A 144,179-nucleotide genomic window follows, 5' to 3' on the forward strand; every position below is an offset into this window, starting at 1 on the left:
TCATCGGCCCGTGCCCCACGTGACCTCACCCAGCCAGCGGCCAGGCGCTCCCGCTCCACCAATGGCGGCCATTGGTGGAGCCGGAGCACGTGGCAGGTGGCTGGGTGAGGTCACGTGGGGCGCGGGGCGGTGACGTCACCCTCTGTCCCTTATTTGGGAGTGAGGAAGTTGGCAACCCTACTTATCCATGTTCTCCGGAGATGCTGCCTGAGCCGCTGAGTTACTCCAGCACTTTGTGTCTGTTTATGTCTGGTTCATCCCTAGGTTAGTAAGTAAACATGAATCTCTAGCCTGCGCAGTGTAAATTATACGTTTGCTGCCGTAATTGAAAATATACTAGAGTCAAATTATTCTAAAAAATACCCTGTTTTGGGGATGTTAACATACAAGTAGTCTTCATCATGTTTCTACAATAACCATATATTCCCCTTTCTTCTCAAGGCAAATCGTTGGAGTTGGAACTTTTTTAATAAAACTATAAATCAGATTAACCTACTGATTAGATTTGTGGCTTTGCCCGTGAAAGTATTTCAAAAACTGTATACATAGTTTTCAGATGCAATACATGAACATCTAATAACTTGAATAATTAGATCGCGTCTCTGCTCCAGATCCCCTCCAACAAAGACAAATCTTTTGTTTTACAAAGGCAGGTTTAAGTGATCGCCGACTTTTCATTTGACTGCTTACAGACTTCTCTTTGTCTCTGTGGAGTTCTCTGCTGTTTCATACTGGCGACTTACAATCTCGCCCACAGACAGGCACTCCCGTGAGACCGAGGGTAGATTTATTACATTTTCACAGCAAACAATGGAAGAGATTTGAAGAGGCCGTGATATATCGCTGTATATTAGATTAGAGTGAGAGGAAGCTTCTCTGTAATCGGTGCATGGAAATGGCACCTCTTCCAACTAAAATAAAACTCAGTGGGCCAGGCAGCATTTGTGGAGGGGTGTATCTCTTATGGGAATGAGCTGCAGCACTCTGCTTACATAGGAAATCTGACGCAGTGAAAAATAATTGGAGTGAATTATCAGTTGCACCTGAAGTGAACATTTCGTTTGCTTAAAAGCACGGGATCCTGTCATTCAAAGGTCGTGGAACAGAGCACAAAAGTAGTCATGTTAGTTCAAGCTTCTTCTAAACATTGGTTAGACCACAGTTAGATTATTGCGATTTTGCTCACCACTCTTCAGGAAGGATGTCAAAGACTTTGCGAAAGTACAGAAAGAGAAATCCTGAAATAGTTCCAGGGATGAGTTGAGAGGGGAGAGATTTAGAGTTGAGAGGGGAAAGCTTTTACACTCAGAGGATAGTCCGTATCTGGAATGAGTTGCCAGAAGAAGCTTTTGAAGTGTATGCTATTATGACTTTTAAAAGACGTTTGGTCAGATATATGGATTATGAAGAATTTAGACCAAAGATTGACACAAAAAGCTCAGACGGGTCTCGATCCTTCTCTCCAGAGATGCTGCCTGTCCCGCTGAGTTCCAACTAAAATAAAACTCAGTGGGCCAGGCAGCATTTGTGGAGGGGTGTATCTCTTATGGGAATGAGCTGCAGCACTCTGCTTACATAGGAAATCTGACGCAGTGAAAAATAATTGGAGTGAATTATCAGTTGCACCTGAAGTGAACATTTCGTTTGCTTAAAAGCACGGGATCCTGTCATTCAAAGGTCGTGGAACAGAGCACAAAAGTAGTCATGTTAGTTCAAGCTTCTTCTAAACATTGGTTAGACCACAGTTAGATTATTGCGATTTTGCTCACCACTCTTCAGGAAGGATGTCAAAGACTTTGCGAAAGTACAGAAAGAGAAATCCTGAAATAGTTCCAGGGATGAGTTGAGAGGGGAGAGATTTAGAGTTGAGAGGGGAAAGCTTTTACACTCAGAGGATAGTCCGTATCTGGAATGAGTTGCCAGAAGAAGCTTTTGAAGTGTATGCTATTATGACTTTTAAAAGACGTTTGGTCAGATATATGGATTATGAAGAATTTAGACCAAAGATTGACACAAAAAGCTCAGACGGGTCTCGATCCTTCTCTCCAGAGATGCTGCCTGTCCCGCTGAGTTACTCCAGCTTTTTGTGACTATCTTCGGTTTAAACCAGCAACTGCGGTTCCTTCTTACACATGAAGGGTTTAGAAGTCTGTGGGCCTAATGCAAGCAAACTGGAAGAGCCCAATACGCCAAAGGTGGTCACAATCTGCAATGGTAAAATGAAGAGTTTCAGTGTAAAATATTACGATGGGGTGGTTATGGAGGGTATTTCAATCTGTATAAGCAGCAAATATATCAGGCCAAAATGTACTCAACTTTAGCTGATAGTGTGGAAGAGAATCACACACCAAAAACTAGGAACCTATTGGAGGTCACATGCTACTATATCTGACCACTCTCTCTGGTAATGAACTTGGAATGGAGGTCAGACACAAAAAGGAGAAAAGGAATAGGTGACATTTCGGGTCAATGTTCAGATAGAAAGGAGATCTGGTAGAGAAACTGAAAAAACTGGTAGAGAAAGTAAAAACTTTATTTTTAAATCAGAGAATAATCAGCGTATTGTCACATGTACCAAGGTGGTACATGAAAAGCTTTTGTTGCGGCCCACCAGTCAGCGGAAAGACAACACGTGATTACATTCACGGTACACAGATACATGATAAAGGGAGTAATGTGAATAACGTTTAGTGCACGATAAAGTCCAGTAAAGTCCCATCAAAGATAGCCCGAGGGTCTCCAAGTTCAGGACTGCTCTCTAGTTGTTGTAGGATGGTAATCAGGATTGCCTGTAAGGGAGATGTAAACAAATTCAGAGTCCTTAAAATAAATTAGATGGCCATTTGAGAAATAATAATTTGTAGGACAAAGGGGAGAGGTGGTGGGTGGGGAGGGGGGGAGATTAACAAAGATGTAGCTGAAGTCAAAGATTACTAATATTCAAGTCAATTGCTCCCAGGGATATCAATGCATTGTAATGAGAATGTCAGGTATTAGATACTGATAGATAGACTCAGAAAATGGCCATTGTTACAAAATGCTGATGGTCTTGATTTCGGACTAACAGTTTAATTCAACAAGCAATTTTTAAGTTTGGGAATGGGAATGTAAGCATGGGAATAGGACTGTCAAGATTACTTTACATGGAGCTGGCATAGAACTAATGGATCAAATGGCCTCCTCTGTCCACAACAATTTTACGGCTCTTTATATTGATAATGGCAATCAAAAGAGAAAGTAGCAGGAGCAATGATGGAGAAGGTTATGGGTTAATTAGAACAAAACTATAGACCACAAGCAAGATATGGGGAATGAATAATTGGACTGTGGGGAGGGTGAAGAAAAACAAAATCAAATGAAGAACCTAAGTTTCAAGTTAATTGAAGCACGTCTTCAAAAACAACGATTACCCACTTCAATTACCTTTCACCGCATTAGATTTCAAATGTAAACCCATTATCGAAGACTCGTTCCTGTAAAAACAACCAATTTACTAATGTGGAAGGAAAGACACATAATGCTGGAGTAACTCAGCGGGTCAGGCAGCGTCCATGGGGAACATGGATAGGTAACGTTTCATGTCGGGACCTGAAAGCAGAAGAGTCCCGACCCAAAACTTCACCTGCCCGTGTTCTCCAGAGATGCTGCCTTACCCGCTGAGTTACTTCAGCATTTTGCGTCTTTCCTTGGTAAACCAGCATCTGCAGTTCCTTGTTTCTGATTATTTCTGTATAAGGCAGGTTTTATAGTTCATCAGTCACTTTGAGGGCTTCCATGTTTGAATGGGATAGGGTTCACAAGCTGCCTCTTTAACAGGGCCCTAATGAATGGTGACAAATGAACGTCATCTGTCCATTCCTTCCACAGTTGCTGCCTGACCTGCTGAGTTCCTCCAGCACTTTTGTGTTTGGCTCATTGTATCAAAATAACCTACAATGAGCAGCGGAAAAGCCGCAAATGATTCTCACTGAGAGTAAGATCCAGCTCTGAGCCTACTGGAAGCATCATTAATAGTTCTGCAATAATCAGAGTCCAAGATAAAGTCGATCAATAGATATGAACTACTGCGCTGTAAGGAATCAAGGAAAGGACAAGCAGGGTGAAGCTGGGAAGCAAATCAACAGATCTTGTTACAGTGAGACAGGTTTCGGGGAAGAGGCTTCATTGGGGCAATCCTGGAATCAATAGGGACAAGTGTGCATCTCGACAGTTCGTGAAAATACAAACCTTAATTGGATAACCCAAACAGTTGACATTCGAGAAATTTATTGTTGGAGATAAAGATCTCCTGGGTATGGGTCTTTTAAAATTCCTTCAGTGGTACATCTATCGTAAAGGCATTGGGGATTTGCGGTTTCGGAAAAAGGTATTCCTGACAATTGCAAGACAATATTTACCAGATAATTGGCTTCTCAGACGCTCATGAAAGGCTCGTCATTACAGATGCATCACATTAAGTTTATTTTCTATTGTCACACAAAATTGTCCAGTACAAAATTTACCATTCTGGTGTTGTTATGAAACCTCATTTTAAAAATATTCAACCGCTATTGGGAAAATAATCGTTCCTGCCAATTGCTTTTCCGTCCTACTTTGTAGTTTCTAGATCTCCTTTGAATTCCCTGGCAAAATAGTTGCTGCCCTATTTAATCTCTACATATCCTTTAATTTTCTGTCTGTCAGAAACCTGAAATCTTGCGTGCATGGAACTTTATTACGAATTGACTTTAGAGATTAGTTGGAATGCTTAGATTGTTAGGAATTCTGTTCGATAATGACTGCTTTCTGTCATTTCTGCTTGTTGACAGCTCATTTCGATATACAATGCAGTTACCTATTTTTATTCCCTCCCCCCCCCCCCCCCCCCCCCCCAAATTTAGTCATTTCACATTATCCCAAGTGTCTTTGGATTCCACACCTAGAGTTCATTTCGCGATGTTGAGTCTTTTTGGTCCAATTATCCCTTCACGTGAAGCAATCAGGACTAACGTCCACACGGACAAGTTTTTGCTCCATGTACTATCAGTGCAGGCTTTATATGACACAGAACACATCAGGATTCCAGGAATGTGGATCAGTGAGCAAAAGATACCACAGAGTCATTGCCCTTGCGACCAAGGTCAGGGCGATTTACCCAAGAGAAGTTATCCTCAACATTGTGGAGAAAATATGGCAGGAAAATAGTCAAGAAGATGCGAAACAAGAAGTTACGGGGGGAAAATTAAAATTGAACTTTTTTGTGATGGTACACACCCAGACTAAATTTCCTCTAGAAAGTTAAAAATAACATTTTCTAATTTTTAGACTGTTGATTTTGTACTTTTTTGGTATTAGTTTATTAAATTAGAAGTTGATTGGATTCAAAATTAAAGCAGAACTGGAGGGGGTGGAGGTAAGTTAATGGAAACACATTTTTGGTAAATCCAGCTTAACATTTAATTAACACACTGAGATGTGTTAACAATGCCTTAGATGCCATCTGCACTCATCAACGAATGTCAGGTCCTGCTCATTTTAGTGCCCTTTAAGCAAGGAAAGTTACTCGCAAGGAAACTCAGACAGTGAAAACTAATCATTAGCAGGGCAGAGTTTTATCCTTTCAAGTTTTCTTTACTGTGGATATTTAAAAAATGGAATAGTATTTTTTCCAGACTTTTTATTTATTGTCTTCTTTATTACACTCACATGCTCACATTTTTCCTTGGAGACACAAGAAACTGCAGTTTCTGAAAGAAAAACAAGGCGCTGGAGTAACACAGTGGGTCAGGCAACATCTCAATGGACAATAGACAATAGACAATAGACAATAGGTGCAGGAGTAGGCCATTCAGCCCTTCGAGCCAGCACCGCAATTCAATGCGATCATGGCTGATCACTCTCAATCAGTACCCCGTTCCTGCCTTCTCCCCATACCCCCTCACTCCGCTATCCTTAAGAGCTCTATCCAGCTCTCTCTTGAAAGCATCCAACGAACTGGCCTCCACTGCCTTCTGAGGCAGAGAATTCCACACCTTCACCACTCTCTGACTGAAAAAGTTCTTCCTCATCTCCGTTCTAAATGGCCTACCCCTTATTCTTAAACTGTGGCCCCTTGTTCTGGACTCCCCCAACATTGGGAACATGTTTCCTGCCTCTAATGTGTCCAATCCCCTAATTATCTTATATGTTTCAATAAGATCCCCCCTCATCCTTCTAAATTCCAGTGTATACAAGCCCAATCGCTCCAGCCTTTCAACATACGACAGTCCCGCCATTCCGGGAATTAACCTAGTGAACCTACGCTGCACGCCCTCAGGGTAACAGAGTATTTCAATTTGGGACCCTTCTTCAGACTCTGAAATCGAAACATCGTTTGGGTGAGGGGAATATCCCAATTTATTTTCATTTGGGTTTTCAGATGGGTTTCAATCCAAAACGCCGTCTGTCCATCCCCTCCACAGATGCTGCCTGACATGGTGAGTTCCTTCGACTCTGTATTTCCTGTGACATTGACTATGTGCACTCTATCTGAGTGTTTCATGCCACAATCCTTCCCTCAGGTTGCTTGTGTAGATGCAGATGCAGAGACTTGGCCTCCACAGCCTTTTTATGGCAATTAATTCCACAAATTCACCACCCTCTGACACCCTCCTCCTCTCCTTTCTAAAGGTCCATCCTTTTATTCTGAGGATTATGTCGTATCGGACTCGGGCAATATTCAAAACTCCTGCCCCACTTCATCTTGTGGCAGTGACCAGGAATCTGCAATAAACTTTATAGGCATTAATTTGTGGAGGAAGGAACTGCAAATGCTGGTTCATACTCAAGATAGACACAAAATGCTGGAGTAAATCAGTGGTGCTTTGACCCATTCACCTGGCGTCCTGGTTCAACTGCTTTTTTTTTTTCAAGAAGCCCGCACGTTCAGAAAGTTACCACGGATAAATATGCAAACATCAAAACTCCTGGGGGCGAGTCTAAGGAAGAGCAAATGGGGGATAATTTATTCCTCTGACAAATCTCAACCCAAAACGTCACCCATTCCTTCTCCCCAGAGCTTCTGCCTGATCCACTGGGTTACTCCAGCTTTTAGTATCCAATTTTCAGTTTCAACCAACATCTGCAGTTCCTTCCTGCACAAGTCAATGGATATTTTTATGGTGGAGATTGATAAGTTCTTGATTAGTGCGGGTGTCAGGGGTTATGGGGAAAAGGCAGGAGAATGGAGTTGAGAGTGAGAGATAGATCATCCATGATTGAATTGCAGAGTAAACATGATGGGTCGAATGGGGTAATTCTGCTCGGGTAACTTATGAACATATAATCAGGGATAAGAGCACAGAGTGAAGAAAATCAACTCCTTTCCTTCTCATTTTAGCCATTGAGTCACAGAGAATGGAAATAGACCTTTTGGTCCAAATTCTCCAAGCTAACCAAGATGCCCCATCTAAGTTAGTCCCCTTTGGTCCATATAGACAATAGACAATAGGTGCAGGAGGAGGCCATTCGGCCCTTCGAGCCAGCACCGCCATCCTGCCTTCTCCCCATACCCCCTGACTCCGCTATCCTTAAGCGCTCTATCTAGCTCTCTCTTGAATGCATTCAGAGAATTGGCCCCCACTGCCTTCTGAGGCAGAGAATTCCACAGATTCACAACTCTCTGACTGAAAAAGTTTTTCCTCATCTCAGTTCTAAATGGCCTACCCCTAATTCTTAAACTGTGGCCCCTTGTTCTGGACTCCCCCAACATTGGGAACATGTTTCCTGCCTCTAACGTGTCCAATCCCTTAATATCCCTCCAAACCTTACCTGTCCAATTTTTTTTTTTAAACTTACTATTACTACTCAGTATAACTTCTAGTCTTCTTGCTGGCAACCAAATAATTCAATTGCTTTGTGTGGGAAGGAACTGCAGATTCTGGTTTACACCGAAGATAGACACATAAAGCTGGAGTAACTCAGCGGGACAGGCAGCATCTCAGGGGAAAAAGAATAGGTGACATTTTGGGTCGAGACCCTTCTTCAGACCGAGTGTCAGGGGAGAGGGAAACGAGAGATATGAAAAGGTATAGAAAAAAATGAATGAAAGGCATGCAAAGGGACAGATCAAAGCCAGCTACGATGATCAAGGAAAGGTGGAAACCACAATGGTCCAGTGTTGGCTGTGGAGAAGGTGATAATGAGCAATAAAAACAGTGAAACTCAGCAGGACGACAGTGAATACAATACAATATATCTTTATTGTCATTGTACAGTGGTACAACGAAATTGGGAATGTGCCTCCCATACGATGCAATAAATTAAACAACCCAATGAAACAAATTAGAACAGTTTTAAAACAGAATAAAGTGCAAGTAGATCTGTGCCGGTTCACTGTGCGTTGTGACCATTCGGCTCAGCAGGACCGGTTCATAGCAGCTGTGGCCCTGGGGATGAAGCTGTTCCTGAGTCTGGAGGTGCGGGCGTAGAAGGCCTTGTATCGTCTGCCCGATGGTAGAAGTTCGAACAGACTGTTGCAGGGGTGTGAAGAGTCTTTGTGGATGCTGGTGGCTTTTCTGAGGCATCGTGTGTTGTAGATGCCCTCCAAGGCTGGTAGCTGTGTTCCGATAGTCCTCTGAGCTTTATGGACTACCCGCTGAAGAGCTTTCCTCTCTGCCTCCGTGCAGGTGAGATACCACACAGGGATGCCATGTGTTAGGATGCTCTCTCTGGTGCAGCGGTAGAAGGTCGTCAGCAGCTGTTGGGGTAGACCAGACTTTTTCAGTGTTCTTAGGTAGAACAGTCGTTGCTGTGCCTCCTTGACCAGCGCAGCAGTGTTATTGGACCATGTTAGGTCCCTCCGAAATGTGAGTGCCCAGAAACCTGAAGCTGGACACTCTCTCCACACTGTCCCCGTTGATAAAGATCGGGTTTGATGACTAGGGTGGGGGAGTGATGGAGAGAGAGGGGATGCAAGTGTTACTTGAAATTACAAAAATCAATGTTCATACCGCTGGGTTGTAAGCTGCATTAGTGTCATTAGTGCCGAAAATTGATTAAAGTATGTTAGCTAACAGATGCAGCGTGGAAACAGGCCCTTCGGCCCACCGAGTCTGTGCAGACCAACGATCACCCATACACTAGTTTCCATCCTACACACAAGGTACAATTTACAGTAGCCATCAACTTACATGGAACGTGGGAGGAAATCACACAACACCCGGAGAAAACCCACACCATCACGGGGAGAACGTACAAACTCCGTACGGACAGCACCCCAAGTCAGGATCAAAACCAGGTCTCTCTGGCCCTGTAAGGCAGCAACTCTACTGCTGTGCCACCGTGCTGCACACTTTATTGCTGGTCAGAAAATTATCATGTGAACTTCATCCAGAAAGAAATCCCCGTGAAAGAAAAACATCTGTCAACAAACAGATCAAGTAAATAGTTGGAAGACGAAGCAGACTTTCAATAAACTGGCAGCCTGGTGAAAGATCACCGATCTAAAACAATGGGCCAGATTATGTAGACAAGTACTGGTAGTTCTGCATGGAATGGTAGGGTCTTCCACATGTCACTGCCAGCTAAAAAGGTTTTCTGGATTTCAATGATGGAATGCACATCTCAAACCAGCAATCACTATTCATCAGCAACTTCCCTGTTGCGTTTAGATACTAAAATCAGAGACCAAAGACAGAAATGGATTAATTTTGGAATGTGTTCAAAGAATCAATATCAAAGAGTTCTTCTCTGCAGCTTCCAGTGGAGAGCAGCTGTGACTGATTAAATGTTAGTGTTTTTGACATTATTCAGATGGTATTGCTTCTTTAGTAGTTTTAGCTTCTAATCATTCAGGCACAGAGTTGTGGAGGACAGAATCATTCCTATCAACCTACTGGAGACAGAAGGAACTGCAGATACTGCAATCCTAAGCAAAACACAAAGTGCTGGAGGAACTCAGCGGGTCAATAGATAATAGACAATAGGTGCAGGAGTAGGCCATTCAGCCCTTCGAGCCCGCACCGCCATTCAATGTGATCATGGCTGATCGTCCACAATCAGTACCCAGTTCCTGCTCTCTCCCCATACCCCCTGACTCCGCTATCATTAAGAGCTCTATCATTAAGGGTCAGGCAGCATCTGTAGAGGCACTGAACAAGGGGTTGGCTTGGGCCAGGACCTTTCTTCACTCAAGCATTTGGATATGCAGGCAATGGAGGGATATGGATCACGTGCAGGCAGAGGAGATTAGTTTATCTTGGCATCACATTCGGCTCAGACATGGTGGGGCGATCGGCCTGTTCCTGTGCTGTACTGTTCTATGTATGTGTAGGAAGGAACGAAGACCCTTCGAGACGAAGGGTCTTGACCTAAAACGTCACCCATTCCTTCTCTCCACAGATGCTGCCTGACCCGCTGATTTTTTAAATTTAGAGATACAGTGCAGAAACAGGCCCTTCAGCTCACCGAGCCCGCGTCAACCAGCAATCAGCCGCACATTAACACCATCCTACACGCACCAGGGACAATTTGCATTCATACCAAGCCAATTAACCTACAAACCTGTATGTCTTTGGAGTGTGGGCAGAAACCGAAGATCTCGGAGAAAACCCACGCACCACTGTACACGGCAGGTCGTGTCTGGGGCGGAACGGTGGCGCAGCGGTAGAGTTGCTGCCTTACAGCGAATGCAGTGCCGGAGACTCAGGTTCGATTCTTACTACGGGCGCCGTCTGTACGGAGTTTGTACGTTCTCCCCGTGACCTGCGTGGGTTTTCTCTGAGATCTTCGGTTTCCTCCCACACTCCAAAGACGTACAGGTATGTAGGTTAATTGGCTGGGCAAATGTAAAAATTGTCCCTAGTGGGTGTAGGATAGTGTTAGTGTGCGGGGATCGCTGGGTGGCGCGGACCCGGTGGGCCGAAGGGCCTGTTTCTGTGCTGTATCTCTAAATCCAAAATCTTACTAACTTGATCACGTTTTTTGAGGATGGGATGAAAGTTATCGATGAGAGTAGGGTAGTGGATGTTGACTACATGGATTTTAGTATGGCATTTGGTAAAGTCCCCCATGGTAAGTTGATTTAGAATATATATATATATATATATATATATATATATGTGTGTGTGTGTGTGTGTGTGTGTGTGTGTATACACACACACACACATATGAAACTGCAGATACTGATTTACAATATAAATACAAAGTGCTGGAGTAACTCAACGGGTCAGGCAGCATCCCTAGAGAATGTGGATAGATGGCATTTCAGGTCAAGACCCTTATTCAGACTGATTGTTGTAGGGGGTGGGGGGAAATGCTGGGGAAGAGATGGGAAAAGGACAAAGTTCAGCAAGCGATAGGCGGGAACAAAAAGAGGGGGATTTTGGTTGACAAAGGCCAGAGATGAAAGGAAGATAAATGGCGTGCAAGGTAAGAAGGGAAGAGGAGTGAGATGTGAAGCCAGAGGAAAGGATATAGGTGAAAGTGGGGTGGGGGGGGGGCACAAATGTGCACGCACTCAAGTGGGGCAGAGGAAAGAGAGGGGTAAAAGTTGGGTGAGAGGATAGGGGGGAAGTGGAGTATGTGATGTTACTTAAAATTGGAGAATTAAATGTGAGCTACCCAAGTGGAAAACAAGGTATTGTTCCTCCAGTTTACATAGACATAAAAGATCTTATATACATGCATATATACCCAGGAACATCATTACAAACCTACATATAATATGCATTTACTTCAGCCAACAAATGTTGGATTCCATTTTGAAGACTTTGAGAGTAGGGTAGTGGATGTTGACTACATGGATTTTAGTATGGCATTTGGTAAAGTCCCCCATGGTAAGTTGATCTAGAAGAGGGAGAGGGGGAGGGGGAGGGGGAGGGGGAGGGGGAGGGGGAGGGAGCAGGCAGAGTTTGAACCTTTGCATCTTCTACAATATCACATGCACTTACAGAAGATGTACTGCTCCAAAGCATATGCCACTGGACAAACAGCTTCATCAATGAGTTATTTTTGACAGACTTTGCAAGCAACTGCTGCAGAAAGATGGTGTCATTAGATAGTATGAGCACGAGCTGTCCACATAGACACCAGCAGAAGATGTACAACCTCCCTCTCTGCATTCCACCCAGCTGCCCATTTTATACATCGCAGCGCGTATCATTTGATATTTTAATGAAAATATAACTGCTTGAAATTTATATAACAGATTTGTTGTATAAGAAATCAGCAGGTCAGGCAGCATCTCTGGAGATAATAGATAGGTGACGATTTGGGTCGGGTCTGAGGAAGAGTCCTGACCTGAAATGTCACCTATCCATGTTCTCCAGAGATGTTGCCCGCTGATTTCCTCCAGCACTTCTTTTTTTTGCTATAGTCATTTAAACAGACTTTAAATGGCTTACTCACCAACTTACCCCAAGATTTCATGCCTGACCCGCTGAGTTACTCCAGCATTTTGTGCCTATCTTCGGTGTAAACCAGCATCCGCAGTTCCTTGCGGAGATTTTCCTAAGTCAGAAGAAGGGTCTTGACCCGAATCGTCACCCATTCCTTCTACCCAGAGATGCTGTCTGTCCTGCTGAGTTACTCCAGCATGTTTTTGTCTATCTGCAGTTCCTTCCTACACATTTATAATGCACACACTGATTGAAAGCATTCATTTACTATAAGTTGGCTGAAAGACAATTAAGATCATTTGAGGACAAATTGAAAAGTAAACAGGCACCTGCGATATATAAATAAAGAGATGAGATGAGGGAAAACCTTTTCACCCAGAGAGTTGTGAATCAGTGGAATTCTCTGCCACAGAAGGCAGTGAGGGCCAATTCACTGGATGTTTTCAAGAGAGAGTTAGATTTAGCTCTTAGAGCTAAGGGAATCAAGGGATATGGGGAAAAGGCCGGAGCGGGGTACTGATTCTGGATGATCAGCCATGATCATATTGAATGGCGGTGCTGGCTCGAAGGGCCGAATGGCCTACTCCTGCACCTATGTTTCTATGTATGTTTCTAAATGAATCACCTTTCTATCATATCTAAACTTGCTGCCATCAGGAACGATATGTATTCACATTTCTTTCAATTTATGACACCACTTGAGTTCAAATAAGGGCATCCTATCAAATATTTGTGTTTCATGCGTGCACCGAGCAATAATTAAAAAATTTACTTGACAGATTAATTTAATTAACGCACTAAGGAGTGCATAAACCAAATTAAAGTCTGAAGATTCATTTAATTGGAAAAGGTAAATTGGAAGTTTCACTCCTAAGGATTTGGACTTGGGCTTCAAATCAATCCTCCCAATTGCTTTCAGCACGTAAATCAAACCAGTAGCACAGTGTATTTGGAGCCCTTGCCTTTTAGTCCTTTAGGCAATGTTATAAGTCATGCTGCTGTTAGACATGCATAGATAGCACTCAAACGAAGAAGGCAGCAGTTTATAAAGCTCTAAGCAACTTAGCAGGTCAGGCAACTTCTCTGGAGAACATGGATAAGTGGCAAAATGTGCAGGAAAGCACTGCAGATGCTGGTTTAAATCGAAGGTAGACACAAAATACTGGAGTAACTCAGTGGGTCAGGCAGTCTCTCTGGAGAGAGGGAATGGGTGACGTTTCGGGTCGAGATCCTTCTTCAGTCTCGACACGAACATATGCCCTATCCAAATCCAGAGCTAGCAATTTGCGTTGGCGAACTGTGACTGGCCTGGTGACCTTATCAGTCATTGTTTAGTTTAGTTTAGAGACACAGTGTAGAAACAGGCCCTTCGGCCCACTGAGTCCGCACCGACCAACACGCTAGCACCGACCAACCCGTACGCTAGTTCTATGCTACCCTCTAGGGACAATTTGCAGAAGCCAATTAACCTACAAAACTGCACATCTTTGGAATGTGGGTGGAAACCGGAGCACCCAGAGAAAACCCACGCAGTCACAGGGAGAACGTACAATTTCTGTACAGACAGCCACCCGTGGTCAGAATCGAACTCTGGCACTACAAGCCAGTAACTCTGCCAATGTGCCACCCTAGTGAATCTTAATACCATTGGCAATATGGTTCAGTTCTTGCTCGGAAGCTGGGGACAATTTTTGGCGGGACATTCGGATGTCCTTACTGAAGCAGGGTCTGTCATGGCATTACTTGCAGCGCTGCTTACAGGGGGCAATTGCTCGCCTGAAGATCTATGTTGAACAGGGCTCTGTCCTGGAAGGTTAGCTTCCTCCAAGCAACCTCTCCACAATCTTCCTCTCGTGCAGTCACCAACGGAAATGACAACCAGGGCAACGCATGTGGGAGCAACAAGGATTTAAAAATGGAGACAAACCAGCCTTGCCTCACTCAGTTCCATTAATCAATCAGCTAAACTTCTGCAAGCAACTGAAAATTTCGTTCAGCAGTTTTGGTCTAATTTGGCAATAGTTCTATTGTAGACATTTTGTTCAGCAGTGTTGGCTCTAAATCAATGCTGGGTACTGATTAATGTCACAATCTGCTTGCTCCACATACTTCCAATATTTGAAGGCATTGCAGATGGTGACTAGCTTGGTTCATGTTACAAATACGTGCGTGTATCTCCTGTTCCATAGTCATTGGAAACATGCTTCATTAGAGTAAGCAAGTCGAAAGCTCGGTATACAGTATCTACTTCAACTTAAAAGATACCTGATGTCCAGACAGTCCATCCTTCTTGATTATACAGAAACACTGGATCCTTTGGAAAGATATGCATGTCAAGTCAAGTCAAGTCAAGTCAATTTTATTTGTATAGCACATTTAAAAACAACCCACGTTGACCAAAGTGCTGTACATCTGATTAGGTACTAAGGAAAAAAAATGAAACATACAGTAGCACGCAAACAAAACAGTTCACAGCGCCTCCTCAATGAGCCTCAAACGCTAGGGAGTAGAAATAGGTTTTGAGCCTGGACTTAAAGGAGTCGATGGAGGGGGCAGTTCTGATGGGGAGAGGGATGCTGTTCCACAGTCTAGGAGCTGCAACCGCAAAAGCGCGGTCACCCCTGAGCTTAAGCCTAGACCGCGGGATAGTGAGTAGCCCCAAGTCGGCCGATCTGAGGGACCTGGAGTTAGAGAGGTGGGTTAGAAGATTTTTGATGTAGGGGGGGGGAATGTCCATTTAGACAATAGACAATAGACAATAGACAATAGGTGCAGGAGTAGGCCATTCAGCCCTTCGAGCCAGCACCGCCATTCAATGCGATCATGGCTGATCACTCTCAATCAGTACCCCGTTCCTGCCTTCTCCCCATACCCCCTCACTCCGCTATCCTTAAGAGCTCTATCCAGCTCTCTCTTGAAAGCATCCAACGAACTGGCCTCCACTGCCTTCTGAGGCAGAGAATTCCACACCTTCACCACCCTCTGACTGAAAAAGTTCTTCCTCATCTCCGTTCTAAATGGCCTACCCCTTATTCTCAAACTGTGGCCCCTTGTTCTGGACTCCCCCAACATTGGGAACATGTTATCTGCCTCTAATGTGTCCAATCCCCTAATTATCTTATATGTTTCAATAAGATCCCCCCTCATCCTTCTAAATTCCAGTGTATACAAGCCCAATCGCTCCAGCCTTTCAACATACGACAGTCCCGCCATTCCGGGAATTAACCTAGTGAACCTACGCTGCACGCCCTCCATAGCAAGAATATCCTTCCTCAAATTTGGAGACCAAAACTGCACACAGTACTCCAGGTGCGGTCTCACCAGGGCCCGGTACAACTGTAGAAGGACCTCTTTGCTCCTATACTCAACTCCTCTTGTTACGAAGGCCAACATTCCATTGGCTTTCTTCACTGCCTGCTGAACCTGCATGCTTCCTTTCATTGACTGATGCACTAGGACACCCAGATCTCGTTGAACTCCCCCTCCTCCTAACTTGACACCATTCAGATAATAATCTGCCTTTCTATTCTTACTTCCAAAGTGAATAACCTCACACTTACCTACATTAAACTGCATCTGCCATGTATCCGCCCACTCACACAACCTGTCCAAGTCACCCTGCAGCGTTATTGCATCTTCCTCACAATTCACACTACCCCCCAACTTAGTATCATCTGCAAATTTGCTAATGGTACTTTTAATCCCTTCGTCTAAGTCATTAATGTATATCGTAAATAGCTGGGGTCCCAGCACCGAACCTTGCGGTACCCCACTGGTCACTGCCTGCCATTCCGAAAGGGACCCATTTATCCCCACTCTTTGCTTTCTGTCTGTCAACCAATTTTCTATCCATGTCAGTACCCTACCCCCAATACCATGTGCCCTAATTTTGCCCACTAATCTCCTATGTGGGACCTTGTCGAAGGCTTTCTGAAAGTCGAGGTACACCACATCCACTGACTCTCCCTTGTCAATTTTCCTAGTTACATCCTCAAAAAATTCCAGTAGATTTGTCAAGCATGATTTCCCCTTCGTAAATCCATGCTGACTCGGAATGATCCCGTTACTGCTATCCAAATGCTCAGCAATTTCGTCTTTTATAATTGACTCCAGCATCTTCCCCACCACTGATGTCAGACTAACTGGTCTATAATTACCCGTTTTCTCTCTCCCTCCTTTCTTAAAAAGTGGGATAACATTTGCTATCCTCCAATCCACAGGAACTGATCCTGAATCTATAGAACATTGAAAAATGATCTCCAATGCTTCCACTATTTCTAGAGCCACCTCCTTAAGTACTCTGGGATGCAGACCATCAGGCCCTGGGGATTTATCAGCCTTCAGTCCCATCAGTCTACCCAAAACCATTTCCTGCCTAATGTGGATTTCCTTCAGTTCCTCCATCACCCTAGGTTCTCCGGCCCCTAGAACATTTGGGAGATTGTGTGTATCTTCCTCAGTGAAGACAGATCCAAAGTAACGGTTTAACTCGTCTGCCATTTCTTTGTTCCCCATAATAAATTCCCCTGCTTCTGTCTTCAAGGGACCCACATTTGCCTTGACTATTTTTTTCCTCTTCACGTACCTAAAAAAACTTTTGCTATCCTCCTTTATATTATTGGCTAGTTTACCCTCGTACCTCATCTTTTCTCCCCGTATTGCCTTTTTAGTTAACTTTTGTTGCTCTTTAAAAGAGTCCCAATCCTCTGTCTTCCCACTCTTCTTTGCTATGTTATACTTCCTCTCCTTAATTTTTATGCTGTCCCTGACTTCCCTCGTCAGCCACAGGTGTCTCTTACTCCCCTTAGAGTCTTTCCACCTCTTTGGAATAAATTGATCCTGCAACCTCTGCATTATTCCCAGGAATACCTGCCATTGCTGTTCTACCGTCTTCCCTGCTAGGGCCTCCTTCCAATCAATTTTGGCCAGCTCCTGCCTCATGCCTCTGTAATCCCCTTTGCTATACTGTAATACCGACACTTCCGATTTTCCCTTCTGCCTTTCCATTTGCAGAGTAAAACTTATCATGTTGTGATCACTGCCTCCTAATGGCTCTTTTACCTCTAGTCCCCTTATCAGATCAGGATCATTACACAACACTAAATCCAGAATTGCCTTCTCCCTGGTAGGCTCCAGTACAAGCTTTAGGGCTTTATATATGAATAGGAGGAGCTTGAAGTTGATTCTGTACCGTACAGGGAGCCAGTGGAGAGAGGCCAGAATCGGCGTGATGTGGTCCCTTTTACGGGTACCCATCAGGAGTCTCGCTGCGGCGTTTTGGACCAGTTGCAGGCAGGACAGGGAAGATTGGCTGATCCCAGTGTATAGGGAGTTGCAGTAGTCTAGGCGGGAGGAAATGAAAGCGTGAATGATTTTTTCAGTGTCGTCGAATTGGAGGAAAGGTTTGATTTTAGCTATGGTACGAAGTTGGAAGAAGCTGGCTTTTACCACAGCGTTGACTTGCTTGTCAAATTTTAATGCAGAGTCAAATATCACGCCGAGGTTTTTGACATGCGGTTTGACTAGGCAGGATAGGCTTCCAAGACTGCCTGTTATCGATTTGATGGAGTCGGGGGGGCCGAATCGGATGACCTCAGACTTGCTCTCGTTTAATTGGAGGAAGTTCTGTGCTATCCAACATTTTATATCCTCAAGGCAGTGTAAGAGGCTGTTTAAATTTGACTGGTTGTTGGGTTTCAGGGGGAGGTAAAGCTGAGTGTCATTGGCATAGCAGTGGAAAGAAATGCCGTGCCTTTGAATGATTTGGCCAAGGGGGAGCATGTATAGAGAGAAGAGAATGGGGCCTAGGATGGAGCCTTGTGGAACTCCGCAGGAGAGGCTAGCTGGAGCAGAGGAATAACTGCCTATGTTGATGGCGAAACTCCTATCTTTGAGGTAGGAAGCGAACCAGCTCAGGGCAGTGCCATCAATGCCAACCGCGTACCGGAGACGGTCAATAAGGATGGTGTGGTCCACTGTATCGAACGCTGCGCTGAGGTCAAGAAGGAGCAGGATTGCACAGTCGCCGGTGTCGATGGCGAGAAGCAGGTCGTTGTGTACCTTCAACAAGGCAGACTCTGTGCTGTGGTGGGCTCTGAAACCTGACTGGAAACTTTCCAGGATGGTGTTTTGGTGTAGGTAGGGCACTAATTGGTTTAGAATTGCCTTTTCAAGGACTTTTGACAGGAATGGCAGTTTGGAAATGGGTCTGTAGTTGCTAGGCAAGGTGGGGTCTAGGTTAGGTTTTTTCAGTAGGGGTTGGACCACCGCGTGCTTGAAACAGGTTGGAACAGTGCCAGTGGCCAGAGAACTGTTAATAATAGAGAGGATGCTGGGACCGGCTATTGCAATGACATCCTTCAGAAGGGCAGTGGGGGCAGAATCAAGGGGGCAGGTTGCAGGTTTCATAGCGGAGACAAGCTTTGCAAGGGAGGATAGAGTGACGGGTTGGAAACAGTCCAATTTAGATGAACAGACTAGTGAGACAGCTAGGTCACGGGTGGGAGGGGAAATGTTCATTCTAATGTTCTCAACTTTGCTGGTGAAAAAGTTAGCGAATTCTTCGCACTTAGCAGGGGACCCAACTATGCTGGTACTGGGGGCGGGACATATGACAGAGGTAATTGAGCTAAATAGGACCTTGGAGTTATGAGAGTTTTTGGAGATAAGGTCGGAGAAGTATTGTGCTCTAGCAGACTTTACTGCTTCCTGGTATTTGAGAAGATTGTTTCTCAGAATTTTGAAGGAAATTTGAAGCTTGTCACATTTCCACCTCCGTTCTGATTTTCTGCACTCCCTTCTTAGGGCTTTGGTGGAGTCATTGAGCCAAGGCCGACCTTTGGGCTTAGGCTTTTTCATTTTAAGGGGAGCGATAGAATCCAGGATGGAAGAGCAAGTGATATTAAATAAAGAGGTGAGATCCTCAGTGCTGAGATTGGGGGGAGAAGCCTCAATAGTGCAGATGTTGGGGGCAGCTGTGAGAGCCTCGGAGAATTTACTGGCAGTCAATGAATTTATGTCGCGGGAGTAACGAACAGGGAGATGAGATTTTGCGGGAGATAAAGGCAGAGATGCGTCAAAAATGATAGCGCTGTGGTCCGATACACAGGCCTCAGTAGTTTCAATGTTGTAGATTGGGAATCCGGACGATAACACTAGGTCGAGAGTATGCCCTAACTTGTGAGTGGGTCCCGTGGTGTGAAGAGTCAGATTGAAGGACTCAACCAGGTGCATAAATTCACTCACAAGAGGCTTAGTGGGACAACAAACATGAATGTTAAAGTCACCAAGAATCATGACCCGGTCAAATTTGGGCAAAATGCTAGAAATCAGATCAGCAAATTGGGTGATGAAGTCCATATGCATTTTTGGTGGGCGATACACAAGAACAATTAAGAGGGGATAGGCTAGGCCTACTTTAATTAGTTGCACCTCGAAACTGGAGAAATGATCAGCGTTCAGGAGGCGGCAGTTGAAATGTTTCTTAAACACAGTGGCTAAGCCCCCACCGCGTCCGGAGAGCCTAGGCGAGGTGAAAAAGTTACAGTCATCAGGACAGAGTTCCACGAGTGGAGCAAGCTCACCAGGGTTAAGCCAGGATTCTGTGAGCAGTAAGAAGTCTAATCCACAGGTGGTGAAGAAGTCGTTGAGGATGAAGGTCTTGTTCTGAAGGGATCTTGCGTTGATCAGGGCCACTTTAGCAGGGACAGCAGGTAAGCTTCGGTCTGGTAGCGGCTCCCACGCCAGCGGGCGGAGGTTCAGGGAGACCACGCCGCTGCGCTTCACAGATGGCCTTGCTGGGTGCCCGCGGGCCGGCAGTCCAGGGACCGGGATGATCGGTCGAAGAGCGGCATACCTGAGCTCGAGGGAGCGCCGGTGGATGGAGTGGTAAGGTCGACCAGGTCCGACTTCGCAGCGCTGGGCGAGGTAGGCCGCTGTTGAATGAGCGCGGGCGAGGTTTTTTAACTTTTCAAATGTTCCCGCGCGTTTACCCCGCCTCCTAGTGCAGTTCGTACGGCGGTGGATGTAAGCCTGGGCCCGCACATCTACCGGGAGTTGATCGAGGAGCGATCGCTGGAAGAAATTTTGTCCGGGACCTGGACTGAAGAAGTCGACGACGGAGGGTCGGATCAACAGGAGGGTTCGGCGTTCGTAGACCAAAGTGGCTCGAAGAACACTAGGATCTCTAGGTGAGCGACGACAGGCAGCCAAACACAACGGTGCGGCCATCTTGACAACATGTGGTCCTGACCTACTATCTACCTCATTGGAGACCCTCGGACTATCTTTAATTGGGCTTTACTGGACTTTACCTTGCACTAAGTGTTATTCCCTTTATCTTGATCTGTACAATGTGGACGACTCAATTTTAATCTTTAGACTTTAGATTCTGGAGATATAGCGTGGAAACTGGTCCTTCGGCCCACCGAGACCACGCCAACCAGTGATCACCCTGTACACTGACACTATCCAACACACTTGGGACAATTTACAATGTCACCAAAGCCAATTAACCAACAAACCTGAATGCCTTTGGAATATGGGAGGAAACCGGAGCGCTGGTAGAAAACCCGCGCAGGTCACGGGGGGGAACGTACAAACTCCGTACAGACAGCACCCATGGTCAGGATCGAACCCGAGTCTCTGGCGCTGTGAGGCAACAGCTCTACCACTGCTCTACACTGCCACCCATGCCAATCATGTGCAGTCTTTCTGCTGACTGGATAGTATGCCACATAAAAAGCTTTTCACCGTACCTCAGTACATGTGACAATAAACAAAACTAAACTGAACTAGGTTTCTCAGATTCAATTTGTACTTTTACACTGCTTAATTGAAAAAAAGTCTATTGATCTGCAGATCTAAAGGCAAGCTCCCTCTGTTGAACAAACTCCCAACTCTGACCCTCCACAGATGATATCGAACGGTGAAGTGCTATCAATTGTAATACCAGCAAGTTCACAATTATTCACTTGCAACTAAAGTGACAAAAATTAAAGAAAAACGAGTGCATGCTGGCAGAGCTTTATAATTTGCAGCTGTACGGAGCTTAGCTTCATCACAAGAAGGTTACATGTGGTGTGAATTAAGCAGGGATTTGGCAAAACAAGTACCCATCACATTTCTCAAGCTGCAATACCTGTTCTGTACAAGGGGCATGGATCCTGACGGCTGGAAAGTCTACCAAAAGATTAATTAGGTGCCGCAAAGCAAGCTTTTTATAATTCCCGCTACCTTTGAGGGAGAGTCGGGGTTTAATAACAAGCTGGTGGAGCCTGGATGAGGCATGAAGGCTGAAGGACTGGAGAGGAGAGGGGCGGCTCGCTGGTGAAACGTACGGGGGGAGAGGAGGTCGGGCTGACGATGAGCCGCGGAGAGATGGTGGGGCCGCCGAGAACAACGAGAGACCTGGCGGGGGTGGGGGGGGGGGCTGAGAATACAGAGGGACCTGGCGAGAATGGAGGGATGGAGCGCTGAGAATAAAGACAGACCAGGTGGAGGTAGGGTTGCCAACTGTCCTGTATTAGCCAGGACATCCCATGTTTTGGGCTAAATTGGTTTGTCCCGTACGGGACCACACTTGTCTCGTGATAGGCCCGGGGGGCGCTGTAGGCCCGGACACTGTAGGTCCCGACACTGTAGGCCCAGACACTGTAGGTCCCGACGCTGTAGGCCCCGACGCTGTAGGCCCAGACCCTGTAGGTCTCGACACTGTAGGCCCGGACACTGTAGGTCCCGATGCTGTATGCCCCGACACTGTAGGCCCGGACTCTGTAGGCCCCGACACTATAGGCCCCGACACTGTAGGTCTCGACACTGTAGGTCCCGATGCTGTAGGTCCCGATGCTGTAGGCCCTGACACTGTAGGCCCGGACACTGTAGGTCCCGACACTGTAGGCCCTGACACTGTAGGTCCGGGCACTGTAGGTCCCGACGCTGTAAGTCCCGACAGTATAGATTCCAACACGCTAGGTTTCTGACATTTTAGTTCCGGACAGCCTTGGTCCGGAAGTCCGGTCGCCGCCTAACGGAGGTTGCATAGCCCGGGCCCGGGCGACCGCCATTGGTGGAGCAGGAGCACGTGGTCGCTGGCTGGGTGAGGTCACGTAGGGCGCGGGGCGGTGACATCACCTTGTCCCATGTTTGGGAGTGAGATAGTTGGCAACCCCTAGCTGGAGGTGAGATGGGGCCACCGAGAACAAAGAGGGACGTGGCTGGAGGGGGTGGTCGCTGAGAACACAGTGGGACCACCGGGACTATAATGAGCACTTTGTGACTTTGTCGGTGCCAGATACCTGGCGACTCTTTGCGTACTTTGTGCACTTTAATGCAAAAATGAATTTCACTGCAACTAGGCACCTGTGACAATGAATGTGAAATTTTGATGTGAAAACTATGGATTCATCAACAGACTGGCGATGTGCCGTTAGCAACGGTGTTATGGGCGCAGCGATCTCAGCGTTTGCAGAAACACAGAACTGAAAATGCTGGTTAATTCACAAACGGACACTGAGGAAAGGTCTCGACCCGAAACAGACAGGTCCGTTGTCAGGGGTTATGGGGAGAAGGCAGGAGAATGGGGTTAGGAAAGAGAGATAGATCAGCCATGATTGAATGGCGGAGTAGACTTGATGGGCCAAATGGCCTAATTCTGCTCCTATCGCTTATGACCTTATGAAACGTCACCGAATCATGTTCTCCGGAGACGCTGCCTGATCGGCTGTGTTACTCCAGCACGTTGTGACCTATTCTGATCATTTGTGCTTGCCTAGTCAAGCATAATTAACACTGAGTAAAGTTATCTGTCCTGCAGAGAAACATGCATCTGTTCCAACCCATGGTCTGTACTTTTCTTCCATTTCCCTTTTAAAAACATCTGTGGCCTCAGCATGCAAATTTAATGGAAAAAATTGGGTCAATCTTATGCTGCAGGTTCACAGCCTCCTGGAAATAGGTTTCTCTTATTTTGTAGAGTAATCCCACAATTTTTAGTCAGCCAGGACTCAGTGGTGGAAATCTGAGACTGTAATCTGATAACAAGGTCCAGTTTACCCTCTTGGACAAATTATGCAGGAGACTGAGGTCTAGGTTTATTGTTACATGAGGCATGTTACACGAAGTACTGTGAAAAGCTTTGTTTTGCAAGCACCCCAAACAGATCAGATACTACATATAAACACAGTTAAGCTAATAGATAGAGCAAAGGGGAAGATGCAGAGAGCAGAATATACACCGATCAGCCAAAACATTATGACCACTGACAGGCGAAGTGAATAACATTGATTATCTTGTTACAATGCCACCTGTCAAGGGGTGGGATATATTAGGCAGCAAGTGAACAGTCAGTTTTTGAAGTTGATGTGTTGGATGCAGGAGAAATAGGCAGGAGTAAAGACCTGAGTGACTTTGACAAAGGCCAAATTGCTATGGCCAGACGACTGGGTCAGAGAATCTCTGAAACGGCAAGGCTTGTGGGATGCTCCCGGTCAGCAGTGGTGAGTACTGACCGACAGTGGTCCGAGGAGGGACAAACCACAAACCGGCGGCAGGGTGTTGGGCGCCCAAGGCTCATCGATGCGCGAGGGCAACGAAGGCTATCCCGTCTCATCCGAACCCACAGAAGGTCGACTGTGGCACAAGTCACAGAACATTTTAATGGTGGCCACGGGAGGAATGTGTCACAATACACAGTGCATCGCACCCTGCTGCGTATGGGGCTGCACACGGAGGACCAACAGCAGATTAGGCAGGTGGTCATAATGTTTTGGCTCATCAGGTCATAATGTTTTGGCTGATCGGTGTAGTTCTCAAGATTGTAGCATAACAGTTCCATAGACAAGGCCTGGACTCGAGGAACTGAGCTACAGGGAGATGTTGAGCAGGCTGGGACTCTATTCCTTGAAGCGCAGGAGGATGAGAGGTTATCTTGCAGAGGTGTATAAAATCATGAGAGGAATAGATCGGGTAGTTGCACAGAGTCTCTTGCCCAGAGTGGGAGAAATCGAGAGCCGGAGGACGGAGGTTTAAGGTGAAGGGGGAAAGAGTTACTAGGAATTTGAGGGGTAACCTTTTCACACAAATGGCGGTGGGTGCATGGAACGAGCTGTCAGAGGAGGTATTCGAGGCTGGTAGTATTGCAATATTTACGAAACATTTAGACAGGTACATGGATCGGAAAGGTTTAGAGGGATATGGGCCAAATGCAGACAGGTGGGACTAGTGTGGATGGGACATGATGGTCCGTGTGTGCAAGTTGGGCCGAAGGGCCTGTTTCCACGCTGCAACTCTATGACTCTGTGATAATATCCAATCTCCACAATGGGGAAGAGGTGAATTGGACAGTACCTTAACATGGAAGGAAGGTTCAGGAGCCTGATAATTGAGGGGAAGAAGCTGATGCTGTGTTTGTTCATGCGCACTTTCAAGCTTCTGTACCTTCTGCCCGACGGGAGTGGGGAGAGGAAGGAATGTCCAGGATGGACACTTCAGAGTCATTCTAAGGGTTTGTAGCACTGTCAAAGACAGACACAAATAGTTGGAGAAACTCAGCAGGTCAGGCAGCATCTCTGGAGAAAAGGAATAGTTGACGTTTTGGGCCGAGACCCCTCCCTCCCAACTTAGACGTTCAATCATTCTGCACCTTCATCCCCCACCAGGAGAGCCTTAAACCCTCCATTTGTTCCTCGACTGCAGAACCAGCCAATGTCCTTCTACAAACGCTCTTCCACCGCCTAGCGGAGCTGGTCCCTACTCTCAACAACTTCTCCTCCCACTCCTCCCACTTCCTCCAAATCAAAGGCGCTGCCATGGGGACTCACATAGACAATAGATAATAGACAATAGACAATAGGTGCAGGAGTAGGCCATTCAGCCCTTCGAGCCAGCACCGCCATTCAATGCGATCATGGCTGATCACTCTCAATCAGTACCCCGTTCCTGCCTTCTCCCCATACCCCCTCACTCCACTATCCTTAAGAGCTCTATCCAGCTCTCTCTTGAAAGCATCCAACGAACTGGCCTCCACTGCCTTCTGAGGCAGAGAATTCCACACCTTCACCACCCTCTGACTGAAAAAGTTCTTCCTCATCTCCGTTCTAAATGGCCTACCCCTTATTCTTAAACTGTGGCCCCTTGTTCTGGACTCCTCCAACATTGGGAACATGTTATCTGCCTCTAATGTGTCCAATCCCCTAATTATCTTATATGTTTCAATAAGATCCCCCCTCATCCTTCTAAATTCCAGTGTATACAAGCCCAATCGCTCCAGCCTTTCAACATACGACAGTCCCGCCATTCCGGGAATTAACCTAGTGAACCTACGCTGCATGCCTTCCATAGCAAGAATATCCTTCCTCAAATTTGGAGACCAAAACTGCACACAGTACTCCAGGTGCGGTCTCACCAGGGCCCGGTACAACTGTAGAAGGACCTCTTTGCTCCTATACTCAACTCCTCTTGTTACGAAGGCCAACATTCCATTGGCTTTCTTCACTGCCTGCTGTACCTGCATGCTTCCTTTCATTGACTGATGCACTAGGACACCCAGATCTCGTTGAACTCCCCCTCCTCCTAACTTGACACCATTCAGATAATAATCTGCCTTTCTATTCTTACTTCCAAAGTGAATAACCTCACACTTATCTACATTAAACTGCATCTGCCATGTATCCGCCCACTCACACAACCTGTCCAAGTCACCCTGCAGCCTTATTGCATCTTCCTCACAATTCACACTACCCCCCAACTTAGTATCATCTGCAAATTTGCTAATGGTACTTTTAATCCCTTCGTCTAAGTCATTAATGTATATCGTAAATAGCTGGGGTCCCAGCACCGAACCTTGCGGTACCCCACTGGTCACTGCCTGCCATTCTGAAAGGGACCCATTTATCCCCACTCTTTGCTTTCTGTCTGTCAACCAATTTTCTATCCATGTCAGTACCCTACCCCCAATACCATGTGCCCTAATTTTGCCCACTAATCTCCTATGTGGGACCTTGTCGAAGGCTTTCTGAAAGTCGAGGTACACCACATCCACTGACTCTCCCTTGTCAATTTTCCTAGTTACATCCTCAAAAAATTCCAGTAGATTTGTCAAGCATGATTTCCCCTTCGTAAATCCATGCTGACTCGGAATGATCCCGTTACTGCTATCCAAATGCTCAGCAATTTCGTCTTTTATAATTGACTCCAGCATCTTCCCCACCACTGACGTCAGACTAACTGGTCTATAATTACCCGTTTTCTCTCTCCCTCCTTTCTTAAAAAGTGGGATAACATTTGCTATCCTCCAATCCACAGGAACTGATCCTGAATCTATAGAACATTGAAAAATGATCTCCAATGCTTCCACTATTTCTAGAGCCACCTCCTTAAGTACTCTGGGATGCAGACCATCAGGCCCTGGGGATTTATCAGCCTTCAGTCCCATCAGTCTACCCAAAACCATTTCCTGCCTAATGTGGATTTCCTTCAGTTCCTCCATCACCCTAGGTTCTCCGGCCCCTAGAACATTTGGGAGATTCCTCAGTGAAGACAGATCCAAAGTAACGGTTTAACTCGTCTGCCATTTCTTCGTTCCCCATAATAAATTCCCCTGCTTCTGTCTTCAAGGGACCCACATTTGCCTTGACTATTTTTTTCCTCTTCACGTACCTAAAAAAACTTTTGCTATCCTCCTTTATACTATTGGCTAGTTTACCCTCGTACCTCATCTTTTCTCCCCGTATTGCCTTTTTAGTTAACTTTTGTTGCTCTTTAAAAGAGTCCCAATCCTCTGTCTTCCCACTCTTCTTTGCTATGTTATACTTCCTCTCCTTAATTTTTATGCTGTCCCTGACTTCCCTTGTCAGCCACAGGTGTCTCTTACTCCCCTTAGAGTCTTTCCACCTCTTTGGAATAAATTGATCCTGCAACCTCTGCATTATTCCCAGGAATACCTGCCATTGCTGTTCTACCGTCTTCCCTGCTAGGGCCTCCTTCCAGTCAATTTTGGCCAGCTCCTGCCTCATGCCTCTGTAATCCCCTTTGCTATACTGTAATACCGACACTTCCGATTTTCCCTTCTGCCTTTCCATTTGCAGAGTAAAACTTATCATGTTGTGATCACTGCCTCCTAATGGCTCTTTTACCTCTAGTCCCCTTATCAGATCAGGATCATTACACAACACTAAATCCAGAATTGCCTTCTCCCTGGTAGGCTCCAGTACAAGCTGTTCTAAGAATCCATCTCGAAGGCACTCTACAAACTCTCTTTCCTGGGGTCCATTTCCAACCTGATTTTCCCAGTCTACCTGCATGTTGAAATCTCCCATAACCACCGTAGCATTACATTTTTGACACGCCAATTTTATCTCCTGATTCAACTTGCACCCTATGTCGAGGCTACTGTTTGGGGGCCTATAGATAACTCCCATTAGGGTCTTTTTACCCTTACAATTTCTCATTTCTATCCATACTGATTCAACATCTCCTGATTCTATGTCACCCCTTGCAAGGGAATGAATATCATTCCTTACCATCAGAGCAACCCCACCCCCTCTGCCCACCTGTCTGTCTTTTCTATACGTTGTGTACCCCTGAATATTCAGTTCCCAGCCCTGGTCCTCTTGTAGCCATGTCTCAGTGATCCCTACAACATCATACTTGCCCATGACTAACTGAGCCTCAAGCTCATCCACTTTATTTTTTATACTACGCGCATTTAAGTACAACACTTTAACTTCTGTATTTACCTCCCCTCTCACATCGTTCACAATTGGCCCTGCCCTTAATTTCTTTTCCCCTCTAGAACTTCTGTTCCCATTCTTCCGAGAGTCTTTTGCAATATCTCCTGTATTCCCTTTTACCTCATCTTCATATTCACAATTTGTTAACCCTTATATATAAGATAATTAGAGGATTGGACACATTAGAGGCAGGAAACATGTTCCCAATGTTGGGGGAGTCCAGAACAAGGGGCCACAGTTTAAGAATAAGGGGTAGGCCATTTAGAACGGAGATGAGGAAGAACTTTTTCAGTCAGAGTGGTGAAGGTGTGGAATTCTCTGCCTCAGAAGGCAGTGGAGGCCAGTTCGTTGGATGCTTTCAAGAGAGAGCTGGATAGAGCTCTTAAGGATAGCGGAGTGAGGGGGTATGGGGAGAAGGCAGGAACGGGGTACTGATTGAGAGTGATCAGCCATGATCGCATTGAATGGCGGTGCTGGCTCGAAGGGCTGAATGGCCTACTCCTGCACCTATTGTCTATTGTCTATTGTCTATTGCTCCAGCCGGCAGATAAATTCATGAGTTGGGATAACTCTCCATGCATATCTTCCATGGGCAATGAGGGAGTGTTGAATTTAAACACTTAAATGGCTCGTTCCAGCCAGCACCAAATAATACAGGAAAAGATTCAGACCGATGTTTGTCATCTCCACGCTGTGCTTCTGTGTTCTATTTCTGATCTTTCTTTTGTCAGTTGTGGGTGTAACAGTTAAGATGAACAACCAGGCAATATGCTGCTGCACGGTGATCAATGAATCAAGGCGTAGTGGGCGGCACGGTGGAGCAGCAGTAGAGTTGCTGCCTTATAGTGCCAGAGACATGGGTTCGATCCTGACTACGGGTGCTGTGTGTACGGCTTGTATACACTGGAATTTAGAAGGATGATAGGAGATCTTATCGAAACGTATAAGATTATTAAGGGGTTGGACACGTTAGAGGCAGGAAACATGTTCCCAATGTTGGGGGAGTCCAGAACAAGGGGCCACAGTTTAAGAATAAGGGGTAGGCCATTTAGAACTGAGATGAGGAAAAACGTTTTCAGTCAGAGAGTTGTGAATCTGTGGAATTCTCTGCCTCAGAAGGCAGTGGAGGTCAATTCTCTGAATGCATTCAAGAGAGAGCTAGATAGAGCTCTTAAGGATAGCGGAGTCAGGGGGTATGGGGAGAAGGCAGGAACGGGGTACTGATTGAGAATGATCACATTGATTGGCGGTGCTGGCTCGAAGGGCTGAATGGCCTCCTCCTGCACCTATTGTCTATTGTCTATTGTCTATTATACGTTCTCCCTGTGACCATGTGGATTTTCTCCAGGTACTCTGGTTTCCGTCCGCACTCCAAAGATGTACGGGTTTGTAGGTTAATTGGTTTCGGTAAAAATTGTAAACTGTCCCTCGTGTGGAGGACAGTGTTAGTGTTCAGGGTGATCGCTGGTCGGCGCGGACTCGGTGGGCCAAAGGGCCTGTTTCGGCGCTGATTCTCTGAAGTCTAAAGTCTAAATGTAATTAATGCATGTTTGTTAAGGAGCAAAAGATAGATTTTCTTTGAGATCCTATACATTGCTGACAAACCCCCCTATCACTTTAAAGCAACCTGCCAAATTCCTGTACTTGGCTTAACGTAAACAGTTTGATCCACATTAATTATTTATCTAATGAGTCTATGTGATTTGTCTTCTTCAATTACAGAAACATGCAATTTAACTCACACGCGGTTGTTCAAACAATTGGTTCTGTGCTTGTTCTCAGAAATAGTTTTGTCATTGCCTTAGATCCCGTTCTGTTTTAAAATCAAGTAATCAGACAGAATATTTGTGGGAGGATAGTCATTAATGACACATAGAATATCATGGATAGCACAATGTAGCAGGGGACTTGGCCCTTCAGCCCGCAATATCCGTACTGAACACCGAGCAAAGATAAACCAAGAAACTCTGGGGCTGTAGAGAGCATCCTGTCCGGCAACATTACAGTCTGGTTTGGGAACAGCTCTGCCCAGGACAGGATGGCCCTGCAGAGAGTAGTGCGTTTGGCAGAACACACCATGGGAACTACACTCACCCCCCTGCAGGACCTATACATCAGGAGGTGCAGATCGAGAGCAAGCAAGATTATGAGGGACCCCTGCCACCCCAGCAACGGACTGTTCCAGATGCTACGGTCAGGCAAACGCCTCCGCTGTCACGCTGTGAAAACGGAGAGGATGAGACGGAGTTTCTTCCCACAGGCCATCAGGACTGTTAACTTTTATAACTCCAGGGACTAAATTTTGTCTTCTCTGTATTAACTTTATTTATATGCTGTAACTGTAATTCTTTTTTGTGCACAATCCGCAGGCATTGCCACTTTCATTTCACTGCACATCGTGTATGTGCATGTGACAAATAAACTTGACTTGACTTGAGAAGGGTCTCGACCCGAAACGTCACCTATTGCTGTCTGACCCGCTGAGTTACTCCACCATGTTCTGTCTATCTTCGGTGTAAACCAGCATCTGCAGTTCCTTCCTACACATAAACTAATCGTAAGTGGGCACAAAGTGTTGGAGTGACTCAGCAGGTCTGGCAACTTCTCTGAGAACATGGGCAGGTGACATTTTGGGTCGAGACCCTTCTTCAGGCTGATCCAATCTTATCTGCCTGCACACGATCCATTTCCTGCAAACCCGTGTTCCAATCTAAAAGCCTCTTAAATCAATCTACCTCCAGCAATACCACTCTTGGTGGTGCGTTACAGGCACCCAACACCCAATAAAACATGCTCCACACATCTCCATTATACTTTGCCCCTCTAACCTCAAAGCTATGCCCTCTAGTGTGTATCATTTCCACCCTTGGAAAAAGGTTCTGATATCTACCGTATCTATACCTCTCCTAATTTCATGTCCTTCCATCAGATCTCTCCTCAACCTCCAGCGTTGCAGAGAAACCAATCCAAATTTATCCAATCTCTCCTTGTAGCTAATATCATTTAATCCAGGCAGCATTCTGATAAATGTGTAGGAAGGAACTGCAGATGCTGGTTTACACTGAAGATAGACACAAAATGCTGGAGTAACTCAGCGGGACAGGCAGCATCTCTGGATAGAAGGAATGGGTGACATTTCGGGTCGAGACCCTTCTTCAGACTAGTTAGGGGAAAGGGGAATGAGAGATATAGACGATGATGTAGGGAGATAAAGAACAATGAATGAAAGATATTCAAAAAAGTAATGATGATAAAGGAAACAGGCCATTGTTAACTGTTTGTTGGGTGAAAACGAGAAGCTGGTGTGACTTGGGTGGGGGGAGGGATGGAGAGAGAGGGAGTGCCGGGGTTACTTGAAGTTGGAGAAATCAATATTCATACCACTGGGCTGCAAGGTAAGCTGCCCAAGCAAAATATGAGATGCTGGTAAATCTCTTCTGCACTCTCTCCAAAGCTTCCACATCATTCCAGCGATGGGGTGACCAGAACTGCATGCAATACTTCCAATGCGCTTTAAGTAAAATCTTATGGAGGGGTAAACAATGTGCAACAACACAAAATGTTCCAGCCTATTCTTCCATTGTTTCGGGGGGAGTTTACAATTCGGCCCTCTTTTTATAGAATGGCCAAACAGCCCGGAGAGAGTGACTGTGGAAAGGATGTTTCCACAAGTGGGAACGTCTAGGACAAGAGGCCATAGCCTCGGAATTAAAGGACATACCTTTAGAAAGACGAGCAGGAATTTCTTTAGTCAGAGGGTGGTGAATCTGTGGTATTCATCTGTGGCTTTGGAGGCCAATGGATATTTTTAAGGTGGAGATTGATAGATTCTTGATTAATACGGGTGTCAGGGGTTAAGGGAAGAAGGCAGGAGAATGGGGTTGAGAGGGAAAGATAAATCAGCCATGATTAAATGGCAGAGTAGACTTGATGGGCCGAATGGCTCCTACAACTTATGAACATGAACTATTTTGGTTACTGGTTGGGAACTGCAGTAGACAACATTTTGTGTAGTTTATTGATGCACCTTTGTGAAGAAGGGGCCGTTTCCGTTATTGTTACAATTCTTGCAAATGATTACTCATAATAATACTTTCCATTAAACGATTAAGAAATTCACGCCTCAAAAGGCCAATCGGACTCCTTCCGCACGATGCCACTCAATACTCTTCATTCCCCATTGTTTCTTTCATTGCAACTTTCTTTTCCTGTGTTTACTCACGTAGGTTTAAACATACTGAAGATTCTCACCTTTGCCTCTATTTGTGAATGGACATTAGAAAAATGGCTTTGCTCCAAAATAATACTCAAGCCATTCCAGGTTTTGGAAGAGGAGGCAGTTGAAAAAGTTGTGACATCTAACAAAAGTCTTTCCGTTTTCTACAAGAATGATGTTTACAAGAATGGTCCCAGGAATCACGAGTGGGTTAACATACGGTGAGCGTTTGACGGCACTGGGCCTGTACTCGCTGGAGTTTAGAAGAATGAGGGGGATCCTCATTGAAACGTACAGAGTAGTGAAAGGCTTGGATTGAGTGGATGTGGAGAGGATGTTTCCACTGGTGGGAGAGTCCAGGACCAGAGGCCATAGCCTCAGGATTAAAGGACGTTCCTTTAGGAAGGAGATAGACAATAGACAATAGACATTAGGTGCAGGAGGAGGCCATTCGGCCCTTCGAGCCAGCACCGCCATTCAATATGATCATGGCTGATCATTCTCAATCAGTACCCCGTTCCTGCCTTCTCCCCATACCCCCTGACTCCGCTATCCTTAAGAGCTCTATCTAGCTCTCTCTTGAATGCATTCAGAGAATTTGCCTCCACTGCCTTCTGAGGCAGAGAATTCCACAGATTCACAACTCTCTGACTGAAAATGTTCTTCCTCATCTCAGTTCTAAATGGCCTACCCCTTATTCTTAAACGGTGGCCCCTTGTTCTGGACTCCCCCAACATTGGGAACATGTTTCCTGCCTCTAACGTGTCCAACCCCTTAATAATCTTATACATTTCGATAAGATCTCCTCTCATCCTTCTAAATTCCAGTGTATACAAGCCTAGTCGCTCCAGTCTTTCAACATATGAACATATGAGATGAGGAGGAATTACTTTAGTCAGAGGAATGTTGGCAATCCGCTGTGGTGGATGTTTATGTTAACTTTTATGTAGTTGTGTGTCTTGTTGCTTTTTTTCCGTATGGCTGTATGGTAATTCGCATATCACTGTATCTTAATTGGTACACTTGACAATTAAAGACCTTTGAAACCTTGGAAACCTTTAATTGGCCTCTGTAAAATTGCCTGAATGTGTAGAATTTGGGGGCTGAGGGGGGGGGGGGCTGGGGGGGGGGGATTGATAACAACATGAAGATCTGTAACAATGCCCCTAATGTGTAGGGAGTGGACGCAAAAGTAGGATAACATAGAACTAGTACGAATGGGTGATTGATGGTTGGCATGGACTCTGTGGACCGAAGGGCCTGTTTCCAAGCTGTAACTTTCAATCAACCAGCCTGAAAAAGGGTGCCGACCCAAAACGTTAGGTATTCATGCTCTCCAGAGATGCTGCCTGACCCGCTGAGTTACTCCAGCATTTTTGTAAACCAGCATCTGCAGTTCTTAGTGTCCACAATCAAAAAATTAAGTAAAAGTGATGAAGTAAAAATGCGGGAATAACTCAGCGGGTCAGGCAGCATCTCTGGACAGAAGGAATGGATGGCGTTTCGGGTCGAGACCCATCTTCAGACTGATGTCAGGGGAGGGGGTGGGACAAAGATAGGATGTAGTTGGAGACAGGAAGACTGGTGGGAGAACTGGGAAGGGGGAGGGGATAGAGAGGGAAAGCAGGGACTATCTGAAGTTAGAGAAGTCAATGTTCATACTGCTGGGGTGTAAACTACCGAAACTCTGACAATGGAGGAGTCCCAAGACGGAAAGGTCAGATTGGGAATGGGAGGGGGAGTTGAAGCGCTGAGCCACCGGGAGATCAGGTTGGTTAAGTTCTACTTAAGTTAAAAAATAAAATGAATTGTGAGCTTTGCTGTGCACTCTGTGGATCTCAGTGATGTCTGACCTAAACCACTCAGCAACACAAACCAGCCAGAATTGCTGCTGTGAATCACACCTCTCAATGCCGTGGCAAGTTTCCCAGACAACAGGTACTCTTACGCAAGAGAATTGGTGAAGCCGCATTTAGAGTATTTGTGTTCAGTACTGGGCACCATGCTATAGGAAAGATGTTGTCAAGCTGGAAAGGATACAGAGAAGATTTACGAGAATGCTGCCAGAACTAGCGGGTCTGAGCTTTTGGGACCAGTTGAGTAGGTTGGGACTCTATTCCTTGGAGCGCAGGAGGATAAGGGGTGATCTTATAGAGGTTTATAAAATCATGAGAGGAATAGATCGGGTAGATGCACAGAGTCTCTTGCCCAGAGTAGGTGAATCAAGGACCAGAGGACATTGGTTTAAGGTGAAGGGGAAAAGATTTAATAGGAATCTGAGGGGTGACCTTTTCACACAAAGGGTGGTGGGTGTACGGAACAAGCTGCCAGAGGAGGTAGTTGAGGCTGGGACTATCCCAACTTTTAAGAAACAGTTAGACAGGTACATGGATAGGATGTTTGGAGGGGTATGGACCAAACGCAGGCAGGTGGGACTAGTGTAGCTGGGACATGTTGGCCGGTGTGGGCAAGTTGGGCCGAAGGGCATGGTTCCATGCTGTATCACTCTATGCCTCTATGACTCTAATTCACAACTTCTAGCTTCTGCCACTTTCAATCTCCACCAGATAAGTGATAAACTGATTGACAATATTTCGCTAAGCATTCCCATTATAATTGGCAGTTATAATCAGCAAGCTCTCCAATGTTGTCCCAGATGGGTAGGTTGGAAATGAAGCTGTCACTGGACAATTGCAGTCAGCACACATACAGATGTGACAAACGGTTTCCTATTACTGCAGGGGGAACATCTTACCAGGGGGATTTTTACTTTGACTACAGTGGGCTGGCTCACAAAGTGACTGCTGAGTTATCAGCTTCTTTGCAGACCACAAAATGTTAGTCTGGTATTGAGTAAATAAATGATGGTTTTAATGAAATAGCTGTTGTGAAGATAAATGCAGCCTAACACTGTCTAATCAGGCATAATTAGAGGTTTGTCCAGTTAACAACATCATTGTTGATGTTATTCAAAAGGAGACAAATTCTTATTCAATTATGAATCTTAATTCAGATTTGGAAACAACTGTTTTATAATTCTGCCGATGAGCTTTGTAGTCAAAAACCTCCTGAAAGAATCACTCCTTAAATAAAACCTCCTGCTTGTCCAGCCTATAAATAATTCTATCTGTCACTGGCTTAGTTTAGTTTAGTTTAATTTAGTTTAATGAAGAGATATAACGTGGAAATCGGCCTTCTGCCTACCGTACCACCATCTCGGGAGCATCTCGGCAGCATCTCGGGAGAGAAGGAATGGGTGACGTTTCGGGTCGAGACCCTTCTTCACAATACAATACAATACAATATATCTTTATTGCCAACGAGATTGGGAATGCGCCTTCCATACGATGCAATAAATTAATTAGCTAATCAGTATTCATTTAAACAACCCAATGAAACAAATTGTAACAGTTTTAAAACAGAATAAAGTGCAAATAGATCTGTGCCGGTTCACTGTGCGATGTGACCATCTGGCTCAGCAGGACCGGTTCATAGCAGCTATGGCCCTGGGGATGAAGCTGTTCCTGAGTCTGGAGGTGCGGGCGTAGAAGGCCTTGTAGCATCTGCCCGATGGTAGAAGTTCGAACAGACTGTTGCAGGGGTGTGAAGAGTCTTTGTGGATGCTGGTGGCTTTTCTGAGGCATCGTGTGTTGTAGATGCCCTCCAAGGCTGGTAGCTGTGTCCCGATAGTCCTCTGAGCTCTATGGACTACCCGCTGAAGAGCTTTCCTCTCTGCCTCCGTGCAGCTGAGATACCACACAGGGATGCCATATGTTAGGATGCTCTCTATGGTGCAGGGGTAGAAGGTCGTCAGCAGCTGTTGGGGTAGACCAGACTTTTTCAGTGTTCTTAGATAGAACAGTCGTTGCTGTGCCTTCTTGACCAGCGCAGCAGTGTTATTGGACCATGTTAGGTCCTCCGAAATGTGAGTGCCCAGAAACCTGAAGCTGGACACTCTCTCCACACTGTCCCCGTTGATAAAGATCGGGGCGTATTCCCCGTTGTGTGACCTACGGAAGTTGATGATCAGCTCCTTGGTCTTGGTGGTATTTAGGGACAGGTTGTTATCAGAGCACCAGTCCGCCAGGTTCTGCACCTCCGCTCTGTAGTTTGTTTCATCACCGTTGGTGATCAGCCCGATCACCGTCTGCAAACTTGACAATGGTGTTGGTGTCGAATGCAGGAACACAGTCGTGTGTGAATATGGAGTAGAGCATGGGGCTCAGAACACAGCCCTGTGGTGTGCCGGTGGATAGTGGAGGACAGGTGCGGGACACTAGCTCACATCCTACACACTTGGGGCAATTTATCAGAAGCCAATCAACCTACAAACCCGCATGTCTTTGTGATGTGGGGAGGAAACTGGAGCACCTGGAGAAAAACCATGCGGTCACAGGGAAAAACGTACAAACTCTGCCCAGACCGTGGTCAGGATCGAACCCGGGTCTCTGAGCGCTGTACGGCAGCAACTCTACCGCTGCGCCACCGTGCCGCTCTTTGTTAGTGTTCTGATTGCGTCTTTACTGCACTGTGACGTTCACCTGTCCGTGAAAGTTAGGTAAAATATGTTTAACTATTTGTGGTCATTATGACCTGGCACCGTTCCCAGCAAATAATAAAATCACACGAGGCAGACCAGGGGTGCAGCTGGTAGAGCCACTGCCTCACCGTTCCCGCAACCCAAGTTCAATCGTGAGCTCTGGTGCTGCCCATGTGGAGCTTGCACGTTCTCCCTGTGACCATGTGGATTTACTCCGGGTGCTCCAGTTTCCTCTCATGTCTCTAAGACGTGCAGGTTAGCAGGTTAAATGGCTGCTGTAAGTCAAGTCAAGTCAAGTCAAGTCAAGTCAAGTTTATTTGTCACATACACATACACGATGTGCAATGAAAGTGAAATGAAAGTGGCAATGCCTGCGGATTGTGCACAAAAAAGAATTACAGTTACAGCATATAAATAAAGTTAATAAGTTACTATAGTGTAGACAAAACTTTAGTCTCTGGAGTTATAAAAGTTGACAGTCCTGATGGCCTGTGGGAAGAAACTCCGTCTCATCCTCTCCGTTTTCACAGCGTGACAGCGGAGGCGTTTGCCTGACCGTAGCATCTGTACCGTATCTGACCGTAGCCCCGTGTGTGCAGGTGTGTGGCAAGATCTGGGGGGGGGGGGGGGAGGGGAGTTGACAGAAATGTGGGGAGAGTAAGATGGGTTAGAAGAGGATTTGTGTAAATGGATGCTTGGTGGTTGGCATGGGCTGAATATTTAGCACCATCCCAGCAAATTCCTTTTGCTCGTGTTGCTTTTCTTCCGAGTCTGTTTAGTTTACTTTGGAGGCAGAGCATGGAAACAGCCCGTATGGTCTACACCGAGTCTGCGCTGACCAACAATCACCCCGTGCACGAGTTTTATCCGACACTCTAGAGGCAATTTACAGAGGACAATTAACCTACAAACCTGCTCGTCTTTGGAATGGGAGAGGAAGCCAGAGCATCCGGAGAAAGCCCACGCAGTCACAGGGGGAACGTGGAAACTCCATACAGACAGCACCTGTGCTCAGGATCGAACCCGGGTCTCCGACACTGTAAGGCAGCAACTCGACCGCTGCTCCACCGTCCACTACGAGAAAACAAGACCTGTGGTCGGGATCGAGCCCGGGTCTCTGGCGCTGCAAGTGCTGTAAGGCAGCAACCCTTCCACTACACCACTGTGAACACATGCGAGGGGGATCTTTGATAGGCAGATTGTTGGATAAAGGCCAGAGATAAAGAGACAGGTGTGAGCCCAGGAGGATAAAGAGTTCACATTGTTAAGCTTAGGGATAGAAAAGCTGGGAATTGTGTACCCTTTGTAAACAGTACACGTAGAGGGGTAGAGGGGGAAGGGGGGGGGGGAGAAACCGATGCAAGGTTAGCCAGGTTGGCAATGGCAAGTTGCCTTCCAATGGCAAGTGAAAAAACCCACTAACGAAAATCACAGCAAATGCATACGACTTCTGAGTATGATACATATTATTGTCCAGCCAAACACTCTCATAATTGCCTCAAGTTTCACATGAACGCGAGGGCAGCTACTGAGAACTAGGCCAACTCCACCCAGCCTCCTCATCCTATGCTATAAAGTAGTTTAAACTAGTGTATGGGTGATCGTTGGTCAGCGCGGACTCAGTGTAAAGAAGGGCCTGTTTCCTGGTATCTCCAATGTATCTCTGGGTCAGGCTGGAGGACATGGATAGGCGACGTTTATTCACGCAAATATTCCTCAACATTATTCTGTGCTTCCCAGTCTAAGGATTATAAAGTGTAGGAAAGTGTGGGAAGGAACTGCAGATGCTGGTTTAAACCAAAGATAGACACATAAAGATTGATTATACAGGTTGTACTTGCTTGATGGACCAGGGTGACCGCTTATCTGTTTGAGGAAAGAAGATGGGAACTACAGGAGCTTCCATTTTAATTTTTAAAGATGAATTCAAGACCAGACTGGTCATTTCAAGAGTCTGTGTTTTTTTTACTGTTATATTTAATGTTTGGATATACTGATTAAAATAGATTTGAATCTATTTCATTATGCATTATGCATTAACAAGTACATTTGGCTTATTCCTCGCAGATAATAATAATTCCAAAAACAATGTTGACTGTTCCGTTGCGATTGTTAGCAATTGTTATCTGATTTCTATCCTGAAGACAGGTGCACAAAATCCTTGTCAAAAATCTTTACTTTCAAGGCGGCACAGTGGCACAGCGGTAAAGTCGCTGCCTTACAGCGCCCGAAACCTGGGTTCGATCCCGACTACGGGTACTGTCTGTACGGAGTTTCTACATTATTCCCGTGACCTGCGTGGACTTTCTCCGAGATCTTCGGTTTCCTCCCACACTCCAAAGACGTCCAGTTTTGTAGGTTAATTAGCGTGATATAAATGTAAATTGTCCTTAGTGTGTTTAGGATGATGTTAATGTGTGGGGGAACGCTGGTCGGCGCGGACTCGGTGGGCCGAAGGGCCTGTTTCCATACTGTAACTCTAAACTAAACTAAACCAAAATGAGCATGTAATGAATTAATGCGCATCGAGTTGGTTTAAAGAAGAAAGCATGTTGTGAGCTTGTTATAAACATCATTGAAGGACCAATTTCAAATAATAAATTAGCACTCTATATATTTGGTCCTTTGCAAGTCTTAATTGCAGATCCTCCCACAAATAATACATGATGATGTATTTACTGATGAGTCTGCACAAGTTTTATGCTGCTCTGCTGTTCACGTTTGGTGCAGTTTTAATAGTGTAGGATGAAACATGAAATGAGGAACATCACACGTAAACATTGAGCTTCATCCTTTTACCAGGACAGGCAGCAGTGTGCTAAAGACATCAGGTGGCAAGAAACTGTCACTGCACCCAACTAATCACTACATATAAAATGGAGACACATAAAGAATTGCAGATGCTGGAATCCTGTGTAAAACGCAAAGTGCTGGAGTAACTCGGCGGGTCAGGCAGCATCTTTTGACTGACACGGACAGGCGACGTTTTGGGTCAGGACCCTTCTTCAGACTGTAGAAACAAAGGACGGCAGATGCTAGTCTATACAAAATGACATAAAGTGTTGGAGCAACTCAGCGGGCCAGGCAACATCTCTAAAGGAGGACAGGTGATGTTTCGGGTCGGGACCCTTCCCTTGACTGATTCTGAGTATCAGTCTTAAAAGGTTCCGATCCAAAACGTTACTTGTCCATGTTCTGCAGAGTTGCTGCCTTGCCCACTGTGTTGCTCCAGCACTTTGTGTCCCTTCTTCAGACCGATTGTAGTAGGGGGGACAAAACTAGAAATTTCAGTCCTCCTCTTCTCTCTTTATCTGACACCATTTTATCTCCTTTTCATCTCTATCCTCTGTCCACCCATCTTCCAATCAACCCCCCCTCACCTGTAGCCACCTGGTAATTAGGCCCAAAGAACTGCAGATGCTGACATCATGCATAGAATACAAAGTGCTGGAGTAACTCAGCGGGTCAGGCAGCATCTGTGGAGGAACATGGATCTCTGGAGGTCTAATGAAGGGTCTCAACCCAAAATGGTATCTATCAGTCTTAAGAAGGGTCCCGACCCAAAACATCTCCTATCCATGTCCTCCACAGATGCTGCCTGACCTGCTGAGATCCTCCAGCACTTCGTGTTCCTCACCTAGGCTTTGTCCGGCCCCCACATCTATCCTGGCCTTCTTCCCACGACAACAATCAGTCTGAAGAAGGACCCTCAACCCAAAACATCGCCTGTTCATTCATCCCACAGATGCTGCCTAACCTGCTGAGTTACTCCAGCACTTTGTGTTCATACTAAATATAACATGTTCATTTTTACGTATTTATATATTTTGTTCCAAATATGCACCATTTACATTTGCAGTATTCAACAAATTCTCTTTTCAACCAAATTTACAGTCTGTTCTGAACGTACTGTTTTGTACAAGAAATTGTGCAGTATCGCTTATCTACGGAAATACGACTTTTTTCTCTGTATTTTGAGCATTTTATTAAATCTCACCTGTAGATAATAATCTCATACCTTTGCAATTTTGATCCAATTCTGGTCTTGTGGCAACAGCCGCTCTTTCCCATTGAAACGGAAAAAGATAAATCTTCCATACCCTGCTTCATGAACTTTTAGTCTCCACAACAATAACGATGACCTATTTGTCTAGCACCTTCAATATATGGCAAAAAGCCCCAAGCTCCTGGCTCACAGGAGTTATTGAACACAACTTGACACCAAGCCACAGGGTGACATATTAAGGCGCAAACCAAAAACTTGGTCCAAGTGACTCATTGTAAGGAGTGTGTTAAAGGTTGAAAGAGGGGTGCCAGGTCAAGAGAGTAAATTCACTGCCTCACAAATGCTTGTAAATTTTTGAATATTTCCATTTAAAACTGTGTCCTATAGAAACATATAATAATAATAATAATAATGCATTACATTTATATTGCGCTTTTCATATACTCAAAGACGCTTTACAGGGATTTAGAGAACATAGGGAAGTGAATAAACAGATAAATAAGTAAACGAACAGAGAACGGAGACAGAAGGTGAGGTGACCTTCAGTGGTTGAAGGCAGTGCTGAACAGGTGAGAGAGACTTCAGTGATGTTTTGAATGTGGTGAGTGTGGAGGAGTCTCTGACGGTTTGGGGTAGTGAGTTCCATAGGGTGGGAGCAGCGATGGAGAAGGCCCTGTCCCCCCAGGATCTGAGTTTGGTCCGGATGTGGGGGGATAGGAGATTGGCAGCAGCAGAGCGGAGGGTGCAGGTGGGAGTGTGCCTGTGGAGGAGGTCGGTCAGGTAGGATGGGGCCAGGTTATGGAGGGCTTTGTAGGTCATGAGGAGGATTTTGTATTGGATTCTCTGCGGGATGGGGAGCCAGTGGAGTTTGTAAAGGACGGGGGTGATATGGTCACGGATCGGGGTGTGGGTGAGTAGACGGGCAGCGGAGTTTTGAATGTATTGAAGTTTACTGATGATTTTTGAGGGTGCGCCATAGAGGAGGCTGTTGCAGTAATCCAGACGGGAGGTGATGAAGGCATGGATGAGGGTTTCTGCAGCTGTGGAGGAGAGGCATGGACGGAGACGGGCAATGTTTTTGAGGTGGAAGAAGGCTGTCTTTGTGATGTGTTTGATATGTTTGTCGAAGGAGAGGGTTTGATCAAAGATGATTCCAAGATTCCGGATGTGAGGGGAGGTGGATACTGGGAGACCATCAATATTGAGGATGAAGTTTTGGGTGGATTTGGTGAGCGTTTTTGGACCAATGATGATGATTTCAGATTTGTTGCAGTTGAGTTTGAGGAAATTTGATTGAAGCCAAGATTTTATTTCAGTGATAAAAGGACTGGACCAGCTAGATGCAGGAAAAATGTTCCCAATGTTGGGGGGAGTCCAGAACCAGGGGCTATGAATAAAGGGGAGGCCATTTAAAACTGAGGTGAGAAAAAAACTTTTTCACCCAGAGTTGTGAATTTGTGGAGCTCTCTGCCACAGAAGGCAGTGGAGGCCAATTCACTGGATGGATTTAAAAGAGAGTTAGACAGATCTCTAGGGGCTAACGGAATCAAGGGATATGGGGAGAAGGCAGGCACGGGTTACTGATTGTGGATGATCAGCCATGATCACAATGAATGGCGGTGTTGGCTCAAAGGGCCAAATGGCCTCCTCCTGCACCTATTTTCTATGTTTCTATGTATTCCAATCTCAATTCCCATCAGGCTTATGGGAATTTGTAGCAAAATGTGAAGAAATTAGTTTAATTTCATTTAGTTCAGTTTTGTTCAGAGTGTAGAAACAGACCCTTCTGCCCATCGAGTCTGCGCTAACCAGTGATCCGCCCACATACTAACACTATCCTACACACACGAGGGACAATCTTACAATTTTACCGGCCGATTTACTTACAAACCTGTACGTCTTTGGAGTGTGGGAGGGAACTGGAGCTCCTGGAGAAAACCCACGCAGGTCACGGGGAGAACGAACAAACTCCGTACAGACAGCAGCACCCATAGTCAGGATCGAACCCGGGTCTCTGGCGCTGTGAGGCAGCTGCACTACCGCTGTGCCAACGTGCCGCCCTAATTTTATCAATAACACTCCAATTTATGACTTTGCATTTGCTGAAGCAGGAGTCTATTCGCTTTTGAGCAGCAAAGCATTTGCACAGACTCGCAAATAATTTCTGGAGACTAAGCCAATAATGAGATTTAAACGATACATCGCCCTTAATCATTTGCATGCCATATCACACATTGTCGACTTAAACTTCAAGGTGTCAGCTGGCTGAGCCTGGTCCGGCTGCCTGTGCCGCATTTTGGACACTTGGCTTGAAATTCTCATTGATGAATCCCGACAGGGGCAGCTGTTTTCTTTGATAGATTACTGGTGCAATGCCTCCCTGCCTGGAGATCGGCAGGTTTAATACTGGCTTCAAGCCCAAAGAAAATCGACATCATGGTTGCAGCTCTGGAACGCCAGAGATTGCGGGGAGACCTGATAGAAGTACATAAAATTATGAGAGGCATAGATAGGGTAGACAGTCAGAACCTTTTTCCCAGGATGAAAAATAATAACTACCGGAGGACATAGTTTTACAGTGAGAGGGGCAAAGTTTAAAGGGGAAGTGTAGGGGCGAGTTTATTTGACACAGAGGGCGGTGAGTGCCTGAAACGTATTGCCTGGGGTGGTGGAGGTAGATACAATAAAGGCATTGAAGAGACTTTTGGATAGGCACACGGATATGCAGGAAATGGAGGAATATGGATTATGTGCAGGGAAGTAAGAGTTGGTTGATGGCACATATTCAGCAGAGATATTGTGGACTGAAGAGCCTGTTCCTGTGCTGTACTTGTCTATGTAAGTGCGTGTGATTTTTTAAATTTTGTGTTTTCAGCACATTTGTCTTGTCTCTTCTAAAATCTGAATCTCCCACAGAAAGGAAATCCCACTTACAATACAATACAATACAATACAAACTTTATTGTCATTGTGCAGTGTACAAGTACAGAGACAACGAAATGCAGTTAGCATCTTAACCAGAGTGCATGCGATGGAATAGTAAAACATATGATATATACAGTAATTCAGTAGCGGTAGTGGAAATTCCGGTGAGCGAGATCAGTCACTGATGGGAGGAGTGCCCGAGGCGGGGTTGGGGGGGGTGGCAGCAATCACCGAAGCGCAGAGTTAAGTAAGGTAACGACCGCAGGAAAGAAGCTGTTCCTGAACCTGCAGGTCCGGGAACGGAGAGACCTGTAGCGCCTCCCAGATGGGAGGAGGGTAAACAATCTGTGGTTGGGGTGAGAGCTGTCCTTGACGATGCAGCGCGCCCTTCGCAGACATCGCCTACTCTGGATAGACTCAATGGAGGGGAGTGAGGAACCGGTGATGCGTTGGGCAGTTATCACCACCCTCTGCAGTGCTTTCCGGTCGGAGACAGAGCAGTTGCCATACCATACTGTGATACAGTTAGTAAGGATGCTCTCGATAGTGCAGCGGTAGAAGTTCACCAGAATCTGAGGAGACAGATGGACCTTCTTTAGTCTCCTCAGGAAGAAGAGACGCTGGTGAGCCTTCTTGATCAGTGTTGAGGTATTGTGGGTCCAAGAGAGGTCATCAGAAATGTTGACACCCAAGAACCTGAAACTGGAAACACGCTCCACCTCCGTCCCGTTAATATGGATGGGGGTGTGCGTACCACCCCTAGTCCTTCTGTAGTCCACAATGAGCTCCTTGGTCTTCTTGGTGTTAAGGACCAGGTTGTTGTCAGCGCACCACGTTGCAAGTAGCTGGACCTCCTCCCTATAGGCCGACTCATCGTTGTCGCTGATGAGGCCAATCACTGTTGTATCATCTGCAAACTTAATAATGGTGTTAGAACCATGTACAGGTGTGCAGTTGTAGGTGAAAAGGGAGTAGAGGAGAGGGCTCAGCACACAGCCCTGTGGAATGCCGGTGTTCAGGGTGATGGTTGAGGAGGTGTCGTTGTCTAATCTAACAGACTGGGGTCTGTTGGTTAGAAAGTCCAATATCCAATTGCAGAGGGAGGGGTTGATGCTCAGGTCGTTGAGTTTGGCAATCAGTTTGGAAGGGATGATGGTGTTGAATGCTGAGCTGAAATCGATAAACAGCATTCTCACGTAGGTGTCTCTGTTGTCAAGGTGGGAGAGGGCGGAGTGAAGTGCCGTGGAGATGGCATCCTCCGTACTCCTGTTCTGGCGGTAGGCAAACTGATAGGGGTCCAGTGTGGGAGGTAGGCAGCCTTTGAGGTGTGCCAAGACCAGCCTCTCAAAGCACTTAGTGATGATGGGAGTAAGTGCAACTGGGCGGAAGTCGTTGAGGCTCGCTGCAGTGGAGTGTTTTGGCACCGGCACGATGGAGGTGGTTTAAGACTCGTAGGGACAGCTGCTTGGGCAAGTGACAAGTTGAAGATGTCAGTCCAAACATCTGTCAGCTGCGCAGCACAGACCCTGAGGACGCGCCCGGGGATACCATCAGGGCCAGCAGCCTTCCGTGCATTAATCCTGCTCAATGCCGTACACACGTCGGTGGGGGTGAGTGTGAGGTGCTGATGATCAGCAGGGAGCACAGCCTTGATGGCCACCTCACTTTTCATGCAACCTCAATGTTAGTTGCATAATTGGAAGATGAACATCAATCTACACACACAGAGTGGTGAATCTGTGGAATTCTCTGCCACAGAAGGTAGTTGAGGCCAGTTCATTGGCTATATTTAAGAGGGAGTTAGATGTGGCCCTTGTGGCTAAAGGGATCAGGGGGTATGGAGAGAAGGCAGGCACGGGATACTGAGTTGGATGATCAGCCATGATCATATTGAATGACGGTGCAGGCTCGAAGGGCCAAATGGCCTACTCCTGCACCTATTTTCTATGTTTCAGACTTTATACTTCAGAAATACAGTAAGGAAACAAGCCCTTCGGCCCACCGAGACTGCGCCAGCCAGCCAGTACACTAACACTATGCCACACACTAGGGACAATGGACAATTTTACTAAAGCCAATTAACCTACAAACCCCTACATCTTCGGAGCATGGGAGGAAACCGGAGCACCCAGAGTAAACCCACAACTCACAGTGCCAGAGATTCTAGTTCAGGTTTGATCCTGACCTCGGGTCTGTCTGTGTGGAGTTTGCACGTGCTCCCTGTGACCATGTGTGTTTCCTCACACATCCCAAAGACGTGTGGGCTTGTAGGTTAATTGATCGCTGTAAATTGTTCCCAGTGTCTCGGTGGTGGATGAAATAGTGGGATAACATAGAACTAGTGTGAAAGGGCACAGCCCTGTATAGCATGCTGCCTTACAGCTCCAGGGACCCAGGTTCGATCCTGACTACTGGTGCTGTCTGTGTGGAGTTTGTGCGTTCTCCCTGTGACCGCATGGGTTTTCTCCGGGTGTTCCAGTTCCTTCTCACACTCCAAAGATGTACAGGTTTGTAGGTTAAATGGCTTTGATAAAATTGTAAATTGTCCTTAGTGTGTAGGATAGTGTGGTGTGCATTGGCCGCACAGAGTTCGCTGGCCGGCGCAGACTTGGTGGGCCGAGGGGGCTTGTTTCCACTCTGTGAACTGAACTACTTACCAGATACTTTGCTGAAGGATTGCTGCCAACTTTAATTGTAATTCTAGTTTAACTTTTTTAAATTATTTCAACTTTCCGAAGACCACATTCTGGGTGTGCTGCCAGGTGTGGAAGGAATTTCTCAGCTTCTGCCCAATCCAATTGCTCCCAGATGTGGATGTGGTAGTAGGCGTTCTGTCTAGAGTTTCCGTGGAGGTGACTGCAAGGTACCACCTTTAGCAGCTCGGGGTCTGGTAAGCTACAGCAGTCTTGGCTTGGCTTGAAACCCACGTGGTCACAGGGAGAACGTACAAACTCCGTACAGACAGCACCCGTAGTCAGGATGGAACCCGGGACTCTGGCACTGTAAGGCAGCAACTCTACCGCTGCGCCACCGTGCCGCCCCTTGATAAGATCTTTCAACTGCACCAATATGTTTTCATTTGAACTGTTGAATGAATATTCGGCTGTACAAAGAAAGGACTTCGAGTTTGGGATCAACAGTGTCCTATCCACAAAGCACATGTTAAAAAGATGCTTGGATGCTTTTATTTTACGAGGTTATAAAAGCGGGCTGGGCAGGTTAATGTTGGAAATGCAAACAAGCCTTGTTAGGCCACAGATTGAGTAATGAGTACAGTTTTGACCACCACATCACAGGAAAGATTTGATTATACTGGAGAAAGTTTAAGGGGATGTTGTCAGGACTGGAAAATCTTAGTTATGAGGAAAAAAATAGGGTTGTTTTCCTTGGATTGGAAGCATTTTATGAAAGTAAATTAAGTCTAAAGCTATAAGGGGCCTTCAAGCGGTAAGTAGGAAAATTTTATTTCCTTCACCTGATGGTCAAGTAACCTAGAGGGCGGGTTGCCAACTTTCTCACTCCCAAATAAGGGACAAAAGGTGATGTCACCGCCCCGCGCCCCACGTGACCTCACCCAGCCAACGGCCAGGTGCTCCCGCTCCACCAATGGCAGCCGCCCGGGCCAGGAGGTGAGTTGCTATGCACCCTCCGTTGGGCGGCGCCCGGGCCTCTGAGCCTACACTGTACAGGCCTACAGCGGCCCCCAGGCCTTCAATGTCCGGGTCTACAGTGTCCGGGCCGACAGTGTCTGGGCCAACAGTGTCTGGGGCTAGAGCGCTCCCCGGGCCTAATAAGGGACAAGGGTGGTCCCGTACGGGACAAACCAACAGGATGTCCTGGCTAATACAGGACAGTTGGCAACCCTACCTAGAGGGCACATATTTAAATGTTCAGTAAGTCTTGGTTATGCAGCTATGCATAATCCAGATGCTGTAATAACTAGCATAGAGTTAGAGTCAGCACAGAAACAGGCCCATCGGCCCAACTTGCCCATACCGACTAAGATGCCCCATTACTACTAGTCCCACATGTCCGCATTTGGCCCATATCTCTCTAACCTTTCTTATCCAAGTACCTGTCCAGATGTCTTTTAAATGTTGTCATAGTACCTGCTCAAGTAGCTCCTCTGGCAAATCATTACAAATGCCCACTACCCTCTGTGTGGAAAAAGAATCCTGTTAAATCTTTCCCCTTTATCTTTAAACCAATGTCGTCTGGTTCTATGACCCCCTACTCTGGACAAAAGTCTGTCTATTCACCCGATCTATCGCCATCGTGATTTTATACACCTCGGTAAGATCACTCCTCAGCCTCCTGCACTCCAAGAAATAGTCCTGGCCTGCACAGCCTCTCCCTGACGTTCAGGCCCACGTCTTGGCAACATCCTTGTAAATCTTCTCTGCACTCCTTCCAGCTTAACAACATCCTTCCAATAGCAGGACGACCAAAACTGAACACAATACTCCAAATGTGGCCTTACCAACGTCTTGTCCAACTGCAACTAGGTTTGCCAACTTCCTCACTCCCAAATAAGGGACAAAAGGTGACGTCACTGCCCCGCGCCCCACGTGACCATCCAGCCAGCTCCCGCTCCACCAATGGCGGCCGCCCGGGCTGGGAGGCGGGTTGCAATGCAACCTCCATTAGGCGATGCCCTGTCCTCCAGGACTACAGCGGCCCCCGGGCTACAGTGACCGGGTCTACAGTGTCCGGGCATACAGTGTCCGGGCATACAGTGTCCGGGCAGTGTCCAGACCTACAGCACCATCCAGGCCTAATATGGGGACAAGGGCAGTACCATACGGGACAAACCAATTTAGCCCAAAATACGAGATGTCCTGGCTAATACGGGACAGTTGGCAACCCTAACTGCAACATAACATCCCAACTTCCATCCACACCCTGACTAATGAAGGCCAATGTACCAAAGGTCTTCTTAATCACCCTATCTAACTGTCATCACTTTCAATGTACCTGCATGCCTAGATCCCTCTGCTCTAAAACACTGCCCAGAGCCCTGCCATTCACTGTGAAGGTCCTGTCTAGGTTTGACTTCCCAAAATGCAACACCTTGCATTTGTCCTCATTAAACTCCATTAACCATTCCTCAGTCCACTTACCCAGCTAATCTTCGCTATATCAAGAAGAGTCTCGACCCGAAACGTCACTCATTCCTTCTAATGATAGATGCTGCCTGTCCCACTGACTTACTCCAGCATTTTGTGTCTATCTTCGCTATCTACGATACCACACACTTTAGTGTCGTCCGTCAACTTATTAATCTTGTACACTCATCCAAATCATATAAATCACAAATAAGCAATGCACCCAGCACCGATCCCTGAGGCACCCCATTAGTCACAGTCCAAAGGAAGCAGCTGGGCTTGCAAGCAGCTAAACACTAAAGGAGAGGCTTGCCTAGCTCTTAATTAATAGGCATATTAATTAATTCACCCGTCATATCCAGCACTTGTCCAGTGGTCTGCACATTCCTTCCACAGATGCTGCCTGACCTGCTGAGTTACTCCATGACTTTGTGCGTTGTGTTCAAGACTTCAGCATCCGCAGTTCCTTGCATTTCCATGCCCAGCTTTCTTGTCCACCTTATCCCATTTCACTTAGCTGTACTTAACAGGATTTTAGATGCACCGATTTAAAAAAAATGTAAACATACATTGAAATACAAAAGAAAAGTGGGTGTAACAACCTTTGTGCGTAGCTAAACAAAATGGAAGGCACAGTTTTTAATAAGTTGAACAGAATAAACACATTTCATTTTGGGGATAAAAATAAAACTGACGATAATTATGAACCCAAACGACATTAGTGGATGTGAACCTGTTACATTCTGATTGACGTATTCACAAAAGTTCCATTTTAATGAAGCAAGTAACTACCTGGTACTCTTAATTTAAATTGCTACTTCATCATAAATCATCTTCAAGATTAGACACTTACTTTTTTTAACATGTAAAGTTAAATTAGAGCATCTGCTGGAAAATCTGACAGTTACCATAAACCTGTAATCAGCCCGAAGCTTCACTGTGTTTTAAATGCATCTCGGATTTTACACCAAATTGGCAAAATTCCACAGAACAATCAAATCTTCGGGCTGAAGGTAAATTACACGTTCAACCAAGAAAGATTCAGAAGGTAAAAATAAAAAATGCAAACGCTAGGATTTTTTAAGTAAAAACAAAAAAAAACTCTCTGTAGAATGCTAGCTCTTTTTTTGTTCCATTTTCAGATCCTAATTAAATGCTTCTGTATATCCAACATGTCAACCAAAAACAACCTTCCCTGGCCACAATTTTATCCTTAAATATTATTTTGGTGCTGTAATTTGTCATTTATTTTGTATTCCAATGTAAAAATGAATTAAATCTGTGCATCTAAAATCCTTCTGTTAAGTGAAATGGGATAAGGCAGACAGGAGGACTGGGTATGTGTTGATTGAGGGCACACAGTGGGTCTAATAGTTTCAGTTTGTTTGCTTGTACAATTGTTCCTCAACCAGACACATGGCAAGGGATTAAAATCCCATCCATTAAATTTTGCAATGTGATCTTTGGGCAATGTAAAACTTCAGAAGAATCTGCAAGAGCTAAGGTATTTGCGCCACATGATCTCGGCACGTTGATAAGGTCAAAAGCATCGTTCCCTGATGAAGAACAGATGTGTTTGCTTTGTATTTACTTCACACTGCGTAGGAACAGAAACAACCCGTTAAACTCTGCCATTAGTCCAGCTAATTGTGCAGCTACACTTTCGATTGTTAGGCAACTTTACATACAGTGCAAAGATGATTTAAAAAAATATATCACAACACTCATCAGACTTGTACACTCCACCCGATGGGAGATATTGACAGTAGTTCTGCAAGATCAGTGCATGGGTCGGTTATTCTAATCCACATTAATGACCTTGAAATTAAAACCAAGCAGAAGCTTTTTTAACTTCAGTAATAGAAGGACTATTAAAGAGGCTGCGAGCAAATGATGTGCAGAAACATTTACATTGCATTGTGTTGTGAAGACAAAGTAATGTTAGTGATAAGCAATTGCACATAAAAGTATGGCGTGAACTGAGAGAGGAGGTGCAGCATTCGATAAATGTGGTGAAGCAAGCAAAAGATTGAGATAATTAGCACAGAGGGTCAGGACTGCTCATCTATGAATAAAACTAAAATCTACAAAACGCCAGATAGAGAAATCCAAGATAATGGATCCCAGCCCAGCAATTGATCCATGCTGCTTGCTCTCTTACAACATTGAGACCATCCCGTGGTTCATCCTAACACCATTAGTGAAGGTGACATAAAGATGGGGAAGTGTGTAAGAAGGAACTGCAGATGCTGGTTTAAAGCGAAGACAGACACAGAAAGTTGGAGTAACTCAGCCAGAACAGGCAGCATCTCTGGAGAGAAGGAATGGGTGACGTTTTGGGTCAAGACCCTTCTTCAGACCTTCCTCAGAAGGTGGAGAACCTCAGTTACGAGGCTCTCCGTACGGTTTCCCTGCGGATTCATCGCTTTCTTCAGCGTGATGCTCCCCACTGATGCTCTGCAAGCTCTCAGCAAAGATGTGATCTCTGAAGTTGCAAAAGGACAGACCACAAGGCAAATGATTCTCTTCCAACCACAGGGGTGTGTTGCTATGAATAGATGGATTTGCAATGATGAGGGTGCGAACATATTTCAAGTGGTTGAGAGGAAACTATACAGGCTGGTGAAGAACAGTGAATAAGCAAGTAACCCTTGCTTTCCCTCTCTCTCCATCCCTCCCCCATCTTAGTTCTCCAACCAGTCTGACTAGGGATAGTCAGCATGGTTTTGTACGTGGGGGGTCGTGTCTCACAAATCTGATTGATTTTTTTTGAAGACCTGACCAAAAAGGTCGATGAGGGCAGAGCTGTAGATGTTGTGTACATGGATTTCAGTAAGGCATTCGACAAGGTTCCACGTGGTAGGCTGCTCTGGAAGGTTAGATCGCATGGGATCCAAGGAGAGATAGCTGAATGGATAGCAAAAAATTGGCTCCATGGAAGGAAGCAGAGGGTGATGGTCGAAAGTTGCTTCTCGGACTGGAGGCTTGTGACTAGTGGTGTGCCTCAGAGTTCGATGCTGGGCCCGTTACTGTTTGTCGTCTTCATCACTTATTTGGATGAGAACATACAGGGCAAGATTAGCAAGTTTGCTGATGTTACAAAAGTGAGTGGTTTTGCAGAAAGTGAAGATGGTTGTGAAAGATTGCAGCAGAATCTGGATAGATTGGCCAGGTGGGCGGAGGAATGGTGGATGGAATTTAATACAGAGAAGTATGAGGTGTTGCATTTTGGAACGTCGAACAAGGGCAGAACCTGCACTGTAAATGGTAGGCCTCTGGGTAATGTTGTAGAGCAGAGGGATCTAGGAACACAGGTGCATGGTTCCTTGAAGGTCAAGTCACAGGTTAATAAGGTGGTCAAAAAGGCTTCTAGCATTTTGGCCTTCATCAGTCAGAGTATTGAGTATAGAAGTTGGGAGGTCATGTTGCAGTTGTATAAGACGTTGGTGAGACCGTATTTAGAATATTGTGTTCAGTTCTGAGCACCATGTTATAGGAAAGATATTGTCAAGCTTGAAAGAGTTCAGAAAAGATTTACGAGGATGTTGTCAGGACTAGAGGGTTTAAGCTTTCGGGACAGGTTGAGTAGGCTGGATAAGGAGCGCAGGAGGATAAGGCGGGATCTTATAGAGCTGTACAAAATCATGAGAGGAATAGATTGGGTAGATGCACAGAGTCTCTTGCCCAGAGTATGGGAATCGAGGACCAGAGGACATAGGTTCAAGGTGCTAGCTGTTTTGAAAAGATTTAATAAGAATCTGAGGGGTAACTTTTTCACACAAAGGGTGGTGGGTGTATGGAACAAGCTGCCAGAGGAGGTAGTTGAGGCTGGGACTATCCCATCGTTTAAGAGACAGATTGACAGGTACATGGATAGGACAGGTTTGGAGGGATATAGACCAAGCGCAGGCAGGTGGGACTAGTGTAGCTGGGACATTGTTGGCCGGTGTGGGCATGTTGGGCAGAAGGGACTGTTTCCACACTGTATCACTCTATGGCTCTATGACTGTCCTGCAGATTAAATTTTACATTGTATGTCTAGTTTTCATGTAAGAGAAAGGGCCAATGCTACAGATCACTTTAAACAAAGCAGTATTTAGCATTTAAAGGACCCATGGATATTGTTAACCAACGCAATAAACCTAAACCATGGACTATACTGGAAGAGGGGTGGAAACTGAGGAATCAATATAAAATAAAGATGGACACAAAATGTTGGAGGAATAGTGGGACAGGCAGCATCCCTGGAGAGACGGAATGGGTGGTGTTTCCAGTCGAGACCCTTCTTCAGACCGAGAGTCAGGGGAGAGGGAGTCTAGAGATATGGAAGGGTAAGGTGTGAAAACGACAGATCAAAGCAGATGCTGATAAGGAAATGTAGAATAGTTCATGGTTAGCTGAGGGGAAGATGACAACGAAGTATACAATCAGTAATATTTAATCAGGAGGACAGCATAACTAGTCGGAGAACTAGGATGGGGGGGGTGGTGAGGGGGGCGGAGGGAGATTGAAAGCAAGAGTTACTTGAAGTTAGAGAAATCAACAGTTATACCGCTGGGTTGTAAGCTGCCCAAGCGAAATACGAGGTGCTGTTCCTCCAATTTGCATTGGGCCTCAATCTGACAGTGGAGGAAATGAAACATTTATATATTGTTTAAAAATAACAGTGAGGTTACTTACAAGGTATGGTTTTTAAAAGAATCAAAACAGCTTGCACTATGATCATTGAGGTTAGCTGTACTAACAGCCATGAATGAAAGAGCAGCTGCTCGTTACAAAGGGACTTGGAGTTATGGAGCAATTACCCGACCAACTGTAAACTGTTTTTTTCACTGAATGGCAAGACAACCACAAAGCTGAGGATTACAAGCTGACAATGTAATGTTAACACATACGTGCTATTTAAATTATCGGTCGTTGTAATGGCAAATTCACACTGCTGTGTATTCCGCTGCTGTGATGAATTTACACGTAATATGCGCACTCCATAAATCTTGCTTGTGGTTTCAAACTTGGAGGCATGGACGGAGAAAGCCAAAAACAAATTACATTTGTATCCCTGCTTTGCATTTGTGATCTTGCCGCACAGCTTATGCTCACTCCAATATGCTGTGCATGTGCATTCAATTGAGAAACAGAGAAACATAGAAAATAGATGCAGGAGGAGGCCATTTGAAAACATTTTTTTTTTTTAAGTGAATGCTCTGCACGGCAACTTTTTAAAACTGTACATAGAACATAGGACAGGACAGCACAGGAACAGGCCCAATTAATCTCCTCAGCCTGCACAGGATCCATATCCCTCCATTTCCTGCATATAATGTACCCATCTAAAAGCCTTTAAATGCCACTGTTGTATCTGTTGTATCTGCCTCCACCATCATCCCTGACAGTATGATCCAGGCACCCTCCAATCTCTGTGTAAAAAAAATGTGCCTTGAATGTTTCCTTTAAACGTTGCTGGGAATAAGGCTCTGACTGTCTACCCTATTTATGCCTCTATAAGGGGCTTCCCTCAACTTCCAAAACTTCAGAGAAAATATTGCAAGATTGTTGAACTTCTCCTTGTAGCTAATACCCTCTAATCCTAGAAGCATTCTGGTAAACCTCTTCTCCACCCTCTCCAAAGCTTCCATGTCCTTTCAGTAATGGGGCAACCAATAAACCAAATGTGGCCTAACCAGTCTTATAAAGCTGCAACAAAACTTCCTGACTTCCAAGACTCCCATTCTTTCTCTCCCGAGATGCTGCCTGACCCGCTGAGTTACTCCAGCATTTTGTGTCTACCAAGACTTCCTGACTCTTATATTCAATGTCCCGGCCGCTGAAGGCAAGCATACCATACGCCTTCCTTACCACTCTATCTACTAGTCTTGCCGCTTTCAGGGAGCTGTGGATTTGGATCCCTAGATCCATTTATTTTTAGTTCTGTCATTGAGCCTCTTTGGGAAGTTGATCAAGAAAGGTTTAGTTTGGTTTAGTTGATAGTCACATGTACCGAGGCACAGCGAAAAGCTTTTTGTTGCGTGCTATCCAGGCAGTGGACAGACTATACATTGATTACAATCAAGCTATCCACAGTGTACAGATACAGTATAAAGAGAATAACATATGGTGCAAAATAAAGTCCAGCAAAGTCCAATTAAAGATAGTCCGAGAGTCTCCAATGATGTAGATGGAAGCTTAGGACCACTCTGTAGTCGTTGATAGGATGGTTCAGTTGCCTGGGAAGAAACTGTCTCTGAATCTCTCAGCTCAGTTGAGCTGTAAGGCAGGAATACTAACTGCTATACCACTGGGCAGTTGCTTCATAATCCAGGTGACTGCTACTTTTAAGACCTTTGAAAGGCAACCTTAAATGAAGCCTCCCCTTGACAGTAATACATGAGAATGTTTTAAAACTACTGCATCTCTTTTGGTTGTAACCTGGTATCCTAAAATCAGGCAACTCAATAGGTATGAGACTAACAAGCAAAGAGACGACTAGTTCAAATGGACAATGAGAAATCCACAGGATTTTGTGTCAAATCAAAAACAACAAATTAAGTGCCCTACAGTGATGATATTGATGGTATGCTTCTGGTTTTATGTGTGCAACATATTATTCATATGAAAGCAGTTACTGTAATCATGCAAAAAGAGGTTTAGGTGCTGCTCAACAGTTGCTGTTGTTGGACTGTGGCCATTTCACTATTGCCAAAATGCTAGTAAAGTAACTGGAACAAGAACACAATCTTTTAAAAATGCCAAGTAAATGATCTGTTCCACATGCTATAAAAAAAAGGGCCCTTCTCTCAAAATGCAACGTTATTCCACAGAAATGTTTATATTCTCTGATCATTTTGGCAAGAGAAATCCGTGACTACGAGGTATCAAGAGATTAAACCTCTCTTCTCTTCTCTTAGGCCCCCTCAGTGCCCTTAGGTCTCTTAGGCCTCCATGGCTGACCATGGGTGATGCATCCTGGTTGGCTGCTTGCTCCACACCTCGGCTAGAGCAGCGTCGCTTGTGGCTGAAGAGTCACATTTGTGTGTGGTCTCTGGTCTGTTGAAGTTGCTGCGCTCCTTTCTGCGTGCCCGCTTTTCTGCTGCTGCGTTCCTCCCCCGTTTTGAGATGTTGGTTCAGGGTACCTCGCCACCGCAGCCTGCGCTGCCTGAGTAGAGTGTACATACTCGGAAGGCCAGCGCGAGACAGAATCTCGGCGTTGGACACTGTCTTGTCAGGGTATACCCAGGATACGGCAGATGCTTCTAAGGTGGAAGGTGTTGAGTCTTCTCTCCAGTCTGAGATTAAACCTCACCCTACACCTAAATAATAGCTGTGGGACTGCTTCTAGTTAGAACGGGACAAGGTAAAAGTAGGTTGCTGTTCTTTTCCAAGCAGAGAGGGGTTCGGCTTAAGGTGAAGTCTATTTCAACGAGTGCCGCACAACTATAAATCTTTTCAAGAGAAACACCTCAAGTTTATTGGTTCTTTTCATCAGTTTGGCACTTTCCACTCAATGGGCCAGGAGTGCACTAGCCATATTTCTATATTCATATCACTGACCGGTGAATTCCATTCAAAATATCTCACCTCAACTCTCTCTTGGCTCGCTCTATGAAATGCAAGAAGAGATAACGGAGGCTTAATGCACACTTAAGAGTCTTCACATCCACCAAGTGTAGATGACATTTCCAAGGAAAACAACTGTGTTATTTAACGACTGTGAACAAGTCCTTAATGGATGATGAACTAACCTCCAGCTCGATAAAGTGGTGAACAAGACAGATCCGTCACGAGAAGAATTTGGGCAACTGCCTGAACAGCTGCTTTCATAGGTAAATAAAAATTGGGTCAAAACACCCAAGGTGTAAAATGCATTTGGCAGATTACCTCATAGAATACTTAAAATATCACAACCTTTCAATTCCTTCAACATTAGTATTCATTGTGTTCTTTGGGCTGTAAAGACTGAGGGTATTTAGGGCCATTTTTTCCTTGTAAAAATGGCTCGCTTCGGCCAAGAAGTTTTAAGAAATGAACGAGCCTCATCCATGAGGAATGGGCGGCATGCACTCCAGTTATGATTCTTTTTCTCCAACTGATACAAATATGCAGTAAATGATCAGCTGGAATTCTAACAGAGATAATAATTCCAATTTAAGTCAGCGATGTTATTAAACAGATACAGCAAAAGATAGATTATTCAGAACATCATTGACAAGTACGCTTGAATTGAGAGGCCGGCAGGGATAGCGCACAAGATGGCGTGAGGTTAACGGCGTATTCAATGTTTTGGCACCTGCCAAGCCCAGCATGTAAAAAAAGACACAAAGTGTTGGAGTAATTCAACAGGCCAAGCAGCTCTGCGGAGAACATGGGTAGGTGATGTTTTGGGTCGGGGCACTAATTGAGACTCTGAAGAAGTCTGTAGAGGGTCCCGACCTGAAATGCCACCTATCATGTTCTCCAAAGATGCTGCTCAAACCGCTGAATTACTTCAACACTTGTGTCTTTCTTTTAAAAACAGGTAGCTGCAGTTCCTTGTGTCTACAAGTCCAGGATGTGCCTGATTAAGAGTGTATTCTATGGTGTAGGAAGGAACTGCAGATGCTGGTTTAAAACGAAGATAGACACAAAAAGCTGGAGTAACTCAGCAGGACAGGCAGCATTTTTGGAGGGAAGGAATGGGTGACGTTTCGGGTCGACACCCTTCTTCAGACGGGTCTAGAGAAGGGCCCCGACCAGAATCGTCAATATACTTTCCCCCCACAGATGCTGCCAAACTTGCTGAGTTTGTCTTGCACTTTGTGTTTTGCTGAAGATTCCAGCATCTGCAGTTTCTTGGATGTATTTCAAGATAGAAGAGAATGATTAGTCGAATGCCATGGGGTGGTTCGGGGAATGATGCCAAGATCATTACTGACTCCATTTTACAACATTTGGAAACAGGGACTTCAGCCCACCGGGTCCGCGCCGCCCAGCGATCCCCGCACATTAACACTATCCTACACACACTAGGGACAATTTTTACATTTACCCAGTCAATTAACCTACATACCTGCACGTCTTTGGAGTGTGGGAGGAAACCGAAGATTACGGAGAAAACCCACGCAGGTCACGGCGAGAAGGTACAAACTCCGTACAGACGGCGCCCGTAGTCAGGATCGAACCTGAGTCTCCGGCGTTGCATTCGCTGTAAGGCAGCAACTCTACCGCTGCTCCACCGTGCCGCGCATGGTGGTCTCATCAGTAAATTGCTCCATGTTTTGCTTCAAATAGTTGGTGGTCACATTTATTTGGTCAAAAACAGGCTTTTGTCCAACTATCTCTTCCATGATACCATGCTGGCCTCATCTCATCAATAGACTGTTCCATACTTTAAGTAAAAATGTGATTTGAACTTTTCTTTGGAAAAAAGTGTGAGAGAGAAAGTAGATACAGAACTATATACTTAACAATGACTCTGTATTTTGAAGAAAAGTAAATTTATTCTGCTCAGATTGGGAAATACCCAGGGTAGTTTGTAATCCTCTCTTAAAACCAATCCTAAAACCGTTCTTACGTTGCACATAATAAACACAGGAGAAAGCAGAGGCAGTTCAATCCTGCATCAAAATCTGTGCATTTCAGTCATTTTTTTTTCAACTGCAGCCAACTAACAATTAGCACCCTTGATTTATTTTTAGGAGTGAAACGTTTTGTGCTTTCTATTGCTACTATGGACAAAAGCAGTTTAATTTGTCTACATGAGGGATCCAAGCCAACGACCAACAGTCTGAGCAGTTTTATAACACCCCGAGAGTGTCATTCCGACCTCCCATTCCACATGATTTTAATGAACAAGTAGCAACTGGCGCACGATCCCATTACTACAATTCAGCAATCTTGCAAAGTGTAAACTGTTCTTGTAAACAGCAATACTCAAAACCAAAATTTGAATAGTCGACAATTTATTTGTTATTTGTAATTTTTGGAATTGGTTATTCAACCAGAAACAAATAATACTATTTATAACCGACCTTCCAACCTGAATGGTTGCAAAATTATTACATTCGTCCCCCAGGTTACAGCTATTTGAGTAACAGAAATGTGTCCTTACAGACTGTGTTATAGAAATGCTAACTACCACCCCCCCCCCCCCCCCCCCCCACCCACCCAATGCAGTGGTAGTTGGTTTTGTACCATTTGCTCATAACTGTTTCACTATGTATTTAATTTGAGAATGAAATTGCAGATTGAATCATCAAATCAAAAGTAATCTCTAGGTTTTGAGAACGAAAAAAAGTGCAAGGTATTAAGTCCATCCAAATTCTGCAATTAAACACTTCATACAAACGTTGCTATGGTCTTGAAATAATTAAACCAAAATGGGCTTCACTTGTTGGTTTCAGATTTTCCCAGGTGCTTACGTTGTTCATTACCTTACGGGTAACAGGTTTTCAAACCATTTTGATGTTTAATTATGACAGTAATTAAGATTAAGATTAAAATTAAGATTTTACATAACTTGGTGGAATTGTAAGAGTTTTTAGTACAAATTGAAAAGGATCACAATCTTCACAAAGTTTCCTCAAAACTTGGCACAATTTCTGAAAATCATAAAGGTCTTACTGAGGAACTGTGCAAGTCAGAGGGAGTTTCCACCTTCAAATGTCTCTTCCAAATGCTGGCACTAATTCATTCATCATCATGAGATCTATCAGCTGAGCAAGTCAAAAAGCTGCAGACACTTGAATGAGCAACAGTATGCTACAAAGCAGATTTTTGTCCTCCTGTGAAAACAGATAATTCACAACAACATTCAGCAGATATATTCTGATGGATCAATTGAGGTTTAATTTTCTCATTTGTGAGAACAGCTATGGTTACCATCCAAAATTGTTTTTATTTTTAAAAAAGGTCGGCACGGTGACACAGCAGTAGAGTTGCTGCCTTACAGCGCCGGCGACCTGGGTTCAATCCTGACTACGGGTGCTGTCTGTACGAAGTTTGTACGTTCTCCCTGTGACCCGTGTGGGTTTTCTCTGCAATCTCCAGTTACCTCCCACACTCCAAAGACGTACAGGTTTATAGGTTAATTGGCTTGGTATACTTGTAAATTGTCTCTAGTGCATGTGTAGGTTAGCATTAGTGTGCAAGGATCGCTGGTCGGCCCGGACTCGGTGGGCTGAAGGACCTGTTTCCAAGCTGTATTTCTAAACTAAACTAAATAATTACTCCTCGTACTATTTCCCTAACCTAGTGAGAATTTATTTTCAGAGAAGTTACATTTTTGCCATTTTTTGCTTTACCAAATATAAATCATCATGACATTTCAAAATTATTATGAGAAGTTCAGCATTCAATAATATTTAACAGGGCTGTATTTTCCCAACAAATAAATAGAAATGGGGAATAAATGTCAAGCCTGGCATTAAAAAGCTGCAATTTAGCTTTCAGTCTACAAACTTGGTATCTTAGAAGATAATAGACAAAAAATGCTGAAGTAACTCAGCGGGTAAAACAGCATCTCTAGAGAAAATGGATAGGTTTTGAGTCGGGACCCTTCTTCAGACAAAAGGGATTTTACACCTAATTAAAGCAACAACAAAAAAGTATTCCTCAGTAGCAAGAATGTGTAAAATTTGATGCAGTAACATTTCTGCAGTCTATATGAAAATATTCCATTGCTTTTGCCTTTGTTTTTATCTAAATACACCAGCTTCTCAATCAAAGAAAAAGCGTGTGTTTCCCCTTTAGGTAATGGTGAGGTATTCGCTGTTAGGATAAACAATGGATATCTCAAACACAGGAAAAAATACTCGATATTTACCCATTATACAAGGCAGCCATCGGAGTCTCCATCAGAGGATAACACTTTGGATAGACGATGGTAAATATTGGCCTGCTGCAGTGATGACAATGCCCCAGTGGGTCGAATAGTAACTTGTACAGATTCCTTGGTAATGAGATTGGGGACAAGAGATCCAGACCTACAGAAAGATATAAAACTGTCAATTTCTATGCAGTAATCTTCCTATTTAATGCAGCTTAATCTTAGTAATGCTACACAACAGCTGTACAAACATCACGGTTTTAAACATTATGTCACAGATCGCAATGTTACTGGAAGTATACCAAATAGGTACTAAAAAATCTTGTTATTTTATGTGCATTTGTTCTCTCTTGAACATATGTGACCGTAACACAAACAACTTTACTAGATCAGAGGATAAGTAGAATACTTGCTCCCTGACAGCTGCCTAACCTGATCATTAAAAAATACTGGGCTAATCAGATGGCATTTATTGCAGGTCTTCCCTCCAATTTTCTTTTCCCATTGTGGCAAAGGATTGAATATCTGAGTCTATCCTAAATAAAATAGGGACAAGAAATGCTACGCATAGCGATCTGTATCCTCATATCCAACCACTCCGTAACTCATTCTCAAACATTAAAAAGCAAGATTACAGGGCAATTTGTCTGAAATTCAGCTGTTGGATGAAAGTGCATTAAAATGTGCCAAATCATTATGTACTCAAAGGTTGTTGAAAAACCAAATGTATGCATTTTCCTTCTACCTTTACTTACTCTTAAGCAATAAAAAATCTATTTTAAGTTATATATTTATAGCAGTCAATTAGAAAATTGAAATTGCATTTGGATACCTTTTACACCTTTCAATCTGTTGAATACAACCAACCAAGTCACTGCTTATACTGTAGGTAACAAAAATGTTCATAAATAATATGATTCTCTTCCTCTACAGCTTGAAGAAAAAAATCTGTAGCCCATTTCAACATTTTCTCAATGTCTTTTGATTAGAAACTCAACATCGCCTTGAACAATTGGTACCCATTTTCCATCCTAAATATTCACTCCCTCAATCACTGGGTTAGCCTGGCTACAATATATAGCATCAAGTGGTAGAAACAAGAAAGGTCTGAAGAAGGGTCCCGATCTGAAATGTCATCTATCCATATCCTCCAGGGATGCTCCCTGACTGGCTGAGTTAATCCAGCATTTTATGGAGAGCATTTATTTATTCATTAACAAGATGTTAACATTACAGTTATCCACCTAGGAAAATCCTGCAGAGACTCCCAAACCCACAACCTCTGCCAACAGAGGAGGACAAGAATAGTAGTGGCATGGGAACAGCATCACCTATCAGTCCCCTCTAAGTCACTCATCATCCTGGGTTTTTTTTTAACTCTTTATCATTAGATATAAATCCTGGAACTCCCACCGCCAGTCACACAAAAGATGGCTCACCATTGACTTCTCAAGAGCAAAACTTCAATTATTCAAGAGAAAGTTAGATACAGCTCTTAGGGCTAATGGAATCAAGGGATATGGGGAGAAAGCAGGAACGGGGTACTGATTTTGGATGATTAACCATGATCACATTGAATGGCAGTGCTGGCTCGAAGGGCCGAATGGCCTACTCCTGCACTTATTTTTTTAATGTTTCTAAAACCTTTAGACTGTAATGCTGGCTTTGCTATCAGCACCACATCTTGTTAATGAATAAATAAATGCACTGCTCATACACAGTAATCGACAAATCAATGTGACAGACAATGTATGGATTGCATATGCATAGAATGTGCATAATATAATTAGTATATTAAATATATATCTAATCTATAACAATTCATTCCAATCCATCACATTTCATTTGTCACATAATTTAATGCAAACTTTTGCTTCCCACGCAAAATGAGTAAGGGCATAGAGAAATTCTTGCATAAATATCAAATAATAAAACTATATCTTCTGGGTTTTTAGCAGATCTTACAAAATGAACGCTTCTAATTTCCAACCATAAAATCAATTAACCTTTCAATTAATTCATAACAATTATTCATCATGGTCTGCTGCCTTAACTGGAAAAAACCCCACAATTTAACAATTTAATTTCCATCTTTTATGATTTAGCAACCATGCCTTGGAAAGCAGTGCATCGTGACTTGCCACAAGTAATCATAGAGATATGATATGTACTTGAGGATGTACTTGGCAATCTACCACATTTCAGACATCATTTATAAATAGTAGACACAAAATGCTGGAGTAACAGTGGGTCAGGCAGCATCTCTGGAGAAAAGGAATAGGCGATGTTTCGGGTCAGTATCCTTCTTCAGAAGCGTTCCGACCCAAAGGAGTCTGAAGAAGGGTTCCAATCCGAAATGTCGCCTATTCCTTTTCTCCATAGATGCTGTCTGACCCGCTGAGTTACTCCAGCCTATCTTTGGTATAAACCAGCATCTGCAGTTCCATCCTACATCACTTGTAAATAGTCAGATGTCTGCAACACCAAATATCTGCAATTTCAGTTTTAAATCTTCTACCCCTTTGGCAAAAAGCAAATGTGACCAACACCAGTCAAGTATATTAACTGAACTTGAATCGCTATCTCAAAGTTTCTTCCCCAGTTTTTTTTTTTTGGACACACCAATTGAAATGTTTTTCCTATGCGTTTTACCCTCTGATCGATCATCGGTTGCAGCACAAGATGCAATCTCGCTGAATATTTTAAAAACTACTAAAAATCACAGGGTGAGTGCTTGAAGGAACACAACATCAGACCTGAAACAAAGGGCCATTCCACCCTCCAAGACCTTAGGTTACACATTTTACAGTAAATCAGGTAATATTACTTGTCATGCAAGTTGCCCTAGTTTGCTACTAATTTGTCAAACGCTCTACAAAGCTCATGCTTTGTACATCCAATAAGTATATACAGCTTTAAATTAATCAGAATTTAAATGTTGGGCAAACAATGGAAATCTGATGTTCAATTTCAAGCAAAAGTTATACTTTTTTAAATGTTTTGAATTGTCGTACATATTGTACTTATTATTTTGCCATAAATACTGTTTGTAAGTGAATAGGTGATGCATAATGCTAGTTCCCACAATGGGCACAGACAATTATGTTTAGATAATTTGAACGTTGTCCAAATTATATTATTTGTTGTTTTCTGTGAAAGAATAAAGAATATGCTTTAACAACGGCAGCCAGCATCCATGCAAAAGTAAATTCAATACCCACTTCAAATCTCCTACATAACCAACAATCTTTTCCCTTTCCTCCAATGTCATAATTTAAGTCAAAAACCTGCCTTGTGAGAAGAGTCGGGGAAGTAAAAAGAATTCAATCAATTTGTGGCCTAGTTTTGTTGCTACAGCTAAACATGACTAATGATAGTTTTTCATAGCCGTAGGATGTACTGTAGTTCACTGTATAAAATAAGTTGCTGAGAAATGCACATGCAAGATGTAAGTGACTTTCCAGTGTATCGCCTACATTGCAATTTGAAAGTGGAATCCATGAGAAGAGAAATGTTAATTCCATAGGCTGTTGGTATCATGCGAAACTGCAATGAATGACAGTTATTGTTGAAGAGATCCAGCATTTGTCTCAAGTCACCATTCACCACACAGTAGTAGCAGGTAAAAAAGTTCTTGCTGTGATTGTATGTAGTCTTGGTGAGAACACACCAGGAACACCTTGTACAGTTTGGACTTCTTGCACATGGAAGGACATGCTTTTTTGATGAGAAGTACGATGACTAGACTTAGGTTGGATTGAGTTGGTGGTGGGGAAAATGTCACACAAGGGAAGATGAAAATGCTGTTCTTTTAGACTGGATCTCCTGCAAATGGCCTAGCATTAATGGCCCTTCAACATTGGAAGCAGAATCTCTCTAAGAAGAGGTAAAAACTTTAGCAATATTAGTGAAGAGTGAAGGAATGACAAATAATAGTTTAGTTCAGAAATACAGCGCAGAAACAGGCCCTTCGGCCCACCGAGTCAGCGCAGACTATGATCAACCCTACCCTAGTTCTATGCTACACACTCGGTACAATTTCTCTACATAGCCTAATTAACCTACACGTCCTTCGAATGTGGGAAGAAACCAAAGCACCCGGGGAAAACCCACGTGGTCACAGGTAGAACATACAAACTCCTTACAAAGTATTTCAGGATGTAGTCAGGATGGAACCCGGGATTGTGGCGCTGTAAGGCAGCAACTCTACCGCCGCGTCACCGTGCCCTCCCGATAATGTCATTGTGGAGGTGAGACAAATCAACTACTGTATTGCCTGATGGAAAGGCTGAGCAACTTTGAAGGCACAACTGCCCTCCGATCTAACCTACTTGTCTTCTGCCAAAACTGATTAAACGGTTTCCAGCCTTATAACAATGCATTTTTAATGTTAAAAATATAAAAGCACCCATGAATTCAGTCTCAGCCACTCTCAGTATAAGGGAATACTGATTACACATGCCTTTCTCAGATATTATGAAAAACCTGTAGATAGTTCTCATGACCATTTCCTGGAGGGTTGGCACAGGGTCGTTTTCTGTTCCTATTCTAAGGATTTCACCCGGCAGAGCGATGGACATCTGCCTATAAGTGAACAAGAGCTTCACTTCTTCATCATGTGTTGAGGATCCACAACTGTGATAAAATAGGAAAGAAAAATGCATCCATAAGTCAAAGTTATGTTAGAGTCACCTTTGTTTTTTGAAGCTTCTATAATCTTGGATCTGTCCTGGGCCTCCTTCATTGTTAGAATGAGGCCACACACAACGTGGAGGAACAGGATCTCATATGTACTTGGGTAGCGTGCAACCCAACAGTATAAAGATTGAATTCTCCATTTTTAATCAACATCCCCTCACCCCCTCTCTTTTTCCTTTGCCCCTCACCTATCCTGTTGTGCACTATTTCCCCCATTATGCAGCCCCACTTCCCCCAAACCCTTGCCCCCCGCTCCCTGACAGTTATATCCCTCTAGCCTTTGTCACTTACTCCACCCATTTAACAGCCAAACCCACCCACCTGTATCCACCCATCACTTGCTAGACTGCGTCTTGTCCCATTTCTACTTCTGCATTATGGAGTGAAGACTTTTCTAATATTGCATTTCCCAAAATCTTGTGCATCATGTATTGAATTTTGCTATGTTTTATTTGACAGCGGTCCAATATTATCTTGATTGCGATTTTCTTCTCTTATCATTGTGCAATTCCAGCTTTATACTACACAGACCAACACATTTTCTATGGGATTTTGTACTGGGACTGGCTGAAGATTGAGAATAAAAAAACAATGCGTGTTACAGGCAACCTAAGGCTGAGTGAGTTGAAAGACAAGTCTGCACCACCTTTAGACAATAGACAATAGACAATAGGTGCAGGAGGAGGCCATTCGGCCCTTCGAGCCAGCACCGCCATTCAATGTGATCATGGCTGATCATTCTCAATCAGTACCCCGTTCCTGCCTTCTCCCCATACCCCCTAACTCTGCTATCCTTAAGAGCTCTATCTAGCAGAACTGTTAATTAGTGAAAGTGAATCTGAATCAGGAACGGTCAGCGAGAATATTTTATTCAATGTCAGATTACAGATGAAAAGAGAAGACTGACATGATTATGGGGACGTAAAAAAAGTTCAAAAGTTTTATTTGAGCAATTTCATTTCTTTTAAATCTCCAGTCATAATTAACATTTTTGAACAAATCAAATTTTGAAAGCTAATTTTAATCCTGGAAGGTCGATTGGCATTAAAGTTTGTTCAATATAGATTAATAATTCATTATGAAAAAATATATATATTCTTACCCACTATGTCCAACAACTTTGTTATAGAGATAAGAAGGTAGTCCGTGTAGTTGAAAGTTGTTGTCTACGTACACATACTGCAGTTCTGCATATCGCCCCAGATCTTGATGAAATATATAAAATAGACAAGCATATGATCAAAGAATCAAATAAATGTATTAAATCATTAAATTCCTATTGTAAACCCGAATTAAAATGATTATTGGTAGCTGAAATCAAATTGATTTCATTGAATTGATTGAAAGATACAGCTGGAAACAGGCCCTCTGGCCCACCGACGACCACGCCAACCAGCGATCACCCATTCATAGTAGTTCTTTATCCCACTTTTGCATCCAATGCCTACACACTAGGGGCAATTTTTCAGAGGCCAATTGACTTACAAACTCGCACGTTTTGAGGATGTGGGAGGAAACCAGAGTACCAGGAGGAAGCCTTCTTCCGATAACCGCAGACAAAAGAAATGTTTTCAGCTAACAAGAACAAAAAACATACCTTTCTTAAACCAAATGAGAAGATAAAAGACTATTAAATGATTGATAGAAGGGAAAAAAAAGGCCAACCTCAAGCAAACAAAACTAAAATCACCTGACGCGTTAACAAGTGATTGGATCACTGTAACAACCAAGGGATCAACTGTGGAATCACTCTCAATTTTCATATTATGAAATAACTTCAATGGAAGATTAACGACCACAATTTTTCTCGACATCAGCAGGTGCAGTGGCACAGCGTGTTGGAACTCTAACATTCTGTTCCATTTGAGACAGGATGTGAATTTGTTCCCTTGTTCTCCATGTGTTGCTTTCCATGCCGCTGTGAGTGGGTATGGAGTAAATGGCAGGTGCATCCTCACAGGGGGAAATAAAATGAATGGGGAGTGAACCTGCTGTCGTTCCATCTCTTTGTGTTTTCTCCGAAGTGAACATATCTGGGACATTTAATTAAATGATATTAAACGTGCATATCAATATATATTATATATATTTTTTATCATTTTTGTATGGTTGAAATGAAAATTACATGCACTGTCTAAAATCAAATCTGAAACACGACGAATCATAGTTCTTTCATTTATTACCTCAGCTTGTTGACAAAGATCTCAAATTTGGATTTTTTTAAATCACAATAGCATTAAACATTTAGATACATTACCTCATGATTTAGGTCATCAAACATTTTATTTGTACCTTTGGAGGATCGGTGAAAAGGGTTGCACTTAAAAGCTGTTACAGAAGCATGGAAGCTTACCTTGATATTTTCCCTCATCGGTAACAGTCTGTCTCTACAATCTGACCAAGGGCAAGCTGCTACATTTTCTAGCTGGGAATAAGATTATTCATGCAATGTATAGAGACCGTTTCATGACTTTGTAATGGAATTTAAATTAAATTCTTGTTCCAAATATTCCCTCTTCGGAGGAAAGCAAAGATCTATAAGGACTTATGTTCTTGACTAAAATCTAATACCAGACTTGTGTTTGTGTGAAATTCCAAACCTTAACATCGAGTCTGTTCAGCGTGTGTTGGAACAGACTGCAGTCCAGTAAGGAGAAACGCACTGATTGGAATCATAAAACAGAGATCAGTTCTGACTAAAACTGCCTGCATCAGCATAACAATTTATAAAGCAAACATAAAATAAAATGTTCTCATTAAAAGTGGAGTTTGCAATTTCGACTCAAACTCTACTGTAAACAGCAGTGTGATGGCATGAATTAGCAGTTATGTCATCCATATGTCCAGGATTTCTGCCGAATTTCCAGAGAATTTCCATTAGAAACTCCCAAGATTTCCTAGCACAAAGGTCAAAAATCTAATTATCATTGAGATCTGAAAGACCATCTGTTCTGAAAGAAGAGATCACAAAAATGTGTACCTCAATGATTCTGGGAACCATTACTAATTTTTTTCCCAATTCATCCCTCCTTCCTTCATGCGATCATTTAATGTATTCAATCCCAAGGTCTGGTACCACAAAGTTGTCCTCTTCTTATTTGCAAACCTCCTAAAAAGCCCCAAATCATCACATCAGCACAAACAATCCACTATCATGAGGCATCTAAAACCGATCAAATTCTCCTGTTCAGCCAAGGCTCCTTAAATTCCCAAAAATGTAGGAATTAATTGCCAGATAAAATGGGTCAAGCAAATGCCGAAAACTTTGGCAAATGTGGAAAGTGAGGACAGAGAATACTACCTTACTTTTAATACCTCATCTTTTTTGTTTGCAAGGTGGATGTGGTACATGGATAGGAAAGGTTTAAAGGGATATGGCCCAAAAGCAGACAAACGGGACTAGCTCAGATAGATTTTAATGCCAGTACAGATGAATTGGGCTGAAGGGCCTGTTTCGTGTTGTGCGAGTCTATGATAGCATATTGTAATAAACAATACCTAGCATTTTTAGATTTTGAAAAATACATGAAAAACCACAAAATGGACAGTTTTTCTGGATATTTTTTTCACATAGAAAAAAATAAATATAAAATAAATTTGCCCAATGCCATATTATCATGTCCAACTGCTTTTTCATCACATTTACCCAACTCCAAGAGCAATGCTTCACTAGGGAAATTGTGTTAACAGCGAATTACCACTGTTTTACCAATGTATTCAGGAGCATATTGCAAAGCAAGCATTGGATACACATAAAGGAGAATTGCTTCACAACACCAAAAAATCTGCTCAAGATCATTCACACTTAGTCACCCAGTAGGGACAGGTTTATTAACAATGCATATTAACCTTCTCTCTTGGTTGACTGTGTATTTAAGGAATTAGATGGGGCAACTTTAAGTGCTATTTAGGTTAATTAGCTCCAGGCAACTTTGGGAAGTAAAATGAGGCCATTTCAACTTTGTTGAAAAAAATGTCATCCAGATTTTTCTCGATAAGATTGATTTGTAACTGTAAATTTGGCTATTTGGCTCACTATACAATAAAGATTTCACATCTCGTGGTCATAGCAGAGGAAGCCATTGTTACTTGTTGACTACATGCACTAGAAATTCCAATGAAAACACCTTATCCTTTTGGTGATTTCAAGAATGATAGGATTTTGCGGCTGTGGCTATGTAATAATGGATAAATCATAAACCCTAAAGACAGAAAGTTTACACTGTACAGTTCAAATATCATTTAGATTCTTGAACAGTTCACTTTAGCCTCGTGATCTGAAGCAGTGAAGTCTTGGAAATCAAAAAAAGCAATTGTCCAACCTTTAGAAATAAGATGAATTCTTCATATTTGATTTTCAATCTTTACACTTGATAAAGTTAAATATTAATCAATTACTCAGCAGGATTGCAAAATTTCTCGAGGGAACACAATTACAGTTGAATACCTAAGTGATATTCACCTTTTTTGTACTAAATGACACTTTCCTTACCATTTCTTAGTGGAGGGTAGAAGGCATTCTGTCACATATGACTGACTTGAAATATTAAATGCTTGTACATGACCGAATATCAAAACTGATTCCACTTGGAGTGCACATAATAATTTTCAAATCAACTAACTGGTCACACTTCACAAGCTAAATGCCAAAAAATAATGAGACAGATGACCACTTTAGACATGGCTCATTTCCATTTGCAATGGATAATTTATGTGGTTAATAAGCTGTAAATTGGTATGAAAATAAAATGATCAGTAACCGATGCTGATACATTTATAATATTGGATAAATGAATAAAATCGGGAATTTCAATTGCATTTAAATACAAAAATCATTGTGCACTTTTCAGGAGGTACAAGTCTTTAAAGTTCACAATGAGAAGTTCAATTAAAATTGATTCATTACTGAAATAAGGAAATTATTTCAACTCCTATGTGTTTTCACAATGACACTGTAACTGACACTTAAGCAATTTCTGCTTACCTCAAGGCTAAATAGGTGGTGGAAATGTGGAATGAAAAAACTATTCAGATCAGAGTCAAAGCAAGACAATAGTGCCACACATGCCACATCCCCGGTGACAATCATGCTCAGCAGCACTCCAAAGGAACACAGACCAGATTAACTCAGGACTGACCAGCCTTGCTTGCTGTTGGAAGCAGCCATCTTTTACTAACAAAGTGTTGTACTGGGACTGCTGTACGGTCGGTCTCAGGATCACAAACTTATACAGCACAGAATTGGACCCTTCAGCCCATCATGTCCATTCCAACCTTTTTGTCCATCAACTAATCCTATCTTCAGTCTGAAGAAGGGTCTTGACCCGAAATGTCACTCGTTCCTACTCTCCAGAGATGCTGCCTGTCCCGCTGAGTTACTGTGTCTATCTTTGGTTTAAACCAGCATCTGCAGTTCCTTCCTACACAACTAATCCTATCTGCCCACTTCAGATCCGTATCCTTCTGTCCTAGTTATTTGAGTGCCTGTCTAAATGTTTCCTAAACATAGTAATCGTGTCTGATTTCACCATCTGCTCTGTCAACAGGCTCCAGATATTAACCATTCTCCGCATTAAAAAGCATTCCTCTCATTTCCCCTTTAAAACGTGGTCTAGCCTTAAACCTATACCTACATTTTTTATAGCCCTACCAAGAGAAATGGATTCTGATCATCTATTCTTCCTATTCTCGAGGGAACACAATTACAGTTGCAAAGAGGTCCTTCTGCAGTTGGACAGGGCCCTAGTGAGACCGCACCTTGAGTACTGTGTGCAGTTTTGGTCTCCAAATTTGAGGAAGGATATTCTTGCTATTGAGGGCGTGCAGCGTAGGTTTACTAGGTTAATTCCCGGAATGGCGGGACTGTCATATGTTGAAAGACTGGAGCGACTAGGCTTGTATACACTGGAATTTAGAAGGATGAGAGGGGGATCTTATCGAAACGTATAAGATTATTAAGGGGTTGGACACGTTAGAGGCAGGAAACATGTTCCCAATGTTGGGGGAGTCCAGAACCAGGGGCCACAGTTTAAGAATAAGGGGCAGGCCATTTAGAACGGAGATGAGGAAAAACGTTTTCAGTCAGAGAGTTGTGAATCTGTGGAATTCTCTGCCTCAGAAGGCAGTGGAGGCCAATTCTCTGAATGCATTCAAGAGAGAGCTAGATAGAGCTCTTAAGGATAGCGGAGTCAGGGGGTATGGGGAGAAGGCATGAACGGGGTACTGATTGAGAATGATCAGCCATGATCACATTGAATGGCGGTGCTGGCTCAAAGGGCTGAATGGCCTCCTCCTGCATCTATTGTCTATTCCTTTCATAATTTTTATGAACCTCTATCAGGTCACTGTTCCACCACCAGAACAACAAGAAAACAAGCCCACCCTACCCAATCTTTCCTCATAACAAAAGTTCTAAAACTAAACTCAAACTAAACTAAATCCAGGCAGTATTCTGCTGAATCTACTCAGTATTCTATCCAACATCGGAATTAAAGAAACATCATTAGCTATCCTCCAGTTTGCTAGCCCTGGCATGTGGCTAATGAAGATGCTAAAATCTCTGTCAGGGCTCCAAGTATCTTCTCCCCTCAACCCTTATGCGCTCCATGGCATCCAACACCTTCCCCTTCTTATAGAGTCATAGAGTGGAAACAGGCCCTTCGGACCAACTTGCCCATACCGGCAAACATGTCCCAGCTACACTAGTCCCAGCGTTTAGTCCATATCCCTCCAAACCTGTCCTATCCATGTATCTGTCTAACTGTTTCTTAAATGTTGGGATAGTCCCTGCCTCAACTACCTCCTCTGGCAGCTTGTTCCATAATATTCTAGCTTATGCTTAATATTGACATACTCCTGACTATCAATTTACCCCTCCCTGAACTTGCTATTTTTCTTCTCCTTGATGAATACAGATAAGAATAATAATAATAATAATAATATAATATATTCCTTTATTTGTCCCACACCGGGGAAATTTACAGTGTTACAGCAGCAAAGTGGATAGCAAGAGACATTCATCTATCTATATATTTTTTTTATACTACTAAAACTCAGATCTTGTATATATATATATATATATATATATATATATATATACATATATATATATATATATCATATCATATCATATCATATATATACAGCCGGAAACAGGCCTTTTCGGCCCACCAAGTCCGTGCCGCCCAGCAATCCCCGCACATTAACACTATCCTACACCCACTAGGGACAATTTTTACCTTTACCCAGCCAATTACCCTACAAACCTGTACGTCTTTGGAGTGTGGGAGGAAACCGAAGATCTCGGAGAAAACCCACGCAGGTCACGGGGAGAATGTACAAACTCCTTACAGTGCAGCACCCATAGTCAGGATCGAACCTGAGTCTCCGGCGCTGCATTCGCTGTAAAGCAGCAACTCTACCGCTGCGCTACCGTGCCGCCCATATCTATTTACTGTACATCAATTTCATATATACCACACAAACTTTACATTATTTCCCTAAAAAATAATTTCTCAGCACTACATACGTATGTCAAATCAAAAGGATGGCAATATTTCCCATTTGTTTTATTAATGTTTTGGAATCTCATGGCCATATGATCAAAATATTGCAGGAAACCACACCAGTCGGCACATTACAAGGTTAAAAAAAACCCCTATAAAGTTAGCAGTATGGTCACACTACTCAAATGAGCAGAAGCATGTGGGTAAGCTGGTGCGGCTGAACAAATGCTAATGATAAGGATGGCGGAGTAGCACAGAGTGATACTTGCGTGAGCGACTGTAGGGGAGAGCATAAAGCATCATACAATCACTCAACCACAACCCCTCACTCTCAATCCAGCCTGCCAGAACAGACTTCATTTTCTCCAACCCCCCACACGGTGTTGAAAGGCAGGTTATAAGATTGTTGGATTTAATGTTTTGATAGAAATATCTTTATTCATTGCTTCACAATTCTTTTCAGTACTGTGAAATTGAGAATTGATTTTTCTTCAGATATGCAAAAGATTAATTTTGCATCACTTTAGAAATTTGAAGGGCACAAATCAGTCTTCCACACCAACATAATTTCTGTTATTGACACACAGGGTGGTGTCGGATATGCCACAAAAACGTGGACTAAGTTTATCCCCATATCTGTGTCAATTTTATTTTTCATCTTAACTTAAAATTGTTCTTCCCCCAGCTTCACTACATCAACTTCACTCACTATCTCCTGAAGCCACTGCTGAGTCTGAAGCACAGCAGATCTCAAGATCCCTCAAAACCCTTATCTATTAAGAACCCCAATGAAGACCTCTATTTCAAAAGGGGCTCATCTACTCCTTCAACACATCATCTGTATATATATATATATATATATATCCGTATGTATCTATGTATCCGTATGTATCTATGTATTTCTGTGATTTTGCCAAAACGGTAAACCATAGCGCCACAATTTTTGCGCCACCTTAATCACCACTCTCGCGGCCACCAAGTTTTATTTAAATCGGTCTTATATTTTTTAAGTTAGAGACATTTTAAAGTTCAAAAATCTCATTTCTAAACACCTTTTTCCAAGGGCTGCTGTGCGTATGACGTCACCATAGCGCACGCACGGACTCTCTCTTCACTCGCATAAACAAGATGGATGCCGTTAGCGGAGCCGCCGGCCCGCAATCAGGGGCTCCCCTCTCCTCTCTCCCCTCGCTTCTCTCTCCCCTCTCCTCTCTCCCCTCGCTTCTCTTTCCCCTCTCCTCTCTCCCCCACAACCGCCGCAAGTAATCCCAGCTCGGTTAGGCCACAGCCGCCGCCGCGCTGCCCGTCTCCAGTAGTCCGCCACTCCGAGAGAGTAAGAGTGGGGGGGACGGGGAGGGTGGGAGGAGGAGTGAGTCGGGGTGGGAGGAAGAGTGGGACTGGGGAGGGGGACAGCGGGGATGGGGGGGAGGGGGATTGGTGGTGGGGGGAAGAGAGAGTGGGGGAAAGGGGGGTGGTGGGGAAAGGGGGGGTGGGGGAGAGTAAGAGTGGGGCTGGGGGAGGAGAGAATGGGGGGGTGTTACTGTTAACTGGTCTGTTGACTGGTCTGCTGGGAGTAGCGCTGGTTGTGCTATTCATTTGAATGGTTGTGCTATGAAGAACTATTCATTTAGGACCTTGCTCATCCCCTGGTTCCACACATAGATTAGCCCTTTGATCCTACCAGGTGATCTCGCCCTACTCCCAATCCGTGTCACCTGGCCATCCTGCCCTCAACCTTTAACCCACTAATGCTGAACCTTGGTTCTAACCACCAATTTTCAATGAAAAGAATATACTGCACCAGTTCAGTGGCATCCATTTGGATCCACTAAAGTTTGGGGTATTATATGTTTTTAAAGTGTTCAACTATAGTTTGGGAATTGAGATACCAACGCACTATTTCCAGCATTTGCAGATTTTAAAAAAATCTTTTAAAATTTTGAATCTTTAACTAATAGTAAACTGATCCGGAATAAAGGTTAACTGAATTTTTTCACATTTGGATTAAAAACAATTACGTATTACTCATTAACAAAACGATACATGGGACTCACCTTGTGGTAAACATTTTAACTTGTTGCTCGTTGCAGAGAGTTCTTTCAAGTTTGGAAGCGTGCAAAGCTGCCGAGGTAAATCTTTAAGCTGGTTCTGATCCGCAGCCAAATACTCAAGAGAAACACATAAATGCAGACTTTCTGGCAACGCAGTCAAGCAGTTGGCTGAGACATCGAGGATCCGCAGTTTCCTGAGATCTCCAATTTCTGTTTAGGAGAAAAATAACAATCTTAACTACGACAACAAAAAAAACACCACACAAAGTGCAAGTCAAGTTATATCTCAGAGAACATGGATAGGTAACGTTTCAGGTTGCGACCCTTCTTCAGACTAATTGTATGGAGGTGGGGATGGGGGGGGTGAAGGCAGAAAGCTGGAAGAGAAGAGGGGTGATACAAGCAAGGGGGTCCAGCAGGGGGTTTGTGATGTTTTTCAGCTGGGCCAGCACGTCTTTCAAAGGTCTTCATGACTACAGAGGTAAGTGTGACAGGCCTGTTGTCATTAAGACCAGTGATCCTTGTCTTTTTGGGTACAGGGACAATAGTGGAGAACTTGAAGCAGGCAGGGACAGTGCAGGTTTGCAGGGAATGTAACCAAGTTCCCATTCAATAAATAATATACTTGGCAAATAATGACACCATTTTCTTTCACTTGCATGGGCAGATGAAACATTACAGTTCAGGGAATATGAAAAATGTAACACAGTGAAAAAGGGAAAAAACAGATTAATTACGATGATTGTCTGTGTGTGCGAGAAACAAAGGCACCAAAACTACATTCAGGCCCCATTTCCTTTGCCATCAGATGAACCACTGCCGAAAGGATGTTATTCTATTCACTGAATGATCTGCAAGCAAAAGAAGTGGAAGTCTGTTTATGATTGTCAGGAAGTCTGATTGTGTAGAAGAACTCCAGATAAATGCACCATATGAAACTCAAGTGGATAACAAGGTCAGTTTGCATCACAGCAATCTGCCTCTGTATATTTTGCAACTACGATGAAACACTCCATGCTGTATCACCAGACAATTGAACATCTTTCCAAATTTTAAAATCTATTTCAGGATAGGACAATCTTCCTGGACCCCAAAAACATAAATGTAAAAGTAACCACGTTTAAAATTAAGTACGGCATTACATGCATCATTAGTTTATGGGCCATTCTCATATTAACTCTAACATTTTAAAATCAATCTTTTTTTGTTCGAAGAAATAATAACCTATCCACAGCAAAGCACTAACTTTAGGAAAGGACAATGGCTAAAGATGTAATTGTCATGTTGGCTTTGACTTCAGTTTGGAAACAATACAAAAAGTATAACTAGCTTGTAAGCATTTATGTGCAAAAGGCCAACGGTAAATACTTTACAAGAAAATAGGCAGATATAAATTTTATTAAATGAGCTGTAGGCCGTCACCAGGCATTGTGAAATGGAATGTGCAGCATGCATGCCTGAATTATACTCAGATTATAGACAAAGTGGCGGCACGGTGGCGCAGAGGTAGAGTTGCTGCCTTACAGCGAATGCAGCGCCGGAGACTCAGGTTCGATCCTGACTACGGGCACCATCTGTACGGAGTTTGTACGTTCTCCCCGAGACCTGCGTGGGTTTTCTCCGAGATCTTCGGTTTCCTCCCACACTCCAAAGACTCCACACTCCAATTGGCTGGGCAAATGTAAAAATTGTCCCTAGTGGGTGTAGGATAGTGTTAGTGTGCGGGGATCGCTGGGCGGTGCGGACCCGGTGGGCCGAAGGGCCTGTTTCTGCGCTGTATCTCTAAATCTAAATCTAAATCTAAAAAACATAATTGAACATAGAAAAGTATAGCACAGGAACAGGCCCTTCAACCCACAATATCTGTGCCGAACTTGATGCCAAGATATAATTTCATCTGTCTACAGATGATCGATGTCTCTCTATTCCCTGCATATTCACATCCATATCTAAAAGCCTCCTGCCGTATCTCCTCCACTGCTCTCCCTGGCAAACGCTACTAGGCACCCATCTGACTCTGTTTTAAAAAAAACACCCTGCACATCTCCTTTAAACTTTGCCCTTCTCACCTCAAAGATAGGACCTCCAGTCTTTGATGCTTCCATCCCGATAAAAAGGTTTCTGACTGTCTGCGTGATCTATGCCTCTCATAATTTGATATACTTCTATCGGTTCTGCATCAACCTCCAGCATTCCGGAGAAAACAGCAATGCATCAATAACGCCCAATTGCACATACAAACTCTGCTTTCTACACAGCTAAAGAGAGCATGGTTAATTATTGGCACTTCTTATTTTAAAGGATTCGTTCAGGCACTTTCAAAATGACACTGCACTTTGGTTGTGTTATGCTCTGCAACTATTGTGAAAGTGCAGAGTATAACACAATCAAAGTGTGTGATATTCTACACTACCAAAGTGTGTTATAATGGTAATTACTGCACTTGACGATACAACACATCCATAATTCAACAGTCCAGCAGTGGAAACACAAATGTTACTTCCTCAGCATGGTCTTGGGGCTAGTTCATCCTTTGATGGCTGATTTCCACTCCAATGGTTAACCATGTTATAAAACTAAATAATTCCTGCAATGATGCTAAGCTGGCAAAGTGAAATTATCTTCAAATGTTTTCATACCAATGGCAAGCACTCATCCCAATCATCAAAAACATGGCCGGATATCTCTCTCCTTGATGCTTGTGGAACAGTGCTGGAAGCATCAACTTCTCTCTCAACCCACTCTACTAGGTCGTGTTGCTAATGCAAGTGATTCCAGATGCTTCATTTTATAAACATGAATTCAAAACAATACAGGAGTTTCCATTGCAGTGTGCAACGAGTAGAACCAGTGTAGGAAGGTACTGCAGAAGCCGATTTGCACCAAGGATAAACACAAAATGCTGGAGTAACTCAGCGGAGAAGGCAGCATCTCTGGATAGAGGAAATGGGTGACCTTTTAGAAAACATAGAAAAATAGGTGCAGCAGTAGGCCATCCCTTCGAGCCAGCACCGCCATTCAGTGCTTTGAAATAGGGGCATGAAAATTACCAGCATAAACTGCAAGGGTGCACAGAAATGGGTGGCCCAACCATTTTGGGAGAGGGAGGAGGGGTGGTAAAGGGATCTGCAGTAAATGGACAAACTGCAAGAGAGGATGCCAGGGGAAAAAAAGTTGTGCTAAATTAAAGGCAGGTGTCGAAGGATAACCAGGGGCTGAGCCAAGTTGTGGGCTTGGAAGATGAGAAAAGTTATATTTAGAAACAAGAGAAGTGTTAGCATTAACTGTTAACATTGGAGAGAACTAACCTTGTGAAAGGCAGCTACTCCAACCTTCTTACTCCACCCCCCCCCCCCCCACCTCCCCCTCCCCACAATCAGTCTGAAGAAGATCCCTGACCCAAAACGTCACCTATCCATGTTCTCCAACGATGCTGTCTGACCCGCTGAGTTACTCCAGCTTTTGTGCCTTTTTCACTAGCCTTGTGAAAGGGTGGTTATTCCGTCTCCTTAAATGAGGCCGAGACAGAATGATTATGGGAAGGGATGTGCTGCATAATTAGTATTTGGATCTGAGATATGAAACAAAAATGTAAGAATTGATAGGCAAATGACAAGCATTTTTTTCAAATAAACTCTGCAGCACTCTTAAAGAAGAAAATGTACCAACTCTTAACTTCTGGCTTTGACCAGTGTTGTCATAGGAACTTCTAACAAAATGAAAACAAAATGAAAAAACTCAGTCGTACTTTCTCGTCTGGCTGCAATGCATTCAGTGTCTATAATACTGGCAAGAGTATGCAACAATTTATTTTGGCTTATTGTTGTGGTATGTAGTGTTGCAGTATGTAGTAATCTAGTATGTTGCACATAAAGGTCATTAACTAAAAGCACAATAGGTTTTCTTAGAAATTAACAGTAATGTGGGAGACAGAGTAATTTTATTTCCAGACAAGTCCTGAAAACTTTAGGAAATTGGCTTTTGTATTCCAGCCAAAATTTAAAAAAATATGCATACCTTTCAAGCGTTTTACTGTTGTGGACACTGATATATTTTGGTTTCAGGAAATTTGCAGACTTAACTGTTGATCTATATCAGTAGATAGTAAAAATGAATGAAAACACTCCTTAAATTATACTCTTGCACACATTTTAAGCTGTCCCCAAGCTATATGCTCACCATTTGTGCGTGCGTGTGTGTGTGGTAGAGAGAGAGAGACGTTGTACTACTTGCCTAGGTGTGCAAAGCCATGTGTAAACAAATATACCTCCATATTACAGTTGAAAACCTGCCAGTATCAACATCAAATGTGATTATTCATCCAAGTAATCATCTCTCATCAGATTCCTGCATTTTCTCCAAAAAAATTCACTGTTCTTTATTCTCAAGAGCAAGCACTTTCCATAGCATATAACAAGAAATAACAAAGTGTGATATATTTTAATTTATATAAACACATGATAGACTTGTGCAAGAATTGTGCAAGAAAAACTTGCAGTTGTGTAGCACAGCAACATACAATGCTTGTTCTGGTCAGAGAGTGAACACTGTTCCTCTAAGTCCCACTAACTTTATGCAGCCCCAAAGGTCCAATCTTGGCCAAGCTGCCACTACCACCCACGAAACAGAGTAGTCCACAACCCGTAACTGGGCATCAGACACCAAAGCCCCACCCTTGGATCAACCACATGGCATTTTGACAGTTCACTCTGTCAAAAGCCTCTAAACCAATGCTTATAATAGAAACAGAGAAACATAGAAAATAGGTGCAGGGGGAGGCCATTTGGCCCTTTGAGTCAGCACCGCCATGCATTGTGATCATGGCTGATCATCCACCAACAGTAACCCTTGCCTGCCTTCTCCCCATATCCCTTGATTCCGCTAGCCCCTAGAGCTCTATCTAACTCTCTTTTAAATTCATCCAGTGAATTGGCCTCTACTTAAGAATAAGGGGTAGACCATTTAGAACTGAGATGAGGAAAAACTTTTTCAGTCAGAGAGTTGTGAATCTGTGGAATTCTCTGCCTCAGAAGGCAGTGGAGGCCAATTCTCTGAATGCATTCAAGAGAGAGCTGGATAGAGCTCTTAAGGATAGCGGAGTCAGGGGGTATGGGGAGAAGGCAGGAACGGGGTACTAATTGAGAATGATCAGCCATGATCACATTGAATGGCGGTGCTGGCTCGAAGGGCCGAATGGCCTCCTCCTGCACCTATTGTCTATTGTCTACTGCCTTCTGTGGCATAGAATTCCACAAATTCATAATGATGATTGGACACTCAGAACCTTTTGCCCAAGCTGGAAATATCAAAAGGTAACAGGCATAGCTTTAAGATATGAAGAGGAAAGTTTAAAGGTGGGGTGCAGAGCAAGTTGTTTTTTTAACATAGTGAGTGGTGGGTGCCTGGAATGTGCGACCGGAGGTGGATGTAGAGGCGGATACAACTGTGGTATTTAAGAGGCTTTCAGAAAGGCACATGGATATGAGGGAATAGAGGGATATCCATCATTGAGAATGATCAGCCATGATCACATTGAATGGCGGTGCTGGCTCGAAGGGCCGAATGGCCTCCTCCTGCACCTATTGTCTACTGTCAGGCACAGGGGATTATTTTAACCTGGCGGCATGTTGGGCATGGACACTGTGGACCGAAGGGCCTGAACCTGTGTTGGATTCTTCTGTGTTCTATTAGTGACTGCAAAACAACTGTTTTAAAGGATTCGCATAATTAAAATTTTAAAACTTTCTGATCTAATTAAAAATACATACCTTTTCAAACAAAGGTGGTGCTGCACATGTCAGCTATACCTAGTGTGAAACTGAAGGGTCGAAGGCAAGTTGCTTCAGCTCTGTATGTGTGTGTTACGTCCACTGGTGGATCAGGAGATCTGCACCGAGTTTTCTGCTCAAACCTTTCTGCTGCACTGCAATGTGCAGGAGCAAGTGTCACGACTAAGCTGACAGATGCACTGCAATTAGTGGGCCCGTCAGCTGAAGAGCAATGTGACCCAGCCTGTTGTAAGGCAAAATCTAAATCATTTCTAAACTAAACTGTTAAACATTCTGTTTACAATTGCTCAGGCCAACAGCAAATGTTTAGAATATCCTTCACTAAAATTCCAAATAGCTACGCAATATTTCTGATGTGTAACATCGTAGATATCAATAATTACTGAGCCATGACAATCGAGTAAGGAACCTTTCAATTCTTATTCTGTGCTACATCTGCCATCTGGTGGCCTAAAGTTGCATTTTTTATAGAAGTGGCCACTTAATCAGCAAGATTGTCTAAATTTGCTTTCTTTGGAAAATTTACCTTCCTGTTTGATTCATTAATTTATATAGTGCCTTCAACACAGCAAACTTCCCCAGGTATCTCACATAAACCTTTTTAAAGAAAAATAAATTAGAAAATGGCCAGTCATTCGAATAGCTACGGTTAATTTAGTTTAGAGATAGAGAGCGGAATCGGGGCCTTCCTTCGGCCCACCGAGTCCGCGCCGACCAACGATCCCCACACATTAACACTATCCTAAACTCACTAGGGAAAATTTACATTTACAGGTATACTAAGCCAATTAACCTACAAACCTGTACGTCTTTGAAGTGTGGGAGGTAACTGGAGCTTCCAGGAGAAAACCCACGCGGGTCAAGTACAAACTCCATACAGGATCATAGTCCATACAGTCCATCCGTGCAAACTCCGTACTGCACCCATAGTCAGGATCAGACCTGGGTCCCTGGCACTGTAAGGCAGCAACTCTACCACCACAGTGCTGCCCTAAGTTCTAACAAATTCTTCTCCAATCTGGAGCAAGATGCAAGAAAAGTCTGTGGGTATTTTTCAAGATTATGGCATCAGGATGGCCTGAGTTTGGAACCAAAGGAACCACGTGCCAAGAAGATCAGAGGGTACAAGTAACAGAGTAGGAAATGGTTGCAAACGTAAGTCGGAGTCAAATAATGAAACTTTTAACACATGTATAGCATAGTTTTAAAATCAAAGGATAGCTGATGGAGTTGCTTGTCCAAGGGTACACAGACAACATATCTTTCACGGTTGGAACTTAGTACTACTTCCTCACCTGATGGAAGAAATCTCAATTGGTTGTTTGTGAGCCGCAGATGTCTCAAAGATTTCAGCTGACCAATCTCTGGACAAACGATTGCCAACGCGTTATTACTAAGATCCAATGATTGAAGTTTAACCAACGTGCCAATTGCTATTATGGAGGAAAAAGAGTACAAGTTTACATTACCATCACAACAATGTTTGATGCTTTGTAATTCAAAACAAAAATATATTCTGTATATATGTGATATGGCTCGTGCAATAGATTCACATTCATTTCACTACTGCCATTGGATAGAAGATATAGGAGCCTGAAAACTGTAACGTGCAGGTTCAGTAACTACTTCTTCCCTACAGCCATCGGGCTATTAAACACCACAACCTCCAAATGAGCTCTGAACTATGTAGACTTGGGGTGTATTGGTTTTGTCTTTTTGCACTATTATTGTGTGTGTGCATGAGCGTGTGTGTGTATAATTATATATATATATATATGTATAAGCACACACTGAATTTTTTTCTCGTTTATTATATTGTTTATAGTGTACTATGTTTACACATTTTGTTGCGCTGCTGCAAGTAAGAATTTAATTGTTCTATATGAGACGTATGGCAATAAAACACTCTTGACTCACAGTGCCAGAGACAAAATAAGTATCGTCAATCGTGACTTCGAAGATGGTACTATTTCATGGGTGTCTCTTCAGGTTACCTCAGAAAAAAAACCTATTTTATTTGACAATGAAAGTTAACTAAAAAATAAACCACAGCTTCATAGAACTGATCCATTACTCGTTTTAAAAAGTGCATGCATTGAGTTGCTTCTTGTCCTGTGGACCTCAATTCGGGCGGTCACGGTGGCACAGCGGTCGAGTTCTGCCTTACAGAGAATGCAGTGCCGGAGATCCGGGTTCGATCCCGACTACGGGTGCTTTATGTAGCCAATTCTCTGAATGCATTCAAGGAAATTAGAAAAGCAAAAAAAAGATATGAGGTTGCTTTGGCAAGTAATGTAAAAGTAAACCCCAAGGGGTTCTACAGATATGTCAATAGCAAAAGGATAGCGAGGGATAAAATTGGTCCATTAGAGAGTCAGAGTGGACAGCTATGTGCTGAGCCGGAAGAAATGGGGGAGATATTAAACAATTTATTTTCTTCGGTATTCACCGAGGAGAAGGATATTGAATTATGTGAGGTAAGCGAAACAAGTAGAGTAGTGATGGAAATTATGAGGATTAAAGAAGAGGAGGTACGGACACTTTTGAAAAATATAAAAGTGGATAAGTCTCCAGGTCCTGATAGGATATTCCCTAGGACATTGAGGGAAGTTAGTGCAGAAATAGCAGGGGCTATGACGGAAATATTTCAAACGTCATTAGAAACGGGGATGGTGCCGGAAGATTGGCGCATTGCGCATGTTGTGCCTTTGTTTAAAAAAGGTTCTAAAAGTAAACCTAGCAATTATAGACCTGTTAGTTTGACGTCTGTGGTGGGAAAATTAATGGAAAAGATACTTAGGGACAATATATATAATTATATGGATAAACAAGGCCTGATTAGAAACAGTCAACATGGATTTGTGCCTGGAAGGTCATGTTTGACTAATCTTCTTGAATTTTTTGAAGAGGTTACCAGGGAAATTGATACGGGCAAGGCTGTGGATGTTGTCTATATGGACTTCAGTAAGGCATTTGACAAGGTTCCACATGGTAGGTTGATTAAGAAGGTTAAATCGTTGGGTATTAATAGTGAGGTTGCAAGATGGATTCAACAATGGCTGAATGGGAGATACCAGAGGGTAATGGTTGACAACTGTATGTCAGGTTGGAGGCCAGTGTCTAGTGGAGTACCCCAAGGATCTGTGTTGGGTCCACTGTTGTTTGTCATTTACATTAATGATCTGGATGATGGTGTGGCAAATTGGATTAGTAAATATGCAGATGATACTAAGATAGGTGGTGTAGTTAATAATGAAGTAGAGTTTCAAAGTCTACAGAGAGACTTGGGCCTTTTGGAAGGGTGGGCTGAAAGATGGCAGATGGAGTTTAATGCTGATAAGTGTGAGGTGCTGCATTTTGGTAGGACAAATCAAAATAGGACGTACAGGGTAAATGGTAGGGAATTGAGGAATGTAGTGGAACAGAAGGATCTGGGAATAACTGTGCATTGTTCCCTGAAGGTGGAATCTCATGTGGATAGGGTGGTGAAGAAGGCGTTTGGTATGCTTGCCTTTATAAATCAGAGCATCGAATATAGAAGTTGGGATGTAATGCTAAAATTGTACAGGGCATTGGTGAGGCCGAATCTGGAGTATGGTGTGCAATTCTGGTCGCCAAATTATAGGAAGGATGTCGACAAAATGGAGAGGGTACAGAGGAGATTTACTAGAATGTTGCCTGGGTTTCAGCACTTAAGCTACAGAGAGAGGTTGAACAGGTTGGGTCTTTATTCTTTGGAACGTAGAAGGTTGAGGGGGGACTTGATAGAGGTTTTTTAAATTTTAAGAGGGACGGACAGAGTTGACGTGGGTAGGTTTTTCCCCTTGAGAGTGGGGAAGATTCCAACAAGGGGACATAACTTTAGAATTGAGGTACAAAAGTTTAGGGGTAACATGAGGGGTAATTTCTTTACTCAGAGATTGGTGGCTGTATGGAATGGGCTTCCGGTGGAAGTGGTGGAGGCAGGCTCGATTTTATTATTTAAGAGTAAATTGGATAGGTATATGGATGAGAGGGGATTGGAGGGTTATGGTCTGAGAGCAGGTAGATGAGACTAGGTCAGAGAGAGTGGTCGGCGTGGACTGGTAGGGCCGAACGGGCCTGTTTCCGTGCTGTAGTTGTTATATGGTTATATGGTTATAAGAGAGAGCTAGGAAGAGCTCTTAAGGATAGCGGAGTCAGGGGGTATGGGGAGAAGGCAGGAACGGGGTACTGATTGAGAATGATCAGCCATGATCACATTGAATGGCGGTGCTGGCTCGAAGGGCCGAATGGCCTACTCCTGCACCTATTGTCTATTATCTATTGTATGGAGTTTGTACGTTCTCCCCGTGACCTGCGTGGGTTTTCTCTGCGAGATCTTCGGTTTCCTCCCACACTCCAAAGATGTAGAGGTATGTAGGTTAATTGGCTTGGTAAATGTAAAAATTATCCCTAGTGGGTGTAGGATGGTGTTAATGTGCGGGGATCGCTGGTCGGTGCGGACCCGGTGAGCCGAAAGGGCCTGTTTCCGCGCTGTATCTCTAAGCTAAGCTCAATTCAAACAAGTTTCGAGATTGCCCTTCACAACATCTCAGTGGTTTAACCATGAATCTCTTTTAAACATGGAGCTGATAGTTTTTTTTAAATATAATTTGCAATCTGTTCCAGAAAGACAATAATCTCAATCACAATTAAAAACCCACCTGAACATTACAATTAGGAGCAACATCCTAAGGGTCACCACTAACAAGAAGCATAATGGAATTAGCCGCATAAACACAGAGACCACAAGAGCAGGCCCATAACTGGGGATGCTGTTACTTCCCCAAATGCTTCCCTCCACTACATGGCATGCAGGAAGTGCAATTGAATGCTCCTCCCCATTTACTTGGGTAAGAGGAGCTCCAAATAAAATACTCAAGAAATTCAGCAACATTCAAGAAAAAACTATGCAATTACTCTGGCACACACATATCTGGGCAGGCTAGGACTTTATTCATTGCAGCGCAGGAGGCTGAGGAGAGGTCTGATAGAGGTGTATAAAATCATGAGGGGAATAGATAGAGTGAATGCACAGAGTCTTTTACCCAGGTTTAAGGAATTACGAACAAGAAGGCATAGGTTTAAGGTGAGAGGAGAAAGATTTAATAGGGCGGCACGGTAGCGCAGCGGTAGAGTTGCTGCTTTACAGCGAATGCAGCGCCGGAGACTCAGGTTCGATCCTGACTACGGGTGCTGCACTGTAAGGAGTTTGTACGTTCTCCCTGTGACCTGCGTGGGTTTACTCCGAGATCTTCGGTTTCCTCCCACACTCCAAAGACGTACAGGTATGTAGGTTAATTGGCTGGGTAAATGTAAAAATTGTCCCTAGTGGGTGTAGGATAGTGTTAATGTACGGGGATCACTGGGCGGCACGGACTTGGAGGGCCGAAAAGGCCTGTTTCCGGCTGTATGTATATGATGATATGATAACCTGAGGGGCAACTTTTTCAGAGAGGGTGGTGGGTATATGGAATGATCTGCTGGAGGAGGTAGATGAGGCAGGTGCTATAAGGTTTGGAGGGATATGGGTCAGACACAGGCAGATTGGACTAGCTGATATAGGGCATCTTGGTCGGCATGGATGAGTTGAGGCAAATGGCCCGTTTCTGTGCTGTATGACTCTATGACTCTATGACTCTTGTAACTACTTGCTCGCTCCACCACAGTGTGTACCTTGGACCCTGCAATGACCAGCACCAGATTGATTAGTAGGACTAGATGTTACAATCCCTAAGGTTTGCACTACAATTGACTGGTGTTGTTCTTGGGGGTGACCACTAGGTGATGTTGCTACCATTCAGACACATCTTCAGTTGTGTACCTCAACGTCACTGGGTGTTTCGGCCTTTTATCACAAGACACCCACAGTCGAGGCAGGCCCACCACAGGGTGATCAGCCCTGGGTGTGTGTCTTATGGTTAGCCTCTAGATGGTTAATTCTAGATGCATTGCAGCAACTCGCCATGGCTTCTCTAGCATTACTTCTCTGGCCAAACCTACCATCTTTACTAACCTTCGGTATAAACCAGCATCTGCAGTTCCTTCCTACACGCCACCATCTTAACCACCCTGGCAGAAAAGAGCAACAAGCACCCAGGGCAAAGACTTCCTCGAGCTTACTTGCAATGGCGAAGACGCACAAATGAATGCTAAAAAGAAAAATTCCTTCCACTAAAGAGGAAGCAAAAAGTCAAACTAATCCTCATTCACCTGAAGGAACCCAGATTGATTTATTCCCCGCAGCAACCATTTTTGCCCTCTTTTTAAAAAAATGGTAAAGACGACAATTTGATCTTCTAACATAAGCATTAATTGAATTGAAAATATATTGCTATCCCTTCTTGATGCTGGATCTATTTCTTTAAACTCTATTTCCAACAGCACTCCAGAAGTGCATTCACCGTAAGGTCTGCAGCAATTCAAAGCCAATCAATACTGGCTTGGCAAATAAAGCAGCAATATGATAGCGTTTAATTACTGAAACATCAAATATTTTCCGTACAAATTATGCTCACCTCCTGGAATGACTTCTATGTTATTGGAATGCAAGTAACTAGAAAAGGAAATGAGTTGCATCTTAGCTCAAAGAATGTTCATTTATTCCGATTATTTATATAACGCATGCATCCTGCTGAAGCTTCTATGTGATACATTATCTAACTATTATTATCCATTTGTACTGCTCACACTTCATTCACTGTCATTGAATATAATAAAGGTTTTGTTGGATTACAAAATTCAGTTAAGAAACAAAAGCGAAGTGCATCAAATTAATTGTTTAGCGTAAGGAATCTCATTCTAATTGCAATTTTGTTCCAGATTTCATAATGTGGAATGACGTTCAAAATAAATCTGCCCACAATATGCTCCAAACGGAGTAATTAATGTAATTGATGTAATTTTCTTGCCCAAATGATTTCCCCCTCCTGACATATTCAGATACACCATCCATTCTGAAAAGATATCGCGACAAAATCCTCAAATTACAACATTACACTCAATGCAAAACAAATCTTAATGGAACTATTATTCAGCTTTAAAATTATATCGATGTCTAAAACGGTGTTAATTGTAAGCAAATTATATTTTAAATCAAGAAGTTTAAAAGTGTATAAGAAAATAACTGCAGATGCTGGTACAAATCGATTTATTCACAAAATGCTGGAGTAACTCAGCAGATCAGGCAGCATCTCGGGAGAGAAGGAATGGGTGACGTTTCGGGTCGAGACCCTTCTTCAGACTTCACCCATTCCTTCTCTCCCGAGATGCTGCCTGACCTGCTGAGTTACTCCAGCATTTTGTGAATAAAGTTTAAAAGTGTAGCGTGCATTCTTAATGGTGCCAAATAAATTATGCTGAAACAATGTGAAAATCATGTGAACAAAATAGTAAGTGAACTAAGAACTGATACTTACAGTTCAATAAGGTTTGGAAGTTTCTGTCCAAGGTTTTCTGGCTAAAAATAATAAAATTCTGCACTTATTTTTTTTTTCATGCTTTCTGTTTATAGGTGACTTTTAGGGAATGTAAAATTAAATATACTAAAATCATTCTCATATTTGTCTTACATGGCATGACAACAGATTACACAACACTACAAGGCAATTTGCTTGTTGCTGGCTAAAAGGTTTCTGCAACAATGTGCTCCCTGATGTTGCCTGGTATAAATAAAATTACCGTTATGCAACTATTTCATCTGTCAAAGAGACCAAAATGCTGAAGTCCAAATACAAATTTCTGCCAACTCCTCCCCGAAGGTTGAGGTATAGAGTTAACAGCTCTCACCAAACTGAATGGCAATCTGCATGTACATATCCAAAGAAAGGACAAGTAGTTTAGTTTAGAGATAAAGGATGGAAACAGGCCCTTCGGCCCACAGCGCCAACCAACGATCATCCATACACTAGTTCCACCCTACACATTCGGGGCGATTTACAGAGGCCAATTAACTTACAAACCTGCACGTCTTTGGAATGTTGGAGGAACCCGGAGCACCCGGAGAAAACCCACGGTGGGCCCAGCGAGAACGTGCAAACTCCACACACACAGCGCCCGAGGCCAGGATCAAAGTTGAGTGAAAAAGCCAGGATGAAAACATGGGAAAACAAGAACGAGTGTGAACGGGTGCTCAATGATCAGCGTAGACTCAGTGGGCTCAAGAGCTTGTTTCCATGCTGTATCTCTAAACTAAACGAAGTCTAAGAAAGCTGATATCACAAAAAGCTATTGAATCTCGCTAAATAATAACCTTTTCAAACAAGCTGGTGAAGTCATAAACAAAAAGCAGCCAAGCAAAATAATTGTTAAATATACCAGGGTCGTTAATGAATTCATCTTCATGTAGAGATGTTTTAAGTGATGTGAGCCACCATCTTTCAATAATTCGTGAGGGAATTTGCGAAGGTTCTTGTAATTTAGGTACAGACTCCTGTGCTTCTCCATCTTGGCTACTGAGATTGTTTTCCAAAGGTCCATATTCATGATGGAGTTGTTTTAAACAGAGGTCACTACATCATACATCCATGGTTTCTTTAGAAAAAGAAATTCAGCCTTAGGTTATTCAAAGAAAACCTTTTGCAATTCTCCAACATTAACCAAACACAATAATGGAAAAAAGTTGTTTAGTTACAATAAATAGTTACAATTGTTTATTGTAACTAAACAATACTCTAATAGATGGAGTTGGCAAAACATTAAAAACCTTTTTAAAACTGTGGAGGGAAATTGACTGACAACACCTCAGATCAGGACCCTGAGGAACGATGGGCAAGTTGGTTGGCATGGATGAGTTGGGCCGAAGGGCCTGCTTCCATCCTGTATAATTCCGTGACAAGATTCTATCAATTGCACTAGTGGAAAGCTTTACAAAATGTTCCTACCTTATGACTACCCTAGCACCAGTGAGCACAATTTCAAGGCTTTTCAAATCATTTCATATTTGGTTACTAATTAATTGAACTAATACTTAACAGTAAAACTGTAAAACGTGTCATATAATTGTAAGAACGCAAGAAATATCAGAGGTAGACTATTCAGTCCCTCTTGTCATGCAACTTAGAAACAGGCCCTTCAGTCCAACTTGTCCATGTTGACCATCTACCCTAGGATCATCTGCTCGTTAGGATGGTGCTGAGTTCTGAAGTGTCATTAAAACTGCAGTCTTCTACAGAAGTGGAGACTGTTACATTCCTGAATTGTGCCTTGCAGAAATTCATTATGGGAATTCAAAAACAAGCACCAAGACCTGGCTTGGCTGGCGGTGAGGGGAGCCCTCCCAGTCAGATCCTTCCTGCACCGCCGGAACCTCACTACCAGCGCATGCTGCCCTCGGGACGGCTGCTATGGAGAGGAGACGGTTGCCCACCTCTTCGCAGAGTGTGGATTTGCCAAGAGAGTCTGGAGAGGTTTGCAAGGGTCCCTGTCACAATTTATTCTGAGCAGCTCCGTCACAGAGGACTCTGTGATTTACAGACTGTTCCCAGGGACGCATTCAGAGACTGACATCGAGTGCTGCTGGAAGGTCATCAACTCGGTGAAAGACGCTCATTGGTCTGCCCGAGCTTTGTTGACTTCCCAGCGGAGCGAGCTGTCCGTCGGGGAATGTTGCCGACTGGCCCGCTGCAGACTGCAGGAGTACATGCTGAGGGATGAACTGAAGCTCAGTGCAGCCAACACCAAAGCTCTGTGGGGGAGGACCAGTCTAGGGTCCTTCCGCTGCTGGACATGGGGAGCAGAGTGTGGTGGAGACGGCCCTCCAAATAAGGGGATTCCACGCCAGTGAGCCACATGAGTGGCAAGGGTGGGGGTAATTTTGTGTAATTGGTGTATTGAATATCTGTATTGAATGGATGTATAGCCTCCGAGAATGTCAGATGGAGTTTTGGAAGGAACATGTTTTGTATATATTTATTTCTTGAATAAATTGGGCGGCACGGTAGCGCAGCGGTAGAGTTGCTGCTTTACAGCGAATGCAGCGCCGGAGACTCAGGTTCGATCCTGACTACGGGTGCTGCACTGTAAGGAGTTTGTACGTTCTCCCCGTGACCTGCGTGGGTTTTCTCCGAGATCTTCGGTTTCCTCCCACACTCCAAAGACGTACAGGTATGTAGGTTAATTGGCTGGGTAAATGTAAAAAAAATAAAAAAATGTCCCTAGTGGGTGTAGGATAGTGTTAATGTACGGGGATCACTGGGCGGCACGGACTGGGAGGGCCGAAAAGGCCTGTTTCCGGCTGTATATATATGATATGATATGATATGATATGATAAAGTATTTTTTGCTAATAAAATAGACAAAGTCCAATGTCCTCAATGGGGTAGAGGTGAACCGGGCAGTACCCTGGCTTATGGAAATAACTTTAAGGAGCCTGATAACAGAAGGGAAGATGCTATTCCTAAGTCTGGCTGTGTGTGCTTTCAAGCTCGTGTGCCTTTTGCCGAACAGGAGCAGGGAGAAGAACAAAACCCCACAGTGGGACATGTCTAATGCAACTTCTGTAGAATTCTACATATTTAGAAATAAATCCTGCTGCTATGTTAGCATTTCAAATTTCCATTCGGACAGAGCACATGTAGCCAGTGATGTACTTTTGGCGAGAGGCCAGAGATATTTAAGGTACTTAAAATAACATTTAGTTCTGTTTATTATTGTCATGGGTACTGTGAAAAGGTTTTGTTTGTGAGCTCACCAGAAAGGACTATACATGAATGCAGTCAAGCCATCCACAGTGCACAGATAAAGGATACAAGATGTAAAGCAATGATATAACATTGAGGTCCAAATGAAGATGGCGCAAAGGTCTCCAAAAAGGAGAATGTAAAAGACATTGTAACAGGTACGTGGATAGGAAAACTTTAGAGGGATATGGTGCAAATGCAAGTAAATGGGAGCAGCTCCGGTGGTCGGCTTGGACGAATTGAGCCAAGGCAGCTGCAATAATCTGCTTAGAGAATACGGTGCATTATTTGGAAAAGGGTCTCGAATAGAAACTTCACATCTCCACGTTCTCCAGAGATGCTGCCTGACCCACTGAGTTACTCCAGCATTTTGTGTCCATCTGCAGTTCCTTGCTTTGCACAAGGTGCACTGTCAAACAGACAAAAAAGATAGATACAAAATGCTGGAGTAACTCAGCGGGACAGGCGGCATCACTGGGGAGAAGAAATTGGTGACTTTTCGAGTGGGGACCCTTCTTCAGACTGAGAGTCAGGGGAGAGGGAGTCTAGAGATATGGAAGGGTAAGGTGTGAAAATGCCAGATCAAAGCAGACATAAGGAAATGTTGAATGATTCACTGAAGAATGGTCTCGACCCAAAACGCAACTCATTCTTTGCTACCCGTCTCGCTGAGTTACTCCAGCTTTTTTTCTTTCTATGGTTCATTGTTAGCTGAGGGTTTAGGTGACAAGGAGGCATACAATTAGTAAAATTAATGAGGACAGTGAACCTAGTGGGATAATCAGATGGCAGCGTTGGTGAGCACACAGCTAGCTTGGATAGAGTGGATGCGGAGAGGATGTTTCAACTTGTGGGAGAGTCTAGGACTAGACATCATAGCTCAGAATTAAAGGACGTTCCGTTAGGAAGGAGATGAGAAGGAATTTCTTTAGTCAGAGGGTGGTGAACAGACAACTGGCTGCACTGGTGGACACAGCTGGCTGCACTGGTGGACACACAGCTGGCTGTGTTGGTGAACACACAGCTGGCTGCACTGGTGAACAGGCCAACTGGCTGCACTGGTGAACAGGCAACTGGCTGCACTGGTGAACGCACAGCTGGCTGCGTTGGTGAACGCACATCTGGCTGCGTTGGTGAACGCACATCTGGCTGTGTTGGTGAACGCACAGCTGGCTGCGTTGGTGAACGCACAGCTGCTGTGTTGGTGAACGCACAGCTGGCTGCGTTGGTGAACGCATCTGGCTGCATTGGTGAACAAACTGGCTGCACTGGTGAACACACAGCTGGCTGCACTGGTGGACACACAGCTGGCTGCACTGGTGGACGCACAGCTGGCTGCACTGGTGGACGCACAGCTGGCTGCACTGGTGGACGCACAGCTGGCTGCACTGGTGGACGCACAGCTGGCTGCACTGGTGGAAGCACATCTGGCTGCACTGGTGGACGCACAGCTGGCTGCACTGGTGGACGCACAGCTGGCTGCACTGGTGGACGCACAGCTGGCTGCACTGGTGGACGCACAGCTGGCTGCACTGGTGGACGCACAGCTGGCTGCACTGGTGGACACACAGCTGGCTGCACTGGTGGACCCACAGCTGGCTGCACTGGTGGACGCACAGCTGGCTGCACTGGTGGACACACAGCTGGCTGCACTGGTGGACCCACAGCTGGCTGCACTGGTGGACACACAGCTGGCTGCACTGGTGGACACACAGCTGGCTGCACTGGTGGACACACAGCTGGCTGCACTGGTGGACCCACAGCTGGCTGCACTGGTGGACACACAGCTGGCTGCACTGGTGGACACACAGCTGGCTGCACTGGTGGACCCACAGCTGGCTGCAGTTGGGGTGTCTGGGATCTGAGGGGCTGCCAGACCTGCTCCAGCCTCAGGCCACAGTCATCACTGGGGACCGCGGCGCCCACCCACCCACCTCCCCATCGGCCGCGGCCTCTTCACCATCACACACATCACACAGATCACACACATCACACACAAACACGGCGCGGGAGACATCTTAAAACAACATTGGCCTCACCTCGCCGTGACACCGCCGCGCATCGCCCCAACGCCGTTCCTGATTCGTCCTCCGTCGTTAATGGTCCGCCGGGACGACGGCAGCTCGGCGCGCTCTGATTGGTCGGGTCCCGCGGGGCATTGTGGGAGTCGTAGTCCTATGCTAATGTCCCAGTGCCCAATGTACTCCCAGTCTGATGGAAGGGTCTCCACCGGAAACATCACCCATTCCTTCTCTCCAGAGATGCTGCCTGACCCACTGAGTTACTCCAGCTTTTTGTATCCTCTTCGGTATAAACCAGAGTTCTACAGTTCCTCCCTCCATATTCTTAACTCCAGCATACACCCCACTCAGGAGGAAAGCTCCAGTCACCATAAAGACTGTTAAGACATGGCCTGAAGGAGCTTCCTCGCAGCTGCAGGATTGCTTCGAAAGGACCAACTGGGATATTTTTGAGGATCAGGACTTGGAGGAGTATACATCAACTGTACTCTGCTACATCCAAAACTGTGTTGACAATGTCACCGTCGACAAACGTATCCGGTTGTATCCCAATCAGAAGCCCTGGATGACAAAGGATGTCAGGTCTCTCCTCAAGGACCGTAACACCGCCTTCAGGTCTAGTGATAGAGCTCTATACAGTGCTGCTAGAACCAACCTGAAGAGAGGCATCAAGGATGCCAAAGCGTCCTACAAGAGGAAGATTGAGGACCACTTTACCAACAATGACCCACGGCGGGTATGGCAAGGCATCCAGCACATCACCAACTACAAGACCAGCAACCGCACGACTGCCGACGGCGACGCCTCGCTGGCAGAGGAACTTAACTGTTTCTTTGCTCATTTCGAGGTGAAAGCTGCAGTGGCAGACATAACACCCTCTCCAGCACCTGACAGCAACACCTTCACTGTGCAGGAGTATGATGTTAAGCGCGTGCTCAGAGCAGTGAATCCCAGGAAAGCTGCAGGCCCCGATGGTGTGACGGGCAGAGTGCTGAGGGAATGTGCAGACCAATTATCTGAGGTCTTCACAAAAATCTTCAACCTGTCCCTTTTAAAATCCACCCTGCCTGAAGTCCGCCACAATCATCCCACTGCCGAAAAAGTCTGTCATCAGCGGCCTTAACGACTACCGTCCGGTAGCACTCACACCGGTCATCACAAAGTGCTTTGAGAGATTGGTCCTGCAGCACATCAAAGCCAGCCTCCCATCCACCTTCGACCCATACCAGTTTGCCTACAGAGCAAATAGGTCTACAGGGGATGCCATCGACACTGCTCTTCACACTGCACTGACCCACCTTGAACACCAGGGGAGCTATGTGAGGATGCTCTTCCTCGACTTCAGCTCTGCCTTTAACACGGTCATCCCGAGCAGACTGGTCACCAAACTTTCTGACCTTGGATTTTCCCAAACCATCTGCCAATGGATCAAGGACTTCCTGACCAACCGCCCCCAGACCGTCAAAATAGGCCCTCACCTCTCCTCCACCATTACACTGAGCACCGGCTCACCACAGGGCTGTGTGTTGAGCCCCATCCTTTACTCCCTCTACACTCACGACTGCGCCCCCACCCATCCCACCAACACCATCATCAAGTTCGCGGATGACACGACTGTGGTTGGACTCATCTCAGGAGATGAGACAGCCTACAGGGATGAAATCCAAAGGCTGGCAGCATGGTGTTCAGTGAACAATCTTGTCCTGAACTCCTCCAAAACAAAGGAACTTATAATAGACTTCAGGAAAACCAGTGCAGAATACGACCCACTCTACATCAATGGGGTCTGTGTGGAAAGGGTACCCGCTTTCAGGTTCCTGGGTACGCACATCGCAGAGGATCTTACCTGGTCTACCAACACCATCACCACAGTGAAGAAGGCACAGCAGAGACTCCACTTCCTGAGGATCCTCAGGAAGACCAACCTGCAGGAGAAGCTCATGATGTCCTTCTATCGCTGCTCCATCGACAGTGTGCTGGCATACTGTATAACCACATGGTATGCCAGCTGCTCAGAAAAGGACAGGAAGGCCCTTCAGAGGGTCATCACGACGGCCCAGAAGATCATCGGCTGCTCACTGCCCTCCCTGGAGCACCTGTTCAGCCTACGCTGCCTCAGTAGAGCAGGCAAAATAATAAAAGATCCATCCCACCCCGGCCACCGTCTGTTTGTTCATCTGCCCTCTGGTCGACGTTTCAGGTCGATCAAATCCCGAACAAACAGACTTAAGAACAGTTTTTACCCCAGGGCCATACGAGAACTGAACACTACCTTCTGCACTAGGCAACACTGTTAAAACCTTTGTACTTAATATAATTGTATTTATTTGTTTTTGCATTTATTGCATATATGTTTTTACGCACCGTCAGGATTGGCTATTTTTTAATTTCGTTGTACTCGTTGCAATGACAATAAATGAATATTATTATATTATTATTATTACAAGCCCAATGATTAATGCTGAGATAGATTTTTTTCATATTTAGATTTAGAGATACACCGCGGAAACAGGCCCTTCGGTCCACCGAGTCCGCGCCGCCCAACGATCCCCACACATTAACACTATCCTACACACACTAGGGACAATTTTTACATATTACCCAGTCAATTAACCTATAAACCTGTACGTCTTTGGAGTGTGGGAAGAAACTAAAGATCTCGGAGAAAACCCACGCAGGTCACGGGGAGAACGTACAAACTCCGTACAGACGGCGCCCGTAGTCAGGATCGAACCTGAGTCTCCGGCACTGCATTCGCTGTAAGGCAGCAACTCTACTGCTGCGCCACCGTGCCGCCCTCTCTTAATAGAGCTCTTAATGATAGCAGAGTCAGGGGGGTATGGGGAGAAGGCAGGAACAGGGTACTGATTGTGAATGATCAGCCATGTTCACATTGAATGGCGGTGCTGGCTCGAAGGGCTGAATGGCCTACTCCTGCACCTGTTGTCTATTGTCTTCTCTTCTCCAAAAGCTTTTAATTTACGGGAGGGTAAATTGATTCACTTAGTTATTTTGAACTAGTTTGAACCCCCATAGTTCACTTAGTTATTTTGCTCAGTCAGTAGTTTCTTGGCTTAATTCCCCCCCCCCCCCCCCCCCCCAGTTTGCCTGTGGCCTTACTCTGGCAATGGAGGAGGCCCAGGGCAGAAAGGTCAGCGTGGGAATGAGAAGTGGAGTTAAAATGGTTGGCGTGTGTAGGAAAGAACTGCAGATGCTGGTTTACACAGAAGATAGACACAAAATGCTTGAGTAATTCCATCTGAAGAATCGTCTCGACCCGAAATGTCACCCATTCATTCTATCCAGAGATGCTACCTGTCCCGCTGAGTTACTCCAGCATTTTGTGTCTAAAATGGTTAGGAACCGGGAGTTATGTGTGAAGATGGATCATTTTGCTATGATTGCATCATGGTCTTGTGCAGTTGTGATAAAAATTATAAACTTTGCCAAATATTTCCCTTTCAATATGTTCATGTAAAAGATCATATTCCATATAAATAGATATCAAAGCTTGCTAACACCAATAGAAGAATTCTCTGCCTCAGATGGCAGTGGAGGCCAATTCTCTGAATGCATTCAAGAGAGAGCTAGATAGAGCTCTTAAGGATAGCGGAGTCAGGGGGTATAGGGAGAAGGCAGGAACAGGGTACTGATTGAGAATGATCAGCCATTATCACATTGAATGGCGGTGCTGGCTCGAAGCACCGAATGGCCTCCTCCTGCACCTATTGTTTATTGTCTATTGTCTATAAGAATATATTATTCCAGAGAACAGTTTAAACGTAAAGATTTCAAGAGGGTGAAAAGACTAGGCTTGTATTCACTGAAGTTTAGAAGGATGAGAGGGGATCTTATGGAAACATATAAAATTATAAAACGACTGGACAAGCTGGATGCAGGAAAAATGTTCCCAATGTTGGGCGAGTCCAGAACCAGGGGCCACAGTCTTAGAATAAAGGGGAGGCCATTTAAAACTGAGGTGAGAAGGAACCTTTTCACCCAGAGAGTTGTGAATTTGTGGAATTCTCTGCCACATAGGGCAGTGGAGGCCAAATCACTGGATGAATTTAAGAGAGTTGGATAGAGCTCTCGGGGCTAGTGGAATCAAGGGATATGGGGAGAAGGCAGGCACAGGTTATTGATTGTGGACGATCAGCCATGATCACAATGAATGGCGGTGCTGGCTCGAAGGGCCGAATGGCCTCCTCCTGCACCTATTTTCTATGTTTCTATGTGGCTTTGTTGTCTGCATACTTAGATGATGTTTTTGGTTACTTCTTCAAAAAATTGAATCAGGTTCGTAAGACACGATCTCCCACGTGCAAAACCATGCTGACTATCCTTAATCAGCCCCTCTCTATCCAAATACATATATATCTCTCCCTCAGACAATTCTCCTGGGATATGCAGGGAATGAAGGAATATGGATCATGTGAGAGAGGAGATTAATTTAACTTGCCATCATTTTCGGCATGGACATTGTGGGCTGAATGGCCTATTCTGTTGCAGTACTGTTCCGAGTCACAGATGGAAAAAGAGTAATATATTTCCTGACAAAACTAAATGCCACAATGGAAATTTGCAGTCTTTGTTGGGTGGAATCCAACTACTGCAAAGTTCCATCGTAGCATTTAGTTTTGCCTGGACCTATTTTACTCTTTTTAGTTCCACGATGTTATTTGGTAAACAATTGCAAATATTTATCATTCTTTGAGTAAAGAAGTCTCTAATATTTTTTAATTACTTCTAATATAAATTTATCATCCCAGGTTGTTCTCAATATCTGTCAAGACCATTGTTATCCTTCTTTCTCCTGAAGGAATTCACTGTGAACAACGACACTACTTCTGATAACCGCACTACAGCTATCTGCAATGATATCTCTGTGGGACCATTCATTTATTCTTAGTCCGTTATGCTTTATCACCCGCCTGTTACACTCTGGGTTCTACACTTCCGGTTTAATCACCTAATTGCCACAAACCCTTTGCTATACTGTATTTACCAACTACAACTCTGGCATCATGATCAAAATATTTCTCAGACAAACGTATGTTTTTATTCGTGAATCTCACCAGCAGTTTACATATTCTGTTGTGCTGCAGCATGTAAGAATTTCATTGTTCTATCTGGGACATTTGACAATAAAACACTCTTGACTCTTCTCTTGTCAGTCTCCCTGTTTGCCAACCAGACTGCCAGGAGAGTGGAGTCTTTATGTGGACACAGCCCTCAACTAGTTCAGAAGGGTTTCGACCCGAAACATCACCTATTCCTTTTCTCCAGATTTGCTGCCTGACTCACTGAGTTACTCCAGCATTTTGTGTCTATCTTCAGTGTAAACCAGCATCTGCTGTTCCTTCTTACACTAGTAGTTCCTTCTTACATCTGCAGTTCCTTCTTACACTCCTTAATATTCATTGTAATGCTAGGACAACATTCTGACACTTATGTCATATTGTACAGCTCTATCCTCATCACCTTCAAATCTGCCACCAAGATCTTATTAAAGCATTTTACTATGTAGATCCCTTGATCTGAAGCCTCATGGTTGCACTCGTGGTCCCTCTACCCACTGCACTTGGCTCCCAGAGGTTCAGGAGTTGACCAAACCTTTTGGCCAGGCTTTCAAATGCTTTGTATTCCAAGAGGCAAACCATTACCCAACAGCTTTCTGGAAGCAATGGACTTTCTTCATTGCTTGCCATCTCTACTCAGCTATCAAGCTAAACTGTAGGAAAGAAAAGGTCTCGTCCCGAAATGTCACCCATTCCTTCTCTCCAGAGATGCTACCAGTCCTGCTGAGTTACTCCAGCTTTTTGTGTCTATCTTCAGCACAGGAACAGGCCCTTCAGCCCATCTATTCCATGCTGAACCTGATGCCAAGTTAAACTGATCTCCTCTGCCTGTACTTTCCTCAAAGTACTTGGTGACTAGTGAGAGGACCATTGAACCTTCCCATCTTTTAAGATATTAAGTAATCTATGGGCTTTTATCAATCTACTTATCTCCTTTAACCTCCACATTTCTAGAATGTAGAGGATGAAGTTGTCAAGACTTTCTTTTGAACATATGATCTTTATATGGGGATAATGTTGCAAATCTACTCATGCTTGTATAAGTGTATAATTCAAATACATGGCAAACTATAATTTGAAAATTTAATGCAACAATAGAAGGTAAAATGTTAGTACTAAAAGCTTTATCAATAACATTTTGTTTCCATGAACATGAAGTCCTTTTATACATCATGTATATTCATGAGGGCTTGAGCTGCAAGAAACAGAAACAAAGCATTAAATACAGTTGGTAGACTGATACAGTTTGGAGATAAGCCTTTATCTTTCTTACAGTTCATAATCTGAAACTGACTTTGATCATGGTACGTACGATACGACACGAAACGATATGATAGAACCTTATTTATCCCAGGAGGGAAATTGGTCTGCCAACAGTCATAAAACATAAAAAGATACTTGAAACATGAAATTAATGTGTCGAGTGGAAAGTCCAGGATTGGGGACATGCAAAGATTTGGGGGGGGACTCACTCTACCCCTCTACAGAAGGGGGAGGAGTTATACAGTTTGAAGTTAAATACAACATTGCATTTAACCTATAAACTGCAGTAGAATTAGGAACATTGTCTCGTGATACCCTTCATGCCCAGTCCGCTATTTGTTTAGTTATGGGGAGAAGGCAGGAGAATGGGGTTGAGAGAGAGAGAGATAGATCAGCTGTGATTGAATGGCTGAATAGACTTGATGAGCCGAATGGCCTAATTCTACTCCTATCACTTATTTCAGTGTTCAACCTAACTTAATTATGGAGTATTCACAGTGCAGTTCAACGGAGTATTTCAAAGATTTCGCCACACAATGATGGAAAAAAGTTCCCATTATCTTACTCCATATTACAAATCTAAAATGTTATGTAATTTAAGATGATCAATAATGTGAATTTTATCATTCATGACTACACAATCCAATAGGATTGTTTGTGATTAACACTTAATTTCCTTTTAGTAGCAGGGAGAAACTGCTCGAAACTACCCATTCTTTAAGGGGGGTGAATCTGTGGAATTCTTTGCCACAGAAGGCTGTGGAGGCCAAGTCAATGGATATTTTTAAGGCAGAGATTAGATTATTGATTAGTAAAGGTGTCAGGGGTTATGGGGCAAATGCAGGAGAACGGGGTTGTGAGGGAAAGATAGATCAGACAAGATTGAATGGCGGAGTATATTTGAAGGGCCGAATGGCCTAATTCTGCTCCTACAACTTTTGAACTTATGACATACCAACCTGCTAGAATTTGCAGGGACTTCCGTTCCTCCAGATTATATTGAAGTTTCTCCAACAGTTCATAATAGCGAAACAAGGAATCCCTTGGCCAAATAACCTTCTCTCGTGTAGGGTTAAATTTCATTAGTTTGATGTTTATACGGACATAGCTCTCCCAATCTACATAGAAATGAAATAGAAATGGTTTTAATTTCTGCTTCTTTTCTGCCTTTGTTAGCTAGCATTCTAGCTGTTAAAAGAACAAAAAAGTCAGTTATTTAATTCCATACACCGACTGCCAGTCACTGTTAGTGAGGACACTGTGCTTGAAGGGGTTCTGATATAAAGGTTCAGCAGTGCCAGTTGTATGACATGTGGTTTCAATGGATCTATCTTAAAGAGCTTCAAATTGCTAATTAGGTATGTACAAAATAATTACAATAAAAGCATCTTTATCAGGAATACATTTATAAATTGCATGTTGCTAAGTGTAGCAATCACTCACAATTGCACATTATCACCATTGAGACACATTCAAATGAGAATACCTATCAAGTGGAAATATAAACTTGCCTAGTTAAATGCCTAGTGAAGCATTCAACAGTCTAATTTTGAAAACTAGTATTTAGCAATAAAGATTTCCACTGCCTATTTTACAGTTTAAAATCCAAGCCCAAATGTCCTGTGGTTAAAAATCACAATCTGAACGGTCCTTCTGTGAACTAGGGTACTGTCTGATTCACCCCTACCCCAATGTTGACACTGCACTTTGTCTATGGAACAGGTGCGCTATAATATTCTGCACTGTATCTTTCCCTTTGCTCTAGTTATTTTGTGTAAGTTTGGCTTCATTTGTTAGTTTAGTTTAGTATAGAGATACAGTGCGGAAACAGGCCCTTCGGCCCATCGAGTCCTTGCCGGCCAGTGATCACCCCTTTTTATCAAAGCCAATTAATCTACAAACCTGTACAATCTTTGGAGTGTGGGAGGAAACCAAAGATCTTGGAGAAAACCCATGGGGTCATGGGGAGAACGTACAAACTCCGTACTGACAGGGCCTGTAGTCGGGAACGAACCCGTGTCTCTGGCGCTGTAAGCGCTGTAAGGCAGCAACACTACCACTGTGCCACCGTGCTGCCCATGATTGTATTAATTAATTGCATTAATGTATAGCATTATCTGATTTGATTGGATAGCATGCAAAACAAAGCTTTTTGCTGTACCTCGGTACACGTGACAATAACAAATCTGAACCAAAACCTAAAGAAGATAGGCACAAAAAGCTGGAGTAACTCAGTGGGACAGGCAGCATCTCTGCAAAGAAGGAATGGGTGACGTTTCGGGTCAAGACCTTTCTTCACATTAGGTTGTATAATATATGAACTACTGTCTACCTCTTTGATGACCCTCAGACTAACCTTGATCGGACTTTACTGGCTTTACCTTGCACTAAACGTTATTCCCTTATCATGTATCTACACACCTGTAAATGATCGATTGTAATCATGTATTGTCTTTCTGCCGACTGGTTAGCACGCAACAAAAGCTTTTCACTGTACACGTGACAATAAAATAAAATAAACTGTAAATGGAAAAAAAACAATCACGAAAAGACTTTTACAGATTATGTTAGTGCATATTGAAAGTTGTAAAAATAATCGATGTTTAAAATTTGTTTAATTTACTTATTATAATTTACTTTAATTATACTAGGTTAATTCCCGGAATGGCGGGACTGTCATATGTTGAAAGACTGGAGCGATTAGGCTTGTATACACTGGAATTTAGAAGGATGAGAGGGGATCTTATCGAAGCGTATAAGATTATTAAGGGGTTGGACACGTTAGAGGCAGGAAACATGTTCCCAATGGTGGGGGAGTCCAGAACAAGGGGCCACAGTTTAAGAATAAGGGGTAGATCATTTAGAACTGAGATGAGGAAAAACTTTTTCAGTCAGAGAGTTGTGAATCTGTGGAATTCTCTGCCTCAGAAGGCAGTGGAGGCCAATTCTCGGAATGCATTCAAGAGAGAGCTAGATAGAGCTCTTAAGGATAGCGGAGTCAGGGGGTATGGGGGTATGGGGAAGAGCGGGGTACTGATTGAGAATGATCAGCCATGATCACATTGAATGGCGTTGCTGGCTCGAAGGGCCGAATGGCCTCCTCCTGCATCTATTGTCTATTGTCTATTGAGCTTACCTTTACCCGAGGGCTTGTAAGACTGTTCGCTTGAATAACTCCCGTGACTGCTCCCCTTTGCATTAATTTCACTTGGTGCAGATAATTCAGAATCCATAGTTCCTTCTCTGCACACAGTAAAGAGAAAAGAATAGCAGTTTTTTTTACAAATTAAGTTCTCCCTACCTTGTTCTCACAACAGAGGCCACTTACTCATTTGCAGAGACACTCTCCAGAACTGCACTCAAGTCACCGAAGTTCCTTATAAACCGCACCCTGGCCACTCCCTCTTCTCCCCTCTACCATCAGGCATAGAAGTGTGAAAACGCACACCTCCAGATTCAGAGACTAACAGGTAGTGTAAGAAAATAACTGCAGATGCTGGTACAAATCGAAGGTGTTTATTCACAAAATGCTGGAGTGACTCAGCAGGGAAGGCAGCATCTCAGGAGAGAAGGAATGGGCGACATTTCGGGTCGAGACCCTACTTCAGTCTGAAGAAGGGTCTCGACCCGAAACGTCGCCCATTCCTTCTCTCCTGAGATGCTGCCTGACCTGCTGAGTTACTCCAGCATTTTGTGAATAAATATCCAGATTCAGAGACAGTTTCCTCCCCACTGTTATCAGGCAACTGAACCTTCCTATCAACAACTAGAGAGTGATCCTGAGCTGCTATCTGAAGTATCACAAAATGCTGGAGTAACTCAGCGGGTCAGGCAGCATCTCTGGAGAGAAGAATGGGGTGACGTTTCCGATCGAGACCCTTCTTCAGACTGAAGAAACATCACCCATTCCTTCTCTCCAGAGATGCTGCCTGGCCTGCTGAGTTACTCCAGCATTTTGTGATACCTTCGATTTGTACCAGCATCTGCAGTTATTTTCCTGCACTACTGAGCTACTATCTACCTCATTGGAGACCCTCGGACTATTTTTGATCAGACTTTACTGGACTTTATCTTGCACTAAACGTTAATCACGTTATTCCCTTTATCGTGTATCCGTCCACTGCGGATGGCTCGATTGTAATCATGCATTGTCATTCCCCTGACTGGTTAACACGCAACAAAAACTTCTCACTGTACTTCGATACACGTGACAAGAAACTAAACTAAACCAAACTAAACTATACTAAACTAAATTGGGCACAGAACTCCCAAAGCAATCTAGTCCAAATCTCTCCCAACATTAGAATAAAATTCTGTCCACTGATAATATTCGTAGAAACCTTCCTTCTGGAGTGGAAATACAAAAGACTAGAGGGCATAGTTATAAAGTGAGACGGGCAGGATTTTTACACGGAGTGGGGTGTGACTGGATCATAAGGTCATAAGTGATAGGAGCAGAATTAGGCCATTCGGCCCAACAAGTCTACTCCGCCATTCAATCATGGCTGATCTATCCCTCCCTCCTCACCCCATTCATCTGCCTTCTCCCCATATCCCTGACACCTGGAACAATCTGCCATGGGCTGTGTCAGAGGTAGATAGCCTTGTAAATGCCGCTATCATATGTGCTTCAACCAGCACCCCCGGTAGCGCAGCGGTAGAGTTGCTGCTTTACAGTGAATGCAGCGCCGGAGACTCAGGTTCGATCCTGACTACGGGTGCTGCACTGTAAGGAGTTTGTACGTTCTCCCCGTGACCTGCGTGGGTTTTCTCCGAGATCTTCGGTTTCCTCCCACACTCCAAAGACGTACAGGTATGTAGGTTAATTGGCTGGGTAAATGTAAAAATTGTCCCTAGTGGGTGTAGGATAGTGTTAATGTACGGGGATCGCTGGGCGGCACGGACTTGGTGGGCCGAAAAGGCCTGTTTCCGGCTGTATATATATGATATATGATATGATATGGTAGCCCATTCCAGACACTCACCTGTCTCTGTGTAACAACACCTGCCCATCACATCATCTTTAAACGTTGCCCCTCTCACCTTCAGAGCTATGCCCTCTACTATTTGATTTTTTCCATCCTTTTCAATCTGACATTCCTGATCCTATTATAAAATTCTCAGTTGTAGCACTGTCATTCTCATAGCTCTGCAAATCCATTAAAAAAATAATTGACATAAAGTATTACTTTAGATAAATCAGAATTACCAATCACTTACCCTTTGCCATAAAGATCCTTGAAAGTCAATGACTGACTCATTCTCCTGCAAATAAGAAATAGAAAAATAGGTAACTTTCTTTTCCCAAACATAAAGGTGGCGCAGCGGTAGAGTTGCTGCCTTACAGCACTGGAGGCCCGGGTTCGATCCTGACTATGGGTACTTGTCTGAACATTGTTTGTATATTCTCCCCGTGACCCGCGTTCCCTGGTTTTCTCCAGTTTCCTCCCACACTTCAAAGGCGTACAGGTTTGTAGGGTAATTGGCTTGGTACAATTATAAGTTGTCCCCAATGTGTGTAGGATGGTGTTAGTGTGCGGGGATCTCTAGACTAAACTAAACTAAATAAAGATTAGCAACTTCCAGTTAAGTTTCAGGCAAAGTATTATCAAGAAACCAGGCGAGCCATCCCAGGGTCAATATTTATCACCCCCCAAAAAAATATAATGGAAACATATGATCATATTACTGTTTAATGTTTGTTTTAGTTACGTTATAGTTAGACACAAAATGCTGGAGTAACTCCACAGGACATGCAGCATCTCTGGAGAGAAGGAATGGGTGACAATTCGGGTCGAGACCCTTCTTCAAGGTTTCAAGGTCAGTTTATTGTCACGTGTACCAATTAAGGTACAGTGAAATTCAAATTCAGAAGAAGACTACAGAGATGCTGCTTATCCCATTGAGTTACTCCAGCATTTTGTGTCTATCTTCGTCGTAAACCAACATCTGCAAATCCTTCCTACACATACTCTTATAGAGGTGTGTTGCATCAATAGGGAAATAGATAGAGTAAATGCACATCGTCTTTTACCCAGAATAGCGGAATCAAGAACCAGAGGACATAGGTTTAAGGTGAGGGGGAAAAGATTGGACAGAAGGTTGGACAAAGGCCAGAGAAGGCAAGAAGTGTGAGATGAAGAGATAAAGATATAAGAGGTGTAAAATGTGATGAAGCATGAGGAAGGAATATAGGTGGAAGGGGACAGGGCAAGGGGAAAGGGAGAAGGAAGGAATGAGTGCACATAAAGGTGAAGGCACAAGGTGCAGGGAAAATGTCTTACACAGAGAGTGGTGGGTGCCTGTGCCAGACGCGGTGGTGGAGGCAGTTATGATAGTGGCATTAAGGAGCCTTTTAGAAAGGCTCATGGATATACAGGGAATAGAAGGACATGAATCATGTGCAGGCAGAGGATATTAGCTTATGTTGGCATCATGTTCAGCACAGACATTGTGGGTCGAAGGGCCTGTTCCTGTGCTGGACTGTTCTATGTTCTTTTGCAGAGTATAACAAAATCTTGATTCCTACCTCTGCATAATCTGTATTTTAAATTGCTCAGCCTTTCGTTGGTCTTCAAGCTGCTGAGCTTGTGTGGATAGATCATTTCTTATGGTCTGAAAATTGCTCACTGCGGATAAAATATTTAAAACATTTAGCAACTACAATAAGATTTTGCATATTAATTTTGAAATGAAATTCTAAAGTCTCAATTTCCATTGTATCATGTTTATAAGACACAGTGACACAGTGGTAGACACAAAATGCTGGAGTAACTCAGCGGGACAGGCAGCATCTCTGGAGAGAAGGAATGGGTGACGTTTCGGGTCCGAGACCCTTCTTCAGACTGATCGAAGTTCTCCTCTCTTAATTGAAGAAGTTCTCTCTTAACCTCAATGTATGTCTACTTTAAAGAATTGTTTCCTACACAGTGACACAATGGTCACAAGAGAGAAAGAAAGAGAGAGAAAGAGAGAAAGAGAAAGAGGGAGAGAAAGAGAGAAAGGGAGAAAGGGAGAGAAAGAGAAAGAGAGAAAGAAAGAGAGAGAGAAAGAGAGAGAGAAAGAGAGAGAGAAAGAGAGAGAGAAAGAGAGAGAGAAAGAGAGAAAGAGAGAAAGAGGGGGAGAGAGAGAAAGAGAGAAAGAGGGGGAGAGAGAGAAAGAGGGGGTGAGAGGGGGAGAGGGGGGGAGGGGGGAGAGGGAGAGAGAAGGAGAGAGGGAGAGGGAGAGAGAGGGAGAGGGAGGGGGAGGGAGAGGGGGAGAGGGAAGGAGAGAGGGGGGGGAAGGAGAGAGGGAGGGAGAGGAGGAGGGGGAGGGGGAGGGGGAGGGGGAGGGGGAGGGGGAGGGGGAGGGGGAGGGGGAGGGGGAGGGGGAGGGGGAGGGGGAGGGGGAGGGGGAGGGGGAGGGGGAGGGGGAGGGGGAGGGGGAGGGGGAGGGGGAGGGGGAGGGGGAGAGACTGCTGTAATGCAGACATTGACCAGTATTGTTATTGTTCCGTCGGCGGCACTGATCACGACTCAGCCCGTCGGTGAAGCCCTCTCGTACATGAACTAACTTCTGCCTTACTGGCGCGTACCTTTATGCAGGTAAGAAATCCGCTGTTTAAATAACCGCTGGTAAGGCCAGCTAACAGTCTGTCTTGTCCCTTCCTTCCTTGTTGTTTTCATAGTATGTGTTAAATGTATCTTTTTAGTATTCCTTAGCTTGTTTTATGGGAGGTTGGGGGAAACTTTTTTTAAATCTCCTACCTCGACGGAGTTGCGATTTTTTTCCGTATCGTATCTCCGTCCGCACTGCGGCCTAACATCAAGGAGTTGGCGGTCTCCGCTGGGGACCGACTTCGGGAGCTCGAACCGCGGGAGCCTGCGGTCTTACCATCACAGGGCTCGCGATCCCTTTACCAGGGATCGACCTCGGAGCTCCAACCGCGGGAGCCTGCGGACTTTAACATGGTGGACCTCGCGGTCCCTGGTTAGAGACCGACTTTGGGAGCTCCAAGCCGCAGGATGCATCCTCGCTACCAATAGTGGAGGATGCATCCAATGCTTGTCATCAGTGTCCATCTGATTCACAAATGTTTTTTAGGGAAGGAAATCGGAGGAATGTAGTTGCCCGATAGTGTTGGGAATGAACAATAAACGTCTTCCATCTCAGCAATGCTCACTTACAATGAATGATCAAAAATAAAATCAGTCGGATTTTTACTCTTCCTATTGATTTAGAACCAATGCTAACACAAAGTACATTTTCAGTCTGAATTCTGTGTGGCCTTCAAACCTATCCTAGCCATGTACCAATGGATGCAATTTTCAATTGCTATTTAATGTGGTGATGATTAACAAACAAAACTATATTATTACTTACCCATTATTCCTACAATTATATTTCTGAATATGAAAGAGCCGATCAGGATCCAGAATATTATGTAGATGCCACTTGCGATTTTGTCAACTTCCTCCACTTTCCATATGTCGAGGAGCAAAGCGTGCCAATGGTCCAGAGTAAACAACTGAAATAGGGTCTGCAATGTGTGCACAATATCACTTGCAAAAAAAAAAAAGACATTGATTACATTACACTTCTATGCAACTAGTTGAAAAACCAACAAAAAAAATCAGAATACTTATGCAAAAAATAAGTTTATAAAAAAAGGGTGTGTATGCTATTAATTCCTATCCATTTTACTTACTACAGGGACCTGCCTGAAACCATTAGTAGCAGACATTTCAGCAGAGCAGAAACTTCTCATAGTATAAAAAAAATAAGCAGATGCTCGTACAAATCGAAGGTATTCATTCACAAAATGCTGGAGTAACTCAGCAGGTCAGGCAGCATCTCAGGAGAAAAGGAATGGGTGACGTTTCGGGTCGAGACCCTTCTTCAGACTGATTCGTGATTAGTTCAAAGTTGTCCGTTTTTTTGTGATGATTGCAATTTTGTACCTTTGCCGGGGATGTCTTGTAAGTCGGACATGCAGAACTCTCACATGCTCGGGGTTATGGAATAGTATGGGATTATTACTGAAACTAAACTAAACTAATTCATGTAATGCCTGATTTGGAATGCTGATGGTGAGACTGACTTAGAGTTATAGAGTCGTAGAGTGACACAGTGTGGAAACAGGCCCCTCGGCCCAATTTGCTCACACCCGCCAACATGTCCCAGCTACACTAGTCCCACCGGCCTGCGTTTGGTCCATATCCCTCCAAACCTGTCCTATCCATGTACCTGTCTAATTGTTTCTTAAACGTTGGGATAGTCCCAGCCTCAACTACCTCCGCTGGCAGCTTGTTCCATACACCCACCACCCTTTGTGTGAAAAAGTTACCCCTCAGATTATTATTAAATCTTTTCCCCTTCACCTTAAATCTATGTCCTTTGGTCCTCAATTCACCTACTCTGGGCAAGATACTCTGTGCATCTACCCGATCTATTCCTCTCATGACTTTGTACACCTCATAAGATTTTACCCCTCAATACAACTCAATAAGACTTTTGCAGTGTCTTTTGCATTGCAACCTAATTTGGTTAAAATTTTGAAGAAATCAAGAATAGACTTAACTAAGGTATTTATTCACAAAATGCTGGAGTAACTCAGCAGGTCAGGCAGCATCTCGGGAGAGAAGGAATGGGTGACGTTTCGGGTCGAGACCCTTCTTCAGTCTGAAGAAAGGTCTCAACCCGAAACATCACCCATTCCTTCTCTCCCGAGATGCTGCCTGACCTGCTGAGTTACTCCAGCATTTTGTGAATAAATACCTTCGATTTGTACTCCAGCATTTTGTGAATAAATACCTTCGAACTGCAGCATCTGCAGTTATTTTCTTATATATAGACTTAACTAGACTATTAGTAAAATTACTATCAAAAATTGACACACACATCTTGCATTCGGAAGAGCTACATTTTTCAAAGTTAAATAAGTTGACATTTTTGGAGAGTTTTTAAAATGCACTTACACAAAAGCAAACTTATAGTCACGTCCTGGGTCGCCAGATTCTGTGTAGATCCGAAAAAGTGACACTCCAACTATTGCAAACACATAGGCAAATATCAGCACCAACAGCAAGATGAAGGTCATTGCCTGGGATCGATAAAAATCACAATGTTAATTAGCTGCACACAGTGGTAAGATAACAGTGCCTATTCTCCCAGTTCTATGTTAATTATTGGAGTAAATAAAACATGGAGCACTTGGCAAAATTATAGTCCTGTTTATTATTACATGAGGAGTTCACACCATCAGATTCAGAGACAGTTTCTTCCCAGCTGTTATCAGGCAACTGAATCATCCTACCTCAACCAGAGAGCAATGCTGAACTACTATCTTCCTCATTGGTGACCCTCGGACTATCCTTGATTGGACTTTGCTGGCTTTACTTTGCACTAAACGTTATTCCCATATCATGTATCTATACACTGTAAATGGATCGCCCTTCTGTCGTGGGGTAGACTGAGACTGACACCCCCCCTTCCCAATCTTTGCACATCCCTCTACCCTTTCCATTCGTCACTTTAATTTCATGTTTCATGTATTTTGTGTTTTTATGACTGTTGGCAGATCAATTTCCCTCCTGGGATAAATGAAGTTCACTCGTATCGTATCGTATCAATCGATTGTAGTCATGTATTGTCCTTCTGCTGACTGGGTTAGCACGCAACAAAAGCTTTTCCCTGTACCTCGGTACACGTGAAAATAAACTAAACTAAACTGAACTAGATCATCGTTGCGTTCGATCACATAACTACTTTGAATTCCTTTGTCCAGAGTTTTTTTTTAACGTCCTCATTCAATTTATTTCTGTAAAATAGTTCAGATTCATAATGGATACTGGCAAAATGGAGGCAATTGATGTAATTTTACCTTTAATGCTTTTGTCATTGCCAATAAAAGTAGTCGCACTTGATGAAATCTTCTCATTCTCTTCAAAGAACGTAAAACTCTGAGGATTCGAAAAACTTTTAAAAAGTAGAGTTCGATGCCGGTTTTGATTTGAGCTGCCTTGACGACCTCCGGAATAATAGACTGATTATATCGGAGTATCAAAAAATATGAACATGATGAATGTCACAAATTATTTCATTAATTTAACTTTATTTTTATTTTTATTTTTATTTTTATTTATTTTTATTTTTTTTGAAAAGCATATGTACAAATAGAAATAAAAAAACACATTTGTTACAAAGTTCTTACATAGCTTCAATTTTTAAATTTTTGGAGAGAGAAAGTAAAAATAAAATAAAAAAACTATAAACTTGGGGAGAGAGAGTAAAAGGGTTAAAAAAACGGATCTAACAATAAAAATTAAAGGGAGTAGATCCGGGAGACAATAACCACAGTTGTACATCCAACCCCTAACTCAAGTTTAACTTTAGATGAGCATGAGCAAACTTCTATTAACCCGATTTCTGCCTGTGACAAAGCCTATAAAATTTTCACACAACAGAATGTTTCTATTTCCAAGTGTAAATTCGCATCCTTTTACAGCCTTTCCTCTCCTTTCAACACCCATCACCCTTTGTGTGAAGAAGTTACCCCTCAGATTATTATTACATCTTTTCTCCTTCACCTTAAACCTATGTCCTCTGGTCCTCGATTCACCTACTCTGAGCGAAGCCCATACAAATTTTCACACAATAGAATGTTTCTATTTCCAAGTCCGAATTCCCATCCTTTTACAGCCTTTGCTCTCCTTTCAACAAACCCACACAATGATTGAGCTTAGATGGACACAAAATGCTGGAGTAACTCGGCGGGACAGGCAGCACCTCTGGAAAGAAGGAATGGGTGATGTTTCGGGTCGAGACCCATCTTCAGACTGATCAATGATTGAGCTTTCTGGTTCTAGTATCCCTCATCCAATTTCCTATCCTAAGTTTTTTTTCACATGCAAGTATCCCTGGAGATCCTTCCGTTTCAGTGGGTGGGTTGCCATTGAAGTAAAAATGTCAATTAATAGAGTAAAAACTATAGTCTTCAGATTGGTCTATTAAAGCCATTAGCTTTGATAAGCTTACTAAATTAATCGGGGGTGGAGGTGTCAGGAGCCAAAAGGAGACAGATGCTTTCTAGAGTCAGTAGATTACAGGATAGTCAGTTAGTAAGAAAGGATAATATTGTCCAGAGTGCCATTCTTCATTATTGTATCTCCAGCCCAACCTTTCTAGATAGTTTGCTCCCAATATTCTGGACAGGCAACTACTCGTGTGCTGGCCTTGCCAAATTATGGTGCTGCTGCTCCTCAGAGCAGGTGATCCATGGTTCGACAGAAAAAGCTGGGGTAACCCGGTGGGTCAAGCAGCATCTTTGGAGAATAGGAACAGGTGACGTTTCGGGCCGAGCTGTTACTCCAGTTTTTGAGTCAATCTTCGGTTTAAACCAGCATCAGCAGTTCCTTCCAACACATGATCCATGGATTGATTCTGCTGATATTCACAGTAGCCATCTTTCCCCTGGCAGGGTGACCAAAACTGAACACGATGTGTTCAGTCAGTTCCTGGTGTATTCAATAATTACTTCTACTTATCTCTCTTTGTTTATATCAATTTAGCTGGACATGAACTGTCAATTCCTCCCATGCAATTACGTGGGAGGTACTGACACAGTCTAAGGTTTCACCACACTTGTTGATTCTAACGACTCTGCCATTCAGACAATACTCACTCCAAGAAGCTAGCAAACCTTTTAAATAAACGTAATATCTATTTAAATGAAAGAGCAAGACAACAACAATAATTAAAACAGTCTTCTAAATATTTTAAAAAACACAAACTGCTGAAGTAATTCAGGGGGTGAGGCAGCATCTCTGAAACATAGAAACATAGAAACATAGAAAATAGGTGCAGGAGTAGGCCATTCGGCCCTTCGAACCTGCACCACCATTCAATATGATCATGGCTGATCATCCAACTCAGTATCCCATACCTGCCTTCTCTCCATACCCCCTGATCCCTTTAGCCACAAGGGCCACATCTAACTCCCTCTTAAATATAGCCAATGAACTGGCCTCAACTACCTTCTGTGGCAGAGAATTCCACAGATTCACCACTCTCTGTGTGAAAAAAAACATTCTCATCTCGGTCCTAAAAGACTTCCCCCTTATCCTTAAACCATGACCCCTTGTTCTGGACTTCCCCAACATCGGGAACAATCTTCCTGCATCTAGCCTGTCCAACCCCTTAAGAATTTTGTAAGTTTCTATAAGATCCCCCCTCAATCTTCTAAATTTCAGCGAGCAGCCGAGTCTATCCAGTCTTTCTTCATATGAAAGTCCTGCCATCCCAGGAATCAATCTGGTGAACCTTCTCTGTACTCCCTCTATGGTAAGAATGTCTTTCCTCAGATTAGGAGACCAAAACTGTACGCAATACTCCAGGTGCGGTCTCACCAATGCCCTGTACAACTGCAGCAGAACCTCCCCGCTCCTATACTCAAATCCCCTCGCTATGAATGCCAACATACCATTCGCTTTCTTCACTGCCTGCTGCACCTGCATGCCTACTTTCAATGACTGGTGTACCACGACACCCAGGTCTCGTTGCATCTCCCCTTCTCCTAATCGGCCACCATTCAGGTAATAGTCTGCTTTCCTGTTGTTCTTGCCACCAAAGTGGATAACCTCACATTTATCCACATAACCTCACATTTATCCACAGAGGAGGATGAATAGGTGACATTTGTGTTGGGGCCCGTCTTAAGAATAATTGAAACACCACCTGCCACCCCCCCCCCCTTCCCCCCCCCCCCTCCCCCCCCCCCCCTCACATGTATCCACCCCACCTGATGCTCTGTATCCATCCCCACCACTCTTTTCCAGCTTTCTCCAATCAATCTGAAGAAGGATCTGCAGAGATGCTGCCTGACCCGATCTTACTCCAGCACTTTGAGGGTTTTTTTTTGTGTAAACCAGCAGTTCCTTGTTTCTACTTCTAAGAATAATGTTTTTCTTACAATGATTAGTACTGTCAAGTCAAAGACATTCCAACCGCTGCTCCAAAATTTTACAAAGTCTTGAAGCCACCGGAGTATGATTTCGCTCACTAAAACTGAAAGGATGGACCAGTCGATGGTGACCAACAAGATCGTTAAGATAGAGTATTTAACCCCAGGCTGGGAAGACACATCTGAGGATGGATCATAATCACACATTGTAATTTAATTATTGCGAACAATGTATATTTGACATTAAAAAAAGTTACTATCAACATTTTTCATTTACTTTGTTTACATCATTCTCTGTACTTTGTTTCTTTGCCGCTGGTCAAGGGTTGTGCTTTTTAAAGCTGGTGTCTTAAAACCTTAACAGCTCTTGTACACTGTAAGGAGTTTGTACGTTCTCCCAGTGACCTGCGTGGGTTTACTCCGAGATCTTTGGTTTCCTCCCACACTCCAAAGACGTACAGGTATGTAGGTTAATTGGCTGGGTAAATGTAAAAATTGTCCCTAGTGGGTGTAGGATAGTGTTAATGTATGGGGATCACTGGGCGGCACGGACTTGGTGGGCCGAAAAGGCCTGTTTCCGGCTGTAAGTATATGATATGATATGATATGATGCATTTGTGACTGAAGAACAGATTAAGTATTCAAGAGAGAGTTAGATTTAGCTCTTTGGGCTAACGGAATCAAGGGATATGGGGAGAAAGCAGGAAGTGGGTACTGATCCTGGATGATCAGCCATGATCATATTGAATGGTGGTGCTGGCTCGAAGGGTCAAATGGACTACTCCTGCACCTGTTTTCTATGTTTCTATGTTTCTAAAGCAGAGAAACCCTCGACTGTGGACTTGCACATGGGACAATAAAGAACCATTGAACCGCCGTTGAGATCAGTTTTAACCATGTTTCCATAACGCAAATTGGACATTACACGATTGATGTATTAGGGAACACTATTTACATTACACAAATTAGTTATAATGTGACCAGAGAAGCACTTGGAAGTTACTTTGGAAATTGACAAGTTGAAAAAAAGCTGCAGTGGGGAACAAAAAGTCAAGGAGAAAAACTGTTTTCATGTAACCACACTGCAGTAATCAGACACCATTATCTTGTCAGCAGACTGCTGCTATATTCAACGGTGGGAGGCCATTGGAAATCGACAAGCAATCGACATGGGTATCATAAAACAATGTAAAAATACAACTTTTCAATATTTTTAACTTGCAGTAATGAAAACAATGTTATGTTTCAAAATCTTGCATGAAAAGTAACTTTACTATTACAAATGTGAAACTCCTCATCCCTGACCCCCCCTTTCCCATTGACACAATAGTTTTTATAACACAAATGTCTACAACATGTGCTCTCTTAGGAACGCAGCTATCTCATTAGAAACGGAACGACCTGTATCATTTGTGTCCTGACGTTTCATAAAATTAACCAACGAATATCCCTCAAGATAGCATGAGGAGAAATATAATTTGTGTTGAGTGAAACTTTTGGTAGCGCTCCATGCAGATTCTTATGGTTTGTGAGGGGGATACACTCTCTTTCATTTTCATACTGTAAAGAATGAATAGACAATAGACAATAGACAATAGGTGCAGGAGTATCTATTCAGCCCTTCGAGCCAGCACCGCCATTCAATGTGATCATGGCTGATCATTCTCAATCAGTACCCCGTTCCTGCCTTCTCCCCATACCCCCTGACTCCGCTATCCTTAAGAGCTCTATCTAGCTCTGTCAGAGAATTGGCCTCCACTGCCCTCTGAGGCAGAGAATTCCACAGATTCACAACTCTCTGACTGAAAAAGTTTTTCCTCATCTCAGTTCTAAATGGCCTACCCCTTATTCTTAAACTGTGGCCCCTTGTTCTGGACCCCAACATTGGGAACATGTTTCCTGCCTCTAACGTGTCCAACCCCTTAATAATCTGATACGTTTCGATAAGAATAATCTTATACGTTTCGATAATGTAGCCAAATGATAGAAAATGTAGTTGACCTGAAAACTGTTGGCGTGAATTTCTGAATTAATACCATAACTTTGCACACCGATGTAAGCAGTGGCTTCTATGCATATGGAATGCTTTTAAAATTAAATAGATTGGCTTTATTTTTGTGTATATTACCATTTGGAAAATGCAGTAATTGTAGCTATAAACTGATGAGCTGTCTAATTGTTCACATTTTTAAGATAGTGAAAAACATTGCATTTTCGTACCTGCTAACACGCCAAACACAATAATATTGATGATAATGAGATACAGAATCAGATTTTTGAAAAATAAACCTGCATGAATCTGATCAGGAAAATGTACACGATATTTTTCTCAAACAATGAATTATTTAATATATCAATATTATATTCAAGGAAATGTTTAAATAATGGTATTGACTAACTAAAATATAGGAAATTACCATCTTACCATTTAGTAGTTGAATTAACATCAGCCAGCATTTTACTTTTGACCCTGGAGAATTATATTTTTCAGTGTCATCATTCATTAAATCTCTTACCAAGCTATTATTCAAAGGTGCTATGGAAACACAAGAGATGCTTGGAACATAGATACATAGAGAATAGGTGCAGGAATAGGCCATTCGGCCCATCAAGCCAGCACCACCATTCAATATGATCATGGATGATCATCCAAAATCAGTACCCCGTTCCCACTTTCTCCCCATATCTCTTGATTCCGATGCTGGAATCTTGAACTACAAACAAAATGCTGGAGGAATTCAGTGAGTCATGCAGCATCAATGGGGGAATGTACGGATGACAGTCTGGATACGGACCCTTCTTTAGGCTGATGCTGTGGGAGGGGGGAAATCTGGAAAAGAGAGGTGGCAATGGGACAAACCTTAGCAAGTGATAGGTGGATACAGGTGGGGGGGGGGTGATTGGTAAATGGCTGGAGATTCTAACGATGGCTACAGGTGAAATGGAAATAAAATGGTGTCAGATAAGGAAAGAAGAGGAGGAGTGAAAGATAAAGCTGAGGGAGAGATATGGGTGGGAGGAGAGAGGAATGAGAAGATAGAAGGAAACATGGAATTCAGGAATGGGAGATGAGCATATGGGAGGAGGTGGAGGTGACGTTTTGGGTGGAGACCCTTCTCCAGACACGCTCTCGACCCGAAACGTCACTCTCTCCCGAGATGCTGCCTGACCCGCTGAGTTACTCCAGCACTTTGTGTCTACCTTCGATTTCAACCGGCATCTGCAGTTTTTTTTCCCTATACACACTGTAAATGGCTCGATTGTAATCATGGATTGTCTTTCTGCTGACTGGGCAGCGCGCAACTAAAGCTTTTCACTGTGCCTCGCTACACGCGACAATAAACTAAACTATTTTCTAAACGAATGTTAAATTCAAAGTGTCATAGATTTAATAAAGGATACTGTCTAAGATCCACTGTGCCCACATGTTGAGTGGTGGATATTTGACATAGCGATTCTTAAGACAATTTCTCTCCCTGTCATTTGAGGAAACATTTATATTCCGAACTGGATTGAAATCAAAACGCACCAGTTGCAATGGATCTTCAATCATCATTCTGGTCAACTTTTTTTGGTCTGTGAAAAAATGGGGATCTACTGTTACAAACCTTTTTTTTTCATCCAAGCCGTTACTTTCTATAATGTTTACATATTTTACGACAAATGCCCTTTTACGCAATTTTAATTTCTACGATTGTTATTATAGACTCAAATTTAAAATCAGTAGTTTACTTTCCAAGCTACTTACAAAAAGGCCAAGATTTTATGGGGATGTTTTGCAGTATCTACCCATTATTTCCTAATACAATTTTCTGAACTTTGGGAATTTGGTCAAATGTGTAAGTCTCAAAGTCGTGGTCAATTGTTGGTGATGGTTTTCACAAATATGCTCCAATGCTGGACTGTTCAAGGACTCCAGTGAAGGAGTATAAAGTTGGGAAAATCATAAATCTGTGAATCCCACTTTAACATCTATGCCAGGTTGGACTTGGCTCAAAGGCAACTTCTCGATCATTTCAGTAGGAGAAAAACGGAGGAAGGAAATAAGATAAATATGGAGATATGGACAAAATGCTGGTGTAACTCAGTGGAACAGGCAGCATCTATGAGAAGGAATGTGTGACATTTCGGGACTAGACCCTAGTTCTCCAACTAGATTCACTGTCCTTCTGATTAATTTTACTGATTATACACATCCTTGTCATCTTTCTCAGCTAACAATGAACCATTCTATATTTTCTTATCAACATCTGCTTTTATCTGTCATTTTCACACCTTATCCCTCCTTATCTCAAGACTCCCTCTCCCCTGACTCTCAGTTTGAAGAAGGGTCTCGACCCACAACGTCACCCATTGCTTCTCTCCAGAGATGCTGCCTGACTTGCTGAGCTACCCCAGCATTTTGTGTCTATCTTCGGTGTAAACCAGCATCTGCAGTTCCTTCCTACTATAAATATGGAGATACAAGGAACTACAGATGCTGGAATCTTGAACAAAACACAAAGTGCCGGAGGTGTTCAATTGGTCAGGTAGGATCTGTGGCGAGAATTTGACAGACAACATTTCAGTTATTCAGGTCGGGACTGAAGAAGGGTTCCAACCTGAATTGCTGGCTGACCATCGCCTCCACAGATGCTGCCTGACCCGCTGGGTTCCTGTAGCACTTAGCATTTTGAATAAGATAAATATACTTGATTAAGATTTTTTAGATAATATGTGGTATGCCAGCTGGGTATTTCCAGTATTAACAAAATTCTTAAGGAACTCTTCAATCAGGCGGCATCTGTGGGGGGAAATGAACAGATTACATTCCCAGTTGGGACCCTTCTTCAGACTGATGTCTTGATGAGACTGAGAAAGGGTCCTGACCCAAACCGCCACCCGTCCATTCCATCCACAGACGGTGCCTGAGCCGCTGAGTTTAGACAATAGACAATAGACAATAGACAATAGACAATAGGTGCAGGAGTAGGCCATTCAGCCCTTCGAGCCAGCACCGCCATTCAATGCGATCATGGCTGATCACTCTCAATCAGTACCCCGTTCCTGCCTTCTCCCCATACCCCCTCACTCCGCTATCCTTAAGAGCTCTATCCAGCTCTCTCTTGAAAGCATCCAACGAACTGGCCTCCACTGCCTTCTGAGGCAGAGAATTCCACACCTTCACCACTCTCTGACTGAAAAAGTTCTTCCTCATCTCCGTTCTAAATGGCCTACCCCTTATTCTTAAACTGTGGCCCCTTGTTCTGGACTCCCCCAACATTGGGAACATGTTTCCTGCCTCTAATGTGTCCAATCCCCTAATTATCTTATATGTTTCAATAAGATCCCCCCACATCCTTCTAAATTCCAGTGTATACAAGCCCAATCGCTCCAGCCTTTCAACATACGACAGTCCCGCCATTCCGGGAATTAACCTAGTGAACCTACGCTGCACGCCCTCCATAGCATAGACTTTAGAGATACAGCAGGGAAACAGACCCTTTGGCCCACCGAGTCCACGCCGACCAGCAATCATCCCGTACACTAGCACTATACTACAGACGGGACAATTTACAATTTTACCAAAGCCTATTAACTTACAAACCTGTACATCTCTGGAGTGTGGGAGGAAACAGTCTAAGAATAAAGGGGAGGCCATTTGAAACTGAGGTGAGAAAAAACGTTTTCACCCAGAGAGTTGTGAATTTGTGGAATTCTCTGCCGCAGAAGGCCATAGAGACCAATTCACTGGATGAATTTAAAAGAGAGTTAGATCGAGTTCTAGCAGCTAGCGAAATCATGGGATATGGGGAGAAGGCAGGCACGGGTTACTGATTGCGGATGATCAGCCATGATCACAATGAATGGCGGTGTTGGCTCGAAGGGCCGAATGGCCTCCTCCTGCACCTATTTTCTATGTCTATGTCTAAACCAGAGCAACTGGAGAAAACCCACTGGTCACGGGGAGAAGGTACAAACTCCATACATACTGCACCCTTAGTCAGGATCTCTGGCATCGTAAGGCAGTATGCAAGTGTGCTTTAAAAAAATGTTTGCTCGAAAAACTAAGGTGCATATAATTTCCAAGTTCAGAATATTAAAGATCAGAAAGATAGCAAAAAAGCAGTGTCTTTTTCTGCAGTATTTACCATTGTTGTGTAATATAATGTTTCCACTGCATATGTAAACATTTGTGTCTTGCATTTTGTCCACATGGACTTTGGTTGTGGTGAAGAGACACCTTCAAATACAATTTCCCATTTTACTATTTCGCCCACAGCATACCTTTGTGATTCTTTTTTCTTTCATTATTGTGTGAACAACCAAGATCAATTTTGTCAATGTAATGATTCAAAAAATACCTTTAATGTCATTCATATTATATTTTGGATCATTGATGATTAATCCTTGTAAATGATCCAACAAATTGAAGTCCTGAATGAGCTTTGATCGGATAACTTGTGCCCGAGGATTCTCCTTTGAATGTATCTGAGAAACTCCTTTACTTTCTAAAAGGTATTTCAAATTCTCCATTTTTCAGAATCTATTCAACGGAGAAAAAAGGGTATAAATGCATCCATTATACAAATGTTCAACTGTCAGCCATCTCTCCACATCTACAAACTATAAATAATCCATTCGTTTTCCAAAAAGGACACTAAGTGTTGTACAGGGCCCTAGTGAGACCGCACCTGGAGTACTGAGTGCAGTTTTGGTCTCCAAATTTGAGGAAGGATATTCTTGCTATTGAGGGCATGCAGCGTAGGTTTACTAGGTTAATTCCCGGAATGGCGGGACTGTCCTATGTTGAAAGACTGGAGCGACTAGGTTTGTATACACTGGAATTTAGAAGGATGAGAGGGGATCTTATCAAAACGTATAAGATTATTAAGGGGTTGGACATGTTAGAGGCAGGAAACGTGTTCCCAATGTTGGGGGAGTCCAGAACAAGGGGCCACAGTTTAAGAATAAGGGGTAGGCCATTTAGAACAGAGATGAGGAAAAACTTTTTTAGTCAGAGAGTTGTGAATCTGTGGAATTCTCTGCCTCAGAGGGCAGTGGAGGCCAATTCTCTGAATACATTTAAGAGAGAGCTAGATAGAGCTCTTAAGGATAGCGGAGTCAGGGGGTATGGGGAGAAAGCAGGAACGGGGTACTGATTGAGAATGATCAGCCATGATCACATTGAATGGCGGTGCTGGCTCGAAGGGCCGAATGGCCTACTCATGCACCTATTGTCTGTTGTCTATTGTCTATAAGTGCTGGAGTAACTCAGAGGGTCAGGCAGCATCTCAGGAGTGTGGGAGGAAACCGGAGCACTGGTCACGGGGAGAACGTACAAACATGAGTGACATGAATAGGTGACGTTTTGGGTCGGGACTATTCTTCAGCACTGATTATTCTGAAGGAAGGTCCCGACCCGAAACGCCACCTATCCATGTTACTCCAGAGATGCTGCCTGACCTGCTAGGTTACTCCAGCACTTTGAGTCCTTTTGTACAAGCCAGCATTTGTAGTTCCTTGTTTCTACCTTCATTTTCCAACCCAGATAATCAATCATCGGTTGCTGTGTCTTGTGGCGAGTCTGGAAGCGGATGGGTGTTGCAGACAGAGTTTATTGCATGGGCAAAACTCCGTGACAATCGCAACACACAAAACTGTAGACAACCAACAAAACGTCTTACCTAGACGGAGTTCAACACTTGACTGCTTGTCCCTCCCGCGTTGGCACACCTGGTGACATCGCTAGCCAATCCGAGGGTTCGAACTCTCCCAGCCAATCCCTATGTCCCTACATGATCCCCCCAGAACCCACAGTACGGTACCTAACGGGCACCCGGACCGCCCGACCTAAAGGAGTACGGAGAGGGGAGGCCGGTACCCCTGGCGACAAGGGAGGCGGGGAGGGCCCTGCAGGTGGAGGCGATGGGGGCGCAGCTGGAGGGGGCAGAGGAAACATGACCGGGGGCAGCGGAGGCCCGAGCGGTGGGAGAAGAGACGCAGCTGGGAAACCCGGTGGACCGGCCAGAGGGCGGCCCCGGCGAGGAGTTTGACCCACCAGAACGGGACGGTCCTGGTCTAAGTGGGCCGGTTTAAGCCGGGAGACAGAGACAAGCTCCTGTCGGGTGCCCACTTGCAGAGTGAAGAAGACCGTCCCTCTTTTCAGCACCTGGAACGGGCCCTGGTAGACCGGCTGCAGAGGGGGGCGGTGGGAGTCCCGCCGGAGGAAAACGAACTCGCAGTCGTGCAAGTCCGCCGGTACGTGCGCTGCGGTACTCCCATGACGGGAGGCCGGGACCGGGGCCAGGGAACCTACCCAAGCCCGGAGGGAAGCCAAAACTGACGGGACGGAAGACGGCAGGGCGGAGGATGAAGGAAAAATGTCGCCCGGCACCCGCAGGGGCGAGCCATAGACGAGTTCCGCCGAGGAAGTACTCAGATCGGACTTAGGGGCCGTGCGAATGCCGAGGAGGACCCAAGGTAACTGTATATGCAACAAAAGATCGGCCCCCCAAAAAATAGCGAAAATGACGAACAGCTAAATAGAGGGCTAGTAGCTCCCTGTCGAAAGCACTGTAGTTCAGCTCGGGTCGGGTAAGCTGCCGGCTGAAAAATGCCAGAGGCTGCCAGTGACCATTGACCTGTTGCTCTAAGACCCCCCCCACCGCCACGGCTGAGGCGTCCACCGTCAGGGCCGTGGGGGCAGAGGAGCGGGGGTGCACGAGCATGGTGGCGTTGGCGAGGGCCAGCTTGACCGCATCAAAGGCCGCCGCGGCAGCTGTGGACCAGACCAACTCAGCGGGATTACCCGCGAGGCATTGAAAAAGGGGGCGCATGATCCGAGCTGCCGCAGGCACGAACCGGTGATAAAAATTCACCATGCCCACGAATTCTTGCAAGCCCTTGATGGTGGTAGGGCGGGGAAAAGAGCGGACGGCGTCCACCTTGGCGGGCAAGGGAGTGGCACCGGCCAGTGTGACCCGGTGACCCAGGAAATCCACCGAGGACAGGCCGAACTGGCATTTGGACAGGTGGAGGATCAGGCCGTGGTCCTGCAGCCTCTGGAACACAGTGCGAAGGTGGACCAGGTGCTCTGGGACCGAACGACTAGCAACCAGGATGTCGTCGAGATAAATAAACACAAAAGACAATCCGCGACCCACATGATCCATGAGACGTTGGAATGCCTGAGCCGCGTTTTTGAGACCGAATGGCATGCGCAACCACTCAAACAAACTGAACGGAGTAATCGTAGCCGTCTTGGGAATGTCCGGTGGGTGTACGGGGATCTGATGATATCCTCACACCAAATCGATCTTCGAGAAAACCGTAGCGCCCTTGAGGCTGGCTGAGAAGTCCTGTATGTGAGGGATCGGATAGCAGTCAGGCCGGGTGGCAGCGTTAAGACGCCGGTAATCCCCGCATGGTCTCCACCCCCCAGATGCTTTGGAGACCATATGCAAGGGGGAGGCCCAAGGGCTGTCTGAAGGACGAACAATCCCCAGCCGTTCCAAATTCAGGAACTCCTCCCGAGCCATGGCCAGCTTGTCGGGAGGCAGGCTCCGAGCCCGGGCGAATACAGGCGGCCCCTCGGTAGGGATGAAGTGGACGACACCGTGCTTAGCGGAAGGGGCATCGAACCACTGTATGAGGAGCTCCGGGAAGTCGGCGAGGACCGCAGCGAACTGATCGGGAGCCGCGGTGATGGCCCGGATCGACGAGCAGGGTGGGGTGGCCGGTGGAGGAGTAGCAGGCTCCCCGCTGCTAGTCGAGGGCTGCAGGCCCTTCCCGCGGATGTCTGCGACAAACGAAAAAGCCCAGAGGAAATCCGCGCCCAGGATGGCCTGGCCCACGTCGGCAACGATGAAATCCCAATGGTAGGTCTCGGACCCGAAGGACAGCGACATGGCCCTCTTGCCATAGGTGTGGATGGGACTGCCGTTGACCGCGATGAGGGACGGACCTTTCCTACCTGCTCGAACTTCGCAGCCATAGGGAGGCACGATGCTAACGACCGCCCCCGTATCGACCAGGAAAACGGTGCCAGTACCTCGATCCGTGACGTAGAAGGGGCGATTGCGGCCGATCGAGACTGCCTCTATATTCGATCGGCCGAGGCATTTCCCGGATAGGTACACGGGGCTCTGCAATTTCGGGCTTCACCGCCCCACCGCTTGTGGAAAAAACACCAGCCGCGCCTGTGCGGCTCTGTTGCGTGGGCCCGCTGCAAAATGGTGGGCGCTGCAGCTCTGTCTTGGCGGGCTTTCTGTAAAATGGCGGCCGATGCGACGCCATCTTGGCCGCGCGGCCGGTCACTCCTAGGCCTTGAAACCCGATTTACCGAGTCGTCTCCCGTCGAGTCCTCCGTTACGAGCGCGTCGGCCTTCTCCGCGAACGCCTCCGGGTCTTCGAAAGAGACGTCCGCCAAAACTAACCTGACGTCCCGGGGCAATTTCTCCCGGAATGCCGCTTCAAACATCATGCAAGGTTGGTGGTCGCCGATCAAGGTTAGCATTTCGGTCATCAGGACCGACGGTAGCCGATCCCCTATAACAGTATAACAGTATAACAAAACTTTATTGTCATTCGGTATAAATACCGAACGAAATTTCAGCAGTCACAAGACACAGCAAAAAAGAAAAGAACACAGGACACACGACCCCAACACAAACATCCATCACAGTGACTCCAAACACCCCCTCACTGTGATGGAGGCAACAAAACTTCCCCTCTCTTCCCCCCGCACCCACGGACAGGCAGCTCGACCCCTACCGAGGCAACCGACACGCACAGCCCCCGCAAGAGGATGGAAGGCCCCGCGGCCGAGCCGCCCCGGGCACCGAAATGTCCCGCGGCCGCACCGGGCGATGTTAAATATAGCGGCCGAGCCGCGCCAGGCACTGAAACGTTCCGCGGCCGAGCCGCACCGGGCACTGAAACGTCCCGCGGCCGAGCCGCACCGGGCACTGAAACGTCCCGCGGCCGAGCCGCACCGGGCACTGAAACGTCCCGCGGCCGAGCCGCACCGGGCACTGAAACGTCCCGCGGCCGCACCGGGCGATGTTAAGTCCAGCGGCCAAGCCGCGCCGGGCACTGAAACGTCCCGTGGCCGAGCCGCGCTGGCGATGTTAAGTCCAGCGGCCAAGCCGCGCCGGGCACTGAAACGTCCCACGGCCGCACCGGGCGATGTTAAGTCCAGCGGCCGAGCCGCACCGGGCATTGAAACGTCCCGCGGCCGAGCCGCACCGGGCACTGAAACGTCCCACGGCCGAGCCACATTGCTCCGGTAAATGCAGGAGCTTCAGGGCCCGCTGGTTTTGGCTAAAACCAAAAGTCCTCAGCAGGAGCTTCTTGAGCCCCTCGTATTTCTCGGTTTGGGGGGGGGCTGGTCAGGTACCGTCCCACCCGCGCGGCCACCTCGGGCTGTAGGCCGCTTACCAAGTGGTGGAACTTCTCTTGGTCCTCCGAGACGTTCTTGAGGTGGAACTGGGACTCTGCCTGCACGAACCACAGGTGCGGTTGATGGGCCCAGAACGGGGGCAGGTGAACGCCACCCGCGTTCGGCTGCCCACTGCTCGCTCCTTCCTGCGACATGTTCTTGTGATCGTTGATCACGTCGGGGTCACCAATGTGGCAAGTCTGGAAGCGGATGGGTGTTGCAGACAGAGTTTATTGCATGGGCAAAACTCCGTGACAATCGCAACACACAAAACTGTAGACAACCAACAAAACGTCTTACCTAGACGGAGTTCAACACTAGACTGCTTGTCCCTCCCGCGCTGGCACACCTGGTGACATCGCTAGCCAATCCGAGGGTTCGAACTCTCCCAGCCAATCCCTATGTCCCTATGTCCCTACAGTCTATTAATTATTAATAAATCTTAGTCTGTAAGAGGTAGAACACTATTTTTCAGAGTCTGCGATACACAATTGATCATGATTACACGGGGGCAATAATAAACATGTAACCAGTGTTGTTTTTAGACAAAACAGTGCGGATATGCACAATTAATAAACAAAACATTTAACTTCTCGAAGGTGCCAGTACCTCCTATTAATGCGTACCATCACAAAAAAACACTGATTGGAACTATTCAGAAGGTGCATTATAATAATTAATTAGTCATTCTCTCAACCTAAATATAAACCAAATGTTTTATAATCCAATAATGTAGACGATTTCCCTTCCTGTTAAACTTGTTTGTAAAATGTAAGTACTAACAAAATGACAGTAAGATCCTGCTTGTAATATGTAAATATAGTTACGCTTGGAAGTAAATAACAGCACAATAGGATGTCAGATGTGACTCCCTGATGAGAGGTGGTGCAGCGGTAGAGTTGCTGCCTCACAGCGTCAGAGACCCGGGTTCGATCCTGACCACAGGTGCTGTCTGTACGGTACGGAGTTTGGTCGTTCTCCCCGTGACCTGCGTGGGTTTTCTCAGCGATCTCCGGTTCTCTCCCACACTCCAAAGAAGTACAAGTTTGTAGGTTAACTGGCTTGGTATAATTGTAAATTGTCCCTAGTGTGTGCAGGATAGTGTAAGTGTGCAGGGATCGCTGGTCGGCACAGACTCGGTGGGCTGAAGGGCCTGTTCTTACACTGTATCTCTAAACTATACTAAACTAAAGGTGAGCTAAAATTCCACGGTATATACGTTTAGTTAACCCGTAAGCAAGAAACAAAAGCAAAGGTTTTACATAAAGATAAACCTTATCTTTGTGAAAGCATTTGAAGGCCAATTAATTATTTTGAAATGCATTTGCTGCTGTTGTTCAGGCAATGGTTATTTCAGCTTGGTAGAGGCTTACAAGAGGCAAACAAGATGCAGTAATATTAAATCTATTTCTGGTACTAATGCTTAAGAAATGAATATTCTCATCAAGAGAATTCCTCTTCTCTGCTGTTATCAGTCCCGTAAACGGACCTCTCATGTGCTAAGTATTTCACAAAATGCTGGAGTAACTCAGCAGGTCAGGCAGCATCTCAGGAGAGAAGGATTGTACTGAGATGCTGCCTGACCTGCTGAGTTACTCCAGCATTTTGTGAAATACATACCCGATTTGTACCAGCATCTGCAGTTATTTTCTTACATCTCATGTGCTAAGGATGATTCCCAATCAAGCTTATTATGACCCTTGCACTTTTTTTAAATTACTCTGCCGTTCCTCTGTAGACCTAATGCAAAATTGTATTTTCTCCTGCCTGGAGAGCATGCAAGGCAATGTTTTACTTTGTATCACAGTAAACCTGACAACAAAAAACATCCACTCAATACAAAGTGCTGGAGTAACTCAGCAGGTCACCCAGAAAGTTGTGAATCTGTGGAATTCTCTGCCACAGAAGACAGTGGAGGCCAATTCACGGGATGTTTTCAAGAGAAAGTCAGATTTGCTCTTTGTGCTAAAGGAATCAAGGGATATGGGGGAAAAAGCAGGAACGGGGTACTGATTTTAGATGATCAGCTATGGTTATATTAAATGGCGGTGTTAGCTCGAAGGGCCGAATGGCCTACTCCTGCACCTATTTTTCTATGTTTCTATGTTGCTCCAGTATTCTGTGTCCTTTTGAAACTGCATCTGCAGTTTCTTTCTTCCAAACCATTGCCAGTATTGAGTGGTGTGAATGTGCGGAAGGCCCATTGGCCGGATGTCCAAATTCTGTGCTATATCTCTCCATGACTCTATGAATTTTCTACTTTTTTTTATAAGCCCTCATGAAGATTTTTAAAAAAAACTTTTCAATATCACAATTGGCATAGGTTTAAGGTGAAGGGGAAAAGATTTAATAGGAATCTGAGGGGTAATTTTTTCACACAAAGGATGGTGGGGGGTATGGAACAAGCTGCCAGAGGAGGTAGTTGAGGGGTGGGACGATCCCAACGTTTAAGAAACAGCCAGGCAAGTACATGGATGGGACAGGTTTGGAGGGATATGGACCAAACACGGGCAGGTGGGACTAGTGTAGCTGGGACATGTCGGTCAGTGGGTGCAAGTTGGGCCGAAGGTCCTGTTTCCAGTCTGAAGAAGGGTCTCGACCCAAAACGTCACCCATTCCTTCTCTCCAGAGATGCTGCCTGTCCCGCTTAGTTACTCCAGCATTTTGTGTCTATCTTCTGTTTCCACGCTGTATCACTCCATGATTCTATGACTCTATTACAATCTATTGTTACTGATTTATCATATACTTTTCATGATGTTAGTTTTTTTGTGATTTTGGGATCTTAGCTCATTTATTTTTCAGTCTTACCTGATAGTTAAGATCCCGACAAGAAAAGCACAACTGTTATTGTGCCTCTAAAATATCATACCATCGGCATATTTTATCCATGTAGGAGAATATGTTTTCGAATAATTCATCTCAAAAGATACTCTCCTTGCCTTAGTGACTTCACTCTATTATGATATCACACAAGAACATGAAAGAGAACAGTATTAAGAATTGTATTTAGAACTCTAGAACAATGAAGACCACTAGCCATTTCACAAACCATTCAATCGAGCCCAGTTGAAATTTATTCACTTTCCAGCGCATTTAACGCTATTTAGCCACATCCCACACCATTCTAGTCTCTTCAGAGGCATACAAATTTATCTTCTGACCACATTCATATTGTGGAGAAAAGGAATTCCGGATCTACCCAAAACATCACCTATTCCTTTTCTCTAGAGATACTGTCTGACCCGCCGAGTTACTCCAGCCTTTTGTGTCTATCTTCGGTTTAAACCAACATCTGCAGTTCCTTCCCACACATATTCACATTGTTAAGTTATGGACTCATAGAGCGATCGAACTGTACATAGAAACAAGCCTTCTTGTCCATGCTGACCAAATTGGCATATTCCCCTGCATTGCGCTGGAATTTAGAAGGATGAGAGGGGATCTTATTGAAACATAGGATTATTAAGGGATTGAACACGTTAGAGGCAGGAACGGGGTACTGATTCTGAATGATCAGCCATGATCACATTGAATGGCGGTGCTGGCTCGAAGGGCCGAGTGGCCTACTCCTGCACCTATTGTCTATTGACCCTTTGAGTGTATATAAGTAGATCTTATAGAGTTGTCAGGGGCACATTATGATTAAGTGTGTGGAAGTTATTCTGACCCACACGCCCTCAGCGATGAATTAATTATTTATGCACAGCAATTAACCCCTGCTTTACCAGTCCTGCATTCCCAGGTACAAGAGGCACCGAAGCCACTACCAGTTACATAAGGGGACGAGTCCATAATACCAGGAGACTACGTGCTGAAATCTCTCCTCAGAGTACACGAGGTTAACGTATAATGAAAATGCCCCTGGTGATCATCTGTCTTAAAGCCTTGCAGATTCCAGGTATGATGGAGGAAAGAAGTGCAGGCCGAACCAACCTAACCACGATCACCACCTGTGCCAAGGAGATGTACTCTAATGCGATGATGATAACCCGGAGGGATTTGGAAAATGGAACGTCAGCCGACTGAAGGCCTGTATTGGACTTTTGAGGCATCTTCACTTTTCGTGACTGTTGAAGGACTGTCATCATAAAATGTTACCTTGTTATTGGACTAAATGTAAAATTTGATGATGTATGTCGAAGTGCGGTAGGTTGGATTCTCACAGAACTATGTCTGGTCTCTCCACTACAGAGATGTAAACGTGATCTCAAGTTTCTCGGAGAAGTCCCAAGAGGTAACTTATTTCTCCGAGCTCACTCAGCTATGTACTCCCCACAGTCAGTTGTTTGCTACCCACCCATGACCTCAGTACAGGCATTAGTCACCAACCTTTGACGAGACACCCACTGGGAGGGACAGGTTATTGTCATAGGAGTCAGGGTTCCTATTGCCACCTCGGGAATGGTGGATTCAGGACATTAGTGGCTGTACCATTAAAGAAAAAGAAAAGGTTTGAATACGTTAAAAACAAAGTGCCATGACATATCGAATACATGTTTAACTCACCTCCCTCTATCAAGATCCTAAACTGCTCAGAGAACCATTGTGCATCTCTGCCACCTCTTTTTTTCATCATCTGGGTAAAAGGGAACGTATAGTTTCCCACCACCACATGCGTTCTATTGCATATTCCACAGACTAGTTGACCTGACAGGTCCTGTTATCACAAAACAACATCAAGCATGTGATGTTGCTGGGTTATTAACAGTAGGAGAATATGTTTTCGAATAATTCATCTCAAAAGATACTCTCCTTGCCTTAGTGACTTCACTCTATTATGATATCACACAAGAACATGTCAGAGAACAGTATTAAGAATTGTATTTAGAACTCTACAACAATGAAGACCACTAGCCATTTCACAAACCATTCAATCGAGCCCAGTTGAAATTTATTCACTTTCCAGCGCATTTAGCGCTATTTAGCCAACATCCCACCATTCTAGTCTCTTCAGAGGCATACAAATTTATCTTCTGACCACATTCATATTGTGGAGAAAAGGAATAGGTGACATTCCGGATCAACCCAAAACATCACCTATTCCTTTTCTCCAGAGATACTGCCTGACCCGCCGAGTTACTCCAGCCTTTTGTGTCTATCTTCGATTTAAACAAACATCTGCAGTTCCTTTCCACACATATTCACATTGTGTTCATTAATTTGCTAAGTTATGTCATAGTCATAGAGCGATCGAACTGTACATAGAAACAGGCCATCTTGTCCATGCTGACCAAATTGGCATATTCCCCTGCATTTGGCCCACAGGCCTCTCAACTCATCCTATCCATATATTTGTTCAAATGTATTTTGAAAGTCATAGTTGTATCCACATAGTTGCTTCCTGTGGCAGCTCATTTGAGATGTGGATACTCTCTGAGTGAAAAAGTTGCTCCTGAGTAGGGTTGCCAACTGTCCCGTATTAGCCGGGACATCCCATATATTGGGCTAAATTGGTTTGTCCCATACGGGACCGCCCTTGTCCCGTATTAGGCCCGGGGCACTGTCGGGCCGGACACTGTAGGCTTGGACACTGTAGGCCCGGACACTGTCGGCCTGGACACTGTAGGCCCGGACAGCATAGGCTAACGGAGTGTTTTCTGGGAGCGGGGCCGAGTGTGTTCGCCTCCCGGCGCAGGCGGCCGCCATTGGTGAAGCAGGAGCACATGGCCTCTGCCTGGGTGGAGGTCACATGGGGCGTGGGCGGTGACGTCTCTTTTTGTCCCTTAATTGGGAGTTAGAAAGTTGGCAACCCTACTCCTGAGACTTTTCTTACATTTCTGTCCTCCCACCTTGTTACTTAAATCCAGGTCTTTTTTCACTGTTCTGATCAACCTCCTTTCATATTGCTCAAAACACATTGATTTGTCTATCATGCTGGTCCAGTTTTTGAGTAAGTTATAACTGTGTTTACAGAATAAAAAGGCTGACGAGTTGTTATAATACAATGAAAGAAAGTGCAATACCACCAAAGAATGCATTGATATCAAATAACTGCTCACCATTCTAAATGCACAACTTGTTCAACCGTGTAATTTAACTATAGCTAGCTGCTGAGTGCATCTTCCATTACATTTGGCAAACACATCGTCTGGATAAAGTTGTAGCTTCATAACTGTACAGTCACAGAAGTTGGATAGTGTCCTGCATTCTTGAGTGCTTATCTGTGGTATTCTCTGAATGCATTCAAGAAAGAGCTGGATAGAGCTCTTAAGGATAGTGGAGTCAGGGGGTATGGGGAGAAGGCAGGAACGGGGTACTGATTGAGAATGATCAGCCATGATCACATTGAATGGCGGTGCTGGCTCGAAGGGCCGAATGGCCTCCTCCTGCACCTATTGTCTATTATCTCTCCTCTCATTTTCAGCATGAAGTTCTTCCTTAATTGTTTTCCAAAGTCTCCCGCTAACAGGACAAAGTAAGGTGTGGTCCTCAATGTTATGATCATAGACCCATAATGGGAAGAGAGCACAAATGTTTATGAACATGGAGGCAAAGAAATGATCGCAGAAAAGGCCTTCACTATTTCAGGTATACTTGCTTTTCATTTTCTTCCCACTTTTCATCCATGGTAGATTACATATATAACCATACTTTTGTCTTCTTCCCATCTTTGGCTTTTATCCACTCGTCTACCAATCACACTCCCCTCACCTGCATCCAACTATCATTTGTGATAGTTTAAACTATGCTGGTTTAAACCGAAGATGGAGATATTCTGGAGAAACGGAACAGGTGATGTTTCGGGTCGAGACTTCCCTGGCTCTCAGTCTGAAGAAGGGTCTCGACCCGAAACGTCACCTATTCCTTTCCTCCAGAGATGCTGTCTGACCCGCTGAGTTACTCCAGCTTTTTGTGTTTATTTCCACCTATCACTTGCCTGGCTTTGTCCCATCCTCACCTCTCATCTAGCTTTCTCCCCCCCCCTACTACATTCAGTCGGAAGATGGGTCGCCACCAAAGGCATCCCTTATCCACGTTCGCCTGAGATAAGCTCGAGTTGCTCCAGCACTTTGCGATACTAAACTGTTTCAAGATCTGTATAACTGTAAGCATACTAAAGCACACATTAAATCCCCAGAAGGGAGTTAGAGTGGTAGCATATATTAATGCAAGAGAAACGGCACGAACAAGGCCCATCTAAGGCTTTCCTTCAATTCTAAAGAAGGTTCCTGACCCAAAATGTTGCCTGGTCATTCCTTCCAAAGGTGCTGCCTGACCCGCTGAATTCCTTCAGCACTTCAGCATTTTGTGTTTTGCTCAAGATTCCAGCATCTGCAGGTCCTTGTGTGTCTCTTTCTTTCAATTAGTGAGTTCAAGAATTTCAGGGCTGGAGTCTTCCTATAATTTTGCTGTTTTAGTGTATTTGGATTCATTTTAAATTGTATCAGGCAGGTTGTATACTTTGGAGGCACCAACACAGGGCTCTTTACCTTCATTGGAAACATACTTAGTTGAGTTGGAGACAAAATGGAAACCATGCTCATTTCAGGAGTTGTTCCTACAGGCTTCCCACTCGTCATTTCAATGGTTCTTTATTATCACATGTCCCAAGGTACAGTGTCATTCTTTTCTCTGCAAACAGTTCAGTAAATTATTACCGTACATCAGCACAATCCCAGATTAAGTACAAAGTGCATAGAAATAGCCCAGCCCGCTGAGACCATGTACAGGAGTCGCCAGGTTTTGGTGCCATTTTCAAAGTCCACGCTGAAGATGACATAAAGCCCCTTCGACCTGTCTGCAGAGCCTCCAGCCTTCACCTCGATCTGGATCGTCTTCCCTCTCCCCGCCCGTCCACCTTCAGCCTTTGTGCCCTGGTGGAGCTTCCTGCAGCCTAGCTTAAGGGCACGTAAGGTAAGACCTCGGATCCATTTACCGGCCCTTTGTCCTTGGGTCTGCCGTCAACGACTCCCTCCACTCTCCAGTCCTCGTGCACGAGCAGGGGCCGGGCTCGGCGGCTTCCCCCTTCAGGTTCGGTTGTGGGGGGGGGATAGCCACGGCCCGAGGGTCATTCTGCTTTGATAAATGCAATAACTGGGGCCTATCGTCCATCGTATGCAATTTATTGAAGCTTACGTGGCCAAACTTGGATATGCATTTTGTGCCCGGAATTACACAGGAATTAATTCCAGCAACAGACAATTGGCACAAGCTGAATCAGATTTCCCCCCAGGAAAATCAAGCTTCCTGGCGACATGATTCAAATCACTGTAGATGTAATCTCAACAAGAAAACCCTGGGAGTCAGTGTAACTTTAAATAATTTTCTGATCTTTTGTGACACACTGAGCAATGTTCACTGACATCCACACAAATCCTCCACCCACTAGTCAAACACTTACGAGCGTAAGATCACATTTCAAAAGGCACTAAGCTTCAGGGGAAACAGAAGCAAGAAATTCTGTACTCATCATGTGTGGAGGGAACAGTTGCAGACAGAGAAATAAGGGATAATGCTACAGATTAATGATACTTCAATCTCAATTGTTGATTGATTCTTCCTCCACAGGTGTGGCCGGCCCTTCTGTACATCCACTGCACTTTCATTTTTAATGTCAGGTTTCCAGCATCTGTCCTATTTTGCTTTTGGGTAGGGTAGGGTAGCAGACAATGTATATACCTGTCCCTTGTGTTGCACTGTTTAATATGATTTATATTCATTTAAGCTCTAAACTACCCTCTAAGCTACCAGCCTTGGAGGGCATCTACAACACACGATGCCTCAGAAAAGCCACCAGCATCCACAAAGACTCTTCACACCCCTGCAACAGTCTGTTCGAACTCCTTCCATCGGGCAGACGATACAAGGCCTTCTACGCCCGCACCTCCAGACTCAGGAACAGCTTCATCCCCAGGGCCATAGCTGCCATGAACCGGTCCTGCTGAGCCGGATGGTCACAACGCACAGTGATCCGGCACAGATCTACTTGCACTTTATTCTGTCTTAAAACTGTTACAATTTGTTTCGTTGGGTTGTTGTTGTTTAAATTAATTAAATTATTGCATCGTATTGGAGGCGCATTCCCCATCTCGTTGCACCCCTGTACAATGACAATAAAGATATATTGTATTGTATTGTATGGGAAGAAATGATGCAGATATTTTTGATGAGGACACAATAGCATCTAGGACTCACGTGCCAAGGATTTAAGCCGTTTGTGGAAATAACCCCTGTAGCTCCATCGGGGCAGCACAGTGGCGCAGCTGGTAGAGCTGCTGCCTCACGACTCCAGGGACCCTGGCCAGGGGTACTTTCTAAGTGGAGGTTACATGTTCCCCGTGACCACGTGGGGGTTTCTTCCAGGTGCTCCAGTTTCCTTCCACATTCGCAAAATCGTGTGAGTTTGTAAGTTAATTGGCCTCAGTTAATTGCCCCTTGTGTGTAGACAGTGACTGAGAAAGTGGAATAACATAGAACCAGTGTGAATGGGTGATCGATGGTTGGCTTGGATTCAGTGGGTTGAAGCAGCTATTTCCATGCTGTATCTTATAACAGATTTATTTCGGGAATGCAATGTTTTTGTTAATATTTGGGTTTCTGTCCTCACTTACACCACCTGAGGCAAATATTTAATAATTTTGTGAACCATTTTGTTTTTTTACCATCTTCCTCTTTTCTCTGGTTATCACAAAAGCAAACTAGAATAACTGTACAGGACGCAAGCAGGAAGCGATAATCTTGTTGATCTTGGCTACGTTTTGCAACAGCACATACACCAATCTACTAACGAGTACACAGAGCAGAGAACAGATTGTCTGGAGGAAGTCAATGGTCAGGCAGCATCTGTGGAGGGAACTAGACAGTCGACGTTCAGGTCAGGACACCCCAACTGGACTGAAAGTAGTGAGGGGGAGGGGTAAGAGCTGGCAAGCATTAGGTGAGTCCAGGCAAGGAAGGGTTGATTGGCAAATGGAATGGGTGGAAATGGGATGGTGACAGTGGGAGATGATATGTGCAGCAACAAAGGGCTGCAGATAATGGAACGGAAGGTGAAGCATGGAAATAAATAAGGGAGAGAGGGTGATCAGATGGGAATATTTAGGGGAGGGGATCTATTTCTGGATTTTGTGGGTGATGGGCAGATAGAGTGGGCCAAGGAAAATAAACTAGATGATAGGGGGCTGTGAAGGAGGGTTTGGGAGGAAGTATGTGTGAGTGTGTGTGAGAGGACCAGGGCAGATCAGAAGGAGAGAGAGGGAGAGCGAGAGAGAAAGAGATAGTAGGGAAGAATGTGACTTGATATTGGAGAACTCAATACTTATGCCATTGAGGGTTGCAGACTACACTGGTGGAATATGAGGTGCTGTTTTTTTTTAGTTTGTGTAATACTCATTATACTTATCACCCCTTCCACAGCTAACAATGGGCCATTAGGGGCTCCACTTCCTGAACTCCTGGACTACAGCCGCCCCCACCCCACCCCACATCTACTTTCAGTCTGAAGAAGGGGTCTGACCCGAAACATCACCTATTCTTTTTCTCCAGAGGTACTCCCTGACCCGCTGAGTTACTCCAATATTTTGTGTCTATCAACAGAAAATATATGATTTCCATTTCTTTTAAAATACATGATTTGTATTATTAATTCTGCAGTTAATGAAAAGAAAAATCCCATTATCTGAACCAAAGCAACATCATGTTGATGACTGGTTTTGAAATTAGAGACTCTTTTGGAGATAGCAGGGAAGCACTTACATTAATAATTTGCTGATCAGTTGAATTTTTAGACCTGAGTGACCTCTTATTTTCAACATCAAAACAGGTATAAATAAGATCAATTACGTATGGAGACACAAGAGACTGCAGATGTTGGAATTTTGAGCATAAAATTATTTGTTGGAGGAGCTCAGAAGAATAGAAGAGATCAGAATTAAAATAATCTAAAAGACATTTGGACAGGTACATGGATAGGAATGGTTTTGAGGTATATGGGGCAAATGTGGGCTGGGGGGATTAGTGTTCAGAGTGTTGACGGGATAGCTTGGTCGGCACGGACAAGTTGGGCTGATGGGCCTGTTTCTGTGCTGTGTGACTCGATGACTAATTGGAAATAAAAATAGAAAGGGACCTCAAGGCTTGTCGAGTTGGAGGATATGATAAAAAAAAGAAAGATATGCAAACAAGATAAGAAATTTCAAATGGGGGTATTCTTAAGTGTGGAAAAAAAATGTATATCAGTGAACACAGATGTAGTGCAAATGAAAATTAAGAAGTCAACCAAGTCTTAGATAAAATTGGATTTATGTAAGGTGGAAAGTGAAAAATTTCCCTAGGGAGAATTTGAACAGTCAATTCTTGATTAATAACGAAATAAATGAGGGTTTCCAGCACCAGGAAGTAAGCAAGGGGGAAGTATTACAAATTAAAGAAGTGAACGTAGTGAAAGCATGGATATGTGATCAGAAGCAGATCTCAGGGTTAAATACAATGGCAAAGTTGCCAGCCTCTGGCAGTTGCCAAGAGTGATTGAGGTTGTGCCTGGGTCCAAGGACATTGCCCTTAAATTTCCCAGAAGTTAATTCGATCATTTTGTTTTTACGCATCCAGTCTCGATGTTTGATAAAGGAGATAGAATAGAGGTAAAGAGTGACAGTGGAATCTGAGCATTCCAGTTTGGCATACTCAGTCAAGGGGTTGACACTTTTGGCTGCCTGGCTTCACTTTATGCTTACACCAACAGTTAGGAGAGAGCATGGTGCACAGGAAATCTCACTCTGCACATGAAACCATTCGTGAAGTGAAAATGTTACGGATTAGCGTAATAATCCGGAAACCTGAAGAAACACGTTTATTATAGATACAAGGAATAGTGTTATGATTTGATAAGTTTCCTTTGCTTCTATTTTAACTTTGGGTTTATGGCCTGTGTGCGTTTAAATAGGAGGTGCATGTTCGAGAATCCCAGTTTCCAGCACCTTTGAAAAGTAGACGTGCACATTGCACACTTTAATTCAAACAAAAACTATAACATGGGTCTCCTGAATCTGCAAAAAAAGTGTTCTCCAACGCAAATACTGTTGCCCGATTCGGATTTACACGTTCAATGTAGTCCAAGATAGGAGATCGGTCAATAGAATTAGAGAGTGCATAGAATTAGAGATAATCTACTGATAAGGATTGAGAACTGGTAATCAGAAATAATGCAAAGAGTGGGGTTAAATAGATCTTAGGTTGTTTTACTTTGACAAGTGGGGCATCACAGGGATTGGTGCCCTTACCAAAGAAAATATATACTTTCTTCGGGGTACTGATCTTATTGAAACGTATAAGATAATTAGGGGATTGGACACATTAGAGGCAGGAAACATGTTCCCAATGTTGGGGGAGTCCAGAACAAGGGGCCACAGTTTAAGAATAAGGGGTAGGCCATTTAGAACGGAGATGAGGAAGAACTTTTTCAGTCAGAGAGTGGTGAAGGTGTGGAATTCTCTGCCTCAGAAGGCAGTGGAGGCCAATTTGTTGGATGCTTTCAAGAGAGAGCTGGATAGAGCTCTTAAGGATAGCGGAGTGAGGGGGTATGGGGAGAAGGCAGGAACGGGGTACTGATTGAGAGTGATCAGCCATGATCGCATTGAATGGCGGTGCTGGCTCGAAGGGCTGAATGTCCTACTCCTGCACCTATTGTCTATTGTCTATTGTCTATTGACATTGTGATCATGTAGAATGATTCACGGGACTGGTTTCAGAAATGGTATGGAGGAGAGATTGAGCAGATAAGAATTGTATTCTTAAAAGTAGAATAATAGGAGATTAAACCAAAACATACAAACCTCTCACAGGGGGCTTGACACAAAATGCTGAGTAACTCAGCGGGACAGGCAGCAGCTCTGGAGAGAAGGAATGGGTGACGTTTCGGGTTGAGACTGAAAGTCACAGAAGAGGGAAACGAGAGATATAGATGGTGATGTAGAGAGACATAGAACAAATGAATGAAAGATATGCAAAAAAGTAATAATGACAAAGGAAGCAGGCCATTGTTAGCTGTTTGCTAGGTGAGAATAAAAAGCTGGTGTGACTTAGGTGAAGGAGGGTTGGAGAGAGAGGGAATGCAGGGGTTACTTGAAGACTCAAAGGGGTTGGCAGGATGGTTTCACCATTTAGATGGAATTTTCTTCCCTGTGGAACCTGTCATGTTTGTTCAAAGCAATGATATATTTCCAGACTTTGAGAGAATAAAGGGATATGGGGATAGTGCTAGAAATTAGCAATGAGGTACAAAATTACTTCCCATCAGCCAACAATGAACCATTCTACATTTCCTTGATTGTTGTCTGCTTTGATCTGTCGTTTTCGCACCTTACCCTTCCATACCTCTAGTTTACTTCTCCCCAGGCTCTTAGTCTGGAGAAAGGTCTCGACCCGAAAAGTCACCCATTCCTTCTCTCCAGAGATGTTGCGTGTCCCGCTGAGTTACTCCAGCATTTTGTGTCTATCTTCGGTGTAAACCAGCATCTGCAGTTCCTTCCTACAGATGGAATTTAGATTTATAGGATTCCATTGAAAGGGGTCTGATGTAATTTTTTGAAAGGCAGGTGGTTTGTTTTCTGCTGCTGTTTAAGAAACAAATTCAATATTTTTACTGATGCAATATTAATCCTGAGTTTAGTTATGTTAGTTAGTTATGTTAATCCTGAGGCAGTTTGCAGAAGAACATTAGTTATATTAGTTAGTTATATTAATGTTAGTTGATGAGGCAGTTTGCAGCAAGACATCAGTTAGATTAGTTAGCTATGTTAATATTAGTTAATAGGGCAGCTTGCAGCAGAACATTAGTTATGTTCGCTATGTTAATGTTAGTTAATGGAGCAGTTTGCAGCCAAACACTAGTTATGTTCGCTATGTTAATATTAGTTAATGGGGCAGTTTCAGAAGAACTTTAGTTATGTTAGTTAGCTATGTTAATGTTAGTTAATGGGGCAAATGCAGCAGAACATTAGTCATGTTAATGTTAGTTAATGGGGCAGTTTACAGCAGAACATTAGTTATGTTAATGTTAGTTAATGGGGCAGTTTGCAGCAAAACATTAGTTATGTTAATGTTAGTTAATGGGGCAGTTTGCAGCAGAACATTAGTTATGTTAGCAATGTTAATGGGGCAGTTTTCAGCAGAACATTAGTTATGTCAGCTATGTTAATATTAGTTAATGGGGGAGTTTCAGAAGAACTTTAGTTATGTCAATGTTAGTTAATAAGGCAAATGCAGCAGAACATTAGTTATGTTAGTTAATAGGGCAAATGCAGCAGAACATTAGTTATGTTAGTTAATGGGGCAAATGCAGCAGAACATTAGTTATGTTAGTAATGTTAGTTAATGGGGCAAATGCAGCAGAACATTAGTTATGTTAGTTAATGGGGCAAATGCAGCAGAACATTAGTTATGTTTGTTAATGAGGCAAATGCAGCAGAACATTAGTTATGTTAATGTTAGTTAATGGGGCAGTTTGCAGCAGAACATTAGTTATGTTAATGTTAGTTAATGGGGCAGTTTGCAGCAGAACATTAGTTATGTTAGTAATGTTAGTTAATGGGGCAGTTTGCAGAACATGAAGAGGGGGAAATGACAGAGCAGATCCATGTGCGCAGAATCGCGGCCTCTGATACCATTGGTCCAGATCAGCTGTTGTGAGGCAATGATACGGCGCCTGGGATTGGCTGCCGGGGGTCCACGTGGGCGCTGGTGGGCCAATGGCGAGGCGCCACACTGCGGGGCTGGGCTGGCGTGCTGGGCGGGCCCGGCGCCGTCACTCAGCCGGGGGAGGGAGGAAGAGAGGAGCGCTGTTGCTGCCGCCGCCACTACTACAACCGACACCCCGAACTCAGCCGCCATGATCCGCATCCTGCTCCTCGTCTGCTCCGTCGCTGGCGCCGCGCTGGCCAGCGACGTGGTCGAGCTGACGGACGATGACTTCGAGGATCAGATCGACGACCACGACCTGGCGCTGGTCGAGTTCTTCGCTCCCTGGTGAGTCTTTTTGAGGGGAAATGATGGAGGGAGGAAGGAAGGGAGAGTGTGAGGTGGAGTTTTGGGGGAGGGAGTGAGGTGGGTTTTGAGGGAGAGTGTGAGGTGGGGGGTATTTGGGTGGTGGGGGGTATTTGGGTGGGGGGGCGTGAGGTAGGTTTTGGGGGAGGGAGGATGTGAGGTGGTTTTGGGGGGAGGGTGTGAGATGGGTTTTGGGGGGAGGGTGTGAGATTGGTTTTGGGGGAGAGTGAGGTGGATTTTTGGGGGGAGGGTGTGAGGTGGTTTTGGGGGGAGGGAGGGTGTGAGATGGGTTTTGGGGGGAGGGAGGGTGTGAGATGGGTTTTGGGGGAGAGTGAGGTGGATTTTTGGGGGGAGGGTGTGAGGTGGTTTTGGGGGGAGGGAGGGTGTGAGATGGGTTTTGGGGGGAGGGAGGGTGTGAGATGGGTTTTGGGGAGAGGGTGTGAGGTGGTTTTGGGGGGAGGGAGGGTGTGAGATGGGTTTTGGGGGGAGAGTGAGGTGGGTTTTGGGGGGAGGGTGTGAGGTGGGTTTTGATGCAGGGTGAGAGGTGGGTTTTTGGGGGAGAGTGTGAGGTGGGTTTTGGGGGGATGGTGTGAGGTGGATTTTTGGGGGAGAGTGAGGTGGGTTTTGGGGGAGAGTGAGGTGGGTTTTGGGGGGAGGGTGTGGTGGATTTTTGGGGGAGGGAGGGTGTGAGATGGGTTTTGGGGGGAGAGAGGTGGTTTTGGGGGGTGGGTGTGTGGTGGGTTTTAATGCTGGGTGAGAGGTGGGTTTTTGGGGGAGGGTGTGAGGTGGGTTTTGGGGAAGGTGTGAGGTGGATTTTTGGGGGAGGGAGGGTGTGAGGTGGATTTTTGGGGGAGGGAGGGTGTGAGGTAGGTTTTTGGGGGAGAGTGTTAGGTGGGTTTTTGAGGGAGGGAGGGTGTGAGATGGGTTTTTGGGGGAGAGTGTTAGGTGGGTTTTTGAGGGAGGGAGGGTGTGAGATGGCCCTGAGACCCCCCCCTCCCCATATCCCCAATGACTGATTCTGAGAGGAATAAAAGATGCGTGAGGCCGGCCTCTGCAGGCAACATAGACACAAAATGCTGGAGTAACTCAGCGGGACAGGCAACATCTCTGGAGGGAAGGAATGGCCGACATTTCGGGTCGAGATCCTTCTTTAGACTGAGGGTCAAGGGAGAGGGAGACGAGAGATGGGTAAGGTGTGAAAAGGACAGATCAACACAAACGTTGCTCAAGGAAATGTAGAATTGTTAGCTGAGGAGAAGGTGATAAGGAGGTATAAGATCAGTAATATTGAATTAGGAGGATAGTGAAACTAATTGGGGATCCAGGATGGGGGAGGGGCAAGGAGAAAGGGAAAGCAAGAGTTACTTGAAGTTAGAGAAATCAATATTAATACAACTGAGTTGTAAGCTGCCAATCTCCTATAGTTCATTTAATACAAAGCACTAACCTAGCCTGAAAGAAAATAATATCTACTTAGGCATCTGGCAAGAAGCTCAACACTAATGAAGCGCCATTGCGATATAAAGAGAGTGAATTTAAATCCTAGTACAACGACTAAGTTGGGGGAGAGGAGAGCAGGGGAGGGGAGGGGAGGAGAGCGGGGGATGGGAGAGGAGAGAGGGGGGGGGGGATGGGAGAGGAGAGAGGGGGGGGGGGACAGGAGAGAGGGGGGGGGGACAGGAGAGGGGGGAGAACAGGGGTTACTTGGAGGAGCGAGAGGGAGAGCAGGGGTTACTTGGAGGAGGGAGGGGGAGAGCAGGGGTTACTTGGAGGGAGGGGGAGAGCAGGGGTTACTTGGAGGGAGGGGGGAGATCAAGGGTTACTTGAAGTGAGAGGGGGTCAATATTCACACCGCTGCCTAAGCGAAGTATGAGGTGCCGATCCTCCAATATGTGCTGGGCCTCACCCGGACCAGCCCATATCTGCACAACCAGGTGGTGCAGCGGTAGAGTTGCTGCCTCACAGCGCCATAGATCCGGGTTCGACCCAGGCCACGGATGCTGCTGTCTGTGTGGAGTTTGTACGTTCTCCCCGTGATCTGCGGTGGGTTTCGCCCGGGTGCTCCGGCTTCCTCCCACACCAAAGACATGCAGGCTTGTAGGTTAATTGTTTTTTTAAACTAAAATTGTCCCCAGTGTGTGTGTGTGTGTGTAGGATAGTGTTAATGTGCGTGGACTGAAGGGTTGTGTCCAAACGTTTCAGACCAGAACCCTTCTTCAGACTATTGCAGGGGGAGGGTGGAGGAAAGAGAGTTAGATTGCGGGATCACAGGAGACGGCCGTTGCTTCCCTGCGCGTTGCTGTGCGGGCGAGAGCCCGGGTAATGGACCGAGTGCGATGGAGGAGGGCTGCGGCCCCGCAGCGCGGTGCGCACCCCGGGAGCTGTAGTCCTAATCCCCCGCCTCCTCCACGCTGACTCGCGACTTGGGACTACAACTCCCATCCTGCCCCGCGGGCCACCCGCCGCCGCAGAGACGGCGGAAGTTACTCCATCCCTGCTCGTGGCTGCTCCGGATTGGTTGCCGGGGAGTCGGTGGCCAACTCTCATTGGCTCGTGTCTTGAATGGGATGCAGAGACCATATGGTCCAAGTGGTTTAATGGTCAAAGTTGGTTAAAAATTTGCTCTTTTTCAGAAGTTCATAATCAATGAACTTTTGAAGAAACATTTAGACAGGTACCTGACGTTTCAAGTCAGAGCCCTTCAGACTGATTACAGGGGTGGGGAAAAGAAGGTTAGAAGAGTGGAGGGGTAGGACAAAGCATGGTGGGTTAGTTCAGTATATTTAGAGATCACAAGAAACTGCAGATTGGGTGATACAGTGTGGAAACGGGTCCTTCGGCCCAACGTTCGCACACCGGCCAATATGTCTCGGGTATACTAGTCCCTCCTACCTGTTCTATCCATGTACCTGTCTAATTGTTTCTTAAACGTTGGGATTGTCCCTGCCTCAACTACCTCCTCTTGCAGCTTGTTCCATACACCCACCACCCTCTGCGTTAAAAAAAGTGACAGATACCTATTAAATCTTTTCCACTTCACTTTAAACCCATGTCCTTGATTCACCAACTCTGGGCAAGAGACTGTCTATCTACCCAATCTATTCTCATGATTTTAAACACCTCCATAAGATCACCCCCTATCCTCCTGCATTCCAAGGAATAGAGTCACAGCCTACTCAACCTCTCCCTATAGCTCAGACCTTCTAGTCGGGCAAATGGGACATCTTGACTGGCATGGAGGGGCCGAGGAGCCCGGTTCCATGCTGTATGACTACCGGTTAATCAGTGCAGGAGAAGCTCAGTGGGTCAGCCAGAATCTTTGGAGGACATGGACAGGTGATGTTTTGGGTCGTGTTTTAGGGAGGCTGCCAGACCCTTTGAGTTACTCCAGCACTTTGTGTGTGCTTTTTCGAAGTATATTTTGGGAGGATTTAAATCGTGTACAGGTTGTATTAGAGCTGCCATGGGAACTTCTGTGCAAAATGTGATTCTGTATAGAAGGTTTTATCTACGTCACCCATTCCCTCTCTCCTAGATGCTGCCTGACCTGCTGAGTTACTCCAGCATTTTGTGATACTCAGCAGTAATCATCTTCTTGCAAAGGTGCAATGTGAAAGTGCCAGAGGACATAGATTTAAGGCGAAAGATTTAATCAATACCCGAGCGGTAACTTTTTCGCACAAAGGGTGGTAGGTGTATGGAACGAGCGGCCAGTGTTATCACAATGTTTAAGAGACATTTGGACAAGTACATGGATAGGACAGGTTTAGAGGGATATGGGCTAAATGCAGGTTGGTTGAGACTAGTGTAGATGGGATATTTTGGCCTGTATGGGCAAATTGGGCCGAAGGGCCTGTTTACAACACAAAAAAAATGGTAGAGCCATTTCTGGGTCATGACCTTTAAAATGTTAGCAAGAGTGAGAGATTCAAGGGAGTAGAATTCATTGTCACAGGTGTTGAACCTGCTGGTCATGGTTTTTGGGCTACTGTATCTTGTCCCTGGTAGTAGGAGTGAAATGGGGGTGTGGCCAATATGGTGTGGGGCTTTAGGGC

General features: G+C 44.4%; 3 protein-coding genes across 5 annotated transcripts in view; 1 reads left to right on the forward strand and 2 right to left on the reverse strand.

Annotated features, from left to right (window-relative positions):
- Positions 1–2,675: 2,675 nt before the first annotated feature.
- lrrc28 (leucine rich repeat containing 28) lies at positions 2,676–93,519 on the reverse strand. Of its 3 annotated transcripts, XR_013549256.1 has the most exons (11): positions 93,459–93,519; positions 89,057–89,272; positions 88,159–88,199; positions 87,259–87,296; positions 82,015–82,152; positions 74,934–75,140; positions 66,477–66,579; positions 65,139–65,311; positions 60,674–60,833; positions 59,473–59,633; positions 2,676–2,789 (listed from the first exon to the last, which is right to left on the reverse strand). XR_013549256.1 is itself a non-coding variant. In XM_078427187.1 (10 exons), the coding sequence occupies exons 2-10, from the start codon at positions 89,222–89,224 to the stop codon at positions 59,561–59,563; spliced, it is 1,101 nt and encodes a 366-aa protein (XP_078283313.1). In that variant the 5' UTR covers positions 89,225–89,272; positions 93,459–93,519; the 3' UTR covers positions 59,027–59,560. The 3 variants fall into 3 exon arrangements, 2 of the variants coding, with proteins under 2 accessions (XP_078283313.1, XP_078283314.1); XM_078427187.1 differs by lacking the exon at positions 2,676–2,789 and having other exon boundaries at positions 59,027–59,633; XM_078427188.1 differs by lacking the exons at positions 2,676–2,789; positions 93,459–93,519 and adding an exon at positions 93,408–93,430 and having other exon boundaries at positions 59,027–59,633.
- A 6,162-nt stretch (positions 93,520–99,681) lies between these two features.
- On the reverse strand, positions 99,682–120,236 carry LOC144609081 (cation channel sperm-associated protein 2-like). Its single transcript, XM_078427446.1, has 12 exons — positions 120,065–120,236; positions 117,123–117,296; positions 115,941–116,009; positions 113,730–113,902; positions 110,643–110,804; positions 109,738–109,862; positions 108,143–108,321; positions 106,311–106,410; positions 105,002–105,046; positions 102,918–103,024; positions 100,741–100,899; positions 99,682–99,713 (listed from the first exon to the last, which is right to left on the reverse strand). Exons 1-12 carry the CDS (start codon positions 120,234–120,236, stop codon positions 99,682–99,684), a joined length of 1,497 nt encoding a protein of 498 aa, XP_078283572.1.
- Positions 120,237–139,883: 19,647 nt separating this feature from the next.
- The window catches only part of LOC144609117 (protein disulfide-isomerase A3-like), a 21,272-nt gene continuing 16,976 nt past the window's right edge, over positions 139,884–144,179 (forward strand). The window contains exon 1 of the mRNA XM_078427499.1: positions 139,884–140,106. Coding sequence (XP_078283625.1) covers positions 139,970–140,106 — 137 coding nt within the window. The 5' untranslated portion in view covers positions 139,884–139,969. The remainder of the gene's footprint in view (positions 140,107–144,179) is intronic.

This window comes from Rhinoraja longicauda, chromosome 33 (genome assembly GCF_053455715.1).
Source record: "Rhinoraja longicauda isolate Sanriku21f chromosome 33, sRhiLon1.1, whole genome shotgun sequence".
Taxonomy (NCBI): domain Eukaryota; kingdom Metazoa; phylum Chordata; class Chondrichthyes; order Rajiformes; family Arhynchobatidae; genus Rhinoraja; species Rhinoraja longicauda.

Bases quoted from the DNA above. Each gene is read 5' to 3' on its own strand.
- lrrc28 (XM_078427187.1), bottom strand. From the start codon at position 89,224: ATGAATATGGACCTTTGGAAAACAATCTCAGTAGCCAAGATGGAGAAG. The intron at 66,580-74,933 runs GTGAGTCCCATG...TATTTCATCAAG, and splicing joins GTTAAAATGTTTACCACAAG to ATCTGGGGCGATATGCAGAA. The intron at 60,834-65,138 runs GCATGTGTAATC...ATCTTTCTGTAG, and splicing joins TTTCATAATATCTGAGAAAG to GTCTGGATCTCTTGTCCCCA.
- LOC144609081 (XM_078427446.1), bottom strand. From the start codon at position 120,236: ATGGAGAATTTGAAATACCTTTTAGAAAGTAAAGGAGTTTCTCAGATA. The intron at 113,903-115,940 runs GTACGAAAATGC...ATCCATCCTCAG, and splicing joins TGTGTTTGGCGTGTTAGCAG to ATGTGTCTTCCCAGCCTGGG. The intron at 100,900-102,917 runs GTAAGCTCAATA...ATTTCTATGTAG, and splicing joins TTACAAGCCCTCGGGTAAAG to ATTGGGAGAGCTATGTCCGT.